We start from the raw sequence: 124,958 nt of genomic DNA on the forward strand, positions 1-124,958 counted from the left end.
TTTGTGGACTTATGCTGCTCCTTTTCAAGCCTTCGGTGATGTTTCCATTTGCTGTTCACAATAAAATATGTATGTGCTTTGACGAAACAAATGTGGCACAGATTTGTCTCGCACACTGGTTCACAGTTATTGACTCCCCTCCACACTTGAATGCGAGCCACAAGTGTTATTTTCATGACCTTCCCTTTATTCCTGTAAGTATAATACAACAAAAATTTAAATGCCTCATTTTTGTTTTTGCTCCCATTTTTCACAGGTGTAAGTTAAAGATCTTTTTTTCATGCACTCAGTGGATATATAGCTCTTAAATTCTCGTTGAAAATTAGTTAAAATCCATGTTAGTGCGCATTTGTCCTTTTCCAAGATAATCTATCCACCTTACAGGTGTGATATATCAAGATTAAATAAATTAATTATTTGTGCCCTGGGGTGGTCACAATAAAAGGCCACTCTAAAATGTGCAGTTTGTTCACACAACACAAAACAACATATGTTGCAAGTTTTGAGGGAATGCATCATTGGTATGTTGTCTGCAGGAATGTCTGCCGGAGCTGTCGCTTGTGAACTGAATGTTTACTTCACCAACATAAAACGTCTCCAGCCCCTGAGTTCGGCAGTACAAACAGGCGACCTTACAACCACAAGATAGTGTACAATGACAAACTGCTGTCAAGTCAAGACCCTTGGTGAGGACGATGAGCATGCAGATGAGCTTTCCTGAGATGGCTCCTGACAGTTTGTGCAGAAATTCTTTGGTTGTTTAGTGACCAGTTGCTGCATCAGCTGCTTTGGGTGGCTGGTCTTAACTGATCTGGCAGGTGAAGATGCTGGATGTGAAGTTGTTTTTAGCTCATGTGGTTTCATGTAGTCTAGGATTTGTAAGGCTGCGTGAATGTACTGCCAAATCAATGGAAATGATATTGAAGATGGCTCATGGCAGTGAAATAAACAGTTGTTCACGGGCAACATCTCTGGTGGACATTCATGCAGTCAGCATGCCAATAACATGCTCCCTCAAAACTTGGGACAACTGTTGCATTGTGTTATGTGATCAAACTGCACATTTTTTGAGTGGCCTTTTATTGTGGCCTTCTCAAGGCACACCTGTGTAGTAATGATGGTGTTTAATCAGCATCTTAATATGCCACACCAGGTGGATGGATTATCTTGGAAAACATAGATTTTAACAAGAGAGAAGCATATCTGTTTTGAGCCTAAAAAAAGTCTAAGATCGTTAACTTAAACCTGTGAAAAATGGGAGCAAAAACAAAAGCGTTGCATATGAATTTCTGTTGTATTATACTCACAGGAAAACAGGGAAAGTGATGAAAACAACACTTGTGGCTCGGATTCAAGTGTGGAGGGGAGTCAATATCTGTGAACCAGCGTGCCAGACAAATCTACCACATTTGTTGTATCAAAGGCACGTGCATATTTTATTGTGAATTGCGAATGGAAACATCATGAAAAAAGTCTTATATCTTTAACTTAAACCTGTGAAAATGGGAGCAAAAGCAAAAGTGTTGCGTTTACATTTTGGTCCAGTATATAATAGCTTAGAGATTATAAAGTGTGTGCACATTATGCCATAAATAAAGTTTTTTCTTATTATTTTCAAGTATTTATTATGGCATGAATTTTAGTCTAAAGTTAAACCCAGAACAATCTCTTTTCCTCTTTCCTCTCTTTTCCTTGGCCACAGGTTTTCGGGCTGGCTCCACTTGACTGGATCCCCCAGCTTGCAGATGCTGCGCAAAAAAAAAAAAAAAAAACATCCAGAAAACTGGGCTCCAAATCCAATAACACAAGATGCAGTATTTCACTGCCTCTCTGATACGCCTCTTTCCAAGTCCTCCACTCTCTGTGTGAAATCGATTCCCAGTGTGTGGAGAATTTGCGCCCCTGTTGGCATTGTTGTGCAGAGACATGCCGGGGTTTATGATGCCCTTGGACTCCAGAAGTGCTTCCTCCCCCTCTCTTACTTACTAAACCAATCTCCACCTCATGTTCTTTTGTTTCAGTTTGTTTGTGCTCCAAAGCACTTATCTCACACATTCAGTTCGGGGACAGCTTTGTGGCTCCAACAATGAAATGCCAATGCCCAGAAAGTTTCTCCACGCTTTTTGAGAATTGCTAATTTATTATTGGACACTTTCTTACAAGTCTGTGCAGCTACAGTCCAAAAAAAGTTTTCTTCAGTCACCTACTTTTGTTGTGGTGCTTTACCATTCTGTATAGTTTATGCAGTGCAAAATGTAAACAGATTATGCGTTGGTTGCTTTCTCTCACATCTAAGGTACTCGACTAAGTTATTATTTTCTATCAGCTGCTAATGCATTTAAAAAAAAGAATTCAGCTCAAAGGGAAAATTGCTCTCTGACAGCAGTGGGCTCATTAAAAGTCTTTGCAGCCATAACCCACATTAAGAAAACTGTTTATGCATGAGCTGTGACAATGCAAGTTCTGGCTTTTCAGATTTTTAAATGCACACATGCTGCACTGTAGAGTTTCATCATCGTCAAGTGATCTCAATAGAAATCATTCAATCCTTGGAGCGATATCTTAAAAGCTATCATGAAAGGAAGATTCTTCTCGTATCTCTCTTTAATATCATCTCTTATTGTCCCCCAGCCACGAGGATGGAATGAGGCTGACTTCAATCTCAGAAAACATGATTAGTATTCAGAGCATCCCCGGACACAAACCCTCTGTGCATGATGAACATCACCTTCCTCTAACCTCCTCTATTTCAGCAGAATAAATCAAAGAGGCCCGAGTCTAATAACATGCTCATTAGATCCCTAAACATTTCCTATTATTTGTTTCACTTGTGGTGTGACAAGCTATCTCTCTGTTACTGTACCACTGTGCTTATTTTGTGCAGTTTGTGTGCAAAGAGTGTGTCTTCTATTTTTAGCTCCTAGTTCTGATTGTGGTGCTAAGATATTTCTTTGGAGATAAATCAAATGAGAGTTTGACCACCACTGCCTCACTCTAATATCTCATTGACTCCTCTCCTCGGTGCTTGTGGTAGGCATTCAACCATAAAACCTAATCCTTTTGACTAAGTGGAATAAAAGGACACACCGAGGAGACAATATGTCCCATGTGACTTCATCCCAGGCCAACCCCGGCGCACCAGCACCCCCCACAGAGGCTCAGCAAGTCACCTTAGAGATCAGTGACTGACTCCCCAGCCACCTGCTGTATAAATATTCAATGTGCACTAAAGATAACCTGGCGCGTGCGGCATGGAGAGAGAAAGAGGTTCTGTTTGGTAGAAGAAGGGGCTGTCATTTGAATATAGTGAGTGGCTGCGTGGCGTGTTGGTCTGCAAAGGTCATGTTTGAAAGCCTGGTAAATGTTTTATAGCTCTGATCATCAGGTCTCTGTGGTAATGTTTGACTTTAATTAGAGAGAGGGAAAATAATGTGACTACAACTAAAGAATAAATAATCCTTTCAGAGCAGATTTACAGGAGGAATAATCAAAGTTTTTGTGAAAAATGTGTGATCGTGCCAGAAAAATAACTTGGGATATTTCTCTTATAATCGAGCAACGTTCCTGCACAGCACAAGTGAAGCGCTGATTTTACTTTCTGTCTTTATCTATTGTGGCTGTGCACAAGATGAAATATCATAATGTCCTTTAAACCCTCCTATGACCTTTCTTTGTTGTTTCCATGCAAAGAAAAACAGTCACCTGTTTGTGAGGTCTCGCACAGTGCAGAGCGGCCTATAGGATTTCCTCTTTGTCTCTCTTCAGCAACAAAAGTTAATTAGCCTCGAGGAGGCGATTGGCAAATGCTTGCTCTCTTTTAAGGGTGCCAGTCCGTGCATAAATAAAATATACAATGACCAGACTGCAGTTTTAAAAATAGACGATACACAGATCTTCGCCTCTCCGTCATGCCAATTCACTCCCTGCTGTGTTTCATGCCTGTTTGAACATGCTTTTAGTGGAAGACGATAACTGCATGTGCAGTCCGCACTACAGATCTTTCTCAAGTCACCACGGTCACATGTACTGTACAGCAGACCCAGCAGCCAATTAGTCTGAATATCACTACAACATCAAACTGGATGAGTTTTTGCACATGAAAATTTCATAAGCAACTGTCGAGCTATTTATTTTTCTGAAGGTCAGCATCTTCACATGTGGCAGTACATTGTAAAGCATGTACACATGATTTAATGTTGCCTGACGGGGGACACTGGAAGCACGTCACTGAAACCATCAGTAAAATGGAAATCACAATATGTTTTAAACATGTGACTTGTACATGAGAAGGCTCTTAGCCCTTTGACCTTGTACTTTATGGTTAAAGACCAATCAATATAGCAGTCGAAATAACTGCATGTTACTGCAAGCCTCGCCATCACTTCATTAGGAGATTGCAACGAGAAGCATTGATTTATAGAATGCTGCATGTGCTATTATATTATTAATTGTGGCGTATCAAACAGCTCAGTCATTCCTATTTATTCCTTTTTTCTGTCAAAGTCTGTATATTTGTCCTGAAATGATGAATATATTTAGATACATTTGGAAATATTGTTCATTTATTAGATGGAGGTAAAGAAACGTTGTCAGTCATTCATTTGTGGACTGCTGTTTTGAAGTCTAGAGTTTGGCATTATGGTTGTTGTCACCATCAACTTTTTTTGGAGCCAGAAGTGAGCATATTTTGACGAGAGGCTGGAGCTATTGTGGAGCAACAGCCCCCCTTAATTGTATAGTTGCAATGAACAGGGAAATTAGCTGTAGAGACCAAATCTCTCTCTTGCTCTTGCTTTATTTCTTTTTTTCTTTTGTTTTAGTTGCTACACACCTTTTTGTGTTATTTATTATGTTACTCTGCAGTTCCTTTGCTTCTTTTTGTGGTAATTTTTAGTCTTTTCCTGGTCGGTATGCGTATGCATCTCTCCGATTGACATTTTGTGGGTAAAGTCCAGGTGACCCTGACACTTTGGGCCCCTCGGTTGTGCCTAGTAGGCTCGTTCAATAATCCAAACATGCACCAGTTTCAAACTCATTTAATTTAAGTGCAGCTGAAGTCCTCCTTCAGCAGATGAATAAAAAAATAATTTCTAGTTTGGAACTTCATGCATGCATCATTCTGTACAGTGAAGGCCGTACATAAATGTAAAATAGTAAGCAAAACGCACTTTTGAGAGGAAAGGGGCTTGAAGTTTTAGGTACTTGAGTGTAAATGTTACCATTTAGGATCAGCTCAGATGTTTTCTCTCACATTGTTTGTCAAGAAAAAACCTGACCAGATTATTTGATTAGTATGCAATAATATTACTCTTTTAGAAAACTTAAGCACTACACTGTACACTAATGTAAACCTACAGTTGAGGACTAATTGAGGAACTTCAGTTGTTGAACATCTTGGTCAAAACGATATTGTTAACTCTAAGCAGGAAAAACAATGTGTACATATGTTCATCTAATGGCTAATTGTCTTCCTGATATCTATACATCCTTTATCCAGTCACATATGTTGAACCATAAACCATGATGCAGCTTGTTTCCCTTTTCATTTTATAAAAGTGGACAAAGGCTGTGCTCCTCTGGGTGAAGTTTAATTTCACCTGCTGAATCTGGGAGGAGGCAACAGCTGGAGATTTATGATCTCTGGAGATAACAAAGTTAAATCCCTCAGCATAGCTTTTCGGCATGCTCCATCCCTCCTCACTGCAGTCAGGATGATGGATTAGGCTGCTCGTGTGAGGGGGTTGAGGAGCAAAGGCTGGACGACAACAGCAGGGACGGGACATTTAGTCTGATTGACCAGGCAGGATTGTTAGTAATGTTCACATCAATATTAGCTGAGAGGCTGTCTCACTCTCAGCCACTCCGAATTTAGAAGACTTCAGGATGGGTTTTTTTTTGTAAAAGATGCTTGTCAACAGATAGCATATCCAGACATTTTCTGTTTCACAATTGGGGTATTGGCAGAAACATGACAGCATAATAGTAATCACTGTATATGGTGAGATCAGAAAGGTTTTGAGCTAAAATAAAAACTCTTTACTAATTTTAAAGGGCTGTTTAGTGTAATAGTTTTAATGACTATAAAAAAAATAATTTATCAATGCTCTGTAGATCACTAATTAGTCATTAATAAGAACATCTTTTGGGTTGCCAGGATGTGAAAAAAACCCTTTGGTTTTTGGCTTTGGTAATAAATAATTGTAATCCATTATTTAATGCTTATGAGTTTCTCACTTTCTAAGAAACCATCAAATCTGTATTGTATGTTAGCAAATCCCAAATAAGAGGTTTTGATTTATCACGTCTGCAGTATGTTAATAAGTTAATAGTTAAAGCTCTTAGAAATGGCCTGTCACTAATCAATGAAGCCTTACTAATTTATTTTTAACAGTTACAACTTATTACCCATTTTAAAGAGTGGATTAGGAGACAGTCGCAACAAAATTCACTTTTAGAAGCCTGATTTCATAAACGAAAGTCTAATGCCACAGCGGATCTGTGAGGCTGTACTTAGTGTCAGCATGCTAACATGCACCCATGCTCACAATGGCATGCTAACATGCTGATGCTTAGCAGGTGGGCTATCAGGTTTACATGATTGTTCACATTGTAGCTTATCATGTTAACATGCTAACATTCGCAATTAGCAACAAAAACTACAGCTGAGGCTGATGGGAATGTCACAGTTTGCTGGTATTTGATCATGAACACAGATTGTAAAAGTTTGGCATTTTGGCCGTCGCAGTGGAGCCAGATTTTTAGAGCCAGAAATGGCCAAAATCGAACAGGAGAGTGAAGGTGTGGAGGAGTGAGGGGTGGATCTGACTGAGAAACCTACAACACTGTGTACCCCCAACCTGTCAATCACAAGTTAGTCACACCCAAAAGCATACCTACTGTATCATCTATTTCACTCTAAATGGGACCGTAATTTACAAAATAAACATAATGCTGTATTGAAGAAGATGAGAAGCCAGCAATTGAGAATATAAACTCTTTAGGGAATTGTTTAATGAGACACTAGATTAAGTGAGTGGTCATTTTCTCTTAGACCTATATACAGTCAGACTTCTTTTTTCAACCAGTGGAGTCGCCTCTGTTGGCCATCAGAAAGAATGCAGGCTTAAGGCACATTAGCTTCACTTAACAGATGACAAGGTTAGTGCTTGGCCATAAAACAAAGAATTGGACAAATTGAAATCATGACTGGATGAAGAAGGCCCTGCAGAGAATCAGCAGAGAATCAGCAGGGCAGTCCATTCAATTTTTGTTGAGAGATTTCACTCCAAACTGCACACGTTAACTTCATATTGGCACTAGATGAAAAGTATGTGGATCACAAAGTCAATATTATTCATCCTCTGGGGAACAATAACATATTTGATGGTCCATCCAATTGTTATTATTTTAGCTAACATGGCTAAAAATGGAAAACACCTTGCAAGCAGCCTGATTTCTCAGATTTTTGATCTGTTGATTCACACCCACAGATATTTTTAAAATCCAGGTGCTTTCACCCGATCACTTCCTGTGATCCGGATCAGAGGGACACCGTGCCCCAGAAGCAGTTAGTCTGATGAGTCTACGTCGACAGACCATCAATCAGGATGTAAACCTCTATCCAGTAAACAGCAGCCATTGAACCACAGCTGACCTCGCTGTGAATGGTTCTTCTGTGGTGTTAACACTGTAGTATCCTCCCTCTGCAGCACTACATCAGCTCTGTTACAGAGGAGTTGACTCTGGAGATGGGTGTCGCTCTTCTGCTCCACAGGCAGATTAATGGTCCCAATGAACACTCAGCCTAAAGCATCTCTCCCTCAGCTCATTAAGTATGATCTAATACGGGGAGAAATCAGCCTGGAGGGTCAATTCTCAGAGTCAAACTCGTTGAACTCTGATGGCACCCTGACACTGGGAATTCAAGGGCGAGATGGGTATTGACTGGGAGATCTATTAAGGGATTTGGAAACTCTCCACGGAGCCCTCCTATAACAGCCGCTGTCGTTTGTTCTTTAATGAAGAATGGTGAAGGAAGGCAGCCATTGTTCCAGTAGATTTGTGGCCGATGAAGTGTGGCTGAACACACAGCCTAGTAGGTCAAAACCGGTGTTTAAATTATCTTCCTTAGCAGCTCCAGCTACTACTTCCACTTTGTTTCATGAAGCTCTTATGGTTCCTCACACACATACAAAAGAGCCACAGACAAAGGGAATAAGTGTTGTCAGAAAGTCCTGCCTGTGCACACTGTCTACGTAATGTTACAAACAGCCTTTTGGGGCCATACAGCCAAGCAGCTTCTTGGATGGAAAATGAAGCCAACAGTGAGGTGCCAAAAACTGCAGTTCTTTGAATGGCCACTTGAGGCTGGCTCCAGAAGTCAAATGTCGAACTACAAACTTCATACAGGAGTCCAGCATGGATATCTTAAGAGTCTAGGACACAGTGTCTGAGTCTGGCCCTGTTCATTCCTATTAAAGTTGCTCATTGGTGCATGAAGCCAAAAAATCTCTGTTTTGGCAATAATTAATTACCTGGATGCTTGGCACTGCGGCGGCATCACTGGGCCCAAAGAACAAGAGACACTTCCTGCGGTCAAGCCAGCATTGCATCATGATATCAACATGTCATAGGTATCGGCAGATATTAGTTTCAAAATAAAATGTCAGAATTTGCCAATATGTTGATTTCTGCTGATATCACAACCGATATATAATATTCTTTTAGTGACAAAGTGAACATGTACAAAACATCAGTTTTCCACACTAAATGAATGTTGCATACATTGAAAAGCATTGTATTTTATATCATCTGCTGGCGACGACAGAAGTATTCATATGTTAATTCCACTACAGAGGAGACTTGATGATCACTACAATTAGAAGGGAGAAAAATGGATATATTGATATCAGTTATCCCTCAGAAAATTGTATCCAATGATTTGCAGCCATCTCTTTTGCCATAATCTTTTGGGGCCAATAGTATCACATGATAGATTTATAATTCCACTGTTTGGCTTCTATGAAAATTGGCTTCCCGGCCCACTTCTTTGGGGCCTGGAGTTTGCAAAGCAATGGCTGTCGTCCTGGTAGCTGTGTCCATTATTTTTACAGTCAATGCATACAACCAGAGAATAAACGCTGTTGAAGATAGGTGTACATAAAGGTCTATTGCAGTTTTTTTTTTCCTGTGATAGACAGCTTGCCTGTTTTCGTGCTTATTTGGCCAGAATGTGTTCTAAAGGATGTAAATATTCTCAACTGGGAGCTGCACGTTACAGAAGCACCATCAAAGAATTGCTACCAGTTTGTCTGATGTTTCTTTTAACTGCGTTCATTTGCACTAATCATGGATATATAAATTATTTAATTCAATATTTACCCTGTTTCCAATCTCTGTATTAAGCTATGTAAACTAGCAGTTGCCTGCAGTCGCTTTAAATTCACTGATTGGCATAAATCTTCTCTTCTAACTCTTGGCAAGACAAGGCAAGTTCCCCCCAAAACAGATGTCAAAAGTCTTGATGAGAGAGTTTTTAATGACTGATAGTGAGCCAAAGTTGCTTCTGCACAGGTATTTGTGATCATGCGCTTGAGCAAGGGCAAAGGTTTTTCTTTTAACACTGGAGGGGGGGCATGAAACTGGAGGTTTGGGTGATAATGAAGAAAATCTTAAGCATCAAACATTTTGTGACAAATGCACATGTTTTAAATACTGAAGTGTCCCACGTCCCCATGAATTTTACACCTATGTGTAAATGTGTAAATATTGATCCTTATCCCCTCTGACCCTGTGAAACCCTTGAGCATAACCCATGATGCCCCTTTCCTCCTCAGATTTTTAGATTGATGACTTCATTTAAGTGGTAAAGGTGCAGGGTCACGCAGGGTCTTTCTCTCATGGTCACTGACAGCAGAGAGGAGTTTACAGAGAATTGATGCTCGCTGATAAGTGAGCTCCCTGAGGAGTTTGCAGAAACAGGAAATGGTCCCTAACACCTGCTGTGTTTCAGCACTTGACCAATAACACCTGGTGGGATTATCGGCAGCTCATTTGTGTGTCTGTGTGCAATGTTTTAATCAACACTGACTACACTGCACATTTAGAGAGTCGATGTGTAAACTGCTGTCACCATACGTCACATATCTACCAGTGATATGTGGTGATAATTTAAGGAAATGTTGCTTGTTACAGTCCTTACAGAAAGCATTTAAGTACTGAAATACAAAGCAACCTGCACATGCTGTTATTACATGTACATTTACCATTAGTGTGTAGACATTTTACACTTCCAGTACAAACATGATTCTGAACACTGCGGCTTCAATCTCTAATTCATAATGTTATCTTTTTTTACTTCCAGTTAAAACGCTTCAATTGAACATTAAAAATGCAAGTGGACTCAAAGTTAATGTAGCCATTACCACGTGTGATCTCATTAACTTTAATGAATAATAACTGGTGAGATTTTTCTTCCTCTTCACACTACTGAATCTCAAGAACCAGAGTGATGATGGTGGATGTTTTGTTTATTTTTATCATTGAATGGCACAGATATGTTCTGCAGATTACACTGACACAGGGTGCTAAATGCCTTCCTTTACTGAAACATTAGTGTCATAGCACATCAGCATCAATGCTTTAAGTCGTGTTATATTTATAATGTCTTGTAAATGCAGAAGTGATGCTCACAGATAAGCTGTTTTTACATTTAACTGTTTCTAATTTGAATTACTGTAGCAGAATTTAGGATGAGTATATCTACATGACTTTTTAAAATGTATTTTATGAAACTCAGTTTTTGTAAATGCATTATTATCTGCATTTCATTCTCTGGTACCTAGTTTTTTATTCACATCCTGGCTCCATAGTATGATTATAATGTTGGTGCTATATTTATCCCCTTCTGTTCCAATATATTATGTTGTTTACCACATTTTACAGCTGTTACCAGAGTGCCACCCTCTGGTCAACCTGCTTATCACACAACTAGGACCATTTCCACAGGCACTGAGTAATATAGTGGAGGAGAAAAGTTACAGTTTTGCTTAGATGTGTTCAAGAATAAGGAAAAGTGCAGCAAGACTCATTATGGTTTTGGGATGTTTTGAATGAATTTTGAATTTTGATGTTTACTTTGGTCATAATATGTTCTAAGGATGTAGAAACTCTCAACTGAGCTGTACTTTACAGAAAAAAACAAACATTAGAGGATCACTCTCCCAGTTTGTCTGAAGTTTATCTGAACTACTTTCATTTGCTCTAATTATTGATACTGGTTTATGGATTTTTAAATGCAATGTTCCCTTATGTAAGAGACATATTCAGACAATATTCACAGAGATTTTATCATTTATGTTTTGATTTGAGGAAATCAGATAACTGCCTCTAGAGGGACACAAGAGTCAATTATTGCCTGCAATTAAAGCTAATGGCCACTAACAACAGATGTACCACAGCCGCACAGGGCTTCAAACACCAACTGTCTTTTTAATATTTAATTATATTCTCTCTCTATATTTTTTTTTTTTTTTTAGATTTGATATTTTCAAACATGACACCCCGGGAGTACAACAGCATCAGAAAGCACAAATAAATGATCTTGTTTTTCTCTTTTAAGAGAGAATATTATACATGAAAATCTAATTGTGTTAAAAATCCAAGAGAAATACTGCCTACTATAACGCAACTCTCTTGATTAAAAAACAAACAAAAAACACATTTGTCAGTAAGCACCATCTTCCTACACCTTAAAATGTTTGCCATTTTTTCTAATTATATACATACTTAGTCAACACTGTAAATATCTCAGAAAACTGTAATGTACACCAATATGGTGTAGAACCCATAAATACTGTCATATTGTCTCACTTGTGCGTTTAAATTTTATACAATTTTCTGGCAATGAAGATTGCATCGCTTGTAGCTGCCGAAGCTATGAGACTATAATCATTGTAATTAACTCATTACCCCAGGAAATTTCCTAAATAATAAGTTAGTATGCTCATTTAGTGCAATAAAAATATGCCACATTGCTAAATTGAATCTGGTGAATAAGGTTCAGCTGACAGACCAAGAGATGTGAGGAGGTACAGTATGCAGAGAGCTGCCTTACAATCAAGACTCAGGGAATAAATGCAACCGATTTAAACTTGTCTTACTAGAAATTATTATTAAAGGTCAAGTGCATAGGATTTAGGGGCATCTATTTGCCAGAATGGTATATAATATTCATAACTATGTTTTCATTAGTGTATAATCGCCTGTTAATAGAATTGTTGTGTTTGTGGTTAATTTAGAATGAGACGTTTATATCTACATAAGTCCGCCATGTTGTTTCTACAACAGACTGACACGCCAAACACTGGCGCCAAACAGGGCCATTTTCATTTTTCCATTTTAATTTCAGCCACTGTAGTCCTCCTACACCAGAGGTTTCCAGACTCTTTTGGATAGGGTACAGATCAGATCAAATGAAAATACCTGGAGGCCAGCTGCTTCTCACATCATATGAGTTATGAGGAACAAAAAAATCCCATACAAAAGATACAAATGCAATTGATTAGTCTTTAAGTCAAAAAAGTATTCAACTTTCCATCTCTCCTGAAAGTGGCAGCCCTCATTCTTGACTTTATGCTTCTTTGCTGTGGCCATGTCTGCAAGCAGGGAATAGTAATAATGTTAGGTAATAATTTGTTTGCTTGTTTACTGTCTGTTTATGAAAACACATTGTTCTGCTTGTGTAGTTCATACTTGGTGCATGTCTAGAAACTGTGTGATAGTCCTACCATAGTAGATGAATGGAAAATTTAAAACTGAACCTGCTTAACTGAACAGTATTGTGGGGTGGGCTATGTATGATATATCATAAACAATAAGCTGCGGGGGAATTTTGAATCGCCTTGAGGGCCATGATTGCCCCTCGGGCTGGACACAGGAGAAGTATCAGTTGGTTGCAATCTGCAACCTCACTATTAGATACCACTAAGGCCTAAACACAGGACCTTTAAAGCCTATTTTTAATCATTACATCAAGTTACAGGCTTTTCCATTAAAATCCAATTCATGCCTTACAAATTAACTGATGTACCTCTTGATTTTGGCTCTTGTGTCGTTGGCCAAGCTGTGCTGCAGGCCAGATGGCATCTGTTTCTGAGGCGCTGTGTTAAATCACACAGATTTTCACAAGACAGGCACAGCGTTCTGTAAGGAGGAAGATTCAGAATCCTGCTGAAAACTCACAGTGTGAATAGGTAGTCAACTCCGCAGTAACTTTGTCCTCATGATTAGAGCATGACGGCACAAAGGAGGGTTTAAAAAATCACATGTGCATCAAGAGCCAGTGTCACTCAATTATTTGCCACCATTATCATGTAGCAGGAACATTTTTATGATATGAATAAAACATGCAAGTGAAGAAGATCAACATTCTCCTAAAACAACTTCATACAGAATAGCAGATGCACTCTGTAAGTTAGTGAAGACAGTGTTTGGCTAAAGAGGCTGTCTATACCTATAATAAGCCTTTTATAAATCTAAAGCTTTCCATTTTTCATTTTATGAACTGGAATAAGAGCTGCTTCAACTGAGATAAAGACAGAGCATGGAGGAGGCATAAAACATGGTATTAAAAATTGAATTTAAGGTAAAATCCTGGTGCTCAGGTAGATTTTGTGTTCCTCGAATGAACTACTTCCTCAGGCAGCTTGTAGCATTAAAGAGTCAACTCTATTCTTATTCTTCTTCTCAATTTGACTAAATTAACTATGAACTCAATGACTTTGTATTCAAGGGTAGATGAACCTTTATCTGACGTTTCTATCCAGCAGCCTCATGACTCAGTCATCCCAGAAAGAAATGCTGCGTCTCACTCTTCAGCCTGCTGCATCGGTGCTCGCTGTGGATCGACCAGACTTTCCTGATGCATGCCAAAACTTATCGCGTTGGCACCTCACAAAAAACATAATATTTACTGGCTGGATGACTCCGGGGTCTCCAACTGCACAGCAAGACGCCGTTTCTCAACCGCTTTCTGGGAACTGAGATTAGGAGTAATTTCAGATGTTTTAGCGATTGCCAAGTCTCCCAGAGTTTAACTGAGTCCAAACCCAAGTTTTGTAGAGTCAGTCAGTGAGATCAAATCTGTCTATAAAGCATGCTGCATATGGAACACACTGATTGCCTCAAAATGATCACTATTGCTTATGACAGGCTGTAATATATCTGTGTGCCTGTGCAAGTGACCCGGACACACTGACGTTCATAAAGTGGTCATTTGAGTTGGATTACAGAATTGTATATGCGAGGCTGCAATTATCCCAGATAGCAAAGTTACTCAGATTTCATTTGGTTATTACATGGGGCGCATTTGGACTGTAAATACGTGTTCACATCATGTATGACATTGTTCAGTCGGCTGACCTGATTTATATTCTGGTTTCAGGATTGTGTTATTTTTATCAAAGGGGCATTTATCATGTTGATTTTAAATTATTTATGAGTGATTAACTTCATCATTATTTTTTATTAACATTCATCTCACTGTTAGTGATCTTTTAATGTTATCCTGTGAAACACTTTGTGAAGTCAGTTTCAACATGAGCACTATGAATGCATCATTGATACCTCTAAAGTTGAATAATCAGAACGATTGAGATTTTACCATGATGACGGTATGCAAAAATGAGATGAATTAGTGGTACGGACACTGCAGATATTTACGGCCGTGTGTATTGACAGCTGCTGCAGCACTATTGGAGAACCTCACTGATACCACACAGTAACTGAAATTGCTCTTTCTTTACCGTATGTTCATAGATAGGTCTAATAAGTGGTAGAGAGGCACAAGTATAGATATGCAAACCAATGTTTGAAGGCGTTTCTGCATCCATTTATGTTGAAGTGTTGGTGTGGAAATCAGGCTTGTGTCCATGCACCAGTGCCATAGTGATCGAGATTTATAAAACAGAAACAGGTGTACACACTGCATTATAAATCTGACAAAAATGCACCTTTCTGGCTTTATGCATTCACACAATTTTAGTTGTGAATCTACAGAGTTTTACGCTTCTGGTCCATGGTCTCACTCCCAACTCGTCAGAGTCGGATGCAGAGGGCTGCTAACCATATGTCAGATTCTGACACTCCGAAGCATCCCTTTAGCAGCAATATGTGTTTTAAGGAAGTAAACCTTAAAACAAATTAAACATATGCTGGAAGTTTGAAAAGAGACTGTGTGCATTCAACAAGTGGTATTGTACATTTCCTGTGGAAACATAACATCATTTTGAAAAGCCACTGCATGTAACAAGTGTAATGTGACACAGTGAAGATCTTAAACTGATAACTGATGCTGGAGAGATATTTAAGGCATCATACTTTGATGTGTAAGAGCACTGAAAAAGCCTCTGTCTTTGTCAAGTTGGTAGTAAGAAGCTTTGTGTGTGTGTGTGTGTGTGTGCGTGTGTGTGTGCGTGTGTGTGTGTGTGTGTGTGTGTTTTTAAGCATTACAATTACGCTGCGTCTTTCATTATCTTGCTTCCAAAACAAACTCTGGTGCTATTCAGATCAAGGGTTTTTCGACATGAGCCAGTTGTGCTCATGGAAACATGACTGCTGTTATCCACAAGGGTGGCTAAAATCGACACAAGATGATAGTCTTTGTAGTTGCTTTAATATACAAAGACTTTGTATCACAACTTTTTTTTTTACTTTCTTTGACAGTCGTTCATTGATTTCCCTTCAACACTGCATAACTGACAATTCTCTTTTCTGCTACTGACTGGCTGCTTTTCTGACTTTTCTCAGATAAGACAACTTAAGATTTACATGTGCAGGATCTTTAATGTTTGCCTGAGGGAAACCTATGTACTGACATGTCATTTACAAATTTCTTTTTCTTAATTACGTTTTCCAAATAACTCTCTTTGTTGCTGAATAGCACAATATAGTTTGTGAACTGCTGAACCTGGAAACGTCCGCCGTCCCCGATGGCTCATTCTTAATGCTGCTAATAATATTCCTTTTATCAGAAATGTTTTAAAACATGTTGACAAAAAAGCTTCAGCCATCTGATAAGCATGAATTCACATCTGCTGGCTTTCAAACACTTTGAAGCTATTGAACTGTACTCTTGAGGTCACATAGTTTATGTATTTGAGACAGATGCTTGTGATGGTGCAATATTTTTGTGAGATGTATAAATATGTCATATGGACATTTGAGGACATTTTGTTCTAGATAAAAACACAAAACTGATAACATCCTCTGCACAGACAATGGCTGCACATGACTGATCTTTTCAGCGTGTGCTTCAAATCTCAAACTGGTGCACAAACAGATGTTTTCTGACATCTGAATTAGTAGTGTGCAGAGCACAGTTTTTCCCATGTTCTGCTTGCTATTATATCAAATCACAAAAGGAAATACACACATGCACAAATCATTACATTTTTTCTTATTCTTAAAGAAGAAAACTAAACAAAATAAGTACCATACAGCACACTATCTTGTCCCCCATGAGCCAGTTCATAAGAATGACCACTTAATTTATTAATTTCAAGTTTTTCACTCAGAATATTCCCAACATCTCAAGAGACTCGCTCTTGGCCTGCATGCATCACATCATCTCAGATACCATCTGCTTTGGACAAGACAATGAGTGTAGTATTTTAGCTCCTATCTGCCTGCATCTTTGAAATTACAAATTGCTCTCATCTCCTCATCTGCTCCACTTTCCTCGGCTTCCACCTCATTTCCACAGCAGTAGATAAATATGCATCAACTGTCAAATGTGCCTCCTTTGGGTTAAGAATATGCACATGAGAGACAAAACACAGAAATGGAAGATCACTTCCACTATGTCTCTCCTTTTAGAAAATTTTTGAAAATTTTTGTTCATTTCAGTTTGAAGATACGTACAGTAGCACTCTATCTCAGAGGCTATTAGACGTGCATCTCAGCAGTGTGAACTGTATACTATATTTCATGAGTACTTATTTCCCATGCTGTACTTTCTGATGTGTCCCAGCTGTTAAACATCTGCAGACTTGTGTTTCCTGCCCCGAGTAAAAAGGTCTTTCTATTCATGAACACATTTCCCATGCTTGCGTGCTGCAGCCTGATCCTGCTGCCTCCATGCTCTGCGCCCCATCTCCGAGGCCTGTAATCTGACCCCGGACCCAACTGGGTGCACAACACAGATCTTGTTGCTGGCCGTCCACAGTGCCACAAGGCACGCTGCCTAATAGTTATGAGACATGCCGCCCCCCCTCGCAGCTGCAAATCCCTTGTCACTGTAGACAGAGGATGAACAGCAGTGTGCAGGCTCCTCAAGTTAAGTTGGCATTTCCTTCAGCGACTTCTTCACATTGATAAGAGTCTTCCCAGGGGACACGGGGGGGCCAGAGTGCAAAGGAGGGGGGGCACCAGTGTAATTGCTGATATCACGTGAGTGCGTAAAAACCTCTTGCCAGAACCCATTTGTCAGAGTTTATCTGTTATGTGGAAGACCATAGAGAGCTGGGTCCCTTGAGATGGCGAGCCCCTCACCCTCTCTAACCTCACCCCCGGCAGAGTCATAAAGCTTCTGGGTATCTCTGCGGTGAAAGTGGACAAAGTCACGACAGAAAGGACCTAGATTCATTCTGGTCACAGTGTGGGAATATGTCCTCTCAGGAAGGAGTAGGATAATAAGAAGAGGATGAAAACCACAGGGAAGAGAACAAGGGGGAGGGGGGAATCACTTGTAAGAGCACCATCAAAGGCGGTAGATGTGGGACTGCTCCTTCCCCTCAGTTCCCCTGGTTGAGAGACAGGGGAACCCCCTTTGGTTTGAGTCCCAGGGTTGAATTCTAAATAATGGCCCATTTAGTCTCCTGCCGAACCATTTTAGTCTCCAGGCCATCCCGCATATACATTTCTGCGTGTTATGACCACACTGTCACAGTTTCCCATAAATCACCAGCATTCATCCGCTGTGTGATTAATCTCTCCATCTGCGGCGTGCTGGCTGCGCAGGTGCCTGTGGGCTGGTGTTTCTTTACAGCCAGGTGTATTGGAGTGCTGATGGGGAGACCCCAGAGGTTAGACAGTGGAACATTAGAGCAGAGTGGCAATTGTTCGGTTCCAAAATATGTCAAAATGATAGATGAGTTCAGTGCTAAGTGCTTGCTTTTGTATGTTGGGAGAACACAGGATTAGGTATAAACAAAAGACTGAGTCTTCTCTGATCACAGGCACAAAGACACCTGATGAATGTCTTGGATTCATGTCTGACAAATTATGAAATCCTCTTTTTTGCATCCAGTTAATATCAGAGGGTTTTCCTTTCTAAAAAGCTCACCTATGTCACTTACTGTTTCTTCTGTATTAATACAGTAGTACCAGTTTGAAAATAAGGGTCAAACCTCTAAAAGGCACTCTATGGCCCATTTCTAATGGTGGCTAACATGCCACAAAAATCAAAACTAACTCTGACATCCCCTACTATCTGAAACCACTGCACTTCTCTGGCAAACAGTCGTCAGATTGTTGCTGTGGGAATATCTTTCCTTAACTATAGGTGTTAACCATCAAGTTTACATAAAGCATTTGAGGGCATTTTACTTTAAATTTAGATGTCAAAATAAATCGCCTGCAAGCAACTGGAATCATCTATAATCAGATTCATAATGAGATTATAAAACAGTTTTTGTTCTTACTTCAATTGGTATAAAAGCCTAGCTGCAGCTACATTTGTGTATTTTTGCTAGATTTTCAGCCCTTTCTCACTGAAAAAAAAGCCATATACTGTAGGTCGACTGTGTAAGCAGCTTACTATGACCCATACTTACGTTTACTGTAAGGAGGCACCCTCTAGAGTCCATAGTAAATATCATGGTAGCAGAGGAGGAAATGTGAAGTAATGTGATATTAGAAGCAACAAACTCCACATTATGATGTAGAAAAATTTAAGGGCTCCCTGTAGGGTGGGAAGGAGGTGTGGTGGATGCGTTAAAAAAGCACAGGACTTTCACCTAGGAGAGCAGTGTTTGTGCCCTTAAGTCAATGTTGACATCTATTAATAACAATATAGCATAGTATTCTAATATGTGTAGCATATTGTGCTAATGACACTTGATGTGGTGCACGTGACGTGTAGTATGTGATGTGTGTCACATTTGTCACTTCTGTCACATGACTTTCGTCTCTTTACGTAAGTAAAAAATGAACTTATTCAAGCCAAACCATGATGTTTTTCTCAAAACCTAATCATCTAGTTTTCTCGCCTCAAACTAATCACAAAGTTTTATAGTGTAACTGTGGCCATTTCATAATGGTAATGACGTTTTTAAAGCGGTGACCAAGGTGACGCAACACGTTCTCATCCCAACAAGTTACAGCTTTGTCAGGGACTTCTGCATCTACATATTACGTGTTAGGTATCCTCCTGCGTCTGTTGCTTATGCACCTGGATGCCGCTACCATGATGTCAGCAATACATGCACATGGTGTAATGATGTGGCATGTGACTGTGTTTAGACAACAACAGCAGGGATAGTTAGGTTTAGGTCAAGGAGCATATGGTTGCACATGGTAAGGTAAGGTAAGGTAAGAAAAACCATCACACTTAAATGGGAAGCGAACTCAGTACTCCTGCATCAAAGTTCGGGTTTGTGGGACCCATCCACCTCCCAGCCCCTCCCCTACAGCGTTGTAACTTTTTCAGGTATGAGAAGAGGTAATGTGGAATTTACTGTAAACCAAGTAGTAGTTGTTTTATTTTATTTTCTTACAGTATTTACCAAATGATATGTCTAATTAATGAAGGAGCAGTTCTGTGTCTGATAACATGCATACCATTTTAGCAATCCTGCTGATATGAAAGCACTCAGTACTTCCTGAACACAGCCTTCAAACCCTCATCGGCACCACTTTGTCATCTGTGTGTGTGTATGTGTGTGTGTGTGTGTGTGTGTGTTTGCCATCAGGCCACTACTCCCCTCCTTTTAATCCAGGGTCATTCAGGTCTGGTAACACATGGAGCCACAGAATGTAAACACAGCCTTATTAACACTGCTGGACTCAATAATCTTCCTCAGTAACCTTCAAGCATGACTCGGGCTTCAGCCTCAGATGTGCACTGGGCTTTATCTCTTTCTGCAGTGAACACTGTACAGCAATCCAAAGTTTATAGTCAACACTTTTCTAAATTTGATTGGTTTGATTTTTAATTGACTTCAGTGTTTTGAAGCTTCACACTGCATTGAGATTATACTTTTGTCAAAAAAAAACATTTTAAAAAAACTGTATTTAAAAAGAATGAATGACTAAGCGGAGAGACAGTTGTAGTGTGTTTACAAGCTGTTTAATGGAATGTAACCCCGGACGATGATAAGGGTTGCAAATGGGATGATCCTGATGTTTTTCAGAAAACATGTTGACTGTTGCCCTGAATTCCCTCCAAAACTTTACCCCAAATACTCAGTTTCTTTTCAAGGTTTTTTTTTCTGTCTGTTAATAATACACACCAATTGTAATACAATGTGATTAAGAACTGTACTGCTTCTATAAGTTTATAGAGCACTGCATCAATTTAGCATTGCATTCACTTTTATATCGCTTGCGACAGACTTTTTCTTTAACTATCAAAATCAGTGAGGAAGATCCAGTGACATTGTGTCTTTTTTCCCACTAATTATTTAACCTTACACCTACATTACCCACAAAGCAATTCCAACTCCAACAGTTTGGTCAGATAATGTGTGTTATGTTAGTAGTGGCTAATGTAACCTTCAGCCATAGCTCAGGCCCCCAGGAAATGTGCCGGACTTCCAGACTAATTTTTGTTGTGGCCCATCGACAGAATTACAACTTCCCATCAGTCCATCATTTGACACCATTGGGCAAAAAAAGACCCACAGACTCACACTGTTAAAGAGACAAAATTTGTGGAAGGGCACAACCCCTGTCAGAGTGAAGAAGGATTTGATCCATTTGATCTGGTAACATTTGGAAAGTCTGGAAAAGCAGCAAGATTGAATAATTTCCTCCCCATTCAAGTTAGGGGAATGCTATGGTGGAAGTAGCCGGCTCGACAGGTGGAAGTCTCTGGTGAACCTGCTCTATGACAGTGCCGATCATCTGCACAGTTTGATATATGGCACTTTTTTGGCTTTATGTGCCACTCAGCAACTTAAACGGAGTCCTGTCTCCAAAGCTGTTTCCAGTTGTCTTTGAACATCCATGCTCTGGCCTCAAACAGACATGAGAAGCGGGCTACAGAGGTCTAGAAAGCTGAATTCATGGTCATATTTGTTTATTTCTGACCTGGTAGTCCTCTGCCCCATCAGATAGGTAACTCATGTGGCATCTCTTAGTATATGCAAAAGTACACCACAATTTTTTTTTACACACTTTGTTGTGTAAAATCAGTGCAGTCCCCCTTTAATTGGATCACATTAAACTATTTTGTTTATTGTCAGGGATTGTACTGAACAAAATATTTACTTGTCCCCATAGACTTCTCTTTTGACTGCTACCCTCAGCTAGAAGCAACTTCACTGACTCTTGTAGGGGACTCAGTATCTTGCTAACTTCATGTGAAATTGGGGGCTTTAACCTTGGTGCTTTGATTGAGGGATGATCTTTCTGACCATCCTGGAATCCTAGTTGCCTAAACAATCTCAAACCTTATCTTGGATGATGGCAAGGCAACTTGGATATTTAACAGGCAACCATATAAGCCTTATATCTCATTCCTTTGCTCTCCCGCCTCAGGATAGTCAGTCAGTCTCATCTCCACTGGGAGCTCCTGTTCCTCCTCTTGCTGATCTGTTTACAGACTACGACCAAACACCCGGTGACTGGCCCACAGTTCTTCTCTGTCTGTTTACGCTGTAAGCCAGAGTACGCACGTCAGAACCAAGCCACAGGAGCCAAGGGGTTGGGCTCTTGGGAAGGCAAAGCTAAGGCCCGGGGGAGCTGCAGGTGCATGAGGCGGAGCGTAAGAGTCTGAGTATTTATGGTGCAGTGCCAGCCCCAGAGGCATGATGAGAAGGGTGGGCGTGGACCAGTCCCTCCAGTCTGATCTCCATGGTTACTCTTCCTGCCAGGGTCAAACCCTACATCAACAACAGGAGCAAAATAGCTAAGTCAAAGTATCTCCAGTCCACCTAGAAAACCCAGCCACCCAGCACTTGTTCATCTTAAGTGGGAATCGCCACAACATGACGTTTTTATCAAATCGCCTTGTTTGTGTTTTTCCATGAGAAAGTTGAGAGCTCTTGGACCGGCTCCATCTCACAGCTCTGTACCTAATACAGTGCCTCCCACAAAAAGGGCTCCTTCGTCATGTGATCGGGCTCGGGGACAGCCACCCTTCCCATGGTGCTCGTGTTCCTCCACATGTCCCTGGGGGGACGGAGGGCCAGGTTTGACTGAATGAGGGAGGGAGACAGAAACAGAGTTGGTGCAACAGCACGAGAACGAGACAGAAAAAGAGAGACATCTGCTTCTCATCTCAATGGGAAAATTCCCCCGATCATGGAGATTAGGATGGAGTCCCCCAGACAGAGCATGCTGGCTCCTTCGAGGCTCACCATTTGTAAGCAGGCTCCCTCAGGCTTCGTTGGCTCAAATCCAGAGTAACCCATTTCAGTGAGTGAACCTCTGCGTGACACACCCCCAACAAACCAAATACAAAATCGACATCATTAACCTTATTGTGTGCTTCCACTGGTTTCATTTTGGGGAAATTATGATGCTGCAATGAATTCTCATACAATAGTTTGTTTGATATCCTATGAATTAGTGCCCCATGAATGACGTTATGTCCAAATGTACAGTTGCATAATTAACACATAGTTATGGAGGTCAGGTTGAAGCAAGTAAAGTTACTGTGGATAGTTTTAGGAAAAGAAACATGGTGAGGACGTACCTTAAAATGACTCAAAGCTCATATGGTTCATCACTGGTGTCCTGAGAAAGTCCCGGGGGAAAGTCCTGTGTTTTGTGACCCATTCCCCACCCCAACCTGCCTCCTAACTGGACTGCTTGGGACTGCTTCTACTACTGCTTACTACTGTCCTCATAAGGGTTGTGGGGGGGCTGGAGCCAGTCCCAGCTGTCATCGGGCAGAAGGCGGGGTACACCCTGGACAGGTCGCCAGACTATTGGAGGGCCGACAAATATAGACAGACAACCTTTCACGCCTAAGGGCAATTTTAGAGTATCCAATCAACCTGACCTGCATGTCTTTGGACTGTGGGAGGAAGCCGGAGACCCCGGAGAGAACCCACACAGACACGGGGAGAACATGCAAACTCCGCACAGAAGGGCCCCCGCCCACAGACCGAACCCCGTTCCAACCCAGTTTTGACCCGGAGACCCTCTTGCTGTGCACCTCACGCCACTGTGCCGCCCTGGCTAGTCATTATGTGGAATTTCTACAAATTTTGGTGCATTTCTTCTCATAGGAAAACAAACAAAGGGTAGATCAGAAAAGCCTGAAATGAAACATTTTTGTGTGCTGTTACACAGGTTGGATTAGGTTTAGGAAAAGAAACATAGTGAAGATGTACCTTAAAATAACTAAAAGTTCATTTAAAGACACAAACACAAGTCTCCTGGGTGAAAGTCCTGTGTTTATTTGACCCATCCACTACCCCAACCTGCTTTCTTACGCAGACTTTGGCTCTTTATGCACCTTATTTACACCTGTCAGTACATTGGTCACATGACTGCAGCCTTCTAAAATATGTGGTTGTATGAATTTTGTGCATTACGTTTCATTCTAAAAACATATGAACAGTACATTAACAGCCTACATGTTTGGGTGTTGTAGTTACATAGGTTAAGTTTAGGCAAGTAAAGATACATGGGTTAGGTTTAGGAAAAAAACAGTGTAAAGACATCCCTTAAAGTAACTCACTTGATTCACTTGATTTCAAGAAGAAACAAACTCCAGTCTCCCAGAGGAAAGTTTGTTTTACGCATCTACAATCCCAACCTACATCCTTACACTGACCTTCGTTCTTTCCACTCCCTCCTTTTTTGTGTCCGTCAGTGCATTGGCCATGTGATCGCAGCCTTTCTGATTACATGGTTCATGCATATTTATATGAATTGTGATACATTAGGCCGGAGATATACTTGCTGTTAACTACACATATGTATAGGTGTGATGGCTGCCAAGCATTCCTTACATCGGTTTCAGGCGTCGGCTGTGCACGTCCTCAAAAATTAACGTGACGTGGATGCAAGATGCAGTATATGTATAAGCAGCAGGGGCAGTGTAGAGGCAAAACTGATGTGACAGAGGCAGACAAGAGACACGTACTCCCCATTGGATCGACAGGCTTGATTTAGAGGCCATATGTACCACAGACGTTGTCGCAGCTGTCGCCTTTTCTGCTGTGATCTCAGCATTAACATGATAGTAACCTCCTCGAGTGTCACCACGTTTGTTGTTTACATCCCACACATCTGATAGTTGTTTATGGCCGGAGCTCTCTCGTGTGTCTTCTAGAGGTATCCACCAGCAACACGTGTCGCGTATAAGCAAGTATATACAAAAATGCTCATGATGCAGCAGGACACGTGCACAAATGCAAGGTTAAACAGCAAGTAAATGTCTGGCCTTACTTTTCATACATGTCTGTACAAACAATGCTCGAGAACATAACGGATATTGTGATATCTCAGGAAACAAACCTGACATTAACATGTGTTGACTGTGTCTCGACTGTGTCTCGTGATGTCTTGGCCTCACCACCACACTGTCATTCCTCTTGTTACTACAACGCCCGGGGGTGCTGCTCTGTTTATTTTCTCCTGATTAGCGCTGCACATTTTCACTCGTTCACGGCTCAGGGTGTCGGGATTCAGTTAGGGGTCTGTGTTCATTCAACATCAGCTCTTTCCACTGTGGTTCAAAGCTTATCATGACACCCTCAACCCCCCGACACTCACAGTGCCAGGTCTGCTCCCTAACACCCAGACGAGACTCGCCCTCTGCCTGTGTTGATCTTACCGCTGAAACTGTCAAACACCAGCTCTCAATCATTTCCCCGAGCCGATCATTGAGGAGATTAAAAGCATTCTCCATCAGTAACAGATTTGTGTAGTCTGAAAGCAATCATGCCTGTAATCATGCATGATATTTCTTGGATGTCACAGTCTGACAGACAGGATGGATGGCCTGCTCTTCATCAGTGATGCATGTTGAAAGGACCTCACAGTAGGTTTCTAAAGAAAAGAGTCTTGGCTTTGCGACAGTGCTAAGCACACCGCATTACTGGAATTTCTGCAAATGTAATAAGGTAATTGAGAGGTCTTGTGGTGTAATGTCAGAGCTGTGGAGAACTTGTAGAGCAAAATCACCACATCAGTGATCGGCTTTTATTTGGACACAGAATCCAACTAAAAAATCACTGAAATGTAATCACCAAATCAGTAAGAAGGCACTATTTTAGGTCTGCAATCATCTTCAATCATTTCCAAACACTTGAGGAATATGTCTGGATGAGATGAGGATTTCTGTGCGGTGTAGCTGACATCAGAAACTACAGAGCAAGAAAAGAATAACTTCCAACTTCTCCTCCTTTCTCACAACCCCCGCCTCACCATCCTGGAACATGTGTATTTATTTGCTTATTTTCCTTTTTAGGGTAATGGAAAATTAAACATCATCCGATGTCACTGAAAATGTTTTTTCTCTGCAAATGGAAAATCATACAGATTTTTATCTCAGGCTTATTTAGCCGAGCGAAGTGAGAATATCATTTCAGATGCAGTGATCATACTTCTTTTTATCCATTGCATTTGCTTAAACTTATTATAAAGCATGTTCATCCCGTCCGACTGTTTTATCCACCCTGGTGGTCCTCATTTATCTGTCCCCTCTGGGCACTGCGCCATCTGGGATTGGTTGTCTCCACCATCTCCCTGGCAGCCACACTTGCAGACCAGACAGTTAATCGCAGGAGTAAAACAACAAACATACACATTGTCTTGAGTAATGAAATGGGTCTCTGCAAGTGCACAGTAGCCACAAAGTAGAGAGGAGTGCAGACATTTTTTTTAAGTGCACTGAATCAACTGATGATAATAAAAGGCAGTGCTGCCAAATTCCCATCAGTGGGCTGTATTATTTATTATTTCAAGTTATTAACTTCCCCTAGCTCTCTGACCTCCACCCACCCTCTCTGTGCTCTGCTCTCATTTTCTTTTTCCTTGTTCTACAAGCTATAGCTATTTGAGTAAATGTATTTCTCTACACATAAATAAATCCCAGCGCACAATTTTGCTTGGCTGCAGTTTGTGTAAACACTTGAGCACAGATGAACTTAACCTAACACTTGCTGAGGCCACGGCCTACCTCTGTACTTTTTCTCTAAGGGCTGCTCTTCTGACAGTCATTCGGTCATTTTACCACCATACCTCAAAGTCACTGCTTTTGAAAATTAATCTCCAGATAGAATTAGAGTGAGTCATTCCAGCTTTCTTGTATCACAAATGTTTTGACATTTTAAAGATCAGGCCTCATAAATTAATTTTTTATCAGTCCTTTTAATCAGGAGTTGTTTGATATTTCTTTGTTTTTGTATGAATTAGCAAACTTGATATCATTTTTAGTGAGCTTTAGAGGCACTTAAGCAGATTTTATTTGGAGTGATCCAGGCTAGCTGTTCAGTAGGCCTCGAGAAAGTTAGCCAGGCTTTGAAGCCAATTTTAATAGTGCCCAAATGGTCGAATTACAGCCTCTGGGTTGGTCACATAACACCATTGGGCCTAAAAAGACTTTTTCCCATAGACTTACCAGGGGTGAGAATCATCAGATTTCCCATGATACCTATATTATTATGATACTTACATCACATTGTGGGCGGCTGCGGCTCAGGTGGTAGAGTGGGTTGTCCACAAATCAGAGGATTGGTGGGTCAATCCCTGGCTCCTCCAGTCAACATGTCAAAGTTTCCTTGGGCAAGATACTGAACCCTAAATTGCTCCCAATGGCTGTTTCATCAGTGTGTGAGTGTTTCTAAGACTTAGTAGCAGGTGGCACCTTGCACTGTGGCTTCAGGCCACCAGTGTATGAATGAGTATGAATAGGTGAATGTGATTCGTATTGTGAAAGCATTTTGAGAGACTGAATGACTAGAAAAGCTAAGTAACGTGATAACATATATTTTGATATATTGCAATTTATTACCTTTTTTTAGCTGCATACTGCCTGTCCAAAGGGAAACTTTGAAAACTGTCCAGATGTTGACAGCCTGTTTATCTCAAATAGATCTTTTTTTAAGCAAAATGTATATAGTGGACTAAAAAAAGCAATTGATTTTATTTTTCTTGTGGGCCACTGAAAATGAATTTAGTATTTGCAATATGAATGATTTTTCATAATTTAAAAAAAATTGGCTTCCTTGTATCAATACAACACACACAAGAAACTTTTTTAACATTGTGACCCTGCAAGATGACTTTTGTGATTTGATCGATTTGGTCTAATAACATTTTGTTTTCGAGCTTTTTTTGGCTTCTTTTGCCAGTGAGCAACTTTGATAGGAATGAACTAGCACTGCCTTGAACACTTTATCCAGTTCCCTTTATACATCCTTCCATCTTTATGCTAAGCTAAGCTAAGCTAACCAGCTACTGACCTTACAAACATGTGCATTAAACACCATACCAGATCAAGGAGGTGGTTAGCCTAGTTTAGCTCAGCATAACGACTGAAGGCAGGGGAAAAAAAGCTGGCCTGGCTCTGTCTAAAGTTCAAAAATACTACCAGCACCACTAAAGCTCACTAAGTATTGTATTTTGTCAGCTTAAACAGAAAATGCCAATTTTGTGGTATGGCCAGTTACGTACTAGAGCTATTTCGGACACAAAAGTGCTGGATGGGTGGATAAACTGTTCATTAAGACAGACTGGTTCAAGTTTGGGAACAGCCACAACAGATCTAATCTAAGGATCTCTGTGTCTGTCCATGAGTCTGTGCACCCCCAACAAGCACAGCGGCAGCAGCTCTCTGAAAGGAAACTGAGTGTTTGTCTAAGATACAATTTCATCACCTCTACAAGCTGCGGGAACAAGGGCCCGAGGTCTGCAATATAGAAGAGGAAAACAGCACAGAGAGTGAGTTATCACGGCTTGTGTCACTGCCAGTTGTAAAAGCCGTTGGCTTTATAAATGAAGAGCGAGCCGCACAAACTGTGCGGAAGTGGTCCTGCAGTCAGAGAGCAGGTTATAACTCAGGCCTGTGGTGATACTCTAAACTCCATGAAAAGGTCCCTCATGCGGAGCACATTCACGAGTTCATGGGTTGACGCTGTTGGTGGTGGCTCAGCCCGAGTCATTTAACAGATAAATGAGATGTTTTTTAACATCTCTCTCATGTTAAAGCATTCTCTTCAAATTATAATCCTAAAATTATGTTTAATATAAATATAATGTTCACTTCTACAAGCTCCAGCAGGTGTACCGCAGCAAGCCTCAGGTTATTCTGTAAACACGCTTCTTTGTAAACTCTGACATGCTATTAAAAGAGATTAAGGAGGCAGAGGCTAATGGAATATACACTTTAATAGTGAATGTTGCACTGAGATCGATTGGCAGTGAGATTAGATTTATTTCTAGAAGTGCGGGACACTTGAGTAAACATGGACTCAATCAGGCAGCGAGATTTACTGGACTGCAGTCGCACTTGAGTGCTGCTGTTTGCTTTTTCAGGTTACAGAGTGTTTTTTTAAAAAACCTCAAATTAGTTTATCCTCCCTCAGGGGCTATGTGTAAGAGTTTTAAAAGGTTTCCTCAGAAAACACACACATCAGCCACATTCATAAAGTAAACTCGGGTAAACTAACAGTAGCTGTGCAATTATCGTGAACATGGCATTCAAGTTTTTGTAAGCTCAAATAAACGTTTCTATAGCAGCACATGAACTGAAACCAAGAACATGTTGTAATGCTTGACTGTGTGATGCTGCTGCCCACAATTACAACAGTCAAACATTGTACATTTATCACTGTCTTAAAGGAGAAGTCTGTAGGATTTAGTGGCATCTAGCAGTGAGGATTACAGATGATAATGAGCTGAAACTTCTCCCATATACCAAGCGTGAACTCAGAGGATCCTCTCAGTGTCCTTGGTTTGAAGAGTTTTAACTGGGAGCCACATCACTCATAGAGGCTTCCTCCTCTCCAAAACAAATAGTCCAGAAGATTAAAACAGGCAAAACACTGAATAAACCAGTATCATGTTACAAATCATTGTTTCTCTGATGCTGTTTGGCTTGTTGCAGACAGTCTGCTAGCCTAGCACCTGCTAATATGAGCTCACCTTTTTTTCTCTGATAACTTGAGATTTAAATGTTTAGGAGGTTTTTACCGGAGGCCGAATCATCTGCAGAGGTGTTGTCCTTTCCAAAGCAATCTGACCCAATAATTTAAACTGGAAAAAAACATGGAATAAAGTAGTTTCACCTTAAAAATTAACAATTTTCCCACACTGCTTGTCACTGAGGAGCTGCTTACTACAGTGGCTGATGCCAAAATGCAAACAACCTTATTTAGAGTCAGTGTTTGGTTTGTCCATTCTGGGCTACTGTAGAAACACGGCGGTGCAACATGGCAGTCCCCATGGATGAGGACCTGCTCCATTTAGAGATATGAACAGCTTATTCTACGGTAATAAAACCATGATCATTCTTATTTTCAGGTGATTATACACCTAACAAAACATTTACATTCCATTTCTGCCAACATATTCCCCTAAATCCTACACACAGGACATTAAAGGGGGATTTGGGGAAGATGGTATAAGAGTGGAGTTAATCCTCACATCTAAATTTTGGGAAAGAGAGCGAACAAGCATATTTTCCAAAAATGTTAAAGTTGTGTCAGAGCACAGAAGTATATCAACTTTTTTCTGCTCACATTTCTCCTTTAAGCTTTTGTTAAGTAATGATTTACTGCTATATGGTTTTGCTATAATTGCTCCTCAAATTAAACAGAATAAACTGAGCCACATTTTCATGTGACATCAAGAATTGAATCCTCATGTTGCCCGCAGTTACTGCAGCCAGCTGACATTGTGATGTCCAAGACACAGCTGCGTGAAGTTAAATACTGTCTGGAGATTTCTGCAATGACTGATTCACGATACTTCCAGACTAAAATAACTTCCAATTGTCTGTTTACATGTTGACTGACTTCCCATACAAAATGAGACAATGCTCACACATGCACAGATATGGGCATGAAAACAGGATGACACCTGACAGCCTTGGAACAAAAAAAGGCGTCTGTGACAAAAATATGTCAATGTAGCACAGAAGTGTAAACAGGATTTGACATGTTTTAAATGCAAGAACTTGTTGTGATATAATGCTAATCACCGTAGGCAACAGTAAGCAGCTTTTTACTCATGGCTGGAGCACTTCCTATTTACCACTTATTTCAAATATAGTTTTCTTCACAATAACGCAGTTGGCGCAGGAGGAAAAGATTCATGGTTTGTCACATCTTATTAATGACAGGAAGAAAGGGTCTGGATGTTAAATATTGTCGTATCCTGTTTGGGTCTGCTGTCCAGGTGGTCCAACACGAGAAAATCACGTTACATCATCTCCTAGAATCCTCCTATTCAGGGTGTTTTGTCCATTATGCGTTTGCTTTTGTGATTGTAAAACACGTATTCAGTTTTGAGGCACGCCATTTAAATCAAGGATGATAAACAGACTTTTGTCTCCCTGGCCTGTAAGTATTGTTAATGAGATCCTTCAAAGTAAGAGGTTCTCTGGCTTCCACCTTCCCCTTTAAAGGCCCCGCTGTGGAGGAAACCAAAGCTGCCCCAGCGATGATGAATGGACATCATTAATGTTGTTCATCTGTTTACCTTTTACTCTGCAATCTGGGAAAATGAGGGGTCAACAGCAAAAGGAAAAATGTGCTTACTTTGGCACTCCAGTTTTTGAGAGCCACCCGTTTGGTCCTCACAACATCAAGAGACGCAGCAGGCTGTGAGGGACTTATTTACTCGACCAGCTGACCCTGCCTCAATCACAAAGCCTTATAACAAAATCCAATTAGAGGAGATGTTTAGTTGACATTTTGATCTTTATATTTCCATTTCTGGATCAGTGAAAAGCTTTCAAGCATTCTTTATACTCATGAAGAAAGTCTTTTTTTTTCATCCCTGATCATAACAAGCCCATCTATCTGCACAGTAGGCAGAAACAGCTGCCTATTTATCTTTGAGAACTTGATTTCATTAAAGAGGCATCATTCAGATTGTTTCTTGATTGAATAAATCTTTCAAAACAATATTAAATCAAAGCAGGAATGACACTTTTTTCTCTCTCCAAATACAACAACATTAAAACACATGATTAATCATCCCAGTTGGCAGAAGAAAATGTACGTTTCTGCAATTAGTTTGTCACATTTTTACTTTTCATATGTATCATATCAACGTTTTTGATTTGACGTAGTCGTGATTACATGCAGTATATGAGTTAACCTTGTTATATATTGGGAGATGGAAAGGAAGGTGGACTGCAGTGGTGTAGTGGAGGGTATACCCAGGTATGCGGGATATACACACCTCTTTTTTGGCCGTTTACAGTATACCTACCTATCAGCCAAAAAGCCATTGGAATATATAGGAATGTATACACACTTTCTCCTTCATAACCTATCAGTCTACCACACTCACCTCACCAACTACCACTACACTACTGGTGGGTGGTGTGACACTTACGCAAGAGGACTGCCGGGACCAACAAAATCAAATGTTTTTAGCCAGATTTTGGCAGTATTTCCAGCAATGATTGCATCACTAAAACCAATGTGTTCCAAGTGTTTTTGAAACTAACTGGTTAATGTACATTTACGTGCTTTGTGTTTACCTAACAGCAGCATTTGTGGTCTGCCTCTGTCCCCAGATAAATCACACATTCACAAACATTTTACTGGTGATTTTTTAAGTCCCATCGTATATCTACTGCCAACACTGTCTCCTAGAAATTATTGTTACTAAACTGCTTGCTAAATTACACTGTTGTGGCAACATAATTGCTGCCTTGTTGTCAGAGACGATTTTTTCTTTTTTCTTTTTTGAGGCGAAGAAATAATTCATTAATGTGTCACATGAGATTTAGGTTAAGGTGGTTTACGACGATGGGGGGCATACATAGTGCAGGACCTTTACTCCAGAACTTCAGGTTCACCTTCAGACTCCTAACTTTGGTTTTGCCAACAAAAGCACTTTGGTTAAGGTTAGGGAAAGATTGTGGTTTAAGCTCCATTTTTAGAAAAAAAAATGGAATACAAAGACTGCTGTCTTAGTTTTGGCAACAAAAACACTCTGATTAGGATTGGGGAAAGATCATTAGCTGTTATTAGAAAAGGTCATTTAAAAAATGCCGTGCGAGTGGATACCATATTGCAACATTGCCTATTTTGGTGGAAAACAAATGAAATACGTATACAGTAAACATTTTCTGATACTCTTAGCACCAACATCAACCTTTTTGCAACTTAACAGATCCATCAATTAGCAACGTTTCCTCATTATTTTAATTGAAATCTGCTGTTTTGCTATGCATTACATTTCCCTCAAGACGCATTTGCTGTTTCAAATTAGTTGCAATGTAATATTTAGGAGACAGGGCTGCTACTGGGGCATATATGATTGTGTATGTGAGAACTACAGTACATCACAGCCATCTATTACAAACAAAATTTAAACACTGCAAGTGCATGGGAACCCGTTAGTTTGAAAACCAGTTTGGACATAACACAAGGGCTTTTTTAGTGAGACATCAGTGGCATTTCCAGCCATGACTGTGCCACCAAAACTGGGTATTTTAACCCAAAACATTGTGGTTTTCAGAAATGTTCAGTGCCAACGTTTATTCTGGTGGTTTTGTTGGGTTAACCCTACCATTGTGGTTCTAGCAAAAACAATGAGGGCTTCACGATTCATGTCCTCCTGGAATACGCTATCATGCGAGCCAAGTTTTCTTGTCTTGTCATCATGTAGTCATAGTGCAAACAATTTCAGGGATCCTATTAGGCCCTATAAGCTTGTGCACCTTTGAAAACACAGATAGATCACTGGGCAGATGGCGGTAAGGGTCTGCCTTTGTCCTCTGAGCAAACAGACTGTGCTGCTGCTGTGGGCAGGGAGGAGACGTAACAGTCTTTAGCTCTTCTATTCAAAATATTTGACACAAAACATGAAGATCAGTTGCTCTATATTGGCATAGCTTACTTTTCTTGAAGTTGATGTATTAATTTCACTTCTACTAGATCTTTGGTCCATCTGCACTTGCAATACTGTCGCAGTAAGGTGAAAAGTAAGACAGAAGGGCTGTAAAGAAATAATTGTAGAGTCCAAATCCCTGAAGAGTCTCAGTTTAACTTTGCTTACATTCTGTCTTCTTGAATTTTGAAGAGCATCCATCATTGCCATGTACAAATACATTTTAAGAAAAAAGACTATTGTGATATTGCCCGGTGTAATTAGAGGAAATGTCTTTCACAATCTCTGATTGTTTGTACTTACTGATGCTCTGTGTTAGATGATGGTAAAGGGGGTGGTGGTTTACTGTGCTTTAAGTGTCTGAGATGTTTAGAAACACCACACTCCTTAGTGTGGTCTGTACAATAGCAAGAGCCAGTGGAGCTATTCAGCACTATTGAAGGAATGTGTGGAAGCCCACAAGGAATCCTTTCGTTCTAGGGTTTCTCCAAACACTGAAGTCTCACACTGAAGATTAACTCTATGTGTCAATAGAGATGGAATCTGCCTCTCTGTCTCTGCAAATACTAAAGCCTCAGAGGAAAATCTCTGTGCATCCTGGAGCCAGGAGGTAATACCATTCATGTCACTGCTGCAAAACATCTCTAAATGTTTACCTTGCCTGAATAGCTCTCACAGAAAGTCCTCAGAGGAAGCTTCTCAGTAAGTCCGTGTACACTCTCTAAATCACCTGGGGTGTATAGTCTAGAATTCAGAAATAAAGCATCAGCAGCAGTGTCACCATCTCTGCGTTACAGCATCACATAAATTATCATAACATATTGCAGCTTGAAGAGGCAGTAAAAGAAATCTCATCAGTGAGTGTGTGAGGATAGATGGAGCAGAGCAGAGAGGAGGACAGGGAAGGGGAGGAGATTTAAATGGTCAGCTTGTGAAAAGGTAGTGTGGGGGCAATTAGAGGCAAGACCGGAGCTCAGAGCAGAGACTGAAAACTGTGGCTGCAAGTTCACGCATGGAGCGGATCCGACACAATTTTCTGGACTGACTAGATTCTTTTTTTTTTTTTTTTTTTGTCTTTGTGCACTGATTATGCAAAACAGCCTGCCACTATTTCATGCTGCAGAGTCAACTTAGGATTTGTTCTTTTTAAATAGGACTTTAATAACTTTTGTTTTTAGTCGGCTATTATTTGATTTTCCTCCAGCACCTCCAGATCGCTTTTGGGGCCCTTTCTCCATCAGTAAGCACAATCCTTTTTCATCAGGTTACACGCGGCAGCGGAGCTACGTGACTGCGCTCAGTCTCTGAAGCGGGAACGGGTGATTTGGAAATTCCCAGTCAGCATGTTTTTTTCTTTTTGCTGAGTAGTTTGGCACTTTTTTTCGTTGGATTGTTTTATTGTGTGCACCGGGAGCCATCGACCACCTCTCTCCACTCGCAGACATCGCGAAATGAAACTCGGTTTTGTCTTCCAGACTGCGGTGGCGCTTTATCTGCTGCTCTCACCTGCACAGGTAGGAAGTCACGATCATTGAAACCTTGTGCTCAGCAGGAAGAAAGGGGGAGTTTTTTTTTTTTGTTTTTTTTCTGCAGTTTACACTGCAAATGAGGGTCATCATACAAATATTTTTTGCAAAGTAATCATTTTGATAGAATACGCAATAACGTGCCTATTGTATGTATACTAAGTGTGCTATCAGTCCAGAATGTACATAGGGAATGGTTAACGTGGTTATAGATGATGTGGTAATAATCCGTTGTGCTTCAACACCTTTTTACGGTTTTGAATGGGCGCCATTCATCTCAGTTCATTCATAGTATGAAACGTGACAAACTGCATCACTCTGCCTGTGGAACACATGATGTAAAGTGACTCACTGTTGAATCTGGCAATGCTCACTAAGCTTATAATTACAGCTGCATCAGACTTTTCACAGACACAGATTATTCCCACTCCTGTATTATGAGTTTTTTTTATTTGTGCAGTTTGAATTTTCATAGAGGAAACACTCTGCTTTTCATGTTGGTGATAAATTCCTTAACTAAGAAATCTTTAATAAATATTTAAATGGAAATACCTTTCCTAGCTATAATTTTAATCAGATCCTGGTAGGTTGGCAAGTTGCTCAACCTGGCAGACTGAAAGTGTTGGCAGTGCATCAGGTAAAACCTGGCAAGAAAGTTTTACAGTGTTCAATTTCTCCCCTTTTCATCTGCACCTGCAGCCTTTCCCATCTTGTTTCATCTCAGCATATCTCTGCATGGTTAATGGGTACCTGTAGTTTGAATGATCATGGTGATAAGGATGAACCAGTGTGTGTGTGTGTGTGTGTGTGTGTGTGTGTGTGAAATATCTATTGAAACTTAATTTTAGGCCAGTCATATCACTGTCAGGCTGGCAGGGGATTACTGTAGTACAAAGATGTTCTGTTCTCTGTTGCCTGGCATTGCCTTTTAGTCTTAAAATGACAATGTGCCAGATCAGGACAGAGCTGAAACTGGAGTGAGAACTCATTCAAAGGCCTGCGTAGAAACACTTGTAAGAGGATGTGCAGGACTCGTGCCAACTCAGGCTCTTGAACCCATTCAGTCTCTGATTTCTTCCCGAGGTGGCTGAGGGCTGGCAGCGATCTCTGACGGCTCTCATGTTTAATGCAAAACCAGGGCATTGTTGCATCCGTCCATTCACTGCGACTGTCACACTTCATACACTGCTGCCGCCTGTTGAACTAGAAGACGGTTTCAGTTTCCCTTTTGCAAGGCTGCAGTCCACATATAGATGTTTTACACTCATAAGAAAGGCTCTCAAGGTTGAAAAAAAAGCTCAGTGTCCCACTAGATTCTCTAGCAGGAGGCTTTGCAGCTGTTGCTGAGTTGAGTGTGAGTGGGAGAGGCATGGGATCACCACATCTCCACTAATCCTCATAATCAGCTCATGGCCTGCTCAGTCAAAATAGGAGTGACAAAATCCAGGGCCCTCAGCATGAAGCAGGTTAACTGGTCCCCCGCTGCCCAAAAGACTGACAGCTAATGTAAACCATTCAAAGCTGAGATTCAACAACCTGTCAGCTCATACGGACTGTCTATGATGATCTGAGCTTGTTATTTCTGGGGGCTCTGCTTTTCTCGAACTCTTCAGTTGCCATTAATTGCATTATGTTGAAAGACCAGTTTGAAATAGAAAAGGTGTTCTGCTTTAGTGCAAAGACGTACCTAAAAATGTAGCCATAAATAAGTCTGAGGAGCTAAATACTCCACATATTTAGCAGATAAGTGACTAGCTGCTCTTTTCAAGTCATAGTGACGGAATGAGTCTTTTCTGGTAGGTGTCCCTCCTGCCAGGTCTCACAGTAAACTGTCTGGCCTCCCAAAGTGGAAAAAAGCAAACATTGGTCATGCGGTTGAGAATGCAATTTATAAATGTCTCTCTTTTGGGTTCTCTACCCATAAATATGTGTCCCGCTAATTGATAATGAGGATTTCTCATCAGTGTCGCAGCTGGAGCTGCAGTCAGCAGCCCCATGACTCATGCAGTCATTCATGTCCGCTAAGAGGTGCGGAGCGGCCAAGAGAGAGGGTGGGGTTAACTTCATGTGCTTCATAATTCTGCTTTACTACCAGGGAATTACAGTGTAGCTCAGTGTGTGTGTGTGTTGTGTGTGTATGTGGTAGAAACTTAGTCACCTTTTATGAAAGGTCTGTCATTTCAGTATGTTTGATGAAACAAGTCAAGTGATGTGCTTTTTGTGGGCCCTGCATGTTGTTTTCAGTCACATTTTTTCATATACCCATTTTCCAACAAATTAGCTCTGGACGTTGAACTGGGTCTGTTAAGGACTGTTGAAACCTTGATGCTATCTAGCGAACTAGTCTGCACTTCCAACACTTTTGCAGGAGCCATTGTAATCACGGAATTCATCATTAACGAATAGTGTTTCACAATCCAACAGAATTTAACAGTAGCAGCAAAATGGCAGATTGCATAGATTACCTACAAGCTTTTGTTCTGTTCTTACTGATATCAGCTTTTATCCAAAAGCAAGCATGAGCTAACTTTTAATCAGACCACTGTGCTGTCTTGTTTCCCCAATAATTTTCCACCTATCTATCACTGCTTTCTCCATCCTCTTAAGGTCAAGGACATTTAGTTCTGAATCACTTTGGTCACAACAGTTACGAATTGGGGGCAGAACCGAAACAAAACCAGTTTCATGTTGGTGCACAAGAGGTTGACTTGAGGTTGTGAGATTGTTATCATAGTGCAGAAGTACCCGGCCTTTTTTGGCTTGACACCTTGTAGTTAAAGGAATATTTTCTCATGTGTCATCATCACTGGCTGCAGTAGACATTCAATCAGAAGTTTATTACAAAGAGTCATTTTTCCCAACTGTTTCATTTATTTATGCTATTCACACTAAGAAAAGCAGTGATCTGATGAATGTCCAAAAAGAATGAATTTATTCTTGTTTAGCATAATTGTGCATTTTGTTGTTTTCCAATGAGTCCACGTTGGGAACCACTGGAAAACACACTGTATGTTAGCAGTATCAGTGAAAAGAAAGGAGCCATCAATACTGTTTTTATGTTTATTTTCCCCTTCTAAGCTTTAATGTTCAAGCTAACAGCAATCAGTCCTTCTTTGTAGTTAGGTAAGTTATATTGAGAGTAAAGGTGAAGTTCAGGCCTGGACATGATGTCAGTTTAGGAAGTGGTTATAGCTGAGTATGGAAATTAGGCATCTAAACCAGTGCTGATGAAAGCATAAAGTATAACAGTCATTAAGCATTTGTTAGTTAGTAAAGAAACATTACTGCTGTGTTGTCATATTTCAGCAAGCATCACAGTTGCTGATACAACTGATGTTATGTTGTGTTGTGTTGTGTTGTGTTGTGTTGTGTTGTGTTGTGTTGTGTTGTGTTGTGTTAGTTATGTTTGCTTTCTGTCAGATGGGATTCTTTCTCTTAAAACTGCACTGGTTAGATTCATACGTGGCTCTTGATAGAGGGTGGAAACACCTGGGTTTCCCTTTGGAACAATGGTGACCTCTTGGTTACTAAGTTCAACTCAGTCCGCCAGCTACAGTATTTTGTTCTTCGACACTCTCCTCTCTCCTGTTCAGTGCATTATTAGTACATACTGTACATATAAACCACATAATGTATATGTGCAGTGTGTGTGTGTGTGTGTAAACTACAGCACTGTGACTTTCACTGCTACAGATTGAAAGAGCCTTGCCAAAATCTCCAGTACCTGTTGCCTCCTGCCCACTTGGCATTTTCCCCACCTTATTAAAAAATGTAATGGTGTGTACAAACCTCCTCCTTATTGTCATAGTGATGAATGCAGGTAAAATCTTGCATCAACAAAATCAAACCTGACTGATTTTCGTCAGGGTTTCCAGGGGAAAACCGTTGAGTGGTGGAGACTTGGACATATTTCTGTGAGATCAAGAAAATCAGAGTAAGAAGAGAATTAGAGGCCTCTTTCATATGAGATTATGAAGTTCTTTGTACGTGTCTATTTCTAAGTAGAGCATTTTTCTTGGAGAAAACCATCGAAACCTGATATAGGAAAAACTTCTTGCCTAACTCATTTGACTCCACCAGACAGTTGGACTCATCACTTCAGCAGTGAGGCATGCTCCTGATGTCTCTGTGCAAAAAAAAAGGCAGTGAGCTCAGCTTCTGCTCTTATATCTGTGTATGTGAGGAAGTGACGTTACACAGGTGTTTCCTTAACGCCATCACCGCAGGCAAAACAATACTTTATCCTGACCATCTGCATTGCACACGTGTGTCTGTGTTTGTGTTCACTGTGTGTTTTTCTCATTCTTGTTCATAACTAGCCAAGTGTACTGTAGATTGCATGACGTCACATTTCCAGGAGTTATAATAGAGTTACATCAGAAAAAGGTCTCCCAAAACATCAACAGTAAACATCAGGTGCAGCTATCAGTTTCTCAGAATGAAAGAGCAACAGTTTTTGTCAAGATGCAGCTCAGTTATTGACAATAAAATATTAAAAAGTGAAGTTCCTCCTTCTCTCTGTGTCTTTGGCTCTCATACGCCTGCACATCTTTGTAGTTTAGATGTCTGCATGCTGGGCCCTGCAGTGGCAGTGACCTGCTGACTGTTGCTGTATTTCTCTCTAGTTGTAATGTCCCGGCCCAAGGGAGGGCCGCAATCAGGAAATATGGATTTCTCCTTCCTCCTGCGGAGGAGGAGGAGCGGTGGCGCTCCAGGCAGCCGTCTACTCAGCGAACTTTAATCTTCCATCTGGATGTAATTTACTGTGGTTTACACAGGGAGAACAGCGTTTACAGTAATAGAGACCACAATTACCACCGGTCAGCCTTATCTCAAGACCTGTGTCGTGCGTGTGTGTTTGTATGCGGATGCTGTTCATGGTTAAGACAGTGGTTGTGTGTGTGTGTCTTTCAGGGGACATTTGTGCATGCATTAATGGACTTATACTGAGGAAATGGTGTTTATCTAAATCAACATTTATATGGACCTTTGCTTGACCCTTTTTAACTGTTGTTGTCGTTTTCAAAAATGAGACTACTCCAAGAAAACATAATTGCTTTGAATTTTTCCAAACTCACAGCAAAATACCAAAAAAACTATATTTAATGATGTAATTATCTTTATCTAGAAAAGGCGCTTTAGGAGGAATCTTAGAGGAATAGTTTGACATTTTAGGAAATATGCATATTTGCCTTCTTTCTGAGAGGTATAGGATCAATACCACTCCCATATGTGTAAATTAAAGTCAGTGTGAAGGATTTAAGGAGCATCTATTGGCAAAAATGGTCTAAAATATTATGAACTATATTTTCATTAGTTTCTAATCACCTGAAAATATGAATCATTGTGTTTTTGTCACCTTGAGAATGAGCCGTTTATATCTAAACACAAAGCGGGTATTCTTCAGAGTCCGCCGTGTTCTGTCTACAGTAGCCTAGAAGGGACAAATTTAACACTGGCTCTAGATAGAGTTATTTGCAATTGTTTGATGCCATTAATCCTACACATTTGACCTTTAAAATAAGCTAGAGCAAATAAATTGTTATGGTCTGTTTGCATAAAGACTAGCCTGTAATCTGAATCTGAAGTGTAAAAAAAAGACAAGTGAAATTACTTATTAGAAGCCACAGACAAAAGGCATCGCTCGCTTTGAATAAAGTCACAGTAAAGTTCCTCCGTGTGCGGTGGTCAACTTTGTTTTTCCCTTTATATATTCCTGCTAACCAGCACCTGACGGTCACACTGGCTGTGCATGGCGAGTTTTGTTCATTGTAAACAAGATGTATCATTTCAGATAGTGAGCTACAGAGACTCTGGATTGTGTTTTTCGGACTAAGGCAGATTAGCTGTTTTTCGCTGTATTCCGTCTTCATGCTAAGTAAACTAAATATCTACAGGCTCTAGCTTCATAGATAATGAATAAATATTAGAGTCCAGTAGAGAGAACTAGTAATATTTTTCTTTCTGTATAGTTGACATTTATTTTAATGGTTCTGGACTTAATTCAGTAACACATTTATTTAATTATGCTACTTGGTGGCTTTATATTCACCCAACTAAAAGTCTGTCTAATTTGTAGAATAACTCTAGCTTTGAAAGGCTCCATTCACTCAAATTAATTGAGAAAATGTTAAGGCACGTTCTCCACATGCTCTATTGAAGTTTGTTGGTGTTTTGGCAGTGCTCTATGATCACAAGCCCTGACCTGACCACCCCAGAGACCCAGCTGGATACTGTCAGGCCTGTAATGGCACCGCTGTCGTTGTAGGTTCGCCCACCTCGTGTATACAAAACAGAAGCTGGTTTTCTTTTGTAGTGGTAGAGAATAGATACAGTGACCTGCAGGCCCCTGTGGGAGGCCTGAGAATTAATGTCGCAGTCATGGTGTTGATGATGTGGAATCTGGCTCTCGATAAAGGATGGATGAGGACGATCAGAGAGGCAGGGAGGTCGCTGTGGTTCTCACTCGTCTAGCCGTCTCTGTGTTTGTATTCACTTGTTCTGCTTTAGCGCTCTCTGTCCTGTGTGGTCTCTGGTTCAGAGTCAAGCTGTGGACGTGCCAAAATCAGGACACAGCTCCTTCCCGGCTATATGTTTTCAGAGAGTTAGAGATGCAGGTGCCTTACTGGTCTGGATTACAGCTGGGATGTTTGCCAGTTGTTATATTTTTTTTGCTGAACTCTGCATGCATCCCCCAAATCACCAAACACTGCTCAAAAGCAATTACAAAACCACAAGTCTGCATCTCATCCATGGTCTGTTTATCCACGCTGTCACCCTCACCGAATAAGGTTAAATTTGAAAGTAGACCCTTTTGGAAAGCAATGTAAATAATGGCATGATGCCCAATCTAGCTGGGATGATTATTTGCTCAAGTTAAGAAAGATTAAATAGGGGTTTTCCACAAAACAAAGTCCAAATTTAACCAAGTACATTGTGCTCCTGTTTAGCGAAACCCTCACACTAAAAAAATTGTCTAAATCTCATGTAGTTTCCTGTTAGAGTTGATTCTGTTGAAAGTCCTCCTCAGTCCTCACTCAGCTGATTCAGCTTGACAGTGACCATTGTGCAAGCTGTTGGAGTTTGTCACAGATAATGAAGGAAGCTTGTTGGAAGAGTACAAATACTTCATTAGTCAATGATACTCGGTGGTAAGAGCTTCAACTTCCACCTTGTATCACTCCCACTAATAATTGTGTACGAACTGCTAATATTTTTTATTGCTAATATTATGTTCTTGGTTTAATTTTTCTCCCCTAACAATTTCTCCAAACTACGTTTACATGCAGTCAAGTCGAGATGCGGTTAGCTCGACTAGGCCATTTAATTGGACCACTGTCCTCGTCCCAGTATACAAGCACCGGGGGAGAATCGATTTATTGATGGAAGTATGTCAGACTTTGCCACAATGGGTGACTATTGGACCTTTTTCTGGTTGAACTCTTAATTCGCATACCAAACAAGTTAGCAAGTGGCAAACGGGTTGCATGTTGAACAGTGAAAACACTGATCACTTTTCATCACTTTACATTTCGTACGTACTTTATGGTTTACTTGGCACCTTAGTCTTGTTTAGTTTTCTTCTGTTTGTCCTCTGCTTTCGTTTTTCCTGGCATTCTTCTTTGAGTTTAAACAGTTGTACTTCCAGGTCAATGTCCGGCACGGGGACTATGGAGCATGCTCAGAACACCTGGCCAGTTCAGGTCCATTTGAGACGTAAACATGACGGAGTGCATTATCTGGGTGTGTTGGTCCAACCTTGAGAAATTCAATTCAGAACGATTTCAGTCGAACTAACATGTTAACGTGTATTTTCAAAGTCCAGTCCAATACAATAATTCAGCTTTTTCTAACATCATCATCAAGCGTACTGTTGATTTCGATGAAAAATAAAATACTCATGTTCAACATGTTGTCAATGTGACAACAACAATAGGCGTGATCTAACAAGCAAGTCATCGTCATCATCATCATCATATAAAAACCTAAATCAACATCTTTTATGATACTCCACTTTATCCAGCCTAAAGTGGCTGTTTGATGACTAACAGTTCTTCGCACTTCCTCATTGGCTTTATTTATCAGCCTCAGAGGTCGGTGGCGACATTCCTGTGCTGGCACACAGGAAGCGTTGCATTTTTTTGTCAACCAGCCAGTGCTAACAGGGTGAGAGATCATCGCGACGAAAGTGCAATAAGGGGTATTGCTAAAGCTTGGCGAAAAAAAGAAGTAAACTCCAAGTAAAGTTTCTGGAATGAAATCTCCAGATATATAAGAAAGTTTGCATTCAGTGGAATGATTCAAGTCTAAATAAGACTCAAAGATGAGATGCAGAGTGCTCACCTGAAGACATACGTTATAAGCATGCATCCACAATATTGTCACTGCTAGAGTGAGGTGACAAAAGTTCTGCATGCCAGCTTTATAAGAATGAAAACATATTTTTCATGCAAAAGGGAGTATATTTTGTAAAACTGCATGTATTACCACCATTTTGCATTTTCCCTTGATGAAAGTACAATGAAATGAAAGAGTGTGTTCATAATTGTTGAATATTGGTTGATTCCTACATAGAACATTTTTAGTTTGATATAACTTGGAAGCAAAACATGGCTCAACCTTACATTCACTGTTTTGTAATCTAAAAGAGAAGAGAAACTTAGATGACTTATTCCAGTACTGCGTAATTTTCCTGTCCAGTCATCAAAAAAAAGTTGTCCCACTTATTCAGGCTTGACTAGCAAAGAAACCAATCTGCGTTTAATTTTTTAATACTTAATTTTATCTGTACGTCGTCTCTGTTTTCTTTAAGAAACGCACTGTGGAGAATGTTGGCTGGTGTCCAGATCTTTTTGGCCAGTGGCCATCGTACCTGCTGAGGAAATGCTCCCCCTCCCCCTCCCCAGCCTGACCCTCAAAGTTGAAAAATCTTTTATGACCATTATGCTGGGTCCCCATCATGTTTTGTTTTTGCTCCCTACGCATGCTGCCCTTCCTCTGACAGATGGAGTTAAGCGAAGAGGTTAAAGATGACGCAGTTCAGCTGTGTGGGAGTGGAGAGTAATGAGGCCCGGAGCCTCTGTGGCCTGACAGCAGGAGCCCAGGGACACAACAGGTCCTCTGATCTGACCCAGAGGACAGAGCCAACTCTCAGCCAGCAGCTTACAAACTTTCACTGGAGACTTCACAAACATAGGAGACTATTTTTTACAGTGGCTCAATCAAGCATGCCGACCCTTAGTGAGTATAGATGTTGTATTTGTTTTAATCTAATCTCTTTCTCAAACTAACTGCTCATCATTAATCTGTAATCTGGCCAGAACAACACATACTGTGCTGCTTTGCAAAAGGTCCCTGAAAAGTCAAGAGCTGAAAACGCCTTGTACAACTATGAGATCAGAGTGGGCTGCGGGTGCACGACCCTGATTAAATAACCAACATGTTAATTATCCAGTGAGAACAACCTCTCAACAAAAGTTCTCTGGCTGGAGGGCCAGCATTAAAACAGCTGGACAATTAATCAAGACGGTTTTGATGTTCAACATTTCCTTTCCCATTTCGCATAATAAACTGAAAAATGACTTTTTAATCTTGTTTTTCAGAGTATTGAGCAATGTTACGGAATTTTTTGGTCCTGCAGTTTGTTTTTTTATTTTAATTATTTAAAAAAAGATTCTGAAGAAAAAATAAGAGGTGTTGCACTGCGTCAAGAAACTTGGTGTTTGTACTAGTAATAAAATCGGGTACTCTTCCAGGATAGGGCAGTTGTGGTAAAAGAATAAAAAAGCAATGAATTTCCAGCTTACTTAATGTGGAGGTCCATGTTATAGGTTGGCAGTCTGAAAAATACCTTAGGCACTGTGATTGTAAGTAAAAATCCTTTATTGTCGTATAGATTTTTCTTTATATATTCGATGATGCTAAATAAGATGAATAAATTTAACCTCCAGCCGCAATTTATCCATCTATTTATATTATTCATTTATTATTAATGTTTTTATTTCCCTCTACAGCTACTTTTTGATTTGTTTTTGTGTATTGCCCAGCCAGGCCAGCCTTTGATGTTTAATGTAGCATCAGCAACAATGTACTTTGCATTCGATCATGCAAGAAATTAAGCCTGCAAGATTCAGCTCAGGGAGAGATTTTTCCTGTTGCGTAATGGTAAAAAGGGATCTTTACTAGCCAGGCCCACTTCACAATAATGATGTTTGCAGCTTGTGTATTTGTGTGCATTATCATTGTGAAATGACGTCCTGGAGATGATCTATTGTGGTGTGAACTACCACAAAAGCGGTTTTGAGTACCTTGTCAGGTGTTTGTATGTCTTTTACAGATGTCTGTGGACAGCTTTTATCACCACGATATTGTCACAATCCATGCAAGATGCACGCACTAAACTTCACAGGTGTGTAGCTGAGATCTAAATGAAGGCCAACAAAAAAACAAGGTGTGGTCCGACCAGGGGGGCTGGAAATAAGGAGAAGGAGATCGGGAAGGGGTCAGTGTCCCTCTACTTTACGCCTCTGACTCACATTAATTTGAAGTGGCGGATTGCTGTTTCATGGCTGAAATGATTGCATCACAAGAAGGTCTCCAGATTGCTTTTGTTGTTGTTACTGTTTTCAGTCAGGACTGTAATGTGGCTTTTTAAGTGATTTCACTGCAGCTTTTGTGTTTCCCCACATGTTGTAAATGTAATGCACACAAAGAGGTATTCCATTATTAGCCAAGTGTAGAGGAACTTATAATGAGGTCGAGTAAAGTTTACTTGGATTGCCTTTAATAACAGTTAAGTCTCAAAGGTCTTAACACCCAGTTTATGAAAACAATAAATGAAAATGACATACAGCAATGTGAGATTCAAAACTCCCTGAACGAGGTCATCAGGGAACAAAGTGAAAGAAACCTACTCACAACCACTTAGGAAGATTCTGGGATTTATTGGACAAGTTTATACACATTTATTGATGTAAAGTGGTTCTCCCTTCCCCAGAGCTGAATTACCTCCCAGTCACCATTAATCACACAGTATTACTGTAAGTGCACGAGGAGGAAGAAATGGCTACGTGAGGATCTTCATGCAGTCTTCTATAATCTGGCAGCTTCTCGTGGGCAGCTCACTCCTCTGTTCTCAACCACAGGAGGTGCCAACGATGCCTCCTCGCCACGTCAAAGCTTAACCCATGACCAAGGTCAGAAAATCCTCCCCACCTCACCACATTCTGTCGGCCACTGAGGAGCCAGAGCCAAAAAGCCCTTGTGATGTGGAGCAGCAAAAGAAGAGAGTGCAGATCATATGCCAATTAACACTGGAAAAGGATTTATTTTATAAGCCTGGCATCGCAGGAGAGGATAAAAAAAAAAAAATAATCAATGCCCGCAGACAGTGGAAGTGACTTTTAACAATAACTTAAACTGAACTGTGACTTTCTCATGCTGTGAAAGAGTCCGATTCTGCTCGCAGAGCTCTCTCCTGTGGTGCTGTTGTGAAGCCGACACAGTTCAATGAACTCTATAGAGCAGCTCTTCTGTCAGATGAACAGCTGTACATTCAGATGTCCAGCCGCCACTTTGGGGGGAAAAAAAGGAGATGCTTAAAGAGATTGCCAGACACAGGGAGGACTGCACCTAAGTGGTTGACTGGAAGCTCCTCCATTGTCGCACAGTACGTTCTGTTACAGCAAAGACAGATCTGTCCCAAATATAGAGCCTTCCCTGCCACTTATCTCAGTGACAGTTTTACAAGAAGCTCTGAAATGTTTGTGTGAGTGTGAATGCATCATCATCATCAAAGCAGGACATTCCTCTTTAATCACATTGTTTGGAAAAAGAGCGTAGCAATGCGCTGACAGATGCTATCCTCACCCTCAAACTAATTCTGGTCCATAACAGGAAGTAGAAGCATTTCAGCAACAGATGGTGTAAAAAGCAAAAGTCCTTTACTGGCACTATTTGGGAAAGTTCTTGCCTGTCTGTGTGCTATTATATAACAACTTTTGGTAACTTTCCGTTAATCTCACTATCAGCGTGCACAAAGACTGTGTTGCAGTATAAATGTCACCAGGTGTGAACTGAAATGTAACACCAGGGATGAGGAGAGATTACTGAAACAGGTTGTCTGTCGCCGGTCCGGCTCTTCTGCTCGAGGGTATTTTATCAAACGTTAGATTTCCCTTCCTGAGATGGAGTCAACTGGAGGTTTTGTGTTTTCCCAGGCGAATGAGAAATGTACTCTGTTTATCATGGGATGATGGGAAAAAATCAAGACGGAGGGGGAAAGCATCAATGGGAAAATAAATATTGAGCTGAATCTTACACCACAGGAAACAGGTTTTGAACCTAAACAGTTGGGCACGCAGAGGAATGTGATATATATGAGAGACTGGAAGCGCTGCTTGTCAGAAAGACTTTTCCACTGCAGGCTGGAAAAGAAGGTGTGGATCATCCGCTTTACTTCACTGCAGTTCCAGGTATCACCACCAGAGGACGAAGAGTGTGTGATGTTGGAAAAGGCGTTTTTTTTTTTCACATGGACACATGAAATGAGGGGTTATGGGGTCGTCTGCCAGAAATGTTTGATCATCATACACTTTTTATGCACCAGTGTGTGCCTTTTGTGCATCAATTTATGGTGTAAATATCTTTAATTTTGTCAAACGTAAAAGTCTTCTGCTGCTTTCATGTTTTTATTGGAAGGTACCACGGCCGCAGCACCAAATTCAGTCTCTGTGGGCCCCCCACCCTTCCTCTCTTGATCCATTTGATCCATGTCTCTCTGACACATCTTTTTTTTAAAGGTCAATTTCTTCTTTCTTTCTTTCTTTCTTTCTTTCTTTCTTTCTTTCTTTCTTTTGAATCCTGGTGCAGTGGCAGACAAAACCATATTGGGCCTTTAAGGAATGAGAGGGGCCTCCGTCAGCTCTTGCTTTTTTTCCCCTTTTTTTAAGTATTTGAATTTCTGTCTTTCAAATGATTTATTCAGCCAGTTTCAATGTAGTTATGGCACTAATTATTTAGAGATCAAAATTACAAACAAAAATAAACTCTTCATTTTTGGTTCATTTTTACATGTTTGCCACCATTTGTGCGTCAGTCTCAGCCTTTTAAACTGGATGCTCAGCTACAGAGATTTGGGGTTTTACACTGTAATACATAGTCACAGCAAACCTGAATGACTAATCAACATTGTTTCTGTTTTGCAGAGTCTTCCTGTGACAAACATAACCAATACAACTGAAGGTAAGAATTTCTTCTTGTTTTATGTCTGAAATTGTAAGTGTTGGGGGTGTTCCTTTTAAAACATCGTTTTACAGCAAAAAGTAGTTACAGCTATTTTATTGAACCATATTTTTACAGTGTTTGAAGTAGAAACTAAAGTGTGATGCAAACCAAATGAACCGTTGACCTGAAGTGTATTCATTCATACTGTGTGTGTCATGCACTGTTGAGAAATATGAATAGCAAAGCTCTTTAGTCTTGTTAGTCAATTAGTTTGATTTGACTTTAGAGAATAAGAGGACATGTCTTGACTAGCAGGCATTAGTCAGCCGCTTTTACTTTCTCCCCCATATCTACCTCAACTCACACATAACCATAAATTAATGCTGCTAAAAGAGAGGCAAATCAAATATTTAACTCAGTATTTAACGTTTTAAGCAGATGGATTAGAGGACATAGATAAGAAAAGGTCTAAAGAGCAGCAGATATACTGTAAGCTCAGGAGCTTTAACTTGGCCAGTGAATGGGCCTTTTGCGCTGTACAGCATTATAGTTCGTGGCCTCATCTGTCCCTCTGCCGTAGATGCTTCCCCAGCCGTCTCCTCCCAGCCTGTCTGCTTTTATAAACAGCTGTTGTGGTGTCAGGCTCCATTGGATGACCCCTGGGGTCACAGCAGTCCCAGAGGTGCCTGTGGGGCGACTCAGCTCCAGCTCCAGCAGGGTTCTGTTCATGGCCATGTTTCCAATGTTTGTTTTCTCTTCCTTCTCTGTTTGTTCGGACGTAGTTGTCCCTGTTCCTCCCCCACAGACTTTGCAACTGGGACTCTTTCACACATATACTCCCACAGGAAAGCGTACTGTACATTACATAAACATTTTTACTTCAAAATGAAAACAGGATACACACTGGCATATTGCAACTGGTTTTATGTTTCTGTGTGCATGGTATAAGGTTGCCATTGTTGGATAATCGAGGTCATTGCTGATACTGTTTGAGTATGGTCTGTAAAGGAGCTGTTTGTGACATTAAGACCATTAATAAAACGGCAAACCAGTAACTTTGAGGTAAAGATACAGAGTAATGACATCCTGAGTACAGTATCATGCTTACTCTCTGTGTGTTGTAATCCAACCCTCTTTGTTTGATGTTGTAGTAGACAAACTGACGGGCATGTGTGAGCCCCTGTGTGTTTGTTCCACTGGCTAGCTAATTGCTGCCATCTTGCACTGCGCTCATATGGTGGTTTCCACAAATTTCAGGACATTGGCATGCAGAAGTGTAGTACCTAGCCTCCATTTTTCCCCTTGTTAATACTGTTAGCTCTGTCAGCACTGTTGCCATTGTTGGCACTGTTCCTTAAGTTAGCACTGTTAGGTCAGCAAACTCCATGTTGAGACCTACGCTCAGACAATCCAGCTTCAGACTATTAATCACAGATACACCCTGAATGTTGCAGTAGTTCTTTTCCCTTTACAAGTTTAATTATGTTTCACATACAAAAATTAAAATAAGTTTGATGTCAGTTGCACTCTGCGCTATGAACTTCAGCTATAAAGACGGATAAGCGGACAGAACATGACTCAGACAGGAAAATTCAAAATAAGATCTTTTCTTTGTCCAGCCTTTTTCTCCAAGACATGATGACATTTTTACCATTTTAAATTTAGCTCAATAGTCTTCGTTGTCTTAGCCTAATCTAAGATATGTTAATGCACTTTTCCCTCTTCCTCAGTAATCTGTTTTCTACTGAAATAATCAGCTCCTGAGATAACCGTAAGATCCAAAAGAAAAGTCTAACCTCTGTGTAGTTTTTTTTGTTCTCAGCGTTCAGAAACCTTAGAGAAACCTATGAGCACAGCAAATAAACCATGCTGATTTTAATCCTTTCTTATTTTTCCTAAGGATGGGTTTAGGAGAAACAGATCAGAATTTAGTAATCTCTAAATAAGAAGCTCTTTTATTTCTGACAAGACAAAAAAAATACAATGTTGAGCACCAAAATTTGCATTTGGGAATGCAGTAATACACTGATCTGAAGTCAGTCATACTCAGCCGCCTACTCTCAACAGCAGTGCTGATGTTCCAAGAAGTGTGGGGTCGCAGCTTCTGCCGGACCATTGAGAAGCTGGTGGAGGTGGTTCAGGAGTACCCGACGGAGGTGGAGCACATATACAGCCCCGCCTGTGTGCCGCTGGTGAGGTGTGCAGGTTGCTGTGGGGACGAGAACCTAGAGTGCCATCCGACCCAAACCACAAACGTCACCATGCAGGTAAGCTGAGGGCATTGTGCAATATAATTGCTGTTATTAAATGTGTGTGTTCTATTACTGCACGTACTGCACTTGTTTCTATTGATATTCTGAACTGGTTTTATCCCTCAGCTGTTAAAAATCAGGCCATCAGAGGCGGGTAAAGAATATGTTGAGATGACGTTTGTGGAGCATCAGACATGTGAATGTAGGTAAGAAAACAAGTCATGATTTGTAATAAGAAATATTCATAAGTATGGAAATACAAACTCTGTCTCCTGAGAAATGGCAGTAACTCTTTGAAAACCTAAACAAATGGCTTGATTTCTTTCAAAAACATGGGAAGAAGGCAATGAGCAGTTCGAGAAGAAATGAACCAAGAAATTGGTAAAAAGTTACCAAAAAAAAATTACCTGAAATTTATCACACACACAAAAAAAAGACAAAGAAAGAAAACGAAATATACAAACAAAAACAAACAAGGAAATGACTTGGGAAAAAGTGCTTGGGAAAAAAAATACAGAGAAAAGTTAAATATTTTTAAATATACATTTTTGGTAATTGTAAATACAGTTTCTTGACATTTTTTCCTGCATTAAAAGATTCTAAATCTATTAAGTTCTTGCAATTTATAGCACATTTCTTGCGAAGCTGCTTATAGCCTTTTTCCTATGATTTCAAAAGAAATCAAACCAATTTGCTCACCGTTCAAAGATATAAATACATCTGAAAGTAACTGAACTGAGTGCAGCACAATAAAAGTCATGTCTATCCAGGTTTCAACACCTTAATATTCTTCTAATTTACAATAGCAAAGTAGTGCTATCTGACTTTTTTTTATCAGCATAATGTGGGAACACCTCTAATAAATGTACCTGCCAAGATGCAAAATGCTCACACTGAACATATCTGCAAAAAGACTAAAAGTGAGCACAATCAAGCAATTATGTTTCCTACATTTTTTTTTTCCAAACAGATTAATAGCACATAAACATCATTTCTGGGAGACAGGGTTGGCAAATATTTAGAATGACTATCAAATGATATTGCACCTGGATGTTCTTTCTAATTTATTGATTTGTCCCTCAGAGTCAGGAAACCTATTGCAAAGGTTGAAAGGTAAGAACACGAATAACTGCCACAACATCAGTTTTGAGATTGTTGCTGAGAAAAATCATTTTCATCTGACAGACTTGAGGCTTATTGTTTATTTTGTTTTTAGGAAAAGGCAAAGAGGAAGAGGAAGGAAGAGAAAGGAGAAACAAAAAACAAAAGAATGTGACAGGTGATGATGCAATCTGGACTAAAAGATATTTATATTCTTTCTATCACTTAACGACATTAAAAATGTTTTTTTATTGTATTTTTTATTGTATTTTTCAGGTGCCAGAACCCTCGCAGGTAACTGCAGTGGCGGCCCAACCCCCAGTTGCAGTGTGGCTCGATATTTATTTCCAACCCAGCAACAGCATCCAGAGTCTCCTCCGCTCATCTTTCAACACTGTGTCTGCAGCAAGAGACTCAAACAGCTGGGTTGTTTTGCCGACATGCCCTCCTGCTGACGGGCGGGCAGAGCATCTGCAATGACAAGCTTCAACAGGAAGTGTGTTTTGATTGGTGGAAACACTGCTGTTACACACCCGACACAATGGACATCCCTGGGAGCCAGTGCAATGTAGAACCAAACAGACCGACTGACGCCTTCTCTTTTATACTAGTTATTACTGTACCAGTTATTGTAATTTGGTCATTTCTGTGGTATTTAAAGGTGGTGACACTTGTTTAAATCTATATTTATTGATACAACTGAATATATTTCGACTTGCAACCTCTAAAAAGTTTTTCATCCTTTGTTTGGACATTATCCAAGAAGCCTTGACTTGTCATAGCAGCATATGTTGGACTGAGTGTGCGGCTGCTCTGTACATGCAATAATGAAATGTCTCCCTCTAGTGTTTATGGAAACAGTGTTCAAAGCTGCTCTGTGCAAAAGTGTTGACGTAGGACAGTGTTGTCAGTCACAATCAGTTACTTGATCAGCTAATTGGAAACTTCTCCCTTTTACTTATGGACATACCTTGCTCCCTCGTTGGCACCATGTGACCAGGCAAGAGTCTGAAATGTGCTACTGTCAGTTTGGACTTAAAAGTGATGTGTTTAAGATTTAGGGGGATTTGGTGGCGTGTAGTGGTTAATTTCAGAATTTTACCTTGAGCCAAATTATTCACAGAGGTCTCCTCTTCAAAGCAAACTGACCTGGTGCTTAAAACCGGTAAAAACATAGAATAAAGCAGTTTCTTGTTACAAATCAGTGTATTTCTGATGCTGTTTGGCATCTTCTGGTGTCTTGCACACCACATACTATTTTGTGCACACCCCTTTTCTCCGATAACATAATGTGTGCTCACCTGTTTTTCACGTTACAAACTGGTGTAACTCTGGAGCTGCTTTTGCAGATAGGCTTGTTACTACGTTGGCCAATTTGAAAATGCAAATAACCCTATCTGGATCCAGTGTTTGGTTTGGTTCAGGGCTACTTTAGAAAGGTGGTGGTGCAACATGACGATCTCCATAAAGGAGGACCTGCTCCCGACGTAACTATAACCGTCTCATTCTAAAGTAAGGAAATACAATAATTCTTATTTTTAAGTGATTATACATCAGAGAAAACACGTTATATCATATTCCATTTCTGCCAGTATATCCCTTTAAATCCTACACACTGGACCTTTAAATAAAAACAACACTTATCAGAAAAACCTATCAACTAAAGACGTGTCCAAAGACGATTGTGTATATGATAAAGAAAACTGTCAAAAATCTAAATTGTTCTTTGAAATCTTTCTCTCTTTTTCCATTTTTGAGGTTCAGATCATATCAGATAACATCATTTTATTTCAAATCACTCCAGGAAGTGTGCAGTGTAGCCTAGTAGAAATGAGCAAATAAATAGGCTGCTACAGCAATCAAGATGCTCAAGCAGAACTCATTTGATATCGATGCCTGTTAAAGAGTATCAGTTACAGTTTTATTTTATTTTATTTCTTTTTTAAATTTGCTGTGAATGCAAGTTCCTCACAGATATCAAAGCATTTCTGTGCTTTGTGTCATTAAACAGCACACGTGTGTCCACACTGGTGACACTAGACTCCCGTAAGCCCACACCTAAGGTGTCTTCCTCACTCTTTTTGGAAACACTACAATAGGGAAGGGATCGTAGTTATGTAAAATTATGTTCTTTTTATTTTTTATTTCATGTACTACACAAAGAAAATCTATGAAAGTGTACAAAATAACATTTCTACTGTGTTAGTGTTTTTATTTCATTTAAATATTTATTTTGTAATTAAAGTGTTACGGTTGTCAGTGTTTTTTCTTGTGTGAATTATTTTATTAAATACAGACTAACCCTTACCCATGATTAATCATTATTTCAGAAGAGTGGCTGTTTTTTGTTTGTTTGCTTGTTTTTTGTATTTGTTGTTTTATTTTTAAACTTAACTTAACTGAAACTACTGATCATTTATTTTTCCAGTTTATGTAGGTTGAGTGTGTTTCATAATTCTCAATTATTTGAAAGCCCATTAGAAGGCCCTGGTGTAAAAATGAGGTGTGGGCCCCACACCGTGGCCCCTGTTTCTAGGAAATTATTGTGTTAACATGATTTGAATACATTCTTTTATACAATAAAGGTCTCAACATTGAGTCTTTATGCAGGTATTTATTTACAGGGAAACTTTGGTATTTGTCCACCTGAACCATATTTTGTTTTTGTGTGTTAAGTGATTAAAACTCATTAAAATTAGAAATGCAGTGGAACTGTTTAGCATATAATATGATTTACAAAAATAAATAAATACTGTATTTTTATTTTTAACAATTACTTATGTTTCTTCATACATATATATTTTCATACATTTTTTAAATATTTAGAGATTTTTTTAAACATGAACAACTGTGTATCAGCATTACAAAATGAGGTATACAAAAATATATGTCAGCCTGCACAGTGCTCGCACACAAATTTGTGCATGTTGGTCTGACATTTTTTCACAAAATCATACTTTTCCTGTTAAACATTACTTGATATGCCATACATGAAATATGTCTTTGAGGAAACCAGAAAGAAAAGATAGAAAAAGAACGAGACAGTAGTATTGTGGCCTAAAACACTCCTAACCTCACCTAACTAAAATCCTAGAACAGGAGTTTCAGCACCAGTTCCCTGATCCTAGAGGGCCCCCTAACACTCATCATTATTTACATGTAGGCTACAAACTAAAACAAAAATGTTGGACCTGAAATTTGTTTTTTTTCTAGCATATTTACCTACTTTAGATTCTACCTTATTTAGCCTCTTAATATTCTACCATGTATGTGTTTACTCGTTTCTATCATATTTCTGTTCTTCACTATTAGCTCCTGACCTAAATTTGGAGACTTTGAAGATTTGTTTTATACAGTTTAATATTTCAGTCTCTTGTCTGTTTTAATTTGTGTGTTTTGCTTTTCCTGCTGTTTTGTAGCTTTTTTTGTACCCCAGCCACATTCGGTTCACCCTGCTGCCATCTGGCAAAAGATACACAAGTATCTGCTGCTGTACCACCAGACTATGGACCAGCCTTATTCCCCAGGCTGTAAACTCCTCCTTCAACTCCAAAAGATGTAACATGATCAAGGATAAATTTTAATTTCATTTTTAAACTATGAAGGACTAGTAAATCTACCTTATGCCTTGTATGTTGTGAATGCACCTGATCCTTTTGGTCTTGTGGAAAGATGTTGAAACATTTCTTTTTGTATATAAAAATTGTTCAATAATTTAAAAAAGCTTGGATAGCTGCCAGAGGAGAACTAGACTGATGAGAAAACTGTGGTTAGCCGGGGACTGCAGGTGTGAAGTGCCTCCAGTAGATGGCAGTAATGCAACAGTGAGGATGCAAGTTACCGGTAAACCTCAGAGAAGAAGTAACTAGACGCTACAACAGTCGAGTACCTACAACTGTGCTAAAACGACAACGTTTGCTACTCGTAGATGCCTCTTTGAACGGATATTTATTTCAATCAAAGGACGTGTTGGTAAGGTTTGCAAAAAAAATCCTTTAGCCAAAGAGCACATCGCGTCTCTCGTTATGAGCTGGTCGTCAAGCTAAGGCTACGCTAGCTAGCATTACCCAGCTAACTGAGCTAATCGCGCAGGGAAACAGACTGTACACACAACAGACAGCTAATGTTGCATTTCTCATGTTTAAATGTTGTTTCTTGTAGCAGCGCAGGCCTTTAAACGAGTTAAAGTTAACCAGTGTATGGTAATTAACTGTCTCCAGCAAGTTTACTGTCGTTAGCTAGTGATGTCAGATATACGCGTGTAAACAAAAAGCTAACGTTAGCCGCATCACAAAGTTATAAACAGACGGTTCACGCTCCCAGATTTTGGTATTTGTTGCTCGTGTTGACGTTTTTCCTTTGTTAGAGTTACCGTATTATGAACAATGACGAGAAATGCTAAAAATAGTGATTAAAAAGCAGGTCTCACAATAGCTCTGTTACCAGTCTGTGTCGGGTAACAGGCCCGTTTAATGTCAAGCTCAGTTCAATCAGTCCCGGGCACAGCTGACATAATAATATGATTATGTGTTTTGATTTGTTTAAGGTCTTGTTAAAAACGTAATATCCTGTTTGTAGCTATCTGCATGAGATTTTCTCCGTAAATGATGTCTCAAAAATGTAAAACGACATCAACAACAACAAAACAAACATATTTCATAACTATATTTAGCAACGTGTGCAATGCCTGCACAACGTTAAATACACTGTACAGGTTAGTCAACACACAAACGAAATAAAGGTACAGTTTCAGTACGACAGAATATTTTAAATGTCCAGTTTGTAGGATTTATGGGGGTGTATTGGCAGAAATGGATTATAATATTTTAAAAAAGCATGTTTCCTTTAGTGTATAATAACCTTGTAAGAACCAAGGTGAATTGTTACAACCTTAAAAATAAGATTTTTGTGTTTTCGTTTCGTTTGAATATAGGATGCACGATAATATCGGCACATCATCAGCTGATTGACAGATTTTGTCTTTAAAATGAAATACTGGAATCAGCCAACATCCTGATTTCTGCTGATATGACAAACCGATTTTTAAAAATTATTATTGACAAAGTGAACATGTACAAAACGTAAGCCCCAAGTTTAAGTATTTTTCTTATTTTGCACAATGAATGAATATTACAGACACTGAAAGCATTTTATTTTATGTTTCTGTTTGCTGGTGGGCTATCAGGATAAGACTGCATAATATGATAATTGCTCAACAGAAAAGGTTTGATGATCAGTATAATTAGATGGGGGAAAGAAGAAAATAGCTAAATTAGACTAGACTGAATTGCAATTTAGTCAATGAAATGTCCTCTACAATCACCCTGCCATCAAGACTCTAAAATATGGGAATAAAAAGTAATGCAGTTTGAAATATTCACAAATTTCATGGTTACAAATTGACTGTCTCTTCATATTTTTAGTCTTTTTTAAAAAAAAATCCATCTATTTATTAATTTTGTAGAGCAGTATGAGAATACAGTGGGGGTAAAAAAAAAAAAAAACACCAACAGCAAATGCACAAACAACCAAAAAACAAGAACTGCGTAAACAGAAAACCAACAAACAGTAAGACAAATCAAAACGAGCAAACAACAGAAAAAACAGGACATTGGTGGTAACACAGAAAAGAAAAAAAAAACCTGAACATTATCACATGGGTTGCAGGTTATTGATATACGACACAGTGATACAGTTAACCTGTTAGACCATGAGCCATTCACCTCAATTTTCCAATCAGATTGATGACCAGTTGACATATTTTCTGAAAGAGTTTCTCCCTGTTTGACATAATGAATCGTATTTTCTCCAAATGTACAACTTTTACTTCCTTCAGCCACATATACAATGTTGGGGAGTGTCTCAGATTTTCAAAATTATAGCAGCAATTATTTTATATATTTTACATATTTTCAGTCCGTACAGGATGTGAACCAACCTGTGGTCTTATATTTCCATTACATACCACAAATTAGAGGCAAAATCACATTGAACTCTGTAGAAGCGATGATTTGATCTTGTCAGTTACCTTTCTTAACTCTCCATTTTTACAGAAGAGGCAAGCATGAGCAGTTTTAGTAGACCTGACAGACACAGGACACCGACATTCACCAGGGCAGCTAACCTTGGAGCATCCAAGTCTGACCTGGAGAGAGATTCAGGCTTCTCAGGTTTGCATCAATTACTTTACACCATAGTTGCAACCCTTTAAGTTTTGTGTTTGTCCCAATGTACGTTTTGTTTTAACACTATAGTTTTGCTTGTGTTGTGAGCTGCTTGTACCTGCATACAATTAGCATTTCGACGAGAAAAAAATACTATCAGTTCATAAACGAGGTCAGCTTTAATCAAATGTAGGGATCTAGGTCACATTTTCTATCTAGGCTATCCTGTGTTTTTCTTATGACTTTTATTTACAATTCGAAGGCTGACCTGGATTCGGCTCCTCATCATGTTGATGGTATCCTTTTTTACAGAGGCTCTCGAGAGGCTTATCTACATCTGACACTGTTGTCATAGTACTGATGTTCTGCCCTAGGTGCTGTGCACAATAGAAAGGTAACTGCGTTGCTTTTTAACATGACGATGCCCATACGCTTGTCTCTCCCTCCTCAGATGCCAGCTCTGAGTACCTCAGTGCGGTCGATCTGACGGACTCTGAAGATGCAGGAAGGAACGGGTCGATAGTCGGCCAGGACCCGACTGGTCCGCAGGTGACTGTGATGGGAGGCTCGTATGCTGGACTTTCTCCAATGATCATCATGAATAACTTTGTCTTAAAGCAGGTAAAATACAGCGTTATGTCTGCCTCTGCTGAGCACTTATGTAGGGCTTTATCATCAAAATATATCACTTACGCTGCTACTTGTTATTTTTTACTGCGTATAGACTCATATGGAGTGAATCCCTCTCAGTTATCACTTATGATCCACTAGAAGTGCGTGGCAGTGTATTTATCTTCAGAGTTTGTGTCCTCAGCCTGTAATATTGTACTCTTATTTTCTGTGCTCGGGACGTTTGCGGGCGTGTACCCCTTCAGCGCTCAGGTGAGGTCAAGCTGAATATTAAAGCAGCGACCAGGTGCCTGACTGTAAGCAGCAGGCATCTAAGCGACATGGAGCAGAAAAAATGCCAAACGAGAGTGAATCTGGGGTTTTCTTTTATTTTCACTTTGGCTGGTGAGTGTGTTTACAAGCAGTGATTGACAGCCTTGCATAGAGTACCTTCAGTACGTGCTGTATACAGTGGTGCAGGAATTACTCCTAAAACGCAGAAATCTGTTCGCATTTTAGCAATTTTCTCGAAGTTAATAGGTTTTTTAAATGGGTTTTTGGTTAGCCACATGAAATAAGGTCTGTGGTCAACACAAGCTTAAGAGACAGTCACGTTTTTGTGAAACGACGTAAAATAAATAAATAAAAGCCTTTAAATGTCCTAAAAAAGGTGGTTGTTAAGAAGTGGCTAAATGAGACTAATGGCAAACGGACTGTACTTGTATAGCGCTTTTCTACCACTCAAAGCGCTTTTATACTACATGTCACATTCACCCATTCACACACACATTCACACACTGGTGGCCGAGGCTTCTGTACAAGATGCCACCTGCTACTTAGTAACCATTCACACGCACTCACACTCCGATGACGCAGCATCGGGAGCAATTTTGGGTTCAGTATCTTGCCCAAGGATACTTCAACATGTTGACTGGAGGAGCCGGGAATCAAACCGCTGACCCTTAATAGTTGACTTTACAGTCTTGTCATGGAAAACCTGGAAAAGTCATGGAATTAGTGAAAATCATTAAATGTATCGGTAAAGTCATGGAACCGTGTTGTATCTAATGCAATGCAGAATAACAGCAAATTTATTTTTGAAGCCATGGACATAACGTAGATCTAATGGTCAGTGTGTAACGTTTGTTTACAATTTCGAGCAAGAAGTGCAAGAAAAAAATTCTGGGTCATTGAAAAGTCATGGAAAAATGTTGGAATTTTGTCCATGAAGATGTGAGGGAACCCTGAGATTATCTCGCTGAAAGAAATGCGTAAATATCATAAGAGCTCATTTCCTGCAATAATCCAATAATCAGTAGAAAAATCCCATTGGCTTTTGAAGAGGGAACCGGGGAGATGTTAACTTTGGTTGGCCTACAAAAACACGTGTTGCACTCTTATTATGGCTATTACAGAATAGGTTGGCATGACATTTACAATTGTTTTTTCTCTCTAGCCATCACAGATGGCTCCAGCAGAAAAACAGTGGGGCTTTCCTTCACCTTTGGAGGTGATGCCTCAGTCACAGGTGGTTCTTCTTCAACCCATGGTCTCAAACGGTAGCAGCAGCTCTCCAAAGACTAGCTCTGAAAATATCCGACAATCCAAAAGCTACGTGCCCATCCTCAAGTCTTATCCCAAAATAGCCCCACACCCAGCGGAGGCGCCCACTAAGAGGGCAGGGTCTTCCAAGTTGAGGGTGAGCTCAACGTCAGGATATGATCAGCGACAGAGGAGGCACCACCATGGCCACAGGCTCTACAGCTCCCCCAGCCCGCAGCCACCACCGCAGACTCCTGTCAAACCCGTCACCACCTTTGAAGCAGCAAACAACCAATCACAGGCAGCTGAGAGTCAGGAGCAACTCTGTGACAAGTCTCTGTCCCCGCCGGCAGGGACCGGCTCTCTGCTCCCCTTCACAGATGAATACAGGACAGATATTGTCTTCAACGGGATGGATGTAGACCAGGACGACACCCTCTCAGTGGACACGAACAAACTGAAACGTTTTAGTAATACCTACAACATTCTCAACAAATCTGGCTTGCTGGGGATCACCATGCGCACAAAGCAGCTGATCAAGGAGAATAAGCGCACCCAAGGCGAGCTGCAGCAGCTTCAGGAGCAGACGGCTCTGCTGCTGGAGGCTCTGAGCAGCGGAGACCCGCAGCTTTGGACTAAACTGCAGCTCTCGCTTCAACGTTCAGACAAGGAGCAGTGTGGAGCTAAAGCTCAGAGTGTGCCGGCATAGAGCACTGATGGTTACGACCAGCGGTTCTTAATCAGTGAGTCACAAGATGATTTATTGAATGTGAACATATGTCTCAAATCTTAACAACAAAAGCTGTCGAATACTGTGCTCACACCGAACGCAATGAACATTTTTGTGTCTCGTTACTCGTGCGTACGCCCCTGCTGGGGGTATTTTTGGAGCATTTTGCAACTGACAAAAATTTGCCTTCAACAGCAGTGGCTATGGTAGCTAGGAGTGGCAACTAACAGCTAACTTTGGTTTGCAGTGAAGCACAACCGAAAACCGGATGTAAGAAGCTCCGTGCTTTAAAGCAAAGTGAATCAAGACGGGAACTCTCAGCACATTGCACGCCCTCCGTTGTTTACTTTCCACAGTAAAAGACTAACTTATTACTCAGAGCATTTTGCTAGGAAGCAATTAAACAAAATAACTTACACAAGTTACGAACAGTGGACAGCTTACATATTTTTTCAGATCTAACCCTAACGTGTTAGCTTTGCTCACTAATCTCGAGCCCTCCAAATCGTTATTTGTTCGCTCTCTCTGCAGTCAGATACTGATGCAAAGTGTAGCTCCGCGTGTCCTCAGTGACATACTTCATCCTTCATTTCTGAATCTCGGTAAAGTCAGGAGAATCTCAACGCTAATAGGCTATTGCGACACAGCATAATGCAAGTTTTAAAAAAATTCAACTTGCGCGATGGACACGAAGACGTGAATTTTGCATTCATTGTCCAACATGCTCATCGTGCCCCCCGGCGTGAATTTGCATCTCTTTGTGTTTTTGCATTAAGTTTGCGTGTAAACTCTGCATGAAATGCTCCCATCGCGTTAGGTGTGAACACACCATCAGTGTGAAATATCCATTAGCATTTTAACTAAACAGACATCTTATAACTAAATTAAACTTTCACACTTTTTTTTAGGACAGTTGAAATCATCTCAGTATTGAGAACTGCTGAAGCACACATAAAGTGGCAGTAAGGAAGCATGCTTACATTTTAAACCCTTGCCTATAATGAATTTTCTTGCCTCTGCTGATTTCAATTTCGCAAGGATCACTTGCAATAGGGCTATGGCTTCTATATTTTGCATAAAACGCATGTGCGCATCACGCGTGAGGGCATAGAGGGTTAATTCCTTATTCATGCCTTGATGTGATTGCTTTAGAGAAAATATCAGCATCACTTTTACTTTTTAAATTAAGTTTAAAAAAATCCATTGTGGATATATGTGGCCTGCGTTTCAGGTTCCTCGTGACTGAGGTCTTGAAACAGGACAGTGTATTGTCCTTTCTTTTTTTTTCTTTTTTTTTTTTTTTTAAATATACCATGTTTTTATATGGGATGTTAAATGAAGGTGAATGAGCAGGTGCCTCTTTGATGAGGAAGTGTATATAATAACAGTTTCTGTTGTCAAACAGAAGCTGGGTAGCTCACAGAGAGTTCAGACGGCAGGCACAAACATGACTTTTACTTTTTCAGTAATTTTCATACTTTTTGTCAGTATTATTTATTTATAGTACCATGTCAGACCAAGACGAAAGCTGTGTGAATAATATAACTAAACCAAGCACATTATAAACCAGTTTGTCAGTTCACTGGTGGAGCAAGTTTCTTCTTATTGAAAGACATATTTTAAGAAGTTAACTAGGCATTCGCGAAAGCTTAAACTGTAGCAAGTGAAGTGCTGTAGCTATATATTTTTCTCTTGACTTTGCATATGTCGTTGCCATGTTCATTCCTGCTGTTTAAGCGTAGTTTTGTGTATTAATTAAGGCAAAGAAATGACAACTGAATAGTTTGATATTACAGACTCTTGCACTTTAGATTACTGACACTTTTTCTAGACAAATGTTACAACTTGTATCCAGAAAATGAGCATTCTGTCTTGATAAAACAATGTGAATATAAACGTTAATCTGGATGCCTGTGCCTTTTTTAATATGCTCATGTTTGCACTTCATGTCAACGCTTCAGCAGCTTAGATTGTGAGTTTTTGTGGAAGAAAGTGGAATGTAAAAAGTCTCCAAAGAGTTAATATTCTTATCTGAAACAAAACAAATCACGCTCTGGCTGGGAGATACATCCAGAGTTGATGTAGAAAGATGAAGACAAGTAAAGTCATAAATGGTTTTGTTTCAAACGTTAAGTCGAAACCAGATGTTGTATTATTTATTTCAGCAACAATACTGTACTGTTGCAATGTTTTTTTTTATTCATGAGTAGTTGTAAACCTAAGAAATAATCCTTGGTTTTGAAGGTTAAAATTCTTTTAAGGTTACTTTTCAGAGATTATTTTTTCCTGTTGTTGTGAAAAGTGCTTTCTGTGTTGTTTCTTTAGAAAATGTCACTTTGGCTAATAATGAACTGTCATAAAACTCTGAAGACCATTTCCTCTCAGTCGTTTATTCACCTTTGTGCATCAGAATTAAAAACAAAAAAAAAACAGATGGTTGCTTGTGATATGAATACTTTTATTGGTATAACAGGAATAGACAAAATAGCTCTAAAAAGTATATTTATTGAAATCCAAAACATCTTCGACATGATGTTGAATATGTCAGTAGCTGTAGCAGCAGCATAACAGTGAAAAGTCCTTACTATGTCTATACAGAGGGCCCTATGTTAGCAGTGTAGTAAGTACAACATCTTTGGGGTCATCTGTAAGCATATAAGATGTGTTTATGGCACATTGTGAATAATACCCTGGATAATAATACGGTTATCTTCACATTACCCCCACCCATTCTTACAAAGGAGCATAATACTGTATCGTGTGAGTCACATTCATTTGAGTAGAAATCAGGCTCAACATGTAACAGTTTATTATCAGAACAATAACGTCAAGCCTGGCAGTTTATGCTGTAGACACATACTGTTTTCTTGTATGCTAGCCCTTAACGTCAAAGTAAATTATTGTGAAAGCTACCCTAAGTTTCCTGAATGTCACACGAGCATCCTACAAGGAAGTGTGAACAGCAACACACTTCTAATGGTAATCTCAGAGCACCGTGTGGCGCGGGCGTTCAAATCAATAGCGTTGATATAAAACAGCGAAGCTGTGAATGCATGCACTTATGCAAAGCTGTCTTTAAATTTTGATGCAAGCATATATTGTGCATGTAAAACTGCCGCATGTCCCAAACAACCAGCTTATTAGTTCTAATATTGTCTTGTCAAAAGCTACTTACCTAAAGGATACACTTACACTATGCACTTATTCAAAAGTTTCGCACTGGTATTATATGGCTCCTGTCCTTAAAGGAATGTGTGCTAACGGCTTAATATTTTAAAGGACTACTTTAAAGGACCCGTGTGTAGGATTTAGGGAGATCTAATGGCAGAGATTGAATATAATATTCATAACCACCTGAAACTAAGAATCGTGTTTTCAGTAGCTTAGAGTCGAGCCCTTCATATCCACATAGGGAGCGGAGGCCACCATGTTGTACCACATTTCTACTGTAGCCCAAAATGGACAAACTAAGCACTGGCTTAGGTAAGCTACTGTTTAACATTTGAACCCATACCGGCACAGGGATCCGCACTTGTAGTTCAGTACTTGTACCCAACAATACTTTTTTCAGTACTTCTCTGTACTAAAAAAAATGTCATTTTTGCTTAAGCTGCAGGGGTGACGTAGAGGACATAAGTGCAATTCTGCTCCTCTGCTTTTATCTAATCACACAGATCTATTTCAGTAATAATAGGCTATAACAAAAATAGTTTAAAAAAGGAAATAGACCAGACGCCTAAACTATCACAACATGTCAGCGCTGCAGCAGCAATAGTTTTGGCTCACTGGTGGCTGATGGACTGGCCGCGATCGGCTTCCCGGCTCTAAAATGCTCGAGGCTGTTCGAAATTGAGGTTTTCTTTATTTTCCCCAACATTGTAGCTTGTTTGGCATCTTAGCCATTGCCATCTTGGATTTTCGAAGGTCATTGTTTTGGAGACATGTAGGTCTATGGGGACTGACAGCCTCAAGTAGAGATAAGAGGAACTGCAGTTTTTGGCACTTCTGCAGTGGCCTTATTTTTCAGCACTGAAGGTTGCAGCTTTGTTTCAGCTTTAGATACCGTTAGATTTGGATGGCTAGATTTTCCTCTAGTGATGGGGGAAATCAAATCCCCCTTGTCCACGGACTTTGGGTGAAAGCAAGTTGATAATTTTTCCTTACATGCAACACCTATTCAAGCTTAAAAAGGGAGGAGTGACAGGGAAGTATTCTTTTTTTTTGCAATTTGCAGCCTCTCTGCCAAATGGCACTAAATCCTACACATTGGTCCTTTAAAGGTAAAAAAGCATCCATTTAGTACTTAAAATCCATCACCACATGTATCCCAAGAAAGCATTTTCTACAACCTGTGCTGCTTGTGTGACCTATTGGGAGTTATTGATATGACGTGGTTATCACTCAGTCCTGCTTGTGTGCATCTGTGTCATCGGAGCACGTTTCCGCCGTCTGCACAGGCAGAATAAGGCCAAGGATCCAGCGGGTACCAAACACATCCTTCAGGTTGTTTCTCCAGGGGCTGCGGTTCTCCACGAGCTGCCCCCTCTGCATCTGACACCAGGTCTGCCCCCGGGCCACCAGCAGCACCTGCTGGCAGCAGAAGCCTGCACAGACCAGGCCGATGCCGAGCCACACATAGAGCATCAGCACCAGGAATAACTGCAAGCCTGAGATTGTTCCTGTGAGGAAGGATTAAGAAGGATATGTGAAACTCTCAGAAAGTCAAAATGTGTCTTGAATTATTAGCTTCAATTTTTTGGAATTACTTAACAACTCACCCATGAAGAAGTAACCAGTGGAGAGAGGAAGAAGAGTCAGGAAGGTCAGCGGGTTCTCAAAGGAGATGGAGTACTCCACTGTTAAAAAGGCAACACCAAGAACCAAGGAGTACAAACAGGTGCATGATGTGTAGATGCAGAACATGATGAAGTAGCGCATGTTTTTGTTTCCGATGCAGTTTCCGGTGAAAAAACAGTGGTGATCCCTCTTCAGGATGACTTTCTTACACAGTTTGCAGAAGTGACGATTGTTCAGGAGGTAGTGTGCATCCACTTTGTCCGAGCAGTGCGCCGAACACACGGGAACCACAGTCTCATTGGCGCTTTCAGCGGGATATTTAATAGTCATTATGTAATTTCCCAGTGCGTTGAACATCAAGAAAAGGAAAACAACTGTGTGAAGAGTTGTAGACCCCCTCAGTGATGTGTCCGGGTTTGGGAAGATTGTAGGGATGAAGAAGCCAAAATGCAAAATGAAGGTGACAGCTGTAGCCATGAAGAAGTAGGCAGGTGCTACAGCATTGAGAAGCCTCAGTTTTAACATCCTGGTGAACATGTCTGTGAGAGCGTGAAAACACAAAGCAGAATGTTATCAGAAACTTTTGACAACTGCCAGACGCTCAGAGGATAATGTAGCAGCACTTTGACAAAAAAATGTAAAAAGAGAATTCAAAAAAATGCTCCACAAGCTTTTTTTTTATTTTAAAGAATTTTTTTTAGGCTTTTATGCCTTGAATCAATAGGAAAGCTTAGAGTGAAAGGGGGATACAGAAGGAACGACATGCAGCACTTTGGCCTTATGGGCCACTGAGCAAATTTCATAGGTGTGAACAGGGTCGTGCTCCAATGCTGTATCGAGTTCTCTTTCTACATCATTTCGTTCAACATTTGCACACGTTTTTACAGCACAGATAACCAGACTAGGTCTTTAACCCTTTGAAACCTGTATCGACAAATTTCTTACAGCCTTTCACAATTATATGAGGGGTTCAAAACATAGTTTTGAGTATGATCTTTCATTTTTGCCAGTATCCTCTCCTAAATCCCACACACTGGAGCTTTAATTTCACCTGAGAGCTGTTGACCATAATGTTATAAAAATTACAGTCCAGCAAAACTGCTGTTTTATACTTAATCTTCTATAGCATATACTGTAATAACATCATTCAGTAATGAAGAATTTCAAAATTTAGATTATTATATTATATTACAGGCCTAATATACTGCGACATATGCTGTATCTTCTTTTCTAATTATGTCAGAATACTTTAACAGTTTTGATGGAAATAAGGAGATTATAGAGGACTATTTACACGAAGCATCTTGGTGAAAGTAGCACACTTCCCATCAGGCCAGATACATGATACCAATTGGCTGCTCATTTAATAAGAAAAAAGAGAATGTAAGTCTGCTGCTGAGAAAAACTAATTTCTCTGCAAAGTAGGGTCTAGGGACTCTGAGGGGCCATTGAGAATACCAAGAATATCTCACCCTTTTCTCTGTGATCTCCTAACCTACAGCATTAACAGATGTGCACATCACAGAGGATCAAAGCACAAAAAGAGGAGAGAGACTGAACCTAAAACTGGCTCTTTATGCTCATTTATGAAACGCTGAGAAGCTCTACTGTAGGCCGACGGATGTCCTACATGACACAAAGCACATACAGCACCAATCAAGGACTATCGCAGTATTTCCACCTCCGTGTTTTCTTCAGGAAACAGATGATGGCGTCAATCATTTAATTTCCATGACGACGCAATTAAATTAAAGCACCATCCTCGCGGTGGCTGCCTACCTGCAGATGTCAGAGAGCGGGGGAGCTGTCCTTTCAGCACCGCGGAGCCTCGGCTCTCAGCTCGGCTCGTTCATTCAAACGCAGAGAAGGTGCTGATGGGTTGAGCCACATCGACGTGATTTTTTCATCAGGGGGGGTGTCTGCTCCTTTGTCTACCGCCGCCTGTTGGTCCGGATGCGTCTGTGTTTTTTCCCCATCTTCTGTTTTTATTTAATTTTCCAGCCTTTACTTTTTCTGGATACTTTGACCACAAAAATTTGTAAAAAAAAAAAAAAAATTAATTACATTTGTTTTTCTATGTTGAAATTGTAGTGCCATTACTTTATTACTGATGTTTGATCGTAATACTTTAAGAATAATTCGTAAAATAGCAGTGTTTCTCTACAAAACCTTCAATGAAACATTCTTTGAATCTTTGTTTTATTTAAATTCGGATATTTGTACCTTAATGTAACTGTTTTTGTTTTTGCAGCTGTTGATGCCAGTCATTTGATCGTTTATATACCATTTATATATATATATATACAATTTTTAAAATGTTACTTATTTCTAAACTTCTAAATGTATAAACTAAACACTCGCCTCTATCACCACATTCTCAATAGCACTCATCCTTTTAAAATGTACTTTGAAGATACATCAACTTAATGTACTCATGCACAAAAAGTCTCTTTGAATGATATACTTTAGGTTGTTATCAAGCATGTATTAATTTGTAATCAGTGCTTTGCTGTTGTATGTGGCTCCTTTCCTCTCTCATTTACACAGGCCTGTACTGTGAGAAGATAGCTTTGTTTAGTCTGGGCTAATAAGACTGCAGAGGTTTGTGACGATGCATGAAAGACAATTTTCCAGTAGGTGGCAATGCATCCTCAAATGTTTTACCTTTTAGTCTGACTGCTGTCAGATTAGTGATGTAGATTTATTACTATATTCTGCTATTACTCAGCAGGCGAATCAAATCCGCACTTTGCTTACCTCGTGTTGTCTCGTGGACTCAACCATTCTGGTGATATATTTTAGCTTTAAAAATACAATAATAATTTAATCAGCAAAATAATTATGTAATGATAGCAGATGATTGTATAATAATCAATTGGCATATCCTGAGATATCGGAGTTAAAGCATTATTTGACGCTCCCTTAGCAGCCCTCAGGTGTTTAATTGTCAGACGGTCCCTGAGCAGGTGGGAGTTTCTCTTGTTTCCTGGTGTTGGAGGAAAAAAAACAAAGCAGCATCCCCATCACCACCAGACGCCAGCGACCAGGACGCTTTTTGAGGTGAGCGATGTGATTTTTTTCCTTTAAACTCATGTATCCGTGTGTTGGTTTGAACGTAGACTGGAGGAATTAATTGCGCTATTTATGGCGCAATCGTTTTCATCAAGTTACAGAGCTGGAGGAAGGTGGGTGTGCAGACTGTTGTGAGTGCTGCAGTGAGCTGGGAAAGCACAGATTCGCCGAAAATTGTCTGATTCTTGCAGACAGAAACAAATTTTCTGTTAATTATAAAAATCAGATTTTAGAAATGAGTGAAACCTTGATGTTTTAGAGCTCTCTGCATCATGGTGCAGTGTTGTTATTGGGATGAGGTGTTTCTGGCAACGTGTCAGATTATTACACCCCAAACAGATCTTCTCACTACAACAACAATTGTTCCTCATGAAGTCATTTGGGTGGAGTATGTTTAAAGAGCGCATTTGGACTTCTCATTACTACATAAGGGCTCTTCAGGTTTCCAGTCATGTTGTGACTATGCTATTTCCTCTCTGCTGTCCTGTTGTTGTTCTGTTGGATTCACACTCACATTCAAAGCTTTTATCGGTCAGCAGTTTGACCTGTTGAGTCCATGCTAACTACATATTCATTTGGTTTTACACACAGTCTGACTGGCTCTGCTGCCCCCTAAATAACATTTCCAAGATATTCTTTAGGTAAACTGAAGTCAGAGTTGTTCCAATACCAAGTTCATTTTCCTATGACAGTATTGCCATTCATGCACATGAAGATACACATACCTCTTGTGGTTGAATCTTGTATTTGTAGTCTTGTCATTTCTAAAACAGACTCCATAGTGTGCTATTTACAACTCCTGCCATTTGCACCTGACTGTGATGAAGGGAAGTGGCCTTTAAAATGCCAGATTTCTAATGGGTTTTTGACATTTTAATGGGTCACTCGTGCAAAGCATTTGCATGGCAGCATGCTGAAGAATATGTCATGCCATATGGTGAGACTGAGTGTGAAAGAGAGAACTTCAATGTGCAGAACGGTCTTATTGTTTGTGTGTATTTATGGGAAACACAGTCTTCTTTAATGACTAAAATGTAAGCTGAGGTCAGTAGATACACAGCTCATTAACATCTGAGAATAAATGATAGTGATTATGGCAATTTGTGTTGCTTATTAATAAAAGAGGAGCTCTGGTGTGATTCCAGGCTCCCATTTATTATTTTTTCATAAACAGTGTTATTTTGCTTCTGAAGACAAGAAATTTCCCAGAAATTTCAAAAAGGATTTCAGTGAATGTCCTTGATTACAGCAAGAACAAGAGCGTCCTGCCTTTAAAGGTCTAGTGTGAAGTTTTTAAGGTGATATATTGTCAGAAATGGAATATAATATAACAAGTATGTTTTCTTTAGTGAACAGTTATCTAAAAATAAGACTTGTCATGTTTTCATTGCCTCAGACTGAGTTGTTTATATCTACATAGGGTGCTTGTTTGTGGAGATCGCCATGCTGCCCCGCCACGTTTCTACAGTGGCTCAGAAAGAACAAACCAAACGCTGGCTCTAGATAGGGCCTTTTTCCGCATTGGCCAGCAAAGTTTTTTTCTTTTGTTTTTCTAAGTGAAACTAAGTTCTAAGTTGTCGCTGCAAAATACCACTAAATACCCCCCTACACTGCTCCTTTAAACTCACTCTGGAGTACACCAACCCCTCCAGGGTTTAAAATGATGACGGAAAAAGTTAATAGCTCTTGAAAAGTGGTCACCATTGGAATCTATTGGAAGTGACATGATCAAAATGAGCACAAACTACACCTTTTACCAAAACCTTTTAATCAACCAGGTGCTGAGTATTTCATAAATACACATGATCTAATGTATATCTGGTTGTGCAGGTAAATGACACGCATAATATAAAACATGCTGATTGTAATGACAATGTAATTGACCAAGGTGTTTGTGGTTTTAATTAAAAGATTTTCAGTGTACTGTCACTTTAAAATTTGATGTTTTGAAGGAAGACAGCAGATTAAGTCTCCCAAGAAAAGGGAGCAAATGACTGTTGGTCATCTTTAATTATCACAGAGACATTAATATTTCATGAGACTCTAAGCTGAGATTGAACAAAGAGCACACAGTGAGGAAATACATATAGTACACAACTACAGCAACAAACAGCTGCAGAATATGTGGATGATAGAAAGCTGCATGTTCACGGGTCTACTTTATCTGGCTTCTTTGTTTAGGTCTGCATTTGTTTCAGCACCTTGAGCAGGTGGACCGCTCCAGCTGTACAGAACCATCTGACAGGAAATACAGTGGAGGGAAGCGAGGATTGGGGAGATATGATGTCGTCTGTTAAAACCTGTGAGAGTTACTTATATATATGCAAACATGCACCCACACACAGATATTCATATATGTATACTTAAATAAATACATACATATTTACACACCTTCACATGTACACAAAAGCATCAGCAATAACAATAACGTAGTTGTGAATGTCATGGGGGTCACCCCCCTTATGAAGTGGGCTAACAATGGCCCTTTTCCAGGTGGAGTTGACAAAGAGGGGTTAAATAGGTCACAAAGTGGATACATTAGAATATGGGGAGATAACTTTATACATTTTGTCTCAATGCCATCCGGTCCAGGTCTGCAGTCATCCTTTAGTTACACAATTGCACGCTGAACCTCAGCAGGGAGTATTTTTCGAAAAGAGAAGGAATTTCTGGGGAGGGAGCGACTGGGGGGGTCAGAAGCTGGAGGAGGTCAAATGTGCAAGAGCTGCCTATAAAAGAGAAGTGTTTACTAAAGATCTGTGAGATTTTGGGAGGGTCCTCAATTATGTATTTGTTGAATCTAACCTGGGTAGTGTTATTTTTATTTGACTTATTGAGAACATTGTTCATATTTTTCCAGAACTGTTTTGGATTGTGCATATTTTCTGAAAGATGTTTTTTATAGATAAGTCTGATTTTGCATTACGTGTTTTTGTTTTACACAAATTTCGTAGGGATCTATATTTTTCCCAGTCAGCAGGATCCTTTTTAGGAGGTTTTTATCATTTGATGAGGGGCGGTCGAGCCAGTTTAGTCGCTTGAAATAATCATTTATCCTGAATATTCAAATGAAGTAAGAGTTGTTATAACGCACTTAGTAAAGCCCTTTTGAACAGGTGGAGGTCTATAAATATTACCAATAATAAGATGTTTATTTTCAGGAAGTCTTAAGTTAATGAAAAGACACTCAAAAAATTATGAGGTTACTTTAAGAGTGGCAATTTCAGAACTGCAATGTGAGGCCACGCCTCCTCCTCTTGTACCTCTGTCTGCTCTGTGTAATATATAGTTGTCAAGTTTGCTCTCATCATCATGAATTTTGCTATGCAGCCAAGTTTCTGAGAGAGTAAACACTTGAGGTTTGTATTGGCCAACCCAAACTCTAATTAGGTCAATTTCAGGGAGAAGGCTCCTTATAGTCAAGTGTCTAATTTTTAAACCTTTCACAGTATCAATTTTGAGACAAGAGATCTTAAAGTAATGACTGGGCATTACACACACACACACACACACACACACACACACACACAACAAAAGACAAAAAAAAAGCAAAAAAAAAAAAATTCAGGATGTGTCATAAAACAGTCTACACAGCTGAGTCTGCATGGCTCATGAATAAGAAAAACAAAACAAAACAAAAAAACCCAACAGGAAACAGGGTCCAAAAACAGGTGAGAGAAAAAATGTAGGCTGAGGAAAAAGGAGTCTGACTGTTAATAATAATAATAATAGAAATTACAACTTCAGATGCCTTCATAACGTATTATTATTACTACCATCACCCTTCTTAAATTATAATCTTCGTGAGTCTCAGAGTGGAAACAGAAGAGAGGGAAGTATAGGCTCGAGAAAAGGCGCTGGCATCAAATAAATGAATAGATAAATTGGACAAGTTAAGTTAATAAAATTAAAAAATATAGTTTTCAGATGCCCTCATAACTTAATATTAACTTAATATTTTATAAATAATAGTTTTCGTGTGTCGCGTTAATCCTTCTACGTCACGTTTTGCGACAGTTGCAACCTCTTCACATGACTTTGCGACACTATTTACGGCAAACAGAGTAGTTCTGCAGCGCTCGCAGCAAAGTTCAACACAAAATACCAGCGCGGAAACCACAGGACATTTGCAAACAGAGTCCAAAGTTGCTGATGTTAAAGTGACTACTTGGACGACGAGTCAGCATATCGCTGAGTCCCAAAAAGCACCGGAGAGGCGCAAAGGAGGACGGGAGAGAGCGCGTCAGTGGACTTTGTCATGGAGAGTCAACATGTCATGGAGAACCTCAGCCTCTTCAGGGGAGCAAAAAGATGTTGTCTTACCACCGAGGACAACTTTCAGCGTGCAGGGAAAGACCACGGACTTCCTAAAGTTCAGCTCTTGAAGTCACTTCTTAACTCGGTCAAACTCTACGAGATAGAGGCAGATATGGACTCCGGTACCGGTGTCCTCCCGCTCCTTCTTTTCCCAGGAGAGCCTCATTATGTTTAGTTTGTCCTGGAAGTGGAGGGAATAGACCAGGATCGGCCTTGGTCCGGCTCTGGGGTCCAGCTTGGTGAAGGATGGAGAGCGGTGGCACCTCTGGATGACAGGACGGGCGGGAAAATTAGCTCCGGCAAGAAGCTGCGGGATCAGACGAGTCATGAAGGATGTCCTAACCCTCGGGTTTCTCAGGGACAGAGATGAAGTCCGGCTCCGGCTCGATCTTTCAGGTACGAATGATCCTTTTCAAGTGTTTTGACGCGTTAAATCAGATCTGGTAGGTCATCCTCATTGGAGCCGACTCTCTGCTCCAGCTCAGAAACTTGCCCTCGGTTTTGTTAAGGTTTGTAGTAATAATTTCAGGTTTAGCGTCCATGTGAGAGATCATCTGAAGCTTGGAGGGAGACTGGGTCTTGAGCCATTGTTTAGTCTGCTGCCGCGTCTTCTCGCGCACTGTAAGGAGAATTTAGGTGCGTAAATATGTCTCAACTTGTGTTTTCAGGGTCGCCACAAGTACTTTAATTTGTCCCCAAAAGATCAGAGCAACAGATATATCTCAAAAAGACCTTAAAAGGCAAACAAGCCAACAAACACATCACTTAAAATTTGCCTTACATGGAAAGACCAAACAGTGTGCAGATGAATAACATCCCCTGCTCTGAGGTTTAAGCTTTAGGAAACAGCAGGTTTAAGTGCGACTTGACTGTTGACATAAAAGATTTATAATCAACAGAGCTTGGTTACCCACTGCCAGGCAAGCTCAGTCACATGAATACTATACTCTTTACACTGACAGCATCTAGCTCTGTTGAAGACGATGAGCCAATATTATTTCAAGGAGACGGACAACTTATACATCAGTTTTGTAAATGCATTTATACCTCAAACCAACGTTTCTTTTGGCTTGAAGCGTTTACATTTCTTAGACTACTGACAATACCTGCAACATTTGGGCTACATACCATACTGTGTACTGCTGGATTCTCCAGTCAAACCATCCTAGTGAACCCTGATTGGTGATTCTGGAACAATCCCAACCAAAGCAGCCGAAAAGTAAATAAATATATTCATGGTAGACCTTCATATTTGATCATGCTGCTTATTTCTTTGTAGCACTATATTTCCTTGATGCATTGAGGTATTCACATTCTGTTTCCACACACATGTAGAGGGAGCTCCTCCCCACCGTCACACTAAAACCAGGATCAATCAGAGCCTGCACTGTGAAATCACACGAGTTTAGGTGCATCATCCCCCACACAGTCCGACTTTTTTTTGCACTTCTGTTATATGAGGGGGGTGTCACAATATCTGTAGTTTCACAGTAGCTACATCTGCTATTTTATAGTCTATCGCTTAACCACATTTACAGTAAAATGTTTTTAGACAGGGATCCATTTCATATTTGGGAGACTAAGAAGATCTGGCAAACACTGTTGGTCTTTGTTCTGCTGCCGGTAGGGGTATCCCAAAAATTAAAACCTCAATTTTTTTTCGAACATAGGAGGGCAATTCTTTTCAGCTCAGGTCTGTGGAGTTGTGGTGTGCATGTCTGTGTCATTTCCATCAAACCTCCTTCGTAAACATTCAGACAGTGCTAGTAGCCCAGTGCCAGGCAAGTAATGCTAAGCAGCCGAGAAGAAGACACTGTTTGATGAATTGTAGCATATTTATTGCAGGCTCCTGAATAAAATCGAATCAACATCATATTGTGGCAGACTTTGTGATAACAGCGATTGTTGTATTGCTCAAAAAAGAATCAATATGATATTGTATTGTGATGAAACTTGTGATTCACCTCAATTTTTTTGCATATTGAATTTGGCTTTTTTTGTCATTTATCGTCTTTTGTTGCAGTTATGAGTTTGCACTGTTAAGAGGTTGGAAAACTATTTGAAATCCTCAATTACGGTAGCATTTCAATAACATTGCAATTTCAATACTTATAGTGATATACATTTATATCCTAGTACTGCAGGTAAATACTGTATCTTGTGGTGTTTGACACAGTAGTGAATGAGCGTGAGCTCTACACTTGAGCCCAGACTGAGAATCTGAGAGGAACAGCCCACGCTGTTAACAGAAAGCACACTAATACTGTGTGTAGCACCAAACAGGCGTCAGCTCGTGTACTGTGTGCCTGCCCTATCTGTTAGTGATGATGATGATAACGGTGATAATGATGATGATAATGATGGTGGCAGTGAGATGTGCGCTGCAGCAAAAGTATGTGCAATCCATCCAAGATTGCATCATACAGTTAATGAGATGTGTTTCTGTGTTCATCTCCCCGGCCACGTGTCACAGGGCTGCTGGGTAGGAATAAAAATGTCAGGGAACACTTTGGTGAGAGCCCTTTGACGGAAAATCGAACACAAAGAGAATATTAGAGCAAAACGGCAGCTGGTAATACTGTGAAACCTCCATTTGTATTCCACCTGCCATCTAAGCACTACAGTTACGTACCAGCGGCTGGGCTTTGTTCTTTTCATGTCTTCAGTGAGAGTGGGCTCCCTGCTATTTGAGATTCCTGCTGTGAACTTTCCTGCTCTCCCACAGGGGTCCGTCACAGCCATACTGACGCATGCAGCATCATACACAGATACTCGCCAGCAAAGTGCATGCTGCCGCCATAAGCGTACTATGACACCAGGAAGCAGCATTAGATACTCACAGCCACAGATGATCTTATTCTCTCACTTTTCACACATTTCATGCTGCCTGTTGTATTTGTACTGTAGACACGTAGCCCAGACTGATATACCCGCAGGACCTCTGTCTGTAGCACGAGACAAGTCTTTTTTTCAACCATTAACTGGAAGCCTGTTAGAGCTGAAACAATCAGTCAGAGAACTACGTTGTTGTTCTTAGTTCATTTCTCAGCTGTTTGTGGTACCTCTGGTTTCTGCACTGTTGGTCGGGCAAAACAGGTTGTTTAAACATGTCAGCATTGGCTTTCTGTATGAAGTGATTTATTCACAAAAACATTATTGGCTGGGTAATCATTAATTAAAATAGATTTTTTTCAGCCTCACTGAACAGTATTGCCGACAGATTGATTTCCTACCCTCCAAACTTCTGCCATTAAATTATTAACCATGAAAATTAGCTTTTAAACCGGATAAATGTTACTCTGGCAAAACAAACCTGAGAAGCTGTGTTTTCAAAAAAATCCACAAGACAAAAAATAAACATAGATTTTAGGATAATATAGATTTTTCTGCATTGTAAAGGCTCCTTAACAGCTGCCTTTTAAACCTGAAATGTTGAAACTTTCTTGATTACAAATAGCAAAAGTTCCTGCTGCAGGTAACTACAGTGCCACACAGTTGTTATTTACCTGGAACAACAAGTAAACAAATACACATTAAGCACACCTTAAGTGAGGGCTGACTGATATGGAGAAAATCAAATTTCACAATATTTTTTTTTTTTACCAAATACCTCAATATCAATATTACAACAATATTGGGGGGTTGACTATTGTTGCTTTCACAAAATATATACACAGAGACATGTTTGATAAATAGTCATCACTAATGTGGATATAGCCAATACATGTATAAAGACAGATAACAGAACAGCTACAGCAGACTTAAGAGTTCAGAAAATTACATAATTTTACTGTAATGCAGCTTTTAAAACCAGAAAAAAGGCAACGGTATTATGATATCCAAAATCTAAGACGATATCTAGTAACATATCCTGATATCAGTATATTTTCAGTGTATTGCCTTGTCCTACTTCAAGCTTTGAGTTTCATTTTCATATAGTGATAAAAGCAATGGAGTCCAGTGGCTTCTTTGGTATATGATTGGCTTTATATATTAAGAATGATCATAATTACCGGACATCAAATGTAGGTGCAAGGTTATTGGAAAGTACCACAGATAATTTGAGTAATTCCTTCAACTTGACTCTAAAACACACATTTATTAAATAAAGTGCTTAAAAATCTAACCAGAATTAAAATGTAGTGTCATATACTATATATGGTAACATACAACATGTAAAACCACTGGTTTTGTCTTTCAATTTGTTGTTAAATATCCATGAATAACTGAGATACAAAAAGGCCCGAAAGAGAAAGTGATGCTTCCAGCTATAATACAGTGTTTGTTTCCAGTTAGCAGAGAGATTTTCATTGATCGCGCGTTCATATCAAAGATGCTTAAGATCTCTACAAAGAGTGAAGATTTCTCTGAAGGAATCTGTTAAAATGAGCAGTGCTGCACTTTTTTGTAGATGTGGGGGAGAAAGTAATTTCGGCTCAGGTTTTCTCACAGGCCCGTCTGTGGGATGAGCTCCAGCAGTATGAGAGGCTGTGGGTGGAATCTTCCAGAAGCTCAGAGGTATACAGAGAAAACACAGATCTATGCAGGTTGTGTAATTACCGCTGGTTCATGCGGCACACATGTTGTACTGAAGCCGTCACTGATGTCAGATGGATTCTAATGAGGAACGTCTACACAGCAGCAGCAGCAGCAGCAGCAGCAGCAGACGCACAGCGCTCCCCTGGGGGCCTACTGAGCATGTGCAGCCAGACAGGAAGCAGGTGTTTGTTGAGCGTTGTCCGTGAGCGTAGTCATCACTCTGGTCATGCTATGGCTCAGTCAGCCTTCAGAAAGAGGCTGGGTGGGTGGGGGAGCTGCATTAACTGTGAGCAGACACACCTCAGTGATCTGTGTTTGTGTGTTTTGTGATAGAGAGAGGGCGAGGTATGAAGAGAGCAAAGCCTCCACCCTCCTCCACCGAGCAGGTGGTGAGCAGATTGCGCGAAAACCTCCGCCCCCTCCCCGCCTCAGGCTGAGTCTGACGAGGGTTGCCCATCCACATCCCCCAGCACCCTCCAACCCAAGCCATCACAGCAGAGGCCTGTAGCTCATGTAGAGATGAAAATATTCACACATGGCATCCCCATTAAAATATTCCAGCAAACGAGTGAAGATACATTATATGACCTAGAATATGTGGATACTTCTGTCTGCAAACTGGGGCTCATTTCCATTGTTGGGCCCCTTTATTCCAGTTTAGGGAAACTAAATCTTGATGCTATGATTATATTTTAGACCAGGGGTCACAGATTTGAGACACACTTTTTGAGACTGACAGCTGCCTGAAGGAGAGAGAGAAATATGAGGCGCCACTTGCAGCGGTGGAGAAGGTATTCAGGCCCTTTACTGAAGTAAATGTACCTACAAATAAAAGCCTAGTCCCAACTGAACACGTGGTTCCTTTTACAAGCCGGGTTAGGCAACGCATTTTGATAAATAAAGGCCTTTCTCAATTAGAAGCTCTGTCTGGTTGCCATGTAGTTAATGTTTTAGAAGTTCATTGGATGTATGAAATTGGGTTGTTGATACTACACATAGTAGCTGCTTGTTGAGAGTCTCAGTTCGTTTTACTGAAACCATGAGAACCAAAAAACACGGTATTACCGACATAATAAACAAAAGAGCAATTAAAAAAGAGATAGATGTAGAAGAATATTTTTTAAAAAGCGAAGGAAAAAAGTTCATTGCAGATGGTTAAATAAATAAATAAAAAACTCAATAATATGAGAGAAGTTTTTTAAAAAATGACTTAAATGTTTATCATAATAGTTGCCAATTCATTTTTGTGTCAATTGGCTAATTTATTAATCAACTAATTGTTGCAGCTGTACTTGTATGAACTGTTTCGTTGAATAATAAATAACAAAACATCATGTTTTATTATTCTTCTTATGTTTTTTTATTCCAAAATCTTAATTTGCAAAGTAATTAATAACTTAATCTATCAGATAAATGTAAAAAAGTACAATATTTCCCTCTGAGATGTAGTGAAGTAAAAGTACACAATGCCATTACAAGAAAACACTCAAGTATTATGCATTTAAGTTCCTTATATTAGGGGGCTTTCCGTACAATCACTATTAATAATGTTTTCTCACGTGGCCAACACAAATATATATATTAAAAAATGCATGTGTTACCATTTCTCTGTTAATCTCAACAATCTTTTTCAACATTCGAAAGTCATATGGTATCACATTTTCATTTTTATTTTTTACTATATTAGAGTTTAAAGTTGCCAAACTTCTTAGCTCCAAACAAAACATCTGTAAACACCTGGTTTTACATATGTCAAGTATTCAGAAAGGTCGCTATTTCATAGTACAATATGTGATTTTTATGTTGGAATATCTCTAAACTGATCAAATAAACATTCTTATTTTTGTGTCTATATGTAATCAGAGATTTCCTAAACTCAAATGTATCATTCATTGTCAGACATTATTTATTCAAGCAATAAGCCACAAGATGTGGTGGTTTACATTGATTTTACAGCAGCCAAGAATAAGAATAAAGACATCTCTCTCACAATTTAGTGGTGTTTTATTTTTAAATGATTAGGGACCCAGGTGACATGCTTTATACTTCTTTCGAATGTAATCCAATTAATATTATTTTAATATATGTATTTTTTTAAACATATGTTAACCCGTATTTTGACTACTGGATGTAGTCAAACTATATTTTCCTGTCATCTTGATTTGGGCCATTTAAATGCATTTACCATAATGTCAGCATGTGGCTGCACCACAGTGCAGCACCAGCTGATTTGTCCGTGGAGATGCGAGTGACAGCCGACCCACGAGCAGTTATTTTTAGAACGTGCCCTGTGGGCGACTCATTGGCTCCCTGCAGACGACCAGGCACCTGTGGGCACCACAGTGGCTACCAGCCTTCTAGACAACAGTGTGATTCCAATTTGTGTCAAACGTTTGGGAAAAGCCATAAGACTCCAGTTCACAAAGCCAAGTCCATAAAGAAAGATTATTTGTATAGCACATTTCATACAACAGCACAATTCAAAGTGCTTCACAGAGCAATAAATATAAAACATATTGAAGTATAGAGATTTAAAATTAAAAAGTAAAGAGAAAATAACAGACAAGAGGTGCAAAGATAAAAAGATTATTTAAAATGATTTAAAAGCAAGTTTAGAAATAAGTTTGCAGTTATTACCGGGTGGAGAAGGAAGTGTAAACAAGAACATTTTTTAACTTTGACATAAAAGTGGTCAGAGTTGGGGCTTGTCTAACATCATCTGGGAGGTTATTCCAGGTTTGTGCTGGATGATAACAAAATCACAGGTCAGCCTCACCAATGTTGTCGTAGCAGGATGTAAATCCCTGCATCCAGGTTCTGAAATCTTGTAGAAAGTCTCTCCAGAAAAGTAGAGACCGTTTATGCAGCGCAGTGATACTCCGGGTTTTGGAATGAGATCACATACAGGTGTAATGTGTAGGTGTCCCTGCTTGCCATGTAGTGGATGTAGATGAATGAGAGTATTGATAAGCTGGAGAGGCCACATTACACCTCTCATTTCATTTTGCAAATGCATGTGCTGTCAACTCTGCTTTGATAAGAGGTTATTAAACTATCAATCAGCCTCTGGTCCATGCGGATTATGGCAGTGCTTACTTGTGACCTGCGGGAAAAAAACAGTTGAAACTCCACCACAGGTGCTCTTTGGTGTGCTGATTGAAAACTACAGGGGGTAGAAAAAATATAGACTCCCAACGAAAACTCACTTCACCTCTGATGTGCCTGCCCAGCTCAAAACTGCTGACAGAAAAAGTTGGCAACTAGCTGGTGAATAAAATAAAAACCTGGCAACCCCGAGAGAGAGGGATGTTTTACTCAGAAGTTGGTGGAGACCAAAACTGAGTGTAAGGAGAGTAAACACTGGACATTTATACCAGAGCAGGCAGTTCCCATTCACTGTTTCTATGTATATCAACGAAAAGGAATGCAGTGTAATTTGTATTTAACTCACACAATCACGACCTGGGAGGCTGTGATCTGACTTATTTGCGGCAGGCTGTCCTCCTTATATGACAGTAGCGAAGGAGGAAGTCGTGTTTTGTAGTATTAAGAGCAACGGTGTCATAGAAAAGTGGCAGGGGTTGTGGAATTGTGAAACAAACACAGGACTTTTACCCAGGAGATTGGGGTTTATGTCCTGCATGAAACCAAAAGTCTGCATTAAATTATTTAAAGTTATGTAACATCATGCAATATATCCCCCAAAAATGGTGCATAATGCATAATCGCATTCTGTACAAAACATAAAGTTACACACATAATGTCAAGGTACATGTTTAGGTTTAGGCAAGCAAAGTTTGGTTTAAGGGAATAAACGGGGTTGGGCATCTAATTTTACGTACCCAATGTAAAGTTACATACTTGACATAAAGTTGAGTAGGGAAAGAAACATGGAGAATAACTCAAAATTTCCTTGGTTCACACAGGACATGAACACCAATCTCCAGGGGAAAAGTCTTGTGTTTGTTTGAACCATCCAAAACCCCAACATGCATCATGAACTTTTGCTCTTTATATTACTTCTTTGTTTACTCCCGTCAGCAAATTGTTCACGTGACGGCAGCCTTTCCAATTATGTGGATTACATACAAATTACTGGTTCATGATTATGTGATATACAAATTCTGGTCCATTACTTTTCATAAGTGCATGAGAACAGTCTGTGTCTCATCACATCACATTGTAATCATGTGACATCCAACCATGATTCTTTTCCAAAACTTGACCTAACTGGTAGAGGTGCGAATTCACAAGATATCAGTGTGCAAAAGTTTTTGTAAGATAATAAATGAACCAGTATTTGAGAACATGTTGACCGGAAACACAATTTAAAATGAATTCTAATGTTGTTCTGTATCTGGGTAATGTGTAAAAAGTCTTTTGTATGCTTAAGAGCGGGTATTCTTTTACTCAAGAAGTGTTTACATGATTTTGGCTGCCTGTTGATGCCTTTATTAGCCTTTCAGCATACTGAAAGCGAGAGGTTCTTTCACAGTGTGTCATCTCCGGTCTTGTCTCATGATTTATTGGCTTGTTAACAGTTCATTAGAGGAGGGTTGTTTTAACAGAATACCTTTTAAACACCAGGATTTCCATAATCAGACTCTTGGTTGTGGATTAACATGCAGAGCACAGCTAAAGATCACTCATGAATATTCTACCAGCGCTGGGCCTTTGAGATGAAATTGTTGACGTGGGAAACGTCAAACCTCTCGCTTCCGTGCAGGTATCGTGGCAGGGGGAAAGCTGCATGTTTAACAAGGCTGCAGTCGGTGCAGTCTAAGTGAACAACAGCTCTGAAGCCATTACTCTTTTATTTATGATGATTGCAAGTTGTCCTTGGGGATATTCTTTTATCTCACAGTGGCTGGCAGTTGATAAGGTGCAGAGGTCTGGAAGTCAACGCAAGTTCACATTTTATTTATGGTTCATCTCGCGGGCAAAACGGAGCCATCTCTCTCTCATTCCCTCAGGTAGGTCATGAATCTTGATCCAACTGAGCGTTTGACGATGGGAGAGAAAGCTGCTCGGGGGTGCTGTCCACCAAGTGGTTTATGCTGTTGATTAGGTTTCGGTGCAGCTGGGAGGTAGGAACTGACCCCTTTAAAACATGTTCAGATGTGAAGATGTTTCCTGTCATGGCTTATGATAAGATAAAACAGAATCTTCTTCTCATTTCAACCTGACAAAGCACTTGTTGAAGGACTTGTTAAAGTGATTGAAAGGGTGGTAAAAGTGAGTAGTGGATGCTAACACGCTTGGTTTCAATTTTGGTAGGGAACCTCGTTCCTGTTTTGTCTGCCTGGTGTTTTAAGCCATGAATGTTAGTCGGTCCACCCCTTTGGTTTGGACACAAATGTCTCCACTGCTATTGAATGGATTGTCATATTTTCTTGTGAAGGTTTTCTTGGTCCATTGAGGATCGACAATAACAGACTTTGTCAACCCCCTGTTGATTTTTCAGTACCTTACCGCTATTTTGTTTGGATTATAAGTGACAGAGTTTAAAAAGTATTTGATGGATTGTAATACAATTTGCTATAGATAGTCATGATGCCAATAGGATAAATCCTAATAACTTTGGTAGTAACCATAGACTTTAATATACGGACCAAAGATGGTGCCCATTCATTCCAATGCAGTTGCTCGCCTAGCGCATACGACAAAAAAATTCTCTAGATCAGTAGTTCCCAACTGGTGGGTCACGGTCCAAAAGTGGGTCAGGGGTTCCATTCTGAATGGACCCTAAGCGACTCATGATGGTGTCAAGTTTGTAAAAAGATATACTTTATTTTGAAGTACATTGACACGAGCGCAGAGATTCTATTTTTTATTTTTAAGAGCTTCTTCAGTTAATTCTTGCAATATGTTTTTTTTCTTTGTGTTATAAGCCAACAGGTTGGATACATTTTGTGAAATAAAACTGACTTTTAGGTAATTAATAATGTGTGGACCATGAACTAATGACTAAGGAGAAATCTGAACCTTGTGACTGGACCAGTTGGGAGCCACTGCTCTATTCTCTGGGTTTACTTCTGCTGTTAGTGGCCTACTGAATATGGGCTTAAGTGTTTCTCTCGCTAGCCCCACCCGTGAGTTTCTGCCCAGCTCATAGACTTTAAATTTTGATGATGTTACACAAGTTTTTTAAATCACTTCTCTCAAATAATAAAACAGCTAGAGCGGTCTTATGAATTCACTTTACTGTAATGCAGCCTTTACAATCAGGAAAAGACAACCCTTATGATAGTACAGTATCCAAAAAATATGACAATATTCAGTCTCATATCAAGATTTTGATATATTTTCATATATTGTCCAGCTGTAAAATGTCTCAAGAACTACTGGATTAAGTCCAGTAAAATTTGGTGCAGACATCATAACCCTGTTAGAATAATTTATGCGATCTTCTGAATTTTAATTTGGCGCCATCAAGTCAAAATTGAATCTGACAAAATAGAACTGCAATGATCGGAATGAAAAACAATGAATAGGATACTGCTAATACATCCATTGTTTTAGTCATTACTCAAGAAAAAATGTTTGCTGGTTCCAGCTCCTGAAATGCGAAAATGTTCTGCTTTTATTTGTAGTTTATGAAAGTAAATCATATATGATGTAGTAAATGTGTGACAGTCTTTGCATTTTGGACTGTTGGAAAAAAATAAGCAATTTGAAGAGTTTGAAGACTTTTGTTTTTGACTTTTTATAGACTAAATTAATAATGAAAATACTAGATTATTACTAGGTTATTTGATATGAAATTATCATTATTATGAATACTGTCATCACAGCCAGCTGTATTTTGTGTTTAGTTCTAATCTATATATATTAGCATGTGAAACTAAGATGACGACCACAGTAAATATTACATCTTCTGCACATCAGCAGTTTATCATTGCCACTGTGAGCATGTTGTTATGCTGGTGTTTTTATGTAGCTCAGAGTCTGTGCCTACAGTGTTCAGTCTTGAAACTCTAAGTCTTGTTTCTTTCGCTTTACATTTTAAGTCAACATGCATAGTTGGTAAGGCGACCGAAAATGAATGGAACATTTAAGGAATCCCAGAGGCGACATCAGAGGCTGATTTAATCAAAATGTTATCAGGGATTGTTAAAAAGATATCTGGATTGAATCAGAGTTCATTGCAAGTCATCGATCTTCTGACTCACACTTTAATTGTTTTGTCTCCATCACCTCAGGGATGACATCCTTTTTCTCTCTCTCTCTCTCTCTCTCACACACGCACACACACAAACACACACACACACGCAGATACCTCAGCTGTTTTTTCTGGTGCAATGAGCAGATTAGCTGACCCGAGCTGGCTTTTTCCTCTTAACAGCTTTCCTTTTTTTCTGCTTCTCTGACTTAAACTCAGGTATATCTCATCACCAGCTCGCTGCTCCTGCACTGACTTCAGCATCTGTGATCATAATAGTCTAAGTGAGCACAGAGGAGAGATTTCACTCATGCGGCCAGCGGGAGGCACAACGCTGCCAAACATCAGCTTGTAATCTGCTGCGTTGGCTTGGAAGCCTGAGTCAGGGATGAGGAGGAGAGAAATGAGCAGAGGGAAAGGATTAGAAATAGTTCAGATATGAAGAGTTCAATAAGCTGGAGAGGAAATAGATACCATGGGATAACTGTTTGAGTGCTTATATACGAGGGCTGAGACTGAAAGAATATCCATGGAGTCTCGTGGTTAAACTGCTGTGTCATGCTGTGACGTTTGGCCAAATGTGGTGTGAAACCAAACCATAGTGAGCCTGTATCCTTCAGCATCCTGCTCGGCTCCGGAGGTGGAGAGTTGCTGTTAGCATCAGCAGTCAGCAGCGCTCATGGTGAATGACTCGTCTCATGCAGGAAGACGAACAGCCCAGTGAGCCGATAAAGGTCTGTTTAAGCTTGTGCATGTCAGATTTTCTTAGAGCTCCACTTTGCAGCTAGTTTACACAGCTGCTCGTTGATTTGTTTGCTATGAGCTCATCTGTAAAAATAAATGCAGAACTGTTTACTTTGTCCTGCAGCTTTCCATTTTAGGCTTTTCATGATTTAATTAATGAAAAAAAAAGAAAAATGCTGCAAAAAGTATCACTTTTATCTAAAAAAAACTACTGAGACTTAGTCTGGAAGCTTTGGTTGATTTATTGTTCTATTAGTCACATGACTTTAATGTCTCATGTAAATCACTTGTTAGTTTGCCATCAGTTTTTTTAGACACAAAACTTTATCATCCAACACCTGTGAAAAAATACTAAATACGTTTGATGAGACTGTTTAATTTGTTTCTTGAAGAACTGCATGTCTCTCCTTGTGCTGTCTGTGCTTATTAATCCATTTTTAGCTGTAAAATAATCCCTCTGTGCATGTGTATCGCTTTCTTTGTTATTGGCAGACAGAGAAAACGTGATGTACTCTATGGTACATCAGCTTCTGTGGAAACACAGCTCTGCAGACTGTGTGTGTGTGTGGCTGTGTGTGTGCGCGCATGTTATGGATTTGCTTTGTGATCCGTCCTCAGGAGATCTCCTCAGTTGTCTCCACAGGGAGGCTCAGATGCTGCATTTCTGACATCTGAATATCGACTCTTATACAGTTTCAAAACAGGAAACAGACTACAGTGGTGCCAGTAGAGCTGCTACTGTGTTGTATTTTTATGCGTGTGTATGTCTCCAGACCTCTCTGACAGTGAGATGTACAGCAGTCCGGCAGCTCTGCCATTGATCAGCTCGCCCTCCTACACCACAACTCCTGCTGTGGATTCTGTTGCACAAGAAGCGCCGTTTGGTAAAGGCTTCACAAAGCTGTGATGGAGCTTCTCAGGAAGTGACATCATTGGTGCAGTGATAAATCACACCATGGTTCAGTAATGTGTGGAGGCCTTTGGCATCCTCGCCCTCTTTTTCATTTCAATCTCTTGTTACCTCACAGGTCTTGTGAGAGTTTGGCAGCAGAGGGTTGGGATGCAGTTTTGGCTGCCGTCTACTGCTGCAGCGTGTTTACTACTGAGCATGCCGCTCTGCCACAGGAACAACATCTCACAATATATCATTGAGTCTGTCTTTTGTGAAATCTGATGATTGACATCTTTCACTCAGGTGGAATCGCAGTATTGATGCAAAGCTTTGTCAGTACTCTGTTGCTGCTCCATTTCCTCCGACTGTTTATTCAGTGAGGAGTGTACACAAGCAGAGCAGCTGGGAGTCGGGACTGTATTGATCGAGAGTGTGGAGGAGAGTGTGTGCGGCTGGAGGACAGATGGTTCAGGCCTCCAGTCTGTGGTCATGGCAGTGTGAACGATCATATCCTGCACATGCTTCCATAGACAGAGGCAAATACACACAAACCACCAATCCTCAACAAGCTGTTCAGGGCTGCAGTTTTAAGCTTCTACTCTTGTACTGCTAAACTGTGTTGTCACAACAGAAATATGCTCTCATCTATGTGGTAAAATGGCCTCAAAAGAGCCTATCTGTCAGCTGATCAGTTTGTGATGTATACACTTGCACTTGTCGGATAAAGAAAAAGATCAAGATCAATGGCTGCTGATGGACTGTGATGGTCATTAGACTGATCCTTGAAAATGGACTCATAATGCGCATAGAGTGAGTGGCAGCCGCTTGTCTGAGAAAAATAACTTGAATATTAAAAAAAATAGATCATCAAATTACAATTTCATTGCTTCTTAGCTTACCAATGCCAAACCCACTGTCTCCATTAACATCCACACATAACTGGCAGTTTGGGTAAACACAGGCTTGTATAGGGTGAGTGGGTATAGAAGATGGGCGCTATGACAAGACTCCTGTTTAAAGCAAGGCTATGCAGCTATTGAGAGAAGAAAAAACACATTCTTCCTCTTATGAAATAAAAAGTTGAATTCATAAGCACTATGGAAGCTTTTGGTGGTGCCTGTTTACAAAGTTTTTATCATATTGTTGCAGACATATTGCAGATTCAGTTTTCTGAATTTATGACCTTTCTCCTCTTTGTGCTACTGTAGAAATACCTTAGCGTTTTAGCAAAATGCTTGACACTAAGTTAGATAAACTGTTGAGTATACTTTGTTCTGTGTAATTCTTATCAATTCAGTTTTCCATATCAAAAATAAAGATTAGAAAATTGGAAAAATAAATTCACTTTTCTAACATTGTGTTTTTGTTTGTCAAATCAAAGCAGAATTTACGTTTCAGAAGTTGTTGTTCTAGTTCACTATTTATGAAATATTTGTTAGAAAAACAAAAAAATTGGGAAGTAGAAAACTGAGTTTTTGGTCTGTGTAACGTCTTGCAGTTCAATTTTCCATATCAAAAAGGAAAATTAGAAAATTGGAAAACTGAATTCAATTTTCTACTATCAATGAATAAACACTATGTTTTTCTGTCATTTATAGCATGCAGCGTTTCATGGAGAGTTAACAATGGCTTCATTCTGCATAATAGTGCATAAAATCTTCGCCATCGTTGAGATCGGATTGGGGTCATCTCCTGCTATCATTACGCAATATCTAAATATAGCTGCAGCGGTCGCTGTTTAGCAAAAGTTAAATCAAAACTGTCACTCATATCTCAACAAACAATGACTGGATTATTAGTAAACCCAAAGTTATTGCACAACAAATCTGTGTGTGTAAAGCCCAAGGTGTGTGTATCAAAGACGATAAAACAAAAGCCAAAGAGACCTTAAGTTCAACGGTCGACCGATCGTGGCTAATGGTCTCTTTCTTTGTTTCTTTTTTTCCTGCAGGTATGGTCCCGTACTGATGGCGCACTCTGAGCTGTTTGTGACGAGAGCTCCCTCTGTGGAGGGGAAAGGTGTTGAGCTGGATGTCCTGAGTTTTCTGGACTCTTTAGGGGATGAGAACAGTACTGCAGAGAGATGCTACCGCTCACACTCCCGCAGCAGCGTCCTCCAGGGTCTGCCGTTTGGAGGGGTGCCTACAGTCCTCGCCATCAATGTCGTGCTCTGGATGGTACAGACTCACACTCACCCACACAACCAATAATATACACAGTTTACACTGTTGACTTCAGAAAAATGGCAAATAAATAATTGTTTGGAAATTATAACACGAGTCAGCTTTAATTATTATCATTTTGCCATTTTTCTTTAGTCTCACTTTTTTTTTAATAACATCTGAATCTGAATTATGCAAAGAGAGGGACCTTAGAATGTGGACTGCAACTATTGATTAATCTGTTGATTATTTTCTTGATCTTTGATTTTAAATATCAGAAAATAGCAAAACATCACAAGTTCACAGAGCCCAAGTGATGCAACAAATTTGCCTTAAAAAATGTTTCTGCAAACCATGGAAATTGAACATTAGTACATTAATATTTGGCAAATACAGTGCTAAAAAACAAAACAAAAACAAATGTCTAAAAAACAGTGAATGTTTACTTAACAATTAAAATAGAAATGAATAATTTCTAAAAATGAACTAATTATATGTCAGTTAGTCAGACATTTTCCGTAACTGCTTGTCCTTGTAAGGGTCACGGGGGGGCTGGAGCCAATCCAAGCTGTCATCGGGTGGAAGGCGGGGTACACCCTGGATAGGTTGCCAGACTATCGCAGGGCCGACACATACAGTATATGTCAGTAACTTCTTAAAAACAATCATGAAGTGACTAATCGTTTCGGCTTTAGTTAGAACCTTGTTTGCTGTGTTTAACAGGAAGCTTGTTATTCGTATTTACACTACGACTCATCTCTTTTTTGTATACTGCTGCAGCGTATAGCGTCTCTGTAACAAGGTCTGTGAACACATCCAGAGCTGCCAACACCCTGTTGAGATATTATGAAGTGCTCTGATACAAATAGACAACAAGAGGTGATACTTGGTCAGAGGACTGCTTCTGTACAAATGCAGTATCGAATGGACATCCTGTCTCAAGCACTTCACTCTGCTCCTGATGATGATAGAGTGCGACAGCAGCATCAGGAGTGTTAGAAGTGCTGCACATCACACATAAATGTGTGAAATGAATGCAGACCTACTGTGTATTGGAAACATGTCAACACACACACACCTGCTCAGTTTGTAAATTCATTGAGAAGACCTTCTGCTGACTTTTTATATCCCTCCTTACCGTGTTTCCAAAAAATGTAAGGCCAAGCAAGTATATTTTCATAGCACATTTTGGCAACAAGACAATTTTAAGTGCTTTATGTAAAACATGAAATGGCAAAGAGACAAAGTGCAAAACACTGTGCATACACACTGTAAAAGGACATTTAAATTAAAATTAAAAACACCTGCTAGAGGATAGATGATAACAGCTAGACTAATACAAGTATAAATTACAAGAAAAAAAGTTACTGTACAGTGCAAGCAATGAATAAATATATTTTATTTTAATAAAAGGCAGTGGCAAACAGAAACCTCTTCAGCTTTGATTTAAAAGAATTTAGAGTTGTAGCAGACCTGCAGTTTTCTGGAAGTTGTAACTTCTGGCGTACTAATGTCCTCGCTAACCTTAAATACTGCCATCATACTACACCTAATGCTAAATCTAAATCTAGATCAGGCAAGTTCAGTGTCAAGTGCATACAGTGTGTTATATTAGACTTTTAACCCTTAAAAACCTGAGAAAATGGTTTGCTTTCTTTTAAAGAATTGGGGAGAAGGCGATGAGCAATTTAATGACAAATGGCAATAGCAAACAATAAGCACCAATAAATAGTAGCAAACAAAAACAAACAAGAAAACTACCTATACGTTTGTTGTATTTTTTCTTAAAATGATTTTAAATTTAAGATTATTATGATTAGAAATATAGTTTTCTGGACATTTTCCTCAATTTTTTGAATAATTATCTAATGTTCCTTCCCTCTTTTTTATCAAATATAATCTTAGGTAATTTTCTTGTCATCTGTTACTAATTTCTTGCAATGTTTGGGACATTTCTTGCCAAGTTGGTCATTTCCTTTTTCCCTTCCTGATTTCGAAAGAAATCAAACCAATTTGCGCGGTCTTCAAAGGTTCAAAAATCTTGTGAAAGGCATCTGAACGCAGCACAGGACAACTGATGTTGATCCAGGTTTCAAAGGGTTAATACGTATCTCCACCAGCTGAAGAACGTAGGATGTCAGAGCTGTAGATATGACTCTGCATCTGAAGTATGCAATGTCTTCATTGACACAAAAAAACAAAAACAAAAAGGCATTAATAACAGGAATGAAACCAGGAACAACTCTTAACTCTTAACTTGAGACGTTCTCTTCACCTATTTCAGACATCAGATCAGTTTACTTAAAAACTGCTTCATACGACTGCCACTCAACCTGTAAAAAAAGGTGTATAACGTCCTCTGTGACTGTGGAGGAGCTTTCCTAAGTGTGTTAAATCTTGGATTTGGAGACTAAACATTTTTGACAGGGAGTCTGCAGTCCAAGCTAGAGGCATGAAGTTTGACACTTGAGCTTTTACTCGCTGGGAACAGCATAATGACAGTTGCTGCCAGGTTGTTTTATGAGAGTTGAGTTCTTGAGGCTTGACCCTTACTTGGGACTACAAGTCAGGATGCCTCCAACTCGGCTGCTTTATTTTTGACTGTTCTTTTTATATTCATCCCTCATAAGTCCCCCAACTTAATAAAAAATGCAATTGCATATCTCTGGAAACCCCATTAACAAAATGACCAGAACTAGTCCAGACAAAAGACTGAGTTATTGTGTCCGGATGCTTTTAGAAGTTTGTTCGTTGTCATCTGCTCTATTGGTAGACTACTTTTATGTTTGTTACCATAGGAGGAAAACAGGCCTAACTTAAATAATGATAAGCAAAAAAAACCCACAAAACATTATCTTCAATTGGGAGTCAAACAAACCTCACAATTCAATGGCATAAAAAACTTTAGTTTAACTTTAGTATTGCAGATATCGGATTTTCAGGGTAGAATTGCCACTATAATAATTACACTTCATCAAAGTCATTTATCGGCTGCAATGATGATTCAGACTCACCGACAGACAGATGCTGGAGCGTAGCGTTTCTGACAGAGGGTGAATACAGGAAGCTTGCATATAAACATGTTCTAGTAGAAACCTTAAATAGAAGTATGAATCTGGAAAAACAGCAAAACAGCCCCCCTTTAAACTGCTCCTGGGTATCAATGGTTGTTTATACGATGACTGTTGACCTGTCCAGGTTGTACACATTTTCACACCCAATGCATGCTGGGATACAGCCCTCAAAGACCCTGCAGAGGATAAGCAGATATATGATGGATGGTCGGATGTACAGTCCTAGATATCGATCTGATTCGTATCAATTAAAGACACAGTGAGAAGAGCGAATTTGTATTGCATTGTAGATTAAAACTAACATATTTCATTCCACATTCTGCTGCTGAGCCAGGAACTTTAATTTGTTATGTTTTCTGTAAAAAGTTTCCAAAAACTCAACCAAATTTTAAATGAAGCCTTTGCCTTGCAAAACACGTTGCTGCTTTTTATTTGTCAGGGCGTTTGTGTCTCATAATAATGTGAAAGTACACACACAGATGCAAACAAACATTATGTGCATATCATGAATATCAAATCGCATTGAATCTGCACGTTTGAATTTTCCTCTCATGTAGTAGAATACACTGTTTGCAGTCGTAGTACAGCATATTGTTCCTGCTGTCTCCAGATAATAATAGGCTGTCAGGCCTTGTCAAGCTTGATCTTTGCATTGATATCACTCTCAATCTGCCACCTCAGCGTTTTAATTGGCTCGTTTTAACGTTGCCTGGTTGTCAAGACAACACAGAGGGTCGAGCACTGTCTCTTAATGACAAGCATGAGTCAAGGCACGCGTTCCCCTCCAGGTGACGGGAGCACGCCTCTGCATCATTTCCATCATCATACAGAATAAATCATCTGTGGGATTTAAAGAGAGCATGCCTACACATCAAAGACCAAAAGAAATAAAACAACAGAGAGATTTTTATTTCAGGAAGGAGTTTGGACCCTGACTGTTGTGAATACTCATTATTCAGATATATTAGTTAAGGCCACCCCGGTTGTCTGTGCCTGGCTCTAGATCACTAAAAAATGATTCATTTAACAATTATGTGAGCTTTTTACTTATTAACATGGCTGTCATCCCTGCACACCAAGCCAAATGTCATCTAAACTCAAATGAGTAAATGATTTAATGCTGTGATTAAAATCAAACATTCATCAGCACTTTTGCTCCATTTGCATTTGTCAACATTTATGCATCATCATCCAGTTATGCTCTTTATGTTAAACCACGCCTGTTCAGCATGAATCCGCTGTTATAATATGTCATTACATGTCACTGAATGGGCTCTTTTCTTAACTGCATTGTGAAGCTTTGGCTAAGCTCTCTAATTGTGGCAGAATGGAGGCTATTTAGATTTATTCTTGGTATTGACCACACTCATTTGTCATTAGTGCACAGCATGTGTTTGCGTGTGCATGCTGACCTGGCTCTGGTAGTTTCCAAGACAACCACGTACCACTTTAAAGAAAGGAGATGGCTCATTATTTCTGCTGCATTTTGAACCCTTCTATTATTCGCAGGCTCTTTACGAGACTGACGGAGCTGAGCTTTCAAAACGAGCAGTATGGAAAGGTTTTGGATAATATTACTGCAGGCCCTGAGCAGATTAGCATTAAATCAGGTACTTAAGAGCTCTGCATTCATGTTCTTGTCTTGTGTTACAGTTCCTGTTGCTCATCTTCTCCTGCCTGAGGAAGGCTGCATGGGACTACGGCCGCCTGGCTCTGCTGATGGAGAATGACAGGTAAACCCTCCACTCACTGTCTTGCACTAAAAATTGGATACACTTGATGGTTTGTGAGCCATGACATTTAAGATGGAGAAATAATTCTCAGTGGAACCACTCCTCTTAGTACTGATGCTGAAGCCTCCAGCTCCCTCTGCTGAGGGTAAATGGTACTGCGAGGAGGCAAATCACTGCGAAGAGCTGCCTTTGCTTCCTCGTTTGTCGTCACAGGAGTGATAACTGCAACTGTGGCAATTTATTCTTGCAGCATTATTAGTATCAGTATATCACAGACCAGACATGCACTTACACAGTATACTGTATGCAAACACAGAGTGTCAGAGGGACGAACTTCTTACTCTTTTAACATTAGAGCTGCACTTAAAAGTTGTTTCCACTATTGATAGTTATTTGTCTCAAGATATTACATGTCAGAGAAGTGTGAGAAATGAAATAATTTATAATGATAATTTCCCAGGAGGACATTTAAAATAATTTGTTTTAAAATATAATAATGATAATAATATTAATAACAACATTAACAGGTTTAAACAGTTACAATAACAGCTAAAACCATATGCTTTTCAATTTACAGCAATATAAAACACAAAAAAGCTTAAAATCCTCACTTTTTAGAAGCCAGTGTTTGGCAATTTGACCTTGATAAATAATTTAAGCAAGGCTCAAAGGCTGGCATTGCTCTATATTTTTCTTTTTGTCAACAAACCCTATAAGAAGGTCGAAACAAACAATGTGATAGTCTCCCTCACAATACTTGCCAACTTTTTTTCCCTGTCCATGACACTCGATCCAATGTTCCTAGTAGAGCGGTAAATCTATAAAATCTATAAATGGCCTCCTAAAAGTGGGTAGCTGGAGGGTTTTTTTCAGCAAATGTTAAACATAAGAAAAAATGCATGTGTGTAGAACCATTTTCACCTGCAGATTAACACATATTTGATGTGTTAGGTTATTTAGGACAACACAGTTTAGGAATAAGCTTTGACCCCACAGACAATACTTAGGATAAGATAAGATTCATTATTGTTGTGTTTTTATTGGATTAGCTGACAGTAAGAAACTATATCACCAGGCTTCAGATAATTAATCATATGTCAGATACCTTTCAGGATACAAAATGAGTGAAGGTGCACCCAGTCGTCTGAGTCTGCAGCAGTTTTCCTTTGCTTGATCTGAGTCTCCTCTCCAGGCGAGTGCAGGCTTGATTAGTTCTGCCTGACCGGCAGTGGCTTCACAGCACCCGAGGGCATGCAGCATCTGTGTGTTTTGCCAAGCAGTCCTCTCTTGCACTAATTCAGTTATGCTGCTTAATTTGACACGCTGTTGAACTGTCAGTGTTACGGCCCAGAGAGAAATATCCACAAACTCACTCATCACACAGGCTTTATTAGATCTAACCGTACTGAATGTTGTTTAAGTCTTTTTATGTACACACACACACACACACAAACGCACACAGACACACACACACACAGAGTCTGTCTGCAGCAGTTACATTGTGTCTGTGTTGCTGCAGCGCTGAGTTACATATTGGATTGCTGAGGTCGTGTTAGGTCATCATCAATATGGTGATCTTGCTATTTCTTGTCTTCCCTTCAGTCTCACATCCCTGTTTTATGGAGAACCAAGTGAGAAAGAAAAGTCCCCGTCAGAATCCAGCCCCTCTGACTCTGAGACCAAGGACATGGTGAGTTTTGTTTTGTTTGAGTTTTTCATCAGCTTCATAAAGCACAGAGAAACCCCTTTATAGCATTTTCAGATCAATTAAAGCCACCCTGTGGATTTCATCCTGAACAAACACTGTTTTGTTTACACCCAGCTTCTCTCAACAAAACACGTCATGAGTCCTAAAGGCCTAACAAAAATGTTAAATGCATTGCGTACCTCATAAAATATCTAAGGTTTGTTTTATGTGTTGAAACCTGCTTTGTCCACATTCTGTGTTTACATCTGAGAGTCGTCCTTTTCCGCAGCCATACTTTAGAGCTGTCCTGAATCTCATCAAATTTGTTTCTTCAGCAGGCCAAAAACTTCAGCAAAAAAGCTCTAAAACGGCCACTGCATGCTATCCATCCTGCACCAAACGACAGGCAGACAAAGTTAACAACAGGCAAGAGGAGCATTCAGTGGAAATGAAAATTGGATTATTGGAGACAAGATCAAATATAAGCATGGGTGGATTATGAAACAATAGGCCCATTGTCACAGATATGCAAAGTGCCCCACCACCTCTCCTACATAAGAGCAAGACACAAACTTTGTGTTGGTTTTCCCTTTATTTTTCTTGTTTTGCCTCACTTTGTAGTCATTATGCAACTTTGTGTGTTTTTTATTGTCTCTGTGATAATTTTTTGTCCCCTTGTGGGAGTTTTGCATTTCTTTGTAGTCATTTGTGTATCTCTAAGGTAATTTTGTGGGGTTTTTTTTTGGTTGGTTTGTGTGTGATTATGGCTGTTTTGCCTAATTAGTAATTACTTTGTGTCTCTTTGCAGTTTTTTGCATCTCTTTGTAATCATTTTGAGTATATTCCTGGTCCTTATGTGTTAATTTGAGCGGTATTTTGCAGGTGAAGGCCGGGGGGGCTGACACTTTGGGACCGTTTAGGCCAATTCAGTTAACCATCCACGGCTAAAAGGAGAGTGAATACTGGACTTACAGTTGCCAGATTGACACAAACACCACTCTGAATGAATGCTAATGTTGCTGCGTGTCAGCTGGATGTGTAAATAGGCACACATTGACACATGGCAAACATGGTAAAAGGCTGTTATAGCTTATAGTGCTACAAGAGAGTACACTGGCTTATTAACCCAGGAAAAACAGTGTTACCTCTGTGTTGGTCCAAAATTCTCTCCATATTTAGTTTTGTCACCTAAAAAGAACCTAACAAATATTTGGACAATTTCTCTACATATCTTTTTTTCTGCCCTCAAATCTGGTGCAGAACCAACTTAGCCAAACAACTTCCTTACAGACAACTGAAATGTGTTTCACTATTGCTCCCTTTATTTCCAGCCAGTGCACCTCGGCTAACAGCATGGTGAAATTTAAAGCTAAAGCCAGGAGGGGCAACCAGACAGTCCCTGTGATGTCTATTTCATGGCAGTGTAATGCTACAAAGACAATAAAAGTTGTTTGTCGCAAGTAAAAGGAGACACTCTGCAGTCTGCAAAAAAATGTGACATCATTCTGTGCTTGTGCACGTGCATGCAATACTCATGCTGTAGGAATAAATGCAAATAACAAGGAGACCTGCTGCACACCCTAACACTGCTCTACAGTGCCACTATTGGTTTAAATCTCCACAAATAGTATAATTAGGGTAAATAATCATAATATTTTGGGAGAAGACTGACAGACTCCAGTTACACTACAAGATATACAAGACAAGGCATTTTGGGAAATGTAAAAACATCATTTTCAAAAAAACACTTCCAGGCCTATTAACATACCATTAATGTTAGACAGCCTGCCAGTCTTCCTGATCACATTCTCATTTATTTACTATAATTTAAAAAAAAGGTGTCATTGCTAATTTATCCAATGAAGTATGAATGTCTAAAAATGCAGCATGGTGCACTTTTACTATGAAGTCTGCGTGTCTACGATGGCATTACGTCAACTGTTGTAAGAGGAAAGTTTGGCTCATGACTCAGCTGGTCTGTCTGTGACTCCATGACACCTGTGTGATAAACTAGGTCACTCTCTGCATGTTTATAACGGTGTAAGACAAAAGAGTCAGACTGGAGTCATCGCCCTGTGCCTACTCAAAGCTGAGGCTGCAGTAAAGTGGTTACTGCTCCAGGCTAGACGTATTAAATCTCCCCCTCTGTGTCACCCTGCAGACCTTATTACTATGCAAATAGTGGATGCATGCAAGTAGCCAGACGTGGTGTGCACAGACCTGCACACATATGTCCTTTATTATCTTTAATAACTAATCTATTGGATGTTTTATGATTCTCCTTCCAGGGCTTCTGCTCGTGGCTCTCATCACTTTACCATATGAAGTAAGTAAACAAAGCAGTTGCCCTATGTAATTATTTTCACCCTTCGCTCATCTTCGCTTCCATCCTTTTATTGGCCCTCTGTCTTCAAAGCTGATGTCACCGGCAAATGTAAAGTCTCTCGTTATATCTCATTTAGCAGCAAAAACAAACGAGTCTGGGCTCATGTGACCGCTGGTGCCGTGGTTTTCCCGTTGAATATTTGCTCTCGCTGCAGTCTGACTGCACACAACACATTTAGGCTTTTAAGAAGGCGATTTCCATGGTGCCCATGGTTTCCATAGTATTATGATGAAGTTTGGGTGCTTCTGTTTTTAGCTCCTGTGCCAGTGGCTCATCCTAGGATCCCTGGGAAAGTGCAAACCCACCCTGAGAGTTCGCAATGTGTGGGCCGCCATGAGACCAGCGTGCCTCTCTTTTCTTTTCTTTTTTTTCATGCTTTTTTTGTTCTATTTTATGATACTGGGTTTCCTAAACCTCCTGGCTGGTAACCACAGCTTCTTGCACCAAAGTGGTGGTGCCACACTTTTATTCATGATGAGGTAGAAGATGTAAGCCCATTTGTCATGGCAATAAATGCTAGATACAGATTGCACGACTCTGATTATCATCAAATGTGCATGGGTGGAAATTCTGCCACCTTAAGAACAATTTGCAGCATTTCTCTTTTTGTCATGCACTGTTAAGAGTTTGGGGTCTCGCTTGGATTTAGCCAGGGTTCCCACGGTTGTGAAAAACCAGGGAAAGTCATGGAATTTCACAAACACATTTTCCAGGCCTGGAGAAGTTAAGAAATTAGTAAAAAACCATTGAAAATTTTGGAAAAGTCATGAAATTTTATTGTTTGCATTGAAGTTGTCACAGTACTTTTCTGTGGAAAATGTCCATGTAACAACAGCAATTGTATTCTCCGTAGCTGCCGATGTGACGTTGCTATGTGTGTGATGTTTGCCATCACAAATATTTCTTCTTTCTTTCTTCTTGCAGTTGATCAGTTTATTGGTTCTCTTCCCTCAAATATCAGACCTTTCGATTATAATAGTGGTATCATCTTTGACCAGTAGTTAAGTTATTAAACTTGTGCAGTCCTGTTTTCTTCAGCGAAGAAACATTGCAAAAATCAGACATATGTTTCCTTCTTTGGATCTTGAACTGTCTATCTATCTATCTACCTATCTTTCTAAATATCTATCTATCTATCTATCTATCTGTCTTTAGTCTAGTTTGTCTCATTTTGCTGTGTTAACAACAATATTTAAGAACAATATTGTTCTATATTCTAATTCATTTTTACTAGATTTATTCATTCATTTGTATTGTGTGTGTTTTAAAAAGTGCTATAAAAAATAATGCTTACTTATTTACTTACTTCTGAAAGTTTCCCCTCTCATTGTTTCTGCAGGGATGAGGAGATCCGTAGCAAATGCGGCATCGACGCCGTCACATACCTGTCCTTCCAGCGCCACATCATCCTGCTCATGGCGGTGGTTTGCCTGCTGTCTTTGGCTGTAATCCTGCCGGTCAACTTTTCCGGGAACCTCCTGGGTATTTTTGTCTTCAGATGATGGTCTAGCCACCCAACTGTTTGAAAAACCAAGGGATATCCTTAACCTCTGGAGAAACATATGGGGCATCTCACAGGGAGAGCAGCCAGGCCACACAGAGACAATCACACACACCAAAGGATTTGTTGTTTCAATGCACTGAAACTTTAGCTTAAAACAATCTGTGGTAAAGCAGCAGAGTTTTTAAAAAAGCCAAAGTGTATTGCATTCATGAAATTAGATCAAAGCTGACATCAACTCGAAAGGTCATTTTATGTTCAAATGACCCATAAAACAACATTATGAAGTGAGACTACCACTATTTATATACACAAAGGCTGCATTTCATCTAACAGAGTTGTTAGCATACCAGTGGCAATCCATCAAGCCTAGGATTATAGGAATAGAAAGTGCTTCATTTCCTCTTAACATACACATGTAGGTGTCAGGGGTGGGATGGTGCAGGAAAATTAGCGGCTACGTAGCAACAGAAATCCCTTTTCGCAGTTGTGTGCTTATTTTGTAGGAAGTGTTGAGTAAGCCATTCCATAACGGGATGAAGGCAGGAGCCATTATGGGGTCTACGAGGAGCTGGGCTGTCTGCAGAAACGTTTTTATAACTGCTGGCTGTCATCTTATGAACCAGTGTGTCACCCTAGTCATTAAATAAACCAACACCCAATGGCAAGCTGCCATGGCAACAGCAAACAAAGGGTCCCCAAGTTAAAACAGCAGAGTTAGGCATGACTGTGATGTTTGAATTTTGTGTGAAATGTCATTGAGATTTCATTAAATTGGATGGGAGACATTTTCTCTGAATAGTGGTATTGCTTCATTGTTGCCTCAGCGTCCAGACAAAAGAGGAGGGGTTTCCTTTAGGTCATTAGAAAATTAAAATGTCTCGCTCTCTTGTCATGTGTCATTATTTCTACAGGAGACAGTCCTGAAAACTTTGGAAGAACAACACTGGCTAATGTTAGTGCAAAGTAAGTCTAACACTTCACACATGTAATCAGACCTCATGAAATAGCACAGAGCCGCGAAAGACTGGACTATCTATATTTGTTTAATCTACAACCAAGTTTTTGTGCCTCACAGGGACAGCTTTCTGTGGCTCCACAGCATCTTTGCTCTGGTCTACTTCATCATAACATCGCTGTGTATGGCTCACCATCTGATCCGGCTGGAGTACAGAGAAGATGAGAAGGTCTGTCACCATCAAATATTGTTTAAACATCGAGGCCTGGCCATTTTTACAAAGCAAAAATATCCATTTTATAAAGCCAATTCCAGTTCAGCGTGTTAGTATAATAGACCCAAACATCATTTATAAATACAGCTGAGGCTGGCAACTATGTCATCACTTTTACAGGTATTTGCTCATAGACTAGATTGTGATAGTTGGATTAGGTGTTAGATGTTAGATTAGATTAGATGTGCTTTTTTGTGCAGACAGACTCAACATGTTTTAACACCACTTTGTCTTCATCAGTGATGAAGACAAAGTGGTGTTGAATACAAACTCATCATTTTTAGATATTTGGTTACTACTTCAAGATGAGTAATAAATTATTTTAAGAAAGTTTATTATTTCCAGAAATGTTCCCATTTTGTTACAATACGAACTCATTATCATAAGTAAGATTCTCATGTTAGAAAGTTTCTAATGTTGTGATACTAACTCATTTTTTGAGAAAGTTTAACATTACGTTGCTAACCTAAGTTTTTATTTTGATTACATATAATATTACTTTGAGATGTTTCCTTTTGTTGTAATACTCAGTTGTTATTTTTGAGAAAGTTTCAGTATATAGTGCTACTAACTCATTTTATTAAGAAAGAAAGAAATGATTACTTTTTTAAAGAAAGCTTGTCATTATTCTGAGAATGTTTCTTATTATTTTGCTATACTATGAAGTTGTTTGAGAAGGTTTCTCATTATGTTGTAATACTAAATCGTTATTTTGAGAAAGTTTCTCATTATTTTGAATATATTTCATATTATATTGCTATACAAAGCTTTTTTTGTTTGGAAAAGTATTTCAATTTGTTGCTATATCCAGTTACTATTTTGCGAAAGTTTCTTGTTTGAAATACTAAGTCATTTTTTTCTTTTTTCTTTTTTATCTTTTTCTATCACATTGGCTGAAATGTGTCTCCATAAATGGTTGATACTGCTTGATAAGATGGTGATTTTTTGCACATTACAGCTACTGCTCATGGAGGTTACATTATATGTTACAGGTAGCCAGGACGCTGATGATAACCTCCATACCAAGAGAGATCTCTGACCCAGGACTCATCACCAAACACTTCCAGTACACATGTTCTCTTCTCTTTTTCATTGTTAAGTTAAAGCCTCATATGTTTGATTCATGTCACGAGGAAGCCCTGACCATTGCACATGCACAATCTCACCGCCTTCATTATAAATAACTCCTTTTGCTCCATTCACTAGTGAGGCCTACCCCAGCTGTACTGTCACTGATATCCGTTTCTGCTTTGATGTTCACAAGCTGATGAGGCTGGACCTCGAGAGGTACAGTAGCAGCCATAGATTAGAGCAACACCGTTTGGGATCAGTGTGAGGCTCTTATCAGATGATGTTGTGTTTTTGCAGGCGTAAGGCAATGAAAGGCAGGCTCTATTTTGCCACAAAGGCCCAAAAGGAGGGGAAGATCATGATCAAGACCCATCCATGTGCTCAGATATTCTGCTGCGACATCTGTGGCTTCGAAAAGGTACTTTTATCAGCATAACTGGGATTAGTAAGTGACCGTTTCAGTGGACTTGCAGCATAGTTGTGCTGCACAGAAAATATGTTACCACTGGATGGCACTACAATCCAGAAGTAGGAACATGCAGCTGCAACATATCCTGTCACTGAATATATGTGGATGTCTTTGAGAGTGTAATTTTTTTTAATGAGTGTTGTTTGCTCTAACTTTTTTCTGCAGGTGGATGCAGAACAGTACTACAGCGAGTTAGAAGAAAAACGCACAGACGAGTTTAATGCCGAGAAGAACCGCATCTCCATGAAGAGGCTGGGCATCGCCTTTGTGACTTTTCGTGATGAGAGGATGACTGCTGTGTGAGTTAACTTTGGCACGACAGCGAGTTTTATGTCTGTCAGCTCCTCTCATCACATAAACTCTGTCACAGCAGGGAGCAACCCCGGCATTCATGAAGTGGTGTAAAGGCAGGCGTGACTGTGTGTTGATGTTTATATCTGCAGCACTTTCTGTACATCTTGTTTTGTTTTCCAGCATTGTGAAGGACTACAGCTGTGTACGCTGCCGTCGTAGACCTCAACAGTCCAGCATCACCACTGTGGTGCAGTCGCACAAATGGGGGGTCAGCTATGCACCTGCTCCTAGTGACATCATCTGGTCAGTTTCGACATAACCAGAACTCATACTTTGTTCTTATTTAGGGGACCTTTTACATTTTTTCCCCTCTAGATTAGCATGACAGCATCATAATACTCTTCTAGCACTAAAAATAAGAAAATCCATCCATCTGTTATACTGTATTTATCCATTACACGGTTGCAGGGAGCTGTAACCTATCCCAGCATGCATTGGTACACCGACAGACAACCATTCACACTCACTTTCACACCTACTGTACAATCTATTAACCCAACCTGCATGTCTTTGGACTGTGGGTGGAATTGGAGCACTGAGAGCTAACCCACGCAGACACATATTTTGAGTGTAATATCCACTTTTCATGTCTAATGCATCATTTAGACACATTTCCCTGTAATTAACCCTGACATATTTGGTATCTTTGGAAACCTCTGGATCGTGGCTAGACTTTTAACCAAAGTTCAGTGGGCTGTAATTTTGCTTGTCAATGCGACATTATCTTGTAATGATGGACCTTGAAGAGTTTATTTCAGGGATACTCAACTTGCTTTGGTTGGGGGCCACTTTTACAAAATGTCAGGAGGTCAGAGGCCAGTCACAGCAGCCCCAAACATGTTTCTTAGGGTTTTTTTTAGTGTTTTAGGAGGTTTCTTGGATATAGAACATTTCTAGGATTTTAGGATGTTTTGGGGATTTTAGCATGTTTCGAGGATTTTAGCCTGTTTCGAGGATTTTTGGACATTAGGGGTTTAGCTAGGACCACTGTTGGGGTATGAGTGGGTTTCTTCACAGGCTTTTTTTTATAAACAAGCTCTATTTTGATGCTGTCTTATGCACTTTGGCACCTTATGTATATCACAAGTACAACAATAATTTCCAGTGTGAATAACTTTTTTTAATATAACTTTTACTTATAAATTTTACATTATTTAAATTGATCATTAGTTTAGGATCACTGGTCTGTTCATTTAGACAAGAGCTAAACATTATGCAAATTATGCTCTCGGCTTTTTCAAGGTATCTGATAAAACCAACAGCAACATTTAAGATGTATCAGGATGTAGTTGCTCATCTGTATCAGCTCTCAAACACAATTTAAGGCTCATTCCCTTTCCATGATTGGATTAGTGCATGTTTCTTAACTTGGAAAGCAAACGCAGCAGTCCCAGCGAGATTATATAACATGTTAGAGATGCATATGTATGGGATATTAACCAGAGAGATGGTAGCGCTCACTGTTTGTGCTTCATGCCTGATTGGCTGCAGTGGGTTTGTGTATGGATGTGTTTTCACGCACTAACTAGACGACTGGAGCAGTTGCGAGCTGAGCAGGTACTTTTGTTCCTTCATTAAAACGGAGCGTTCAAGTGTGCTGTTTCCAGCCCGCTCTACAGTCCAGTGCGGTGGAAACACGCTCCCCAACTCTCATACAAGAGGCGACTGAGCCGGCTATTTCAGGCTTGTGTCAATATGTACTGTACAGGCATGTCAGGGGAGAGGAGTGTGTTAAACATCCTGTCTGTCCTGCTGGATGATTGTGAATTGAGGCTCATTATCTCTCCATGTCACCAGGGAGAACCTGTCGGTGTGCGGATCTCGCTGGTGGCTCCGCTGTGTCCTCCTCAACATCCTCCTCTTCCTGCTGCTCTTCTTCCTCACCACCCCCGCCATCATTGTCAACACCATGGACAAGTTCAACGTCACAAGGCCCGTGGACAGTCTGCGGGTCAGAGTTTGAGATTGAGTTGAGCTGTGTGTGCTACACTTGAACCCTCTACTGTCTCATTTATGAATCATTTTGTTGTCCAATCTAGAGCCCCGTCATTACCCAGTTCTTCCCAACCCTCCTGCTGTGGGCGTTCTCGGTGCTCCTGCCCTTCATCGTCTACTACTCAGCCTTTTTTGAGTCCCACTGGACCAGGTACTCACCACCCATCGGCCACCACTCTCCTCTCTCCTCTGAAATGGAAATGCCTGTCCTTTGCTTCTTCTTCAAATAGCCCCTTCATGTGAAGCTGCCTGTCTTCCTCTCAACTCCCAGCACTTCTCCTCTCAATTATTTTTTTCTCTTTTCACCCTGTTGCTCTTTTTACTCCCTCCTTCTCTCTGTCACTCTCCCTGCGCTGTTATTTTGGGCATGTTGTCATAGAGACTTCCATGTGAGAATAATGATATGCACAGTAGTCACCATACGCTGGGGAACTGCACATGGTGACTAGCAGGAGGAGGGGTGGAACAACTGTGCATTAGGAGACAACCTCACACAGCACCTATGAGCACCCTTTTCTTTACATAACCACCCCCACAAACGTGTTGTGCAGGCGTGATGTGCGAAAGACCGAATGCAAATGAGCTGTTTACCGGAGTGAAAAAGTGTAGCTCGTGCTAATGAACCCAATGGTCCTTCAAATCAGCTGACTTTTCATTTATTGTGTTGAAGGGAACGGCATAGATATGTTTTAGAGCTAAACATGCATTGCATAATGATGTTCCTGTGATCCCATGTTATTTGTTTAAAGGGATAGTTCAGGTTTTTTTTTTATTAGGAGTTGTATGGGGCACTTATCCGTAGATAATACAATACATACAGTAGATGTCAGTTGGCGTGCCCCCAGTTTGGAGTAGCAGGCAAGCGCCTGACAACGAAGCTGAGCGATCTCCTGCTGCGGAGGTGTCAGCAACAAAGCATATTTCAACCACCGCTCAACGGGCTGTCTGACGGAAAGGTAAAGCAGTGAAAATATTCTCAATATAGCATACACTTGAACTGATGTCGATTTTTTAGGTTGGACACTTTTGAGGTGGCTAAAATCTGTTTTGTTGTAGACCCCTATCCACAGCAAGACAATGCTTAGCTTCCATGTCAGACTCCTGTCAGCTTCTCCAAACTGGGAGCGTGCCAGCTGACATCTACTCTATGTTATACACTGAAGTATCCCATACAACCTGACTTCAAAAAATCAGAATTATCCCTTTAATTTCTCAGATCTGGTGAGAACCAAGTGACGATGCACAAGTGCTTTTTCCTGTTGGTCTTCATGGTCATCATCCTGCCCTCACTTGGTCTGTCCAGGTACACTTAAAGCACATCTGCAGACACTAAACAAACATATATAACTTCTGCTTTTCTTCTTATTTTCATGAAATTCTTTTCAGTCTACACATTATTTAAAATTGCGTTTATTTGATTTTTTCTGTAGTCTGGACCTGTTCTTCACATGGCTCTTTGATGTACACTTCTTGGATGAAAAGGAGGTCAAATTCCAGTAAGACTACTCATTTTGTTGAAACAAAACACAACAAGAGTATTGTGATTCCTAAAAAGAGATTTTTGTTTGCAGCGTACACTCAGGCTTCTTTGTTTCCTTGGTGCAGGTGTGTGTTTCTGCCTGACAACGGTGCATTCTTTGTAAACTATGTGATCACGTCCAGTCTGATTGGCACATCTATGGAGCTGCTTCGTATCCCAGCGCTGACGGTGTACGCAGTCCGCCTCTGCTTCGCTAAGTCCCAAGCCGAACGCATTCATGTCAAACGGGTTAGCTGAGCCTCTCATGCTTAACTCAATGTTTTCACGACAGCGACATTACACTGTGCTCTATGTAAAGATGTAACTCTGCGTTTTCATCTGCAGAGTCAGGCCTATGAGTTCCAGTTTGGCCTGGAGTACGCCTGGACCATGTGTATCTTTGCAGTCAGTATGACCTACAGCATCACATGTCCTATTATTACGCCCTTTGGTGAGCAACATACAGCAACCCTTGATTCTTTATCCTCATCTACCTCTACCCCTTCTGTCTGTCTTCTCAATCTCATCACCTTCTCTCTTAGCCTTGTGTGTGTGTGTGTGTGTGTGTGTGTGTGTGTGTGTGTGTGTGTGTGTGTGTGTGTGTCGTCTCCCCTCACTGTAACCTCACTCTCCTCCACTGCCTGCCAGTCTGATGCAGACTGTGTGAATTTGCTGCTGTAGTCCCAGACACTCAGACACAGTGAGTTGCGAGCCAGACGCCCACTCTGCTCCTGTCTCTGCCCAGAGCTCACCAAGCTTCTATTTACTTCTGCAGTCAAATCCTCAGTCCAAACGAACCCTTACATACACACTACCCCGCTGTTCTGTGCATTTTACCTGGATTGGAATTTTTCTGACGCAGGGTTGAGGCAGATAATATTATTGGTTGAGTTAAACCTCAAAGCAGTAACACAGGATAACTGCCAAATCTGAGGGGCAAAACATTAATTTTAAAAACACTATGACTTTTATACAAAAACATTCAAAACACAATGACTTTTATACTTTATGCACAAATATAAATTATATAAGTATAAATGGATCCATTCAGACAGAATAAACAACAAGAATAAAACCAAATTAGACAAATTAAACCAGAAAACAACCAGAAAACAAAACAAAATAAGAAAAAAAAGAAAAGAAAAGAAAAAGAAAACATCTTTTTTAACAGGCAGCTTTTGAACCCCCTCCTGCCGCACCTGCTCAGCACTCCCTCACACATATATACATATACATGCATACACTGTACAGTATACACATACATACACAAACATCTCACCCATGAATCAATTCCATGAATTGCTTTTTTTTTTTTTTTTAATTATGCCATTTTATTTTTTAAACATGTTATTATTTTATTTAAACATGTTTGTTAAGGTAATTGTGACTAATCATAAAAAAGTAGTGCTGAAATTGCATTTTTAATAACACGTGGCACTATTAACCACAACAGAATATATTTTGTGTATTTCTGACGTGTCTTGTTTTTAATTTATGATATACATCTATAAATGTATCTTTGTGTTAATGTGTCTAATATCTAATGTGTTAAGCCATTTTCTGTAAGACTCTTCTTTTTTTAAAGTGATACTGTATGTTTTAGCAGGTTTTGTGTCAAAAGGGAATAAAAAGATTATCGTTAGTGTTAGTTGATTCGGGAAATGAAGTAATTTTGTGGCACACTTTTTCAGTGTCATACTTTTTAAATCTTTGGGACTTAAAGTTATTAAATTTGTGACTCAGGTCTGACTCAAGTCCAAGTCATGTGACACACCTGTGGGTCACACTTTAGGCTTGTGACGATAATTTAATTGCACACTGTGTTAAAATCTGCATTGAGCCGCGTATGTATTCAGTGTTTAAGACTCTGAAGCCTTACGTACAGGCTTCAGTGGAGGTTGGAGAGTACAACAATACTGCCACCCATTTTCCAAAGAGTGCTGTTTGTTTAGATATTCAGTAGTGTTTTATCCATCCCTTTAGGTCTGCTCTATGTGATTCTGAAGCACATGGTTGACCGATATAACATCTACTATGCATACGTTCCCACCAAACTCAGCCAGCGGATCCACAGAGCAGCCATCAACCAGGTCATCCTGGCTCCCATCCTCTGCATGTTCTGGCTGCTCTTCTTCTCTACGCTCAGATTAGGTACTTTATAACGTGTTGCTTTTCATCCTGGTACCGTTTTCTTTAACTGTCATTGTCTTGTAACTTAACATTATAATTTCTTGCAATCTGTTACTAACACAGGTCCAGTGCATCCCATCACCCTCTTCACCTTAGTGTCCCTGCTGTCCTGTATTGCCTTTTCCCTCTTCCGCTTGTGCCTTAGGAAGCAGCCAGACAAGTCAACGAGCTACCAGGTCAGCTGGCCATAACTAACAGAGACTAAGTACATCTGAAAGCGCATTAATACTAAATTAATATCATGCATTCTTTTTGTTTTAGATGTCTGATCAGCCAGCAGAGGGGATATTTGTTGATGGAGACAGGACGACTGTAACATCCACCACCGCCTCCAATGTACAGTATCACATTTCTCACGTACAACACATTTTAGAGGATCAGATTAGTATTTTTGCTTTTTAAAATAGCTTTTTTTTAAGTTACATTAAGGTCAGTGTTGTTAAAGGAGTGTTCTAGGCTGGTGCATTTACTGTAAGTGAACGGGAGGCTCTGACATCTGAGATGTGAGCAGCAGCTGCTCAACAGTGTCGACTTTATGGGCACTGGTGTCCCAGAATGAACCCCAGAAGGCAGACAATAAAAAAACAAAAATGATTTAAATTTCCAGTCTTGGCTGGAAATCAAAATCACACTAATATATTATGGTATGATTGGGAAAAATTGTTGGAAATAATGTAAAGTATATGTTTTTTTAAATATATGGGTTAAAACATGCAAAACCACCTGTTTTCAGTGGTGTGGAATAACTTTGCTCAAGTACTATTTAAGTGCAGTTTTGAGCTGCTATTCCCATTTTGTGCACATTACAGAGGAAAATGTTGTACTTTTTTCTCCATTACATTTTTTCTGCCGATTCAATATTTTTTAACACAAACCATATGATCATCTTAGTGTTTGTTACCCAACAGAAGCAAAATTTGCAAAACCTCAACCAACTACAAAATGTTACCTACTCATGTATGCATCACTAAAGGCTACTAATCAAATAATATTATTATAGGTATAGTATCATGAATACATCTTGGTCTAATGACTAAACTTTTAAAACTTAAAGTTAATTTTTCTACCATTACTTCTTTGAAAGTTACTAATGAAGGACTTTTACTTGTTTTGAGTATTTTTACAGTGTGCTATTTTTTTCATTTTGTAAGTAATGATTATTTTCATTGTTGATTATTTTCTCTATTACACCATCAGTTGTTTGGTCTATAAAATGAAAAAACAAGGGGAAGAAGTTAATCAGTGTTTCCCAAAGCCTCTTTTTTATGCCTCCATGGCAGCAATAGCTGAGACCGAAGACATTATGTTTTCAGGGTTGTCCATCCATATATATGTATGTATGTCCTTACACCTTGTTCTTATAAAGGTGATATCTCAAGAACTTTATGAGGGAATTTCTTCAAATTTGGCACAAATGTTTACTTGTCCTCTTTGACTTAACAATGAACTCATTAGAATTTGGTGGTCAAAGGTCAGGGACAATGTGACTTTGCATCCATCTCGTTCTTGTGGACAAATATCTCAAGAAGGCTTTGAAAAAGCGTTCTCAAATTTGGCCCAAACATTCACTTAGACTCAAGGATGAACTGATTAGAATACTGTGGTTGAAGGTAACCTCACAAAACATATTTTTTGACAATAACTCAAGAATTAATACACCAATTATGACACAATTTCACACAGTTGTCTAATAGGATCTAATGTTCAACTGCTAACAAATTGTATCCAAAAGGTCAAAGGTGGGATAATGCATGCAGAGAGTTTGGACCCTGGAGTGAGATATTTCACATGATGTAGTACTTCCAGCACCCACTAGATAGTGCACATAAATTCCTCGTCATCTTGGTGTACATCAGATGTAGAGCAAACCATGGAAATCTGATGTAAATTAATCAATCAATCAATCAATATTAAAACAAAAAAATATTTGGATGTTGAGCTCAATGTTGAGTTTGAACCTTATCCAGGACAGGTAAGTTTTACAGGACGCTTCCCAGAGAAGAATCGGAAGTGCACTTGAAATATCTGAAAGTTTAGCTCAGTTGGTTCGAGGACTTGCCTGCAAACCATGAGATTAGTAGTTCGTACCTAACCAAGAACAGGTGACTTTCACAGGCAGCTGTCCAAACCTCGGAGGGAAAAATAATGCATACACTCCATGGAGTCCATCAGCGGCACGACCTCTGGAGCCGATCGCGGACGTTCTCGTCAATGCTTATACTGAGCGCGTCTCGGCAACGTCTCAGCAGCGGCTCGCCGCTCTGCTGCGCGTGAAATACACAGCAAGTCTATTTTTGCCGGACACTGACAGCAACGACGTTAAGCCTTATAATACATCCATGCGTTAAGCCCCACACAGCAGGTTGTACCAGGCAGGAAGTCAAGCAGCACTGCATCCGGTAAATTTTCAAATTAAAACGCCTTGCACATACTCGGGATCATGTTTAACTTGACTAAAACGTTACATCGGCCGCATCTGCCGCTTCTCCGTCCAGCAGGAGAATTAATGCTCCAGATAAAAGTCACTGTACATGAAAAAGACAAAATGAAAAAAGAAGATCATAATTAACAAAAGCACTGTATTGTTAACAAAAACACAGTTACAATTGTGTCTACCTCATATCCATTTCGTCTATGATTAAATTATTAGTTATCCATCTGTAAAATTAATAAGATCGATATGTTTTTAACTAAATCACAGCAACTGTTTTTTTCATATGTAACTGGATTTATTTTTACTGATCTGTATAGCTACCAAGATGAGCTTTTTTTTTTTTTTTTAACTGAAAATCAGCTGAAATTCTTTGATCTACTTCGCTGTGGCTAGACTGCAGGCTGCAGCCCAATAAAGTGCCATGGTAGAAACACTAAAATCAGGGGAAAATGACCACAAAATTCAGGGGAAAATTAAGAAATAATCACAATCTCGTATGGTCTACTGTATCGGCTGGCAGGACGCCCTGCCTCTGAAACGCTCAACAGACGGTGGAATTCCGGGCTAAGTGTCAGCTGCATCAGCTCTGTGGTTCAGGTTGTGAAATTGAATGCTTGTCAAATGAGACCTTGAAGGAGGACGTCATCATGAAAACATCATTGTAAGGACTAGCTCAGTTGGGAAAACACTGAGTTAATGATCACAAGGTTGAAAGTTCGAATCCCATGTAAAGCATTTACTTATGGTGTCCACATGGTAGTTCGAGCCTCACATGCGAAGCACTTATTATGTGTTTTATTTTTTTCTGCAGTATCACTATCTGTGTTTAAACTGTATAAATCTACAGCCAAATTATATTTTATTGCATAAATAAAATAAAATATTGGCTGATATATCTGTCAGATCTGCTGATATAAGGGTCATATGGTGATAAAACAGAAAATTCAGTTTCGTCAATGACGTCTGTCAAAACTTGACTGATATATGAGTCAGGCCGATATTTCTTGATTTCGACAGACGTTCCTGCCGATACTGGTTTTACCCGTTTTGGGACCACTTCACCTGATTTATCGCCCAAAACCATATATTGCTCAACTTTACGTGCTTAATTTGTTCTGCAATATCACAATCAGTGTCTAAACTGTATGAATCTACAGCCAAATGATATTTTAGTGCATAAATAAAATAAAATATCGGCTGATATCTGTCAGACCTGCTGATATAAGGGTCATATGGTGTTGAAACAGAAAATTCAGTATCGGCAGTGACGTCTGTCAAAACTCGACTGATATATGAGTCAGGCCGATATTTCTTGATTTCGACAAGCGCATCTGCAGATACTGGTTTTACCTGTTTTGGGACCACTTCACCTGATTTATAGGCCAAAACCATAAGTCGCTCAACTTTATGTGCCTGTATTTGTTGTGCAATTCCTAATCAGTGTCGAAACTCTATGAATGTACAGCCAAAATATATTTTGTATCATCCCCTTCTGCCATCTTTCCAGACTCATGCTAGGCTGCATCATGCTTCCACTTTACTGACTTCCCCACCTCTGCCACTTTCTTGACTTTCCTTTTCCAGTCCCTTACTTTCTGGCCCTTTCTTATTCCTATTTTCACCTCTTCTACTCATCCTCTACCTCCATTTTCTGCCTTCACTCAACTTCCTGTCTCTCAACTTAACTTGTTGTAACTTGACTAACCTTTCTGTCTCTCCACCCAACTTCCTGTTTCTCACCTCAACTTCCTGTCTCACAACCCAATTGTATGTAACTTGACTGACTTTCCTGTTTCTTAACCTAACTTTTTGTCTTTCCTGTCTCCTAACCCAACTTCATTTATTCAACGTTCCCTTTAGCTCTGTGCTTACTTTGGGTTTAGCTCAGTCTTCAAAATTCACCTGTCACAGATAAGACTTGAACCAGCGACCTTGGGCATACCCACCACCTGACTTACCCACTGAGCTAAACCTCCAGACACTTCACATGTTGTTGATGTTCCCCTTAGCTCAGTATTTGCAGTGACTCAACTGATATATAAGTCAGGCCGATAATCAACTAAGTTCTTGGCAGAGAAAATTCAGTATTAAGTATATGAAAAAACAGAGAGAAGGAGACAATTGTGTTTTTAAACTGCTTTAAGTGTTTGTTACAAGGTACATCATTGATGACTTATACCAGCAGAGCAGACAGATATATCAGCTGATATTTATTTTATTCATGCCATAAAAGTCAAATTTCACTTGTCTCAGATGAGACTTGAACCAGTGACCTCTGGCACATCAACCACTTGTCTTACTCACTATGCCAAACCTCTTGACACTTTGCTCAGCGGCCAGTTACACCTACCATTACGAAATTCAGTACACTTATGTATCATACCCAGACCCACAAAAAGCCTCTAGGACCCACCCCCCAAAACCCAACAGGAAGTCAGCCATTTTGAATTTTGTGCTCAATTTTGGCGATTTCCGGCCTCGTACTTATTTAAAGTTGTCCTACAGGATTAATACAATCGACTTCAAATTTGGTGTGTCCAATCTTAACCCCTTGGTGATGAAAAATTATCAAAGGTCTACGCAAAACTTTTACGGTTTTTCCATGGCGCAGCGTAGAATTGTGATGTTTGTTGTAACTTGTCCAATCTGCCTGAATCTTCATAGGCTTGATGAAGGTTCCATCCTGAACACATCTGTATGACAATACTCACTAGTCATAATAACGCCACCTACTGGCAACAGGAAGTAAGCCCTGCAAAACAGGTGTGTTTTAATTTATATTAAATTTTCATGGTTTGGTCTACAAATCAAGTACACCACGATGATGTGGAATTTATGTGCCCTCCAGTGCCATCTAGTGGGCGCCCAAAGTACTACATCATGTTAAAAAATCTCACTCCAAGGTACAAACTCTCTGCATGCATTGTCCGAAATGAATGACCGCTTTAGCTGGAGTTTACCAGTATCCCGGTATGCGTGGGGGTGCGTGTGCTGCTCGCAGCTGTAATTTACTATGTGAAACCATCATTAACTCAATGTTGATCTTCCTCCCTCAGCTGTTTGTGGCATCCGTGCTGCTGGAGCCAGAGCTGGCTTTGACTCCCATGCCCTCCCCAGCCCACCACAGCTACGGGGCCATGGCCAGCTCCCAGAGTTCAGTCCATGGCCCAGCGGAGGAAGAGGAGTGCGAGGAAGACCACGCCCAAACTCATGAGACTGAGCTCCAAGACCCCCCGGACCCTTGCTGCTCCAGCCCTCTCATGGACAGCCCCATGGGCTTCCACTAACACCAAATCCCCCAAGCTGATTCCACTTGTTTTCACCTGTGGACTGCTAAACGCTGCAATGCTGACCTCAGACTCCAACTAAGCTGCCTCAGACCCTGAGACCAGACTGGGTTTGTTAGAAAGGATTAAAAACCAGGTGAGGAAAGAAGCTTGATATGTCAGGAGCAGGATCCATGTTAACATCACTACAAATATGTAGACAGCAGTTTACCAAAACATTTCTTGGACACAAACATCAATCTCCACAGAAGATACATCCCTAAATGTACAGATTACTTTATTTAAACTATTGGATGCTCCATGTCAGGAATAACAGCTTCCTCTACAGCTTCATTTGCAAGTTAAAAAGGTTTAGCGACCTGGGTGGAATTGCCATATACTCTGTCCATGCGGTGCCACTTGGACATGAGTGACATGAGTGGAGGTGAAAGTTCCCATCAGAGTGGGTGGTGTGAGCAGGCTCGCCCCGGCAGAGTGGTCTGGTTGCGGGTGATATGTGGTTCCTCGGCGGTAGAGCTTGGGAAGGCTGAGGGTGAGGGCAGCTAGTTGTGAAGCCATCTGCAGTGAGAGAGCAGACAGACGGAGAGCCAAATGTATCTGTGAGATGTATTATAATATATGTACACTCTCTCCACGGAGGCACAAGCAGCTTGACTGTACCTGAAGCTTGTTGTAACTATTATCAATTTAAGGTTGCTATTTTTGCTACAGTATTTTTGGTGTCATTGATATTGCGCTTTGATTTGGGGGCATGGGTTTCTGGATATTGGATAAGGATTTGCAGAGCCGTCCCATCTTAATCAGACGTTTCCCTTATTATCCCGTTTTTACTGTGTATGTGACACAATCAAATTCTTATTTCTGTATTCTAAAGAAGTAGTTCAGCATTTAACATATGCTAGTTGTTTTTTTGGCAGAGAGTTAGATGAGAGGACCAATACCACTCTTACATCTTAACAGTAAATAAAGCCTCATTCCCACTGCACAAAAAATCTGCTAACATCCAAAACCATCAATTGTTTTTATGCAGTGGGAAAGCGGATGATCAGCATTCACACCTTGGTCAAATGACTCTGTAGTAGACACAGGTATTTACCGCATCCAGCTCCAATGGGCATTGATGGGAACACAACACCTGGCTGAATGCACTCCTTAGCCAGCAAGATGCAATGACATGATTACCACGCGTCTCCACAAAGGCAGCGCTAAAACATAGATCCAAATCAGTCTGCACCGAGTTTGAAAGGCAGACTGAATAAGAGATATATTAAGATAAGTAACCACCATAGAGATTCCACAGACCTCTGTCCATGCTGCTTTCTACTGTTTACCTGTTCTCCAGTCCGTCCGCAATGTCACATGGGCACACCAGAAGTACTCACACACTCAAACACACAAAAGGCACATGCATCTGCTGCAGAGCCATGTACAAACTGTGCTCTGCTGCTGATGGGAAAGCAGTCTCTAACCTGTTTTTTTCTGGGTGTACCCATGTTTGAAAAACCCTGGTGCACGTGATAATTTTGTTGGGAAAGGCGTATAAGAAGCTACGGCCATTCAACTTAGCTTAGCACAAAGAAAATACTTGCCTCAGAAACTATGATAGATCTTGGATAGCCCAAGCAACCTCTTACTGTCATCGAGCAGTAACCTCCAGGGCTGAAAAATGAAGCCTACACAAAAGTGTGCAAGTAAAGGGCAGTTGCTCAAATGGCCACTTGAGGCTGGCTCCAAAAGTGGGTCAATTCCCATAGACCCCAATGTTAAAATGCCCAACTTTTCAGCAAAAATAAACATATTTACAGCCTAGTATACGAGGCAGCTTTGGTCTCTATAGCTAATCTGAATACTCATGACAACTGTACAGGGGTTGAATTTTTTCTATAACTCACCCATTTATGTCTTTATTAAGGCTTAAAGTTACGCATGATTAAGGGCGTGGAAGCTTGAGTAACACCACAGCCTATGAGTCAGACCCACCCCAGCCTCTGCCAAATGCGATCATCTCAGGTCACTTCTGGCTCCAAAACCCAAGATGGCAATGGCCTAAAAATCCCAAACTCAAGGCTTCAAAACCATAGTCCAAAAGCCAATGGGTGACATCATGGTGGCTTTGTCCCTTATTTTTATACAGGATGTCGTAAGTAGAAACTTTAGGAAGTTACTCTGCCAGGTTAAGAAATATCCCACACATACCCCCCAAAAAACTGCAATGTGTATTTTTTCCACTTTGCTTTTTCTATTTATTAAACAAATGTGATACAGTGTGTTAATTAGTGAGCTTAAGAGGACTTTGATGGCGGCTTTGTTTCTTGTGGACAAAGCCTGGCTCGTTGTTTCCCCCTGTTTCTATTCTTAATGCAAAGCTAAGTTAAGCTGCTTTTATAAGGTAGCTTTATACTGTCTACATCTAGGGTCCCCGCAAGAGAGCAAGAGTTTCTTTCTCAAAATGTTTAACTATCTCTGTAAGTTGTGCGAGCGATGGGAAAATTAGAAGCACATCCTGGAATTACATAATTTTGAAAATATTCCATGAAGTTTACTATATCTTCTTGCAGGACTACAATACAGAAATTCCACACTTGAATTTGTTTTCAAATTATTTGAAATACTGAAAGGGACTACTTCTTCTTTTTTTTAGTTAAGATAAAAAAGAATAATAATATTGGTAATAATCACTTTACCATAATGGCTAAATGGCTTTTATTGATTTATTTAGTGTTGGCCAAATATTTCTATGCTAGAATTAAGTTTTGTCCCCAATACAAATACAGATAGCAAAATCCAAGCACTACCATAATATACTATGATTTCAGTTGCATTGATGTATTCTGTATGACACTCCATTGCATGTTATGTTGTATAAATGAGGTATACATTTCCATACTTATCCATAGGGTAGAGATTTACACGTGTTAATCTCAGTTGTTCACTCTGTGCGTTTGCAAGTTTTGTATTTTGGGGTTATCTTTAGTTTCTCTCATGAAACTGAATGTAAAGTGATTGTAGTTCATTAGCCATGTCTCTTGCTGTGCCTTGAACAAACACTCCCTTTTGTGTGACAATCCAGCATGGCCTGAAATATGCTGCATGGACTGAAAACTAAAGAATGAGAAACGTCTATAAGATAAAAACACAACAACAAACACAAAAACAACCCAAAGTATTGATTTTCATTGAACAGTCAAAATTAATTCTGTTGGTCAACAGCAAAGCAGTAGGCTCATTCCACTAACGTACTGACAAAACAATCTTTGCACAATGTCCAATAATACAACTCTCTGTAGCTTTTGAATCTTCATCTGCAGGTTAGTTTGGTCAGTTGCCACGAAACTGTAGAGGGTCAAATTTTCTACTATTCTGTGCACGTTCAGGACTTTTCTCCATGTTTTCTCCTGATTACTCTCAACTGTGTTGACAAAATAATTTCTACTCAAGGTCCACTTGGGAAAAAGAGTTGAATGGTTGCTCTGTTTAATTAAACGTAGATCGAAAAAGTATAATGGGTGCTCTTGGAAACGCAGAAAAAACAAAAGAAGATCCAGGCACTTCAGAAATATATAATTGAGCAAGGTAATATTAAAAAGCCTTTATCATGGTGGCTAAATCATTAAAAGAGCCAACATGCCTTGACATATAATGGTAAAATAGAGAAAGAGTAAAATATAATGGTCAGCTTGGGCAGCAACTTAATTGCTGATGAAGACCCTGTGATACAATAAAAATCTCCAGAACAAACAAGTAGGTGGACCTTGAGGAGTGATTTTCTTCCTTTTAAGTTCAACAACTCTCAACCATAAGCTAACTTTCTGTGTGTCTTTATGTCACAGCTGTAGCATCGCTTTTTTAAGATGTTTTGTATCGTGTCGTTCGTGCCTTGGTGCCTCGAATTCAATGTCTTTTCAGTTTTCAGCCGTGGCATTCTTTGATCGTGCAGATCAAATATGATATATGGCCAAGCTCTTTTTAGAGGATAAAAAATATTTTAAAGTTGTTCATCCAGTGACATTCCCTTGTATATGATTTAGGTGATTTAATTCTAACATATTTGATTAACAGTGACAGCACTGTTGTTGATGATCAGTTCAGTAAATATTCTGTGAGAAAAAATATAAAGCTTGTTATTGTCAGTCCTGTTGTTGTAGTCCATCTTGTGTTCTGTAAAAGGGTTTATTATAGTTTAATTATGTGAAATCATTGGCCTGTATGTTTCTGAAAAAAAAAAAGACATATTATTGCATAAAATGAATCTTGCTCAATTTCACAAGGAATCTAATTGTAGTTCCCCGAGCTGTATAAAACAGATGAAAGCTGGGAGAGAGAGAATGAAGTGGTCAGTGCTGAGAATCATGAGAAAAATCTTTTGGGAAAAAAAACCATCAAAGAGCATTTCACCATTTCTGTCTGTGAACTACCAACACTGTGGGTTTCTCTTGCTGAAGCTTGTTTCACAGATCATTAAACATACTTTCCTTTGAAAGAACAAAATAAAATGTATTAGGGTATTCTTAGCTCTAATGGCCATGCGAGGAGGGATTGTCCATTTCCATGCTTAACTAGTTTTATTGTATCCTGTCATGTCTGTTTATATACAGTTGGCACGGTCATCTGAGGTCTATTAGCTTTCCAGACATGTCCACTGGTTTTCACTCTTGGTTATGAAATGTGCATTTCTAAGTACTTTATTTCATGCAGTAAGTGAGCCTGCTGTAAACATGGGTTGTTATATCTCCAAGAAGGTTGAGGTTTAGGGACAGACTGTATCTGAGATTAATCTCTGTCAGGCTAACAAGTTTTCATCTTTCAAAAGTGAAGTGCTGTGATCTGAAATTAAAATTAATTCAGCTCAATCCACTCATCTTGTGCCGTTAACTCCTTATTGTTCTCCTCTGCTGTGGTCTATGATGAGAGGCGGTCAGTCACAGTCAGTCACATTTCATGTGGTAAACAGAAGTGCAAGTGAATGTGCACATGATGCCCTCAGGAAGTGTGCTAATGATATTTTACAATACTGGTTGATGACAAATATCAGACTTGACCTTTTAAAGGATTAGTTTCAGTTTTGGAAAATATGCTTATTTGCTTTCTTGCAGAGAGTTTGACAAGAAGACTGGTACAACTCACATATCTGTATGTTAAATATAAAGTTACCACCTGTACCACTTGACTTGACTTGACTTGACTTGACTTGTTACCAGTTAGCTTAGTTTAGCACAAGGATTGGAATAGCTTGTTCAATCCAAATATAATCATATTATCAAACAATTATCATAAAATGATCACAACAAAATCTCTGAAGCTCACTTATTTACAAATAACATCTGGTTTGTCGAATCTCTTTAAAGACCAAAGTGTGCAAAAAAAACATTTGGGGTTTTTGTGTTTAAATCCCATGGCAAGAGCATTTCTGCTATCCACAAAAATGCCACACCATCTCTTCCTCCACTTTATCAGAAACTCAGCTTATACACATGTAACACAGTAATGCATGTCTTAAAGTCATACTACAGCATGTTTAAAAAAGTCATACTATGGCATGTCGAAAAAGTTATAGTGTAGTATGTTTAACAAGTCATAAAAAGTCATAGTATAGTGTGTCTAAAAAAATCACTGTACAGCATTAAAAGTAAAAAAGTCAAAGTACAGTATGTCAAAAAAAAGTCATTAATAAAACTAAGGATGGTAAGAAAAAATATTATACTATAATATGTCTAAGTACGTCTATAATATGTCTAAGCATGTCTAAAAAAAAAGCCATAAACAAGTCATAGCATAGTAACTATAAACATATAGTGCGTGAAAAAATAAAAGGTCATGAACCACATGCTGGCTCCCTATAAGGAAAACAGAAGTGTGTCAAAAGAAAGTCATATAGTATATCAGTATATCATGTAGAAAAAAATAGTGGGAAAAAACCTACTGGTTCAGTATATAGACAAAAAAGTCAAGTTATACTATGCCAAAAACACCAAGAAAAAGTCAAAGAATAATAGGTAATACAATACCTGTACTATACTATGACGTCTTACTGACATAAAATCTGACATCTGACACTGACATCGCATTTTTGACTACATACTACATTTTGGTCACGCTTTTTCAAACATTGGCAGGGGGCTCTGGGACCTGACGTGCTGACGTACTGCGGTAAGCGTGTTACCTCACTTCCGGTGCTTCTGTGTTTGTGTCTTGTAGCGTCGCTGTGCCGCACTTGCGAGCGATTCCCAGCTAATCATTTAACTTGCTGCTTTCTCCGACTGCTTATCACTCGCATGTGATTTAAACTCACTCAAGTTTTACTCAAGCACTCACTGCTGTCTTCTCCTCTCAGTGGTTTTCCTGTTTAATCACATAGCCGTTCACTCATTGCTAGCTCATTAGCTACTTTAGCTCTGGTTAGCGATGGCTTCTCCCTCCTCTTTGTCCCTCCTCTGCTGCTCTCTCCTGCTCGGCGTCTCAGATGTTTAGTTAGTCCTCTGCCTCCTTAAGTGACAATGGTACTTGTAATACGTGTAGTTTATTTGCTGCCTTGGAGGCGAGGCTTAGCGATCTGGAAGCCGGGCTCCAAACCCACACAAGCAACAATAGTTAGCAAGCCCTCCTGTAGCCGGTGCGGACCGACATAGAAGACCACGGTTCACTGTTATAGTACAGCTAATAGCTAATAGAGCGGTGTGTTGGTATTCATCACAGATATTGTTCAATCCGAGAAATTAATTTTACTTTGATTTGCCCAAAAACTAAATTGATCTCTGTCATTGTAATTGTCTCTTTCATTACAGGACAGTGTCAAACCTAAGCATAGTTCTTGATTATAATGTTTCAATCCACTGCATACGCTGCTGCACTTGTACTAACAGGAACCAAGAAAAGGGATTATATTTCTCCCGTTTTAGCTTCTTTGCAATGGCTCCCTAAAATCCAAAATTGAATTTAAAACCCTTCTCTTTACTTACAAAGCATTGAATGGTCAGGCTCTGTCTTATCTTTCACAGCTCACAGTTCTCTATCAACCCTCAAGAGCACTGTGCACTGAAAACGCAGGGTTACTTGTGGTTCCTGAAGTATCTAAAAGTAGGATGGGAGCCAGAGCCTTCAGTTACCATGCTCCTCTTTTATGGAACCATCTTTCAGTTTTGGTCAGGGAGGCAGACACTGTGTCCATTTTTAAGGGCAGACTCAAGACTTTCCTCTTTGATAAAGCTTATAATTACGACTGGCTCATGTTTGTTCGGCTTACATAGGTTGAGTCTGCTGGGGGACTTTCTATGATACACTGAGCTCCTTTTTCCTTTTCTTGCTCCTTCCATCTGCAACTGCTCATGTCTTTTTACTGCATTACACTAACTCGGCTTCTTCTCCGGATTATTTGTGCTCCCTTGTGTCGTAGTTTTCCCAGATCTTGGCTGTAATGTTGACTGCGCCTGGATTGTGGTGATGGCTGTGCTGATGCTGTGATCCTGCCTTTGGCTGTGCTCGTGCTGTAGCTGCACTGATGCTGTACCTCAGCCTGGATCGTGGTCTTGGTTGTTCTGTTGCTGTGGTCCTGTCTGACGCTGCGCCTGTGTCGTGGGCCTTGGTTGCGCCGATGCTGTGATCCTGCCCGACGTCACCCTCTACTGCCATTATTATGAGTCATGCCTCCACTATTAATATACACATGGAACTGTTATCAGCAGTTAGGATATTTGCATGTAACATCACATGCTATCATAAATTGCATTTATTAATTTTATGTCTATCACTATTGTTATATGATATGTTGTTGTTTAATTGTTATTTACTACATATATTGCAGGTCTGTCCATCCTGGAAGAGGGATCCCTCCTCAGTCTCTCTTGTTGAGGTTTCTACCATTTTTTTTCGCCCCGTTACAGGTTTGTTTTTTTTTTAGCAGAATTAATGATAATGGGCTTTATGAATAAAATTGACTTGACTTGACAACATACTATACTATGATTATTTGGTCACATTTTTGATGACATACTATACCATAACGTTTTTGACATGTTTTTATGGACGTACTATACTATGATGATTTGGTCACGTTTATGACGACAGACTATACGATGACTTTTTGGCCACATTTTTCACGACATAATATACTATGACGTTTTGGTCAGGTTTTTGACGACATACTATACTACGATGTTTTGGCCACATTTTTGACAACATACTATACTATGACTTTTGGTGAAATTTTCACGACATACTATACTATGGCGTTTGGGTCACATGTTTGATGACACACTACACTATGACATTTTGGTCATGTTTTGGTCACTTTTTTCACAACATACTATACTATCACATTTTGGTCACATTTTCCATAACATACTATACTATAACGTTTTGGTCACGTTTTTGACAACATATTATATTATGACCTTTTGGTTAAGATTATTTTTTCCCTTTATGTTTTAGGACAGCTTGAGAGAGACAGGAAAGGTGGGACAGAGATAGGAGAACGACACACAGCAAAGGGCCACAAGCTGGACTCGAACCCGGGCCACTGCAGGATGGGGCACACACTCTACCCAGTGAGCTAGAGGTTGCCTGTTTTGGTCACGATTTTGACAACTTACTATAGCATGACATTTCTGTCACCTTTTGGTTACATTTTTGACGACATACCATACTATTACGTTTTGGTCGCATCTTTTACAACATGCTATACTATGGCATTTTGGTCATGATTTTTACGTCATACTTAATTATGAAGTTTTGCTCACATTTCTGACGACATACGATACTATGTCTTTTTTGTCGCATTTTTGAGAACACTCAATACTGTGATGTTTTTGTCACATTTTTCTCGACATACTATACTGACTTTACTCACATTTTTTACAAGATACTACATACTATGATGTTTTCGTCACGTTTTGGTGACATTTTTGATGACATCCTATACTATGATGTTTTGATCACATTTTGGTCACATATTTGACGACATACATTCCTATGACGTTTTGGTGACATTTTTGAAGACATTATACTACAACGTTTTGGTTACAATTTTGATGACATGCTATACTATGACGTTTTGGTCACATTTTTACAACATACTATACTATGATGTTTTGTTTTGTCTGACCTACTATGACATATTTGTCACATTTTTGATGACATGCTATACTATTTAGTTTTGGGTCATTTTGGCCAATTTTTGACAACATACTATACTATGACATTTTTTGGGCATTTCTGAAGACATACTATACTATGACGTTTTTGGGTCATTTTTGACGTTATGCTATCACGTTTTGGAGTCATTATTGATGACACACTAGCATGATGTTTTGGTGACGTTTTCGTTCATTTTTGATGACATGGGGTCATTTTTTCCTGGGCGTTAACATTACAAAGGTCCTCAACTGGTCCATGAACACCACAGCTCTCACCAAGAAAGCCCAGCAATGACTTCACTTCCTGCCATGGCTGAGGAAAGTGAACACCCCCCCTTCCATCATGTCATCATTCTACACTGGAACCACTGAGAGCATCCTGACACAGTGCATCCCTGTCTGGTACGGGAACTGTAAAGCGGCCAACAGGAAGGCCCTGCAAAAAGTTGTGACAACGGCAGAGAAAATCATAGGCATCTCCCTCCCTGCTTTGAGTGACATTTACACCAAAAGGTGTATCAGGAGAACTGTCAACATTATGGCGGACCCCTCCCACCACCTCTTCGAATGATTGCCATCTGGGAGAAGGCACGCAAGCAAGGTCAAATAAACTGGGTAACAGCTTCTTTCCACAAGCCAGAAGAACTCTGAACACTCTCCGAGTGTTGCCTCCTCTCCCACATCACCCTTCATGAGAAAGGACGGGACACCTCCGCAGCACTTTATTCAGGTTTTTAATTCACCTTAAGCTTTTCACACTGTTTATTTATTCGTTCATTTTGCCTACGAGCACTTTTAAATCCTTTTTTTAAAAAGGGATAAGCACTTTTTAATTGCAGCCTGTGAATGTGTTTGTGTATTATGTGTGACCGTGGGGCGCAGTATTTCACCTGCATGTGTGCTAGCTGTATATATGGAGGTCACAATAAATTGACTGGTTGTGATTCTATACTATGACATTTTTGGGCAATTTTTGACGACATACTATACTATGACATTTTTGGCCTTTTTTTAAGCATGGCATACTATGACTGGTCTCTACAGATTCAAATATGTTGTTTTCAGCCATTTTTATGACATTTCAAAATTTGACATTTTTCGACATACTACACTATGGCATTTTGGCCATTTTTTCGACATGCTGAATAATGTTGTTTTGGGCCTTTTTTAGCCTTTATTTCCACATTGTATACTATGACACATCTCTACAAGCAATATGTTGTTTTAAGCCATTTTTAGGAGGGGTCAATTGTGACTTTTTTTGACATACTATACTATTGTCTTTTTTGCCATTTTTTTGACATGCTAAATTATGAACTTTTTAGCCTTTTTTGGCCATCAATCCCACATTGTATACTATGATGCATCTCTACAAGCTACTCTATATTGTTATCAGCCATTTTTACAAGCGGTCAAAATTTGACTTTTTTCGACATACTATACTATTGCCTTTTTGGCTTTTTTTTTTTTGACATGCTACACTATGAGGTTTCTGGCCTTTTTTGCATCATTCTATGCCATGGCGTGTCTCGGCACGCTATTTTATGCAGTTTTCAGCTGTTTTGGGGACATGACATTGTTGGACATTTTTTGCCTGACTTGATTTTTGGGCTATTTTTTTGACATGCCATCTTATGGTGTTTTTTGCCGTTTTTGCATCATTCTATGCCATGACGTATCTCAACATGTTATTACATGCGGTTTTGAGGTGTTTCCAGCTGTTTTTGGGACGTGTCAAATTTTTACATTTTTATCAAACTATTACCTTGCTTTTTTGGTATTTTTTTCGAGATGCTATGTTATAGTGTTTTGGACAGTTTTTGCAGAATTTAATGCTAAGGTGTATCTCAGCATGCAATTTTAAGCCGTTTTAAGGTGTTTTCAGCTGTTTTTGAGACATGTAATTTTTTGACATTTTTTCCCATACTATAGCCTTGTTTCAGGCCATTTTTGTACGTTATTGCTATGGCATGTGTCAGCACGGTATTTTATGCTGTTTTGAGGTGTTTTCAGCTGTTTTTGGGACATGTCATTTTTTGACATTTTTGCCATACTATAGCCTTGCTTTTTTGGTCATTTTTTCGACGTGCCATATTTTGGTGTTTTTGGCCATATTTGCATGTTTTAATGCTATAGCACATCTCAGCATGGTATTTTATGTTGTTTTGAGGTGTTTTTGGGACATGTCATTTTTTGATGTTTTTGCCATACCATAGCCTTGCTTTTTTGGTCATTTTTTCCAAATGCTATGTTATAGTGTTTAGTGTTTTACGTTTTAATGCTATAGCGTGTCTCAGCACGCTATTTTAAGCTGTCTTGACGTGTTTTCAGCTGTTTTTGGAACATGTCCTTTTTGACATTTTTGCCATACTATAGCCTTGCTTTTTTGGTCATTTTTTCAACGTGCCATATTTTGGTGTTTTTGGCCATATTTGCATGTTTTAATGCTATAGCACATCTCAGCATGGTATTTTATGTTGTTTTGAGGTGTTTTTGGGACATGTCATTTTTTGATGTTTTTGCCATACCATAGCCTTGCTTTTTTGGTCATTTTTTCGAAATGCTATGTTATAGTGTTTGGGGCCATTTTTGCACGTTTTAATACTATGGCATGTCCCAGCACACTATTTTATACTGTTTTGAGGTGTTTTCAGCTGTTTTTGGGACATGTAATTTTATGACGTTTTTGCCATACTATAGCCTTGCTTTTTTGGTCATTTTTTCGAAATGCTATGTTATAGTGTTTTGGGCCGTTTTTGTACGTTTTAATGCTATAGCGTGTCTCAGCACACTATTTTAAGCTGTCTTGACGT

At 39.7% G+C, this 124,958-nt stretch overlaps 4 protein-coding genes across 5 annotated transcripts; 3 read left to right on the forward strand and 1 right to left on the reverse strand.

Moving 5' to 3' along the window:
* Positions 1-34,207: 34,207 nt before the first annotated feature.
* Positions 34,208-51,810, forward strand: pgfb (placental growth factor b). Its single transcript, XM_042500780.1, has 8 exons — positions 34,208-34,766; positions 47,984-48,020; positions 50,070-50,269; positions 50,381-50,460; positions 51,338-51,367; positions 51,471-51,485; positions 51,632-51,649; positions 51,762-51,810. The coding sequence occupies exons 1-8, from the start codon at positions 34,704-34,706 to the stop codon at positions 51,808-51,810; spliced, it is 492 nt and encodes a 163-aa protein (XP_042356714.1). The 5' UTR covers positions 34,208-34,703.
* A 3,373-nt stretch (positions 51,811-55,183) lies between these two features.
* Positions 55,184-62,809, forward strand: cipca (CLOCK-interacting pacemaker a). Its single transcript, XM_042501479.1, has 4 exons — positions 55,184-55,327; positions 57,409-57,525; positions 57,971-58,140; positions 59,585-62,809. The coding sequence occupies exons 2-4, from the start codon at positions 57,420-57,422 to the stop codon at positions 60,377-60,379; spliced, it is 1,071 nt and encodes a 356-aa protein (XP_042357413.1). The 5' UTR covers positions 55,184-55,327; positions 57,409-57,419; the 3' UTR covers positions 60,380-62,809.
* Positions 62,810-64,695: 1,886 nt separating this feature from the next.
* zdhhc22 (zinc finger DHHC-type palmitoyltransferase 22) lies at positions 64,696-67,046 on the reverse strand. The gene is made up of 3 exons (XM_042500125.1): positions 66,977-67,046; positions 65,179-65,736; positions 64,696-65,079 (listed from the first exon to the last, which is right to left on the reverse strand). Exons 2-3 carry the CDS (start codon positions 65,732-65,734, stop codon positions 64,802-64,804), a joined length of 834 nt encoding a protein of 277 aa, XP_042356059.1. The 5' UTR covers positions 65,735-65,736; positions 66,977-67,046; the 3' UTR covers positions 64,696-64,801.
* A 1,193-nt stretch (positions 67,047-68,239) lies between these two features.
* Positions 68,240-114,785, forward strand: tmem63c (transmembrane protein 63C). Of its 2 annotated transcripts, none has more exons than XM_042500477.1 (23): positions 68,240-68,257; positions 87,875-88,100; positions 92,813-92,892; positions 94,495-94,582; positions 96,868-96,905; positions 98,305-98,447; positions 99,381-99,432; positions 99,545-99,653; positions 100,691-100,764; positions 100,905-100,985; positions 101,067-101,187; positions 101,404-101,537; positions 101,713-101,835; positions 103,390-103,543; positions 103,632-103,738; positions 104,804-104,890; positions 105,018-105,083; positions 105,193-105,355; positions 105,452-105,557; positions 107,090-107,257; positions 107,360-107,472; positions 107,558-107,632; positions 112,787-114,785. In XM_042500477.1, the coding sequence occupies exons 2-23, from the start codon at positions 87,891-87,893 to the stop codon at positions 113,015-113,017; spliced, it is 2,523 nt and encodes an 840-aa protein (XP_042356411.1). In that variant the 5' UTR covers positions 68,240-68,257; positions 87,875-87,890; the 3' UTR covers positions 113,018-114,785. The 2 variants fall into 2 exon arrangements, with proteins under 2 accessions (XP_042356411.1, XP_042356410.1); XM_042500476.1 differs by lacking the exon at positions 68,240-68,257 and adding an exon at positions 72,721-72,982.
* The last annotated feature ends 10,173 nt before the right edge of the window (positions 114,786-124,958 follow it).

Source organism: Plectropomus leopardus, chromosome 14 (assembly GCF_008729295.1).
Source record: "Plectropomus leopardus isolate mb chromosome 14, YSFRI_Pleo_2.0, whole genome shotgun sequence".
Lineage (NCBI taxonomy): Eukaryota > Metazoa > Chordata > Actinopteri > Perciformes > Serranidae > Plectropomus > Plectropomus leopardus.

Excerpts from the sequence above, each read along its gene's own strand:
- pgfb (XM_042500780.1), top strand. The coding sequence starts at position 34,704 with ATGAAACTCGGTTTTGTCTTCCAGACTGCGGTGGCGCTTTATCTGCTG. Across the intron at positions 34,767-47,983 it reads TGCTGCTCTCACCTGCACAG|AGTCTTCCTGTGACAAACAT; the intron begins GTAGGAAGTCAC and ends TCTGTTTTGCAG. Across the intron at positions 50,270-50,380 it reads CCACAAACGTCACCATGCAG|CTGTTAAAAATCAGGCCATC; the intron begins GTAAGCTGAGGG and ends TTTATCCCTCAG.
- cipca (XM_042501479.1), top strand. The coding sequence starts at position 57,420 with ATGAGCAGTTTTAGTAGACCTGACAGACACAGGACACCGACATTCACC. Across the intron at positions 57,526-57,970 it reads GAGAGATTCAGGCTTCTCAG|ATGCCAGCTCTGAGTACCTC; the intron begins GTTTGCATCAAT and ends CTCCCTCCTCAG. Across the intron at positions 58,141-59,584 it reads ATAACTTTGTCTTAAAGCAG|CCATCACAGATGGCTCCAGC; the intron begins GTAAAATACAGC and ends TTTTCTCTCTAG.
- zdhhc22 (XM_042500125.1), bottom strand. The coding sequence starts at position 65,734 with ATGTTCACCAGGATGTTAAAACTGAGGCTTCTCAATGCTGTAGCACCT. Across the intron at positions 65,080-65,178 it reads CACTGGTTACTTCTTCATGG|GAACAATCTCAGGCTTGCAG; the intron begins GTGAGTTGTTAA and ends CCTTCCTCACAG.
- tmem63c (XM_042500477.1), top strand. The coding sequence starts at position 87,891 with ATGGCGCACTCTGAGCTGTTTGTGACGAGAGCTCCCTCTGTGGAGGGG. Across the intron at positions 88,101-92,812 it reads TCAATGTCGTGCTCTGGATG|TTCCTGTTGCTCATCTTCTC; the intron begins GTACAGACTCAC and ends CTTGTGTTACAG. Across the intron at positions 105,558-107,089 it reads TCCTATTATTACGCCCTTTG|GTCTGCTCTATGTGATTCTG; the intron begins GTGAGCAACATA and ends CCATCCCTTTAG.